At 43.7% G+C, this 144,179-nt stretch overlaps 1 protein-coding gene and 1 long non-coding RNA gene across 3 annotated transcripts; one reads left to right on the top strand and one right to left on the bottom strand.

The window, feature by feature from the left end:
• Positions 1 to 64,990: 64,990 nt before the first annotated feature.
• Positions 64,991 to 104,862, bottom strand: LOC122116304. The gene is made up of 5 exons (XR_006148938.1): positions 104,793 to 104,862; positions 99,572 to 99,699; positions 93,833 to 93,964; positions 81,820 to 82,008; positions 64,991 to 65,327 (listed from the first exon to the last, which is right to left on the bottom strand). It is a non-coding gene; the product is annotated as an uncharacterized LOC122116304 (long non-coding RNA).
• Positions 104,863 to 106,813: 1,951 nt separating this feature from the next.
• Irx5 (iroquois homeobox 5) lies at positions 106,814 to 110,546 on the top strand. Of its 2 annotated transcripts, none has more exons than XM_042689940.1 (3): positions 106,814 to 107,505; positions 108,564 to 108,969; positions 109,159 to 110,546. In XM_042689940.1, exons 1-3 carry the CDS (start codon positions 107,257 to 107,259, stop codon positions 109,953 to 109,955), a joined length of 1,452 nt encoding a protein of 483 aa, XP_042545874.1. In that variant the 5' UTR covers positions 106,814 to 107,256; the 3' UTR covers positions 109,956 to 110,546. The 2 variants fall into 2 exon arrangements, with proteins under 2 accessions (XP_042545874.1, XP_042545875.1); XM_042689941.1 differs by having other exon boundaries at positions 107,494 to 107,498.
• The last annotated feature ends 33,633 nt before the right edge of the window (positions 110,547 to 144,179 follow it).

The raw sequence follows: 144,179 nt of genomic DNA on the forward strand, positions 1-144,179 counted from the left end.
TATACATTTACATGTATGCATATACATATACATTTATCCACATACATGTATGCTCATATATTTATATGTATGCATATACATATACTCTTACATTTACATACATGACCACAATATAATTATACATATACATATATGTGCTTATACATTTACATACACATGCAGGTATGTATTTACATGTATGCACGGGTATACTTATACATTTACATGCATACATATACATTAGAAGCACAGCAAAGCAAATGGGAACTTGGATTCTGTCACACTCCTATGGGTTCAAACTCTGGGTCAGCCATTGACTAGCTGTGTGCTCTTGGGCAAGTTACAGGCACCTCTGAATCTTTCTTGCCAAAGGAACATGAAGAACATGGAAACTAACCTTACTGGGTTCTCATGAGACTTAAAACGATAAAATATGTAAACTAATATGAACTAATATTATTATTAGAGACTCACAACCCCATAACTGAATCCCTTGGGCCAAATGTGTTTTATAATTCAGAATTGTTTAGCTCCTGGAAGAGAAATATGGTGCACAGATCATTTATTATATAAAATCTCAGCAGGGTCTGGGACTACATTCTGTAACTAAAGATGAATATTTATGTAGTACAATGTATGAATATTTAGATCAAATAAAAACTATAAATATATCTGTGTCAGTTTAGGTCAGGTTTTGTTACCTCCTAAGATCAAAACAACACACACACACAAAAACAAAACAAAACAAATAAACCAATGAAAACAGAAACAAAATTCTTCGCCTTCCAGGAGCTTTGGGGATTTGGGAAACATCTAGAATGGATTATGTTTCCTTGCTGGCAGTGATTACAGCCTGCAGAAGTGAGCTGGGCCACCCAGGGCAAGGAGCAGAGCAGGGTCTTCTCTGGCCTGTCTGATGGAGAAAAGACGGTAGCCGCGGAGGGTCTTGAAGCCAACACTGCGTTTATCGGCAGTTCCTCAAAGGCAGGACTCAGGGCGGCAAACAAAGCAGTGACAACGGCAGAAAAAGGAGCCCAAGATGGGTTGATAAGAACCTGTCAAGGAGTACGCAGTGGCTGGACAGTGAAGAGCTGTGAATGCGTTCACGTGGACGTGGGGGTTTGTATGGCAGGAAGATTGATTTCCTTCTCCTTGAATTTTGTGTCCCAGGCGATTTCTGCCTGTGGTGCAGAGCTGGCAGCTCCTTTGGAAAAAGACAGTCCTAGAGTTACTTCCCCAAGCAGGAGGTGCTCATCTAGAGTCCTCTCCTTCACCTTCCAGTCTTGCTCAGCAAAGCACAGTGAGAAAATGGGACTGGGACACATTTCGCTTGTGCCCATTGGGTCTATCTTCGAGAAGCACCCACCTTTCCTTGGTACTCATGGGTTGACACAATTTTCTGCCCCTTAGCTTCTTCCTGATGCTGCTGTGCCCTGGGTGCATGCACAGGGTAAAGCTAGCTATGCACAGTTAATGTTGCCCTGGACCAATGATGGGCAGAGTGGTGGAGAAAATATCCCAGGTCCCTCACTTTTGGTAGGGATAAGACCTTCTCTGCTGTTGCCTCAGTTTCCTGAGAAATGGACCCCCTGAAGGCCTCTGCTGCTGTAACCATCTCTGCTGTTGGCTTCTTACTCCTTACTCTGTCTATGTGTCTCAGGATCCCCACCCAAATGCCTCAGTTACATTTGAATCTTTGACTTCTAGGAGAAGCAGAGGAACCCCTTCTTCCTCCGACTGACCGCCCCATGCCTTGTTTTATGGTTTTCTCTGCCTTGTTTTATGGTTTTCTCTGCCTGACGCCAACCTTTTGGTTTTATTTTCTTTGAAGACATCATTAAGGTAAGTAGCCCAAGCCTGTCTCCTGTCTCAGCCTCCTCCCCTGTGCTGGGACTATAGATCTGTGCAACACACTGAATCCAGCGGGGGAGGATTAAACTCATTTTTAACCCCCAGGGTACACTGTGGAGTGTAGGCATCAAATGCATGTTCTGTGGGTTGACTTGGGACACTGGGCAAGTTCCAATCATCTGTAAATGCTGACTGTCACCCATGGCTTCAGAGGTCAAAGCTTAGGGTCTGGGTTTTCGTCATTGGCTCTACTACTTGTTAGTTTGATAATCTTGAGTCAGTTGAAGGATAGATCTAATCTCTGGGTATGTCAAGTGGAACAGTATGTTTGTCTGATAGGAAGTTATATGAATTAATAAGAATTTTGTTCATATGAAGCACCTACTTTATTTCCTGTCTCTCTGTATTACTCACATATACACACCAACTTTCCCCCCCAAGTGTCCCATTCTTACTTTCTTGCATTCCATAATCAAACCCTCAGAGCCCTGGACTGCAGCATCTCTGGCCTCCTTATTGAAATGGGTTCAAGGTCATGAGTTTATGATCGGCCACTTCCTGTCTTCTGAATAGAAAGTCCCATTGTTAGCTGGGCACCGGTGGCTGATGCCTGTAATCCTAGCTACTCAAGAGGCTGAGATCTGAGGATTGTGATTCAAAGCCAGCCTGGGCAGAAAAGTCTTCAGGACTCTTTTCTCCAATTAACCACCAACATAGCAGGAAATGAAGATGCGACTCAAGTGATAGAGTTCCAACTTGAGTGAAAAAGCCAAGGGAGAGTGGTAGGCTCTGAGCTTAGGCCCCAATACTGGCACACAAAAAGATGAGAGAGAGAGAGAGAGAGAAAGGAAAGGAAAGGAAAGGAAGGAAAGAAGGAAGGAAGGAAAAAGAAAATTGCCATTATTACATGAAGACTGTGGCAGCTTCTCCATCCTTCCTCATCAGGCCCCAACCCAGGCACGCATGTGCATACACACACATGCACACGTGTACACATACATATACACATTCCAGCAGCCTCATTGCTCACAATGAATTTTCCCAGTTACACTTCTCTTACAATGGCCATGTGGTCACAAATTAAACGCTGTACCTGTTTGAGAGACCACTCAATAAACCTTAAACTGGTCTTTGGGTCTTCTCACCCTGTTTTGGGCATCAAACATGTAACACCTATCCAACATCACAATCAAGCATCATGAGGTACCCATGTAGTATGTACATGTGTGGGCGTGCACATATATGAGGATTGCACTTATGCATCTGGTGTCCTACCTGGTGTTTGTAGTTCCCCTCTTGCAGAAGAATACAGAAAATTAGAGCCTTGGTTTCTCATTGTTTAGAAGGTGGCTGACCACCTCCATTGGCTCTCTGAACCTCAGTTTCCCTGTCTGTAAGAGACAGAAAGAATACTTTCTAGGCATCCATTTATAAAGAAAGGTCTTCCTTCCTTCCTTCCTTCTTTCCTTTTCTTCTTTCTTTCTTTCTTTCCTTCCTTCCTTCCTTTCTTCCTCCCTTCTTTCCTTTTTCCTTTCCTTCTTTCTTTCTTTTCTTCCTTCCCTCCTTCCTTCCTTCCTTCCTTCCTTCCTTTCTTTCTTTCTTTCTTTCCTTCTTTCTTTCTTTCTTTCTTTCTCTTTCTTCCTTCTCTCCCTCCCTCCTCCCTCCCTCCCTTCTTTCTTTCTTTCTTTCTCTTTCTTCCTTCTCTCCCTCCCTCCTCCCTCCCTCCCTCCCTTCTTTCTTTCTTTCTTTCCTTCTTTCTTTCTTTCTTTCATTCTCTCTCTTTCTTTCTCTTTCTTCCTTCTCTCCCTCCCTCTCTCCCTCTTCCTTCCTTCTTTCTTCTTTCTTTCTTTCTTTCGTTCTCTCTCTCTCTTTCTTTCTTTATCTCTTTCTTCCTTTCTTTCTGTATAAAAGAACATCCAACTGAAAACTGATTTGTTAAAAGGTATTTATGCCATTCCCCCCAGGAAGTTGTCTTTATGAACAGGGTAAAGAGGAGACATTTATTTAAAAGTGAATACATGACAGTATGTCTATGCTTACTGTAAGCACTCTCCTTTAAATTCAACATTTTGAATGGGGTAGAAACTAACACATCAGAATTTGACCAAGGGTGCATTCATATGTCAGTTTAATGCTCCAGCTGTTTCATCAAAATATGAATAGAGTCTAAAGCTCAACAAGCCAAACTATCCTAGTTGTGGGATTCAGCATTGACTTCCTCTTTGTGGACCAATTACTGAGTAATTTTTCCCTGGGACTGAATAAGTAGCTGTTGGCAAATAATGAAAAGGCAATTATAGCAGTGCTTTGTTCCTATTACCCCTTCTCTTTATTCCAACTATAATTATTGTCAGAGCTGGAGGTTTACTGTACCATGGGAGCGGCACCAGGCAAGAAAATGGAGTGGACTGGTGCATGGAAAATTGCAAATGTCACAGCTACCTTCATCAGCTCTGTTGGACTTCAGAGATTAAAGAAATCAGAGGAAATGCCTCTCTATGTGTTTTTGCAAATTCTCTACCTCAAGCTGCTGGAGGCTGGTGGGGTGGGAGGGCAGGGAACACAGTGTGGTATTTTCTCTGTTTCCATGTGTGCAATGTCCAAAGGGCTGGGCATTGGCACCAGTGTTCCCAGAACTGACTTTGAGAACTCTGGCTCTGGCATTTGTTTATGAGTGGTCTCTATACCATTTCAGAATGACAAGTGGTGTGTCAATGACATATCTTATATGGTTTGATCTTCTTTCAGAGAGAAACGATGCCATATACAAACAGATATTGGAAACACACACTTCATATAATTGCTGGGACCCATTTTTACAAGTTTGGCTTTCATTAACCATGTAGACGATCCCTTCCTTTCTAAAATTTTATTTATTTATATTTTGCTGGTCCTGGGCCTTGAACTCAGGGCCCGAGTGCTATCCCTGAGCTTATTTTGCTCAAGGTTAGTGCTCTACCACTTGGGCCATAGCACTACATCTGGCTTTTTCTGAGTAGTTTATTGGCGATAAGAGTCTCATGGACTTTCCTGCCCAGGCTGGCTTTGAACTGTGATCATCAGATCTCAGCCTCCTGAGTAGCTTGGGTGACAGGCGTGAGCCACCAGCACCTGGCTTAAAATTTTATTTTTATCATCTAGAAACTGTAAGGTATGGCCAAAGAGAAATCTACATTTCTAACATTTTTGTCCTTTATTTAATAAACATTTCCTGAATATACACTGTGTACAAGACATAGATTAGACTTTGGGCAATCATAGATAAGTGCCTCTTCCATAAAAAGGCTCAGGCTTAAACTATTTTTATACACAAGTAAGTGTATTTTTGCATGCAAAGTAACGGCATGGATGAAAATCCATAAAACAAATATATCAGGTTCTATTTCTGCCTCTGTCACTTCCTAGCTGTTTTCGTGGTAAACATATTACTGTTATACTGCTGTATAACAAGTATCTCCCAAATTGTGGCTTAAACCAATCACATATAATTAAAACTGATGGACCTGCAGGTCATATGGGAGGCTTTGCTACAGATTGGGCATGGCTGGGGCATCATAGCTGGGTCAGGTTTGCTATTGATGTGTCTCATCTTTCCTCTGCTCATAACAATGCCTAAGAACAAAGAAAAAAAACAACAAAAACAAAAAACAGAAGCATTCAGGTACACATGCACATCTCAGCATTCATCATGTCTGCAAATACTCTATTGGCCAAAACGAATTAACCTGGTCAGATCTGGAATCAAGTGTCTACTTCTCAGTGGGAGAGATTTCAGGGATACATGCAATAGGAACAAAACAGAGGTCAGAAGATTTGAAGGCATTCATGAAAAGAATGGCTGAATGGATACAGCTTGGTGTCCCAACAAAAATTAATAAATAAATAACCAACCCATGGGGGTAGAGACCTGGCTCGGTTGGTAGAGTACTAGCCAATGAGTGAAAGGGGCAGGTACTAAGTTCAAGTCTCAGTCTCAGATCTAACAGCAAAACAAAACAAAACAAAAAGCTCTGTGTCCCAGTTTCTTGGTCTGCTTTTAGGCTTTGTTGAGAGGATAAAAGGAAAGAAAGAATATGAAAATACTTTAACAACTATTAAGACTATAGCTCTGTCTATCTATTACTAATACTTTCTACCTGTGTTTCTAGCACAAAAACTTTATGAATTTTTTTCTAGCTCTCTGGTTCCCAGGGTGTCATTGCTGAGGAACAATCAGAAATGCTCAGGACACCCAGCATTCAGCACCACACTGCAAGAGCTAGATTCGTTTTCCCCACAATGCTGTTCAACCTGTGCTGTATACTTGACAACTTTCAAAACAATCTCAAATGTTCACTTTACATTGATATTGAGCACATTAACTTTTACTATGTTAGGGACACATCACTCATTTGCTTTTGGGAAAGCAGATTTGCACAAAATTGTGGGGGGGAGAGAGAAAACTCAGCGGATAACACAATGATGTGTATGTGTGTGTGTGTGTGTGTGTGTGTGTGTGTGTGTGTGTGTGTGTGTTGTGTGCATATTGTGGGATTTAAACTAAGGGCTTCATGCTTTTGCTCAGCTTTTATGCTCAAAGCTGGTACTCTCACAGTTGAGCCATACCTCCAGATCCAGATTTTTGCTGGTTAATTGGAGATAGTCTCAGAGGCTTTCCTGCCTGTGCTGGTTTTGCATTTGGATCTTCCGATCTCAGCCTCCTGAGTAGCTAGGTTTACAGTCATTAGTTGTCAGCACCGAAGAGAACTTATCCAAATCATCTGAGAGGCATAACGCATACACAGGTATTTAAATTTTTCACCTAAAATTTTTCTTTTAGATGGTTGCTAGTTGCTCATGCCTATATTCCTAGCTATTCAGGAGGCTGAGATGTGAGGATCAAGGTTTGATGCCAGCCTGGGCAGGAAAATCTGTGAGACTCTTATCTCCAATAAACTACTCTGAAAAACTGAAAGTGGTGCTCTGGCCCAAGTGATAGAGTGCTATCTTTGAGCATAAAGAGGCTCAGGAACAGCACCAAGGCCCTGAAGTCAAGCCCCAGGACTGGCAAATATATTTGACAGGCAAATGTATTTGACCATTTCTGGCTAAAACTGTGGACAAATAAGATAGGCTAACTATAGAGATTTCCTTTAGACTTCAAATTTCTGTAAATTGATCCATCAGAATATCTAAAAGTAGAAAATAGAAATTATACACTTACAGTAATTCTGTGTGTGTGTGTGTGTGTGTGTGTGATCCGTAAAATAGGTTGCTTTTCTAAGATCTGAGCAGATATGAAGACACACAACGACTCAGAGCTATTGTTCCTAATTCCTGTGTCAGCCAGCCTTGAGATTCCCCTGTGTCTAAGACAGATGAAGAAAACATTTACAGTCTCACCTTGCTCTTCGGGCAACTAGTACTCATGGGTTATTTCCATAGCAAAGGGAAAGCAGATGAAGAGGGTTGGCTGGCTATACATAAATAAGCAAGATCCTATACTCCCAAGGACAAGAGAAGGTCAGAGTAAGAATAGCAAAATAAGGGTTGAAAAACAAAACTCAGGGAGTGAGACAGCTCTAGGGGACCCTGGCTCTAGTGCCTACTGACTGGCGTATCTAGCTACTTGGAGCTTCTGTGTCTTTTTTCTGCAAACTGAAGATGGAGTATCTAACCAATTGCGTTCTAGTGAGAGCTAAATGAAACATAATAAATAATAAATGAAACTTTTAACATGGCAGTTGGTACCAAATATATAGAAAATAAATTATTTCTTCCTTCCCATTCTAATGTTTTCTTGAAGTTTCATTTTTTCCCAAAATATGTCAGGTCACAAGTAATGCCAAAGAACATGAAACACTTGTTTTTCTCATTTACCATATTTCAGGTTAGGACAAAAGGACAGTGTTAGTAACATCCAAGAAAAAAATTGATAAAATAAGCAAAAAAAATTCAAAGTGTTCTGAGAAATGCTCAACCTCTGTAGATGTCAGAGATACAAGGAACTATTCTTCAGTTTCATGACCTTTACGCCTCTGTCATTTTTATTTCCATAATCTTATTTGTCTGTAGATAATCCATATTCTTCTTCCAGGCTATTTCAGCCTTCCTTCCTTCCTTCCTTCCTTCCTTCCTTCCTTCCTTCCTTCCTTCCTTCCTTCCTTCCTTCCTTCCTTCCTTCCTTTCTGTTTCTCTTTCTTCCTTTTCTTCATTCTTTTTCTCTTTCTTCTTCCTCTTTCTCTCTCCCCTGCTTTCATTTTTTTTATACACATACACACAGAGTCAGTGTCTCTTGGCACAATGAGACACTTAGACAAAGTACAAAGAGAAAGAAAAATGAAGTTTACTTAAGAATAAAAGCATTATCACAAGAAAAATAATTCCGATTAATAGTATATTTCACAAATAGCACATAGGGCCAAAATTAAGATGCATCTGAGGGCTTTAAACACATTAAATATAAAAAATTAAATGGAATTATCTGTACTAATGAGCAGACTGAGAACAATTACATGACTATCTTAGTAAAAGCAGAAACTTTTTAACATTAGTACTTAAGGCTTCTTTTTAAGTTTTATTTTTTATACAGGATTAGCAGAAAATTTCCACAATCTGATAAGAAATCTTAAAGCAAAAAGAATTCTCAGCTGAGGAAATCTGAATGTGTTTATTTTTAAGACTGGTGTCAGCCATCAGGAACACTAAATTAGCAAACTAAAAAATGGTCATAAAGATGTGATATATTTAGCAAGTGCAATGACAAGGTAGAAAGCATGCAGATATTCTGAGAAGGAGAAAGAAAGACATCTTTAAAGGGCATAATGGAAATCTTGCATTCAGGGAGAGACATACCATGTTCATGGATGGAATAGCCAAACAAACACTATAAAGACATAACATCTTCTCAAAAACATCCTCAGCAGGATGAGGAGAGTTGCTCTTGTGCTAGATGACCTTAGGCTGCTCTTTCTACTATAATTGTGTCAGCTTCTAATAAATTCTTGTTTACACTTTTCTGAAAATCTTGCTTCTACTTTGCTTAGGAAGCACCACTTCTAATACAGTTAGTTACGGTATAGAGTAAGAATAACAAGGATTCCCACTCTCTACGAGCCTCCTCTATAAGGGTTGTGCTGTGGGCTTTGGTGGTTTGGATTGTGTGTGTATGGGGGAGGGGTGCTATCAGGGATTGAAGAGCGCATGCCAGGCAAGCACTCTTCAACCTGAGTTACGTTACCAGCCTTTTGGTTTATCTCAGTGTGTGTGTGTGTGTGTGTGTGTGTGTGTGTGTGTGTGTGTGTGTGTGTATGTGCCAGTCCTGGGGCTTGAACTCAGGGTTTGGGAGCTGTCTCTGAGCTTTTGTGCTCAAGGGTAGTGTGCTACCATTTGAGCCACAGCTCCACTTCTGGCTTTTTGCTCGTACATTGGAAATAAGAGTTTCATGGACTTTTCTACCTAGTCTGGCTTTGAATGGTGATCCTCAGGTCTCAGCATCCTATGTAGCTAGGATTACAGGTATGAGACATCAGCACCTGGCTATATTACATTTTTGAGATAAAGTCCCAATGCCTTACTTATGATCCTTCTGCCTCCACCTCCTTGGGTTGTTCTTTATTTCTTTCCATTTGGCTGTGTGCTGGGCAGAAGGATTTGCATAGCTCATGTTGAATATACCTTTTCCAAAAAACTTGAGACCAGAAGTGTTTCAAACTTTGAAGATTTTAGGGTTTGAGAATATTGGCATAGATTTTGTTGATAATGTTCCCTTACCTAAAAATCCAAAATCTGAAATGATTCAAATTATGCACGTTTTTGAGAATATTAGCCTGTCCCACCTACATCTAGCTTTGCCCTTCTTTGCCTTACTTATATCTTTGAAGACGGATCCCTCAATGCATCCAGTGTCCTGACAGTTGAATTCCATTTCAGCTTCATGAAAGACAGTTACCCTGAGAATGTTGGAGAATGAGAGGAGAGAGAAGTTGAGGTTAGAATCTCTTGTCTTTCCCTTGTGCCACTTTCCTCAAACTGTGGATAACCACGGTTCCAATCAGATGGCCTGTATTATTGGCTCCATGTCTCATTGGCTCAGGAGACTCAAGACCTCATTGGCTCTGATAATGTTATCCCTTCCCTTGGTCCTATTAAGCTCTAACAGCCTCCTGCTATTGCTGGAATCAGGGGCTTCAGCATCCTTTCTTCATTCCCATAATGCTATCTGCTTGTGTGAAATCATTTTGAGCCATCTGAGTCATTTCTGTTTTTCTAGATGAGCACACCGGTTTATTCAGGAGCTGCAGATTCAACACCAACTATTGGACCCAAAGCCACAAACAAACCAATATATTCCTTGCATCCAGACAGTCTGAGTCTAGCAGGGTACAACAATGTGCAAGTGGTTTTGTGGCACACATTACCATCTAGGTGATGGTCATGGTGAGTAGGTGGTTTTCAGGTAGGAAAATGGAGCCCTCAACAAATGTGACTAAACCAAAACCATTCTCCTCCATTGTCACCTGGAAGTTTCTATTATCCAGGTCAAAAATCGACACAGGGAAGTGATCATCCTAGTTTCCAGAACCTTTTCATTCTAGAGTGTCAGGATGGTTGTAGGTATCAAGGTGACAGGGAGAGGGGGTGTGCAGGTCACATGTACCAGGAGGGGAGGAGAGGAGGCTGAGTTGCACTGAAGGGAGAATTCCCTTGATCTTTTCCCACTACACATTGTATGTCCTCTGGCTCCTGCAGACCATTCCTGGGATGCCTCCCTGCTCCCGAGAGAACACTACATGCAACATAAAATAATGATACCCAATCCTGAGGTAAGAGGAAAGACATCATTACCAGATTAATACATCATGAAAAAAATTCACATTTCTGATAAATACTTAACGGGGCATTGGTGATTAAATTAATTGTACGTGGCGAACAGAAAGATAGCTCTTTAATGCATGTTAACTATGAGCAATTTGAGATAATAAGAGTCTACGTGTCTCCTCTTTGTAGCTTTCTTTGTCAATGAAATGTACTTTTGTGTGGAAGAAAGAGATAGTTTGGAATGTGATCGTCTTACTCAATGAAGGGCAGCTCCCCCACTACCCAAGAAACACCAGAAATCAGCCTAATTATAAATGACCGGAACCAAGTGGATTCAGGCAGGCCTGCTGACTACTGAGTTGAAGAGTTTTATATATCAAGAGTCTGAATGCCAACTAAATCAAAACCTTTCCAGGCAAATCAAAGGGCCAGCAGCCCCCTCCACGCTTCTGTCAAAAAGGCTTTTTTTTCCCTTGCATGGTCAGTACATGGTGGCCGCTGTGGGAGAGTAGAGTCTCATGTAGGGACATCCAGCCTTAGCTCCCTGTCCTCCAAAAGTGTCCCCTCACTTTTGCTCTGGGAAGGGGGAGGGGTCCCGAAGAAACAAAACACAGATTGATGGCAAAGCCAGCTATGATGTCAGCGTGAATTAATGTTTCTCACAAGCATGCTAATCAGCTCCATGACATAATAACGGCATCTATTACACCCTGGGGACTTCAAAGTTATTCCAAAGATAACATAACACAACCCTCGAAACCCCAGGAAACTTCCCCATGCTCTCTGATGTTTTATAAAGTTACCGATCTCTTCCTAGCTGGGGAAACAATTTTTTTTAAGGAAAAAAAAAAAAAGCTGAAAGGAAACTCAATATTGAATTTGGGATAAATCAGGGCTTGAAAGTGATTTCATTACAAATTCCAAATGTTCAAAGAGATATTGGCAATTAGAAAGCTCCGCGCTCGTCCCTGTTTAAAAGCCGCCTTATTGCAAACTTGTTCAGCAAAGGGGCAGAGGGTACAGTCCCTAGTTGCAGAGGTAGGTAAAAATCCAAGTTTGAATAAAAAACACCATCTTGGATGGTGGATGAAACAGGAAACTGAAAACACAGGAAATGTGTAACAGGAGGATATGGAGACCAATGGTAGCCTCTCTGTTCGTATCACTGCCAGGTATTTGTCTTGACATCAGTGATTTCTTATCACTGGGTCTCAACAGCTAGCTCATGATGGAAATGATGATATCCATATCTTTGACAGGCCTGGGAGTTGTGAACCAGAGAACAGACTCAAAGCACTGTGTCAAAAATGTTCCTATTTTCAGCCAGGCACTAGTGGCTCATGCCTGTAATTCTAGCTACTCAGGAGGCTGAGATCTGAGGATCCCAGATTGGAGCCAGGTGAAGCAGACAAATGTAAGAGATTCTTACCTTCAATTAACCAGTTTTTTTTAAAAAATCCAGAAATGGAGGTATGGCTCAAGTGGTAGAGCACCAGCCTTGAATGAAGAAGCTAAGCAAGAATGCAAGGTTCTGAGTATAAAAGCCAGTACTGGAATACACACACACACACACACACACACACACACACACACACACACACACATACACACACACACAATCACAATGTTCCTATCCCTGTTACTATCTATAAGCATCCAGTATTGTTGGGTACTGTTACCACCCTTTGACATATACATGTGCTATCCTGAGGAAGTTTATGTAAACTCTTCTGTCACATTCTCCTGACCTTGTATGTTAGGTACAATTGTGCACATGTCCAAGTTGAGGCCGAGATGTTCCGGCTTCCTGTCTAAGTTCACGGGGGATGGAGCGCCAGCTTCCTGTCTAAGTTCACGGGGGATGGAGCGCCAGCCTTTCTCATCTGTACCTGTGACCTCTACTCTTCCCATGCAGGCACACAAAGGACAGGTGCCTTTACACAAGCCCAGCACACACTCCCAGACACCCACTTTTGCACAGACACACATGTGAACACTCGCATACCCACGGCTAGTCTGGAACAGACCCTGCAGTTCTCTAACCATGGGTACACACTGGGTATCTGCGCTCTCCTCTGCTGGCGAAGGCTCCAGTGAGGTCACGGAATGCTGGATGGCCTTGGCTGAGTCACTTAACCTCTGACCTTCACCCTGGGCCTGTGCTGTGGAAAAAGCCATAGAACTTTCCCCTCATCATGTTCTGACCGATCAAGATCTGCAAAGCATTAAACAGAGTGCCTTAAATGGGAAAAATGCTGGCTGACTTTAGCCATCATATGTATTAGAAACAGGTAAGAAATGATCCAAGTATTGGTCATTGAAACAGTCTCTGTGCTTTTGTCTGTCTCTCTTCTCTGTCTGTCTCTGTCTCTGTCCCTCTTTCTCTTCCACACATTTATGCAGGTGTATGTGCACACGCGTGCGCACGCACACACGCACACACACACACACAAAACACACGCGCACACACACAGAGCTCAGCATCAGTCAATCTCAGGCCAGTGTGAGGTGGCCACTTCCATAAGCAGCTGTGCCAGACATAGTTGTCTGTGCCAGCAGGGACTCCCTCAAAGCATCTGACAGCTACAGAGGAGAGAGGAAGAGAGGCTGTCACCAGCTTCCCGGATAGCAGATTCCCCTTTGGCTCTCACCCCTTCCTGCCCCTCTCTCGGCACCTCTGTCCTACCTACTAGTGTGTGAGCAGCATGGCAGAGGTCGCCCAGCAAAGAACTTCAGCATCTGGAGGCAGGACTTCCATGGCTCACAAATAGGAGGGGCCAGGAGAGCTGCCATCCCTCTGCTGTGGCACCCCTGACTTCACAGGGGGTGCAGTCAGCTGGATCTCTGTGTTTATCTGGGAGGGAACCGTGGATGCTTGGCCCTTTCACCTCTTACTTGATAGAACATGTGTGCAGCCCAAAGTAACAGAGGCCCTCTCCCACTGGTGTTCCTCTCAGTGCCTGAAAGAGGTGGTGAGTGAGCTGTGTCCCGCGCTTGCGAGGCCTGACTCTTCACATCTATGCTCTGAGCCTCCAGAGGCCCAATGCCCTGAGGTGCCTGGCAACCCCAAAATATCAGTGTGGAAAAAGGGTCAGTGATAAAGGAGGGGAGCAGGAGGCCAGAGGAAAGAAAGCAAAGGGGCAGTGGAAAACCAGGAAATGCCCCTGTCTCTTATCGTGGCCCTGTCTGTCTGTCACCCAGCTAGCTTGCCTCTCCAAGGGGATTTCTCTGGAAGAAGCCAATTTTCAGCTATGATTTGACCTCAGAATTTGCTGGTACCATCAAATAAAGATTTCCAGTCAGTCTGATTTTCCATTGTTCCTGGAAACTTTAGAATGCGTGTGCCTGTGAGGACTTTTCCTTGACTCATTTGCTTTCTTAGAACTTTCTAGGATGTCTAGAATTGAGGAGAACAAAAGGCTCCATTGAAGACACCACCCCACTTACAGCTCTCCTCAGCTTGGCAGTAGTTAGCTTTCCTGAAGCGGAAGCTGAACTGAATGAGAACCACACTGGCGAGAATGACCTGTAAGATCATTCAATGGAAATGGTGTAACACTGTGTCTGTCTCAAGTACCTGTCTTCAAACTGCTTGCCATCTAGGGGAGGAAGAAAATGGAATTTAGACATCTCTGGTAACCAGTTCACATCTGCTTAGCCTGACCTTTGATCCCAAGCTCAACTGCATCAGCCCAGTGCTGCAGAAAACCCAAAGAGCTTGCTTGGACCATGCAGCCGCCAAGCTGGAGGGTACGGGAGAACCAGATCCTTGGGCCACTCAACCAGAGCATGAGCGCCCAATCCCTTGCCCTTCAGTAGACATGCCTTCCATATGTTTCGCAAGAGGGCCCAGAAGAACTGACATGCTGAGCAGTCATCTCCCAACGCACCTTTCATCGCTTTCTTTCCTTCTTTGTTTGGTCCCCTCATTCTTGCACCCCAGATTTATTTCTCTAGTAATCCATCGATACCCAAGTCTCAGGATTTTGCTTTCATGAACAAACAAGTAAAGCAGGATCACATAGAAGGTCTGCTTAGGGCGTTTGAGCTCATGGTTGGTGGCATCTTGGTAATGCATAAACAGATGCTACTTGGTGCAGAGTCAAGTAGAGCTGTAGGGAAAGAAAAGACTGGCAAAAGGTAGCCCATGCAGAAGCTAGGAACTAGAATAAAAACTGAGGTCACTCAAAATTAGACACATCTGGTTATGGAATCCAATGGAAGAATTCTTTCTCAACCTTTATGACCAACTCCATGGTGTGTCTTTGGTACCACATGGGAAATGGCAGGTGATATTCTTTTTAAAAGCACACCTGCAGTGTTATGAAAGATGTACAAGTGGACTTTTGTGTGGTAGATGCCATCCAGGGAAGCTGAGGCTGATAAAGCAAACAAAGTCTACCATGTACCAGCAGAAACCCTTCCAAAGCATAGCCTCATTTTCCTCATCTGTAAAATGAGTGCTATACATTTCAAGCACAACACTTCATGAATCAGACAATCAGTAAACCAACCAAGAGGAAAAATAAACATATTTGGCCCAGATGATAGACTGTGTCCAGCCCATCACCTCTTGGTAACCCTATTCATAAACAGCTCTTCCAGCGAATAAGGTATTCCAATTTAACCCAACAGGGCGAGGGAAGGGCGTGAGAGGGAAAGGCAGAGGGGCTTGAAAACATAATGTACATTCTGACATTAAATGAATTACATGGAAATTATATGCAAATCATTATGTAAATGTGGCATATGTTGTTTTGACTTAACAGCTTGGACACTTTCAATAATTACAGTATTTTTCAGGGTGAATTAAGAGCCCCAATAAACAGTGTTTAGGCCCTACTACAGATAAACGGGATTTAATGGTCTTTGTTTTTCATTTTAAGTGGCTGCAGTTAAGAGACAAACTTGAAATTTCCTCCCCAAGTCTTACAATATATTATACAGTATTCTTTTGATCACAATGACAATCTATGACAATTAATAAGCACATTAATACCTAAAGCCTTTGAAAATACGGACTTCTCAAGAGAGCACTGCTTTATCTTATTTTATCCTTCTGTACCTCGTGAACAGATGTAAAAGATTAAAATGAAATATCCCTCTCTCTATTGCATTTTTCTCTCATAAGTTAAAGAAAGAAACCATATATCACCTAATGAGATGAGCTGCCCTTCATTCCATTGCTCCTCTATCTACACAGCTGCCCGGATACCCTTACACCTGCGTCTCTAAGGAAGGTTCAAGATTTTTCTATTCTTTTCTTCTTCCTCTTGCAAGATCTTCTCTAAAGGTGGTTTTCTTAGAAAACTTAGCCAAAGCCCATGTAGGATAGGAGCAGCTGGGTTTACCATGTCCTTTGCAGATCTTCATTTGTGGGGATATTTTGAACAAGATTACCTTCAGAATCTCTAGTTGTCAAACCTCTAGGAAAGCTGGTGACCCTGAATGAGCATCTTTTCAAAATGTAAAATCAAGCTTGGAAAAAAAATCAAGGAAATGAAATCACGTGCCAATAGCTCACACCTGTGATCCTCCCCGCTCAGGAGGCTGAGATCTGAGGATGGTGGTGTGAAGCTAGTCCAGGCAGAAAAGTCCCTAAGACTTTTCTCCAATTGACCACCAAAAAACTGGGAGTAGTGGTAGGACTCAAGTGGTAGAATGCCAGAATTAAGTGATAAAGCCAGAAAGTAAGAAAGAAAGTAAGAAAAGTAAGAAAGAGAGAAAGAAGAGGAGGGGAGGGGATGAGAGGAGTAGAGATGGGAGGAGAAGGGATTAGAAGGGGAGGGAAGGGAAGTTGAAGGAAGGGGTGAAAGGCTTAAAATACAGGAGAAAGATTTAAAGACTTGATGGTTATCTACTTCTGGAATGGACTCACAGTTGCCAAGCCAGGCAAAGTGGCAGCTTTGGCTCTAGAAGGAGTCAAAGCTCTGTAAATCCCCAAAGCCTGGTTGTTAAGAGCAGCACTTTCAGTAACAGGATGCAATAGAAAGATAAAAAGCCAGGTACTGGTAGTGGACACCTGTAAACCTAGTTACTCAGGAGGCTGAGATCTGAGGATCATCATTCAAAGCCAACCAGGCAGGGAAATTTGAGTTTCTTTTCTCCAGTTATCCACCAGAAGGCCAGATGTGGTAGTGCTCAAGTGGTAGAACACTAGCCTTGAGAAAAAAATAAACAAACAAACAAACAACAACAAAGAAGCTTGGGGACGGAGCCCAGGCCCTCAGTTCAAGCCCCAGGATCAGCACAAAAAAAAGAAAGATTTTTTTTTTTAAAAAGCTTGACTGTCTAGATTCAAGATTAGGTGGGGGAAAATTGTAAATGTCTCTATGGGATTCAGAGCAACAAGATTTTCACTCTAGATGGGGTTCAGTTGGAACGCATAAGTTGAGTGGTTTCAAACCGGCAATATGCAAGGAGGGATGCGTGACAGATGGAAACACGCATATGAGAAGGATATAGTGACAGATTTGACCCTACAAGGTTCTTACACGTGAAGTTCACCAAAGATGAGGTCACATGCAAAATTACAAGACATAGGAATGAAAAATCAGCATCTTATGAACACAAAAATTTGAGCCTTCATGCTTTCTCCTCCAGCAACCAGAAAAAAAAGCCTATGGCTGAAGGAGATTTGTCTTTTTATCTTTCCACTGGCTGGATGTACAAATCTGCCAGCTTTTTTTTTTTTTTTACCTCCATGAACATGACTTCCAACCTAGGACCCTTCATAAGCTCCATGTGAAAAGCCGCAAAAACAGGGAAAAAGAGGAAGTCTCATGATCATGAGTTCCCAGTTTCCAGATCTCACCAGTCTTAGGTACTTGTCCACTGAGAGCTCAGCTCTCTCTACTTGGGACAGCTTCTGGCACTGAATATGATGATTCTTACAGCAGTCACGCTGAAACGTGGAGCCAAGATGGCATGGATTCATATGGATGGAATTTTAAACAATGTAAGGTATACTCTGGTCACACTTCTGGGCCTGACAATAAAGCCACTGAAATAGCTGGCCTCAGCTAGGAGGAAAGAACTGGTTTGGGAAATTGCAAATTCCTACCCAAGTCACTACCACTCACTTGCCTGAGGTGTGGTTAGATATTTTTATTTCATGCAGAAACTAATCAAGCCAGGCACTGATTGTTCATGCCTGTAATCCAGGCTGAGATCTGAGGATTACCATTTCAAGCCAGTCCTGAGTTCAAAACCCCAAGGCCAAAAAAAAAAAAAAAGCACTAATACAGTCAGATTAGTTATTTGACACATAACCACACACACACACACACACACACACACACACACACATACACACACACAAGTGTGTTTACTCTTCTGAAATCTTGAATGGATCTCTTAGTAACTTCATTGTAATTGTTGTTTAAAAAAATTAGATAGTAGAGGCAAAATGGAAAAAGAAATTAATGCAGAAATAGACCCTATCCTGAGCAGCCTAGTCTGGTTTTGCAAAGATCACTCTAAGAGATTTTTTTTTAATCCGACAAAGTTGGAAATGTCTCAAGTGTGGACGATCAAAGCTCTTCCTGTGGGATAGTGCTTCATAATTGAATCATGCAAACTGCCTAGAAGCTTATAACCAGCCTGCATTTTCTGTGATGTTAACCTATTATTCCTGGCCCCCTTGTGTACTTATATTATCCTCAAAGATATCTAAATAGTCCCTTACGTTCTATTTTACCAGTCAAACAAACATGTACAGGAGAAGTTGAATGCATAAATAGTCTCGGCTCATCTATTTGCAGTTCAAAAGACTAGCCCACAAAGGGGGAAAAGCAGACTTGAAATGTTCTCTTTAGAAGTGTTTAGATATTCACAGAAGAGACAAAAACATTTATTTTGAGGAAAGACAGAAAAGCTATATGTACACTCCCTGGGTAAAGATACATGTGCTTTTTTGTTTGTTTTTATGTTTTTTGTTAGAGACTGGTCATTATTTAGAGAGATCTTACTAATGCATTTTTGTTTCAGTCTTATCAGAGGTGAAAAAAGCCAGATTCTCATTTGGAGTATATGATAATCTTCTCACCTTTAGGTCTGAATTGATCCCAGACCTGAGCCAATCTCTTCTATCTGACACAGGGGAAACAGAGTCCTAAGAATATGAATGTACTCTTCCAAATTCAAACAGCAGGATGGTCAAAAAACAGAATTTCAAACCAAAATGTAATTCTTTTCCTCCCTCCCTCCCTCCCTCCCTCCCTCCCTTCCTTCCTTCCTTCCTTCTTTCCTTCCTTCCTTCCTTCTTTCTCCTTTCTCTTTTTTACCCAGCCTAGCCTAGACTACTGATCCTCTTGCCTCAGCCTCTCAAGTTGAAGCCAAATTTCTTAACTGAAGCTACCCCTATAGCTTCCAGGCACAAGTGAGTTTAGACATATTTTCAGAGTCCCCTGGACGGGTGCAGGGATGGTCAAGTCTACCCAGAAGTTGGCTATAAGACAGAAGTAAGACCTGACTATAAAACAGATGTGAGGGAATCTCCACGTGTGAGGGAATCTTAGCCTCCCTGGACTTTCAGAGGAGAGACTAAGCCTAGGAAATACATTTTCAAAAGGATTCAGGAGTTATCTTTTAGCTATGAGCACCCTAGAAGCTGGGGTCCACAACACCCTTGGGAAACCAATGTTCTGTATAAGTTCAGGACTGAAGTCAGGCAAGAAGAGATAGGGCTGCAGAAGAGCTAGGGCCAATAGAGTCATGTCAGAACCAGTTCCATCCCCAGGACCATTATGAATCCCATGAGGTCCCCAGTGGGGTCACCCTGCTGCCAGTTTGAATCATGTAAGTGAAGCTCTCTCACCAGTCCCCTCTAGCTTATAACTATGTACTGTACAATTATGGCATATTTTTGAGACCACAAACCAAACATTTCATTTCTGTCCATAGAGTAAAATCATAGCTGGCTACCGGTGGCACATGCCTGTAATCCTCGCTACTCAAGAGGCTGAGATCTGAAAATCATGATTCAAAATCAGCCTAGGGAAGAAAAAAAATCTGAGACTCATATGTCCAGTTTACTAGCAAAAAGCTGGAAAGAATGGAATGGTATGTATCAAGTGGTACAGCACCAGCCTTGAGTGAAAAATCCAAGCAAGAGTACATGGCCCTGAGTTCAAAGAACCTAGTACTGACACTAGATAGAAAAATAGATAGGTAGATAGATAGATAGATAGGTAGATAGATAGATAGATAGATAGATAGATAGATAGATAGATAGATAGATAGATAGATAGAAAGAAATTCTTCCTTCCATTCCCAGGTGCCCAGAAGGCACAATGTTATCAGTGGAAAAATTGCACATATTCAAATCTTTCCAACTTTAATGTTGTTCCAAAGGAAATGACATCATTTATTTCCCCTTGGAACCAGCCAAAATCCCTCTAGGTCAGAAGGAAGCAGTTGCAATTAGTCAACTAATATGGACAAATGATAGAGGGCCTGTTTGCCCAGATTATACAAATAATTGGATGTTGGTAGGCATGTCCCCCAAAATAACATAATCAGCGTAAGTTTGAATCTTGTTGGTGATTGTGCTAAAGGAAATAGCAAATTACACTATGTTATTGGGAGAGACTGTCTTTTTTTTTTTCCTTTTTCCTCTTTCTTTCTCTGACATTAGATCGATTGGAAACTGTGGCAAGAGAATTCCACGTGGGGAAGAGAAAATGGGTTGCAATTAAGTTAGAAATGCTAACGAGCTTCCTGAGTGAGCTATGAAGCATGCCAGGATAATACCATGTCCACAAAGAAAATATTAATTTTAAGCTCAAAGAAAAAAATATCAGAACGAGAACTTAAGTAGAGAGGAGAATAAGAAAAAGTGTCAGGACACTTATATAAACTGTCAGCCTGTGTTTTCATGAAACCTCTTGCCTCTAAGCAGTCAGTCAAGGCTCTCTGTGATCACAGCCTTCATCCTGATTGAATGGGGAGCTGTCAGCTGAAGAGAAAAACATGTGGAAAATCTGTTAACCACGTGTGTCATTTCCGATGTTAACACGAAGGAAACCCAGGAGAGGCCCTGCATTGGTGTGTTTCTGTGCCAGCCCCAAGCATGCTAAGGAGCACTGTTGGCATTCTAAAACATCAATTTGTTAATAGGGCTTGGGACTACCTAAGACTTTTTTTTTTGGAGTGCTAAGGACCAGATCTTTTCCTGGAAACACTGAGAATTCTTTTCTATTCCCTGGTCTTGCTTTTGAACTGTTTTCCCAACAGTGCAGGCTATAGAACTCAAGACAGCTCCAGTGAGAGTCTTTGCAACAGTGATGTTCAACAGCTGTGCTGGGTGCCAAGGAGAGCAGAGATGGGCAGTCAGAGCTGAGTTCTGATAGAGGCTGCAATAATACCTCATCTTTGTGACCCTGACCCTTCTGAGCCTTGGTTTCCTGCAGAGTTAAAGTTTGGTTCAGAGCAGTACTTAGCATACCATAACATATATGTAAATCACCTGGGCCTCTATCTTTCTTGTCCAATGAACTTTTAAACTTTTTGCTGTTGTTGTTGGCTGTGGGGCTTGAACTCTTGGCCTGGATACTGCCCTGAGCTCTTCAGCTCAAGGTGAGTGCTCTACCACTTGAGCCATAGCGTCACTGCTGGTTTTCTGGTGGTTAATTGGAGATAAGAACCTTGCAGATTTTCCTGCCTGGGCTGGCTTTGAACTGTGATCCTCAAATCTCAACCTCCTGAGTAGCTAGGATTACAGGTGTGAAACACCGGCCCCCCGCTGTTGTTTTTTGTTTTCAGTAGTAGGGATTGAACTCAGGTCAGGATTTTATTGCTTGAGCCATACTTCACATCCTTTTGCTTTAGGCATTTTGTTGAGATGGGGTCTTTAACTTTTGCTTGAACTGTAATTCTCCTATCTCTGCCTCCCAAGTAGCACATGTACATTATACATATACATTATACCTCCACCCCTGGACCCAATGCAGATTGTTGTTCAATAAGTCTGGGATAGCACCCATGACTCTATGTTTCTAATAAACTCCCAGCTGGTCCCCAAATGGCTGGCCCCAGACCCAAATTCACCCTTCCAGCAATGAGGAATACATGGGTATTTTCAGTGCACACCTAAAACACCCTACTTCCTGTTGGAGAACTACACTGATTTTGATCCCCAGCTCCAAAGAGGTTTTCATATGTTGGACTGAGCCAATTACTTTATCTCTGCAATTGGTGCACACGTAGGCATGTGATTCATGCAGTCCAAACCAACACAGGTCTTTTGCTGCTCTAACTAGAGCAAAAAATAATGTTCTTTTAGCTGGAGTTCCTAAACTATAGCTAAAATATTAGTAACATGAAAATGTCTTTTTAAAAAAAATCTCATCAGAATAATGATGCATAAAAATAGAGAAGCAAAGCAGAGTGATCCAATGACAAATCTGAACCCCTAGATACAGCCATTCCTGAAGACACCCAACAGTGGTCTCTTCCGTTATTCAAGTTACCCTAAAAATGTGATAGTTGTAGACCTGGTACTCATACATGTCATCTGTATTTCCAACATTATCACCTTCAGGTATATCAGAGATCAGTGGCTAGTCTGCAAAGCAAACAATGGCTATTTTAGGCTTGCAGAACATATAGCCTGGGCACAAATTACTTATTTTTGCTGGGATAGCATTAAAGTAACTGTAGATAATATACATACAAATGTTCCAGCAAGCTTTCTGTACTAACATAGACATCCAGTCTGTAGATCAGAGTTTGCCAGACCCTGGTCTAAATAATCAACAAAGCTCCCATTTGTAGTGTCTGCTCCTTTCCCCGGTACATCCCCCTTCCCCTCCTCCCTGCATGGCTGAGATCATTCTACCAATGAATGCAATGTCACTGAGCACAGAGCATGCAAAACACAAAAACACTGGGTTGGGTGCCGGTGGCTCATGTCCGTAATCCTAGCAACTCAGAAAGCTGAGATCTGAGGATTGCATTTGAAGCCAGCAAAGGCACGAAAGTCTATGAGATGCTTGTCCTTAATTAACTAGCAAAAAACCATAAGTAGAGGGGTAGCTCAAGTGGCAGAGCACCAGACTTGAGCAAAAAATCCAAGTGATGCTCAGGACCTTGAGTTCAGGCTCTAGTCCCAGCACACACACACACACACACACACACACACACACACACACACACACACACACACATACACACACACACACACACATTTTCCCACAGAGATAAAATAGGTAAACTTCAGAAATGAATATAATAGAAAAATACTTTTAAGTACTTATTCATCTTTGCTTTGACATAATGTTTTTAATTATAAGTTTATGACATTTGCTGTGTGTGTGTGTGTGTGTGTGTGTGTGTGTGTGTGTGTGCGCGCGCGCGCCAGTACTGGGTCTTGAACTTAAGGCCTGGGCACTTTCTTAGCTTAGCTCTTTCTGCTTAAGGCTGGCACTATACCATTTGAGCCATACTTCTGCTTCAGGCTTTTACTAGTAAATTAGAAATAAGGGTCTCACAGACATTTTTGCCCTAGCTAAGTTCAAACCAGAATCCTCAACTTTCAGCCATCTAAGTAGCTAGGGTTACTAGTACCAAAGTGCCTGGCTAATGGTTTTGTTCGTTTGGTCATGGGTCTTAAACTGAAGAGCACTGCCCCTGAGCTTTTACACTTAAGACTAGTACTCTACCACTTTGAGCCACAGAGCCACGTCTGGGGTTCTTTTTGGTGGTTAATTGGAGATAAAAGTCTCACCTACTTTCTTGCCTAGGCTAGCTCTGAACGGTGATCCTCAGATCTCAGCCTCCTGAGTAGCTAGGATTACAGGCGTGAGTCACCAGTGCCCGGTTAAGTTATTTTTTAATTAACTGCTTTTTCTAAGCCAGATTGCAAATTTTCTGCAAATTTACCAGTGAGATCTTGCAAGCAGTACGGACCACCTCCAAGCCCCTTCACGTCACCCTCTGCAACCCTTTTTAAATAGTTCAAAAGTGAAAATAAGCCAGGGTCCAAAGATATCACGATAGTAGATCAAAGTTTGGAAAGGGATTAAGACCATCTTCAGGAATTGTAGTTTAAAATTCCACTGTCTTACCCAAGGCCTTTTTGAAATGGTAATGTCTCCTACCTGAGTAGAAAAGACAATTAAGATAATGTGTTAATTTTCCCCTCGAATCTGACAGTAATATTTTGATCCCGTTAATTATCCAGAGAACAGAAACTCTATGTGATGTGATAGCTGTGTTCAGAGTTGACATGCTGGCTGCCTAGTTAAGCAGGCATGCTTAGCCCATAATTAACTGGTTGGAATGCAATTTCCATTCTTCCCTAAATGCATATCCACTGAAAAATAAGCCCGCGTGGTGTTTCTGAGTGACTCCAAGCTGATTCTCCTCCCCCACCCCACCCCAGAAGGCAGCCAAATGAGTATTTACTAGAAGTTATCCCCCTTTCAAAACTATCAGAAAACAGCAATCCATTCACTAATGATTTCTGGCAGGTGAGGGTTAGTCGATGCTTTAAGCACACCATGAGACCATGTCATTATAACACCAGCAGGCTCGCCTTCTCCCAAGGATAAACTTATCGATGTCACTAACTGGGCATTTTAATGAGAGTTCATTACAGAAGGACAACCTCTCCAGTGGGCACATAAATCCATAAGAGGGCTAAACGTGGATGCCGAGTTATTTCTGTAAGCTGAGAAATCAGGCCTTCTGCATAAGAAAACATACTATACCCTGGGTAGATACAGATTATGGAATTTAGGACTTGGCTGTTCTGATTGGAAATCCTAGCTAGTTTGGATGGGAATTTTGCAAGATGCATCATATTTACTCTTCTTAAACACACACACACACACACACACACACACACACACACATTCCCTGTATTTGTGAGGGTTCTTTTGAGAGCCAGAACCCTTAGGCTATGGATAGATAGAAAGAAAGAGATTTATTATGGGCATCAGCTCACATGATTGTGGAGACTGAGGTCTCATGATTTGTCATCTGCAGACTGGAAGAAAGCTAATGGTTTGGTTTCAGATCCAACCGTACAGGCTGAGAATCCAGGAAGTCAGTGGTGTAAATCCCAATTATAGCCCACATAAAGGCCAAGAACCTGGAGCACTAGGCTTGTGGTTGGGAGCAAGGTGGGTGCCTCAGCTCAAGCTGACACAACATTCACCATCATACAACCCCTTCCTCTGCTGGAAATCTCATAAAGGTGAGATCTTTGATCAGGATGGTGGAGTTTAGTCTGTCATTTAATCATTTGTATCTACCTGGGGCATAGTATGTTTTCTAGGAAGGCACAAATCATAGCTCTCTTGGGACCTGCCTGTGACAACTCTGTTGTCTGGTATTTTAAGCAAGCACATTTAACGTAAAAATAACACTGGGCCTGTGGTCCAAACTCATTCTAATTGTGAAACCTTATAAGAGACCTGTGCATTCTTTGGCCATACCTGTGAGCCAGGCCATTAGACCATTAAGGAAGCAAGTTCTAAACCACTTGACAAGGGGCAGGAGAGGGCTGTCTTTGCTTGCCCACAAACAACCTGGTTTATAATAGATGCTTCTAGTTTTGCAGAAGCATCTAGAAGACATGCACTTGTGCATTTAAGACTCTTCGCAGTTAAGCCAGGAATCATACGAAGCTTGAGATCCCTCATTCTAGGGAGCTTGACCACATGGGTTTGAATCCCAGCCTTACCACTACATAACTATGTGACCTTATATAGGTGACACAGCCAAGCATCTATAAAATGAGAAAATGATAGCCTTTCTTTGGACTATACTGAAGGCGAATGACAAGTCAATTTCTTGCAGCAGAGCCAAGGTTAAGCACTGTGCATTACTACTGTTACTATGATCATAACCAAGCCCCATGCTGCATTCCAGGTCCTACTCAGAGCCCCACAGTTCCTGAGAACTGCAGTAATAAGATAGGGCAGCTTCTCCTCGAACCTCTGCCTGGGTCTGCGGGGCCTCCGTTTAGATGGTCGTTCACTGTCCTCTTCCCTGCCCTGTAGCTGGGATCTGCTCACAGACTCCATTTCAGGAGCCCCAGACACGAGAGGGGCAGATGCAGGCTGAGGATGGCAAGAGTGAGGGACGAGAGCCATTTTCTTCCTGACTAACACTGGTGGCAGTGAGGACCAGCTTCCTCAAGCTGTGCTGGTGGTAATGAGGCCCGTTTTCTTTTTTGTTGGCCATTGGGCTTGAACTCAAGGCCTGGACACTGTCTCTGAGCTCTTTTGCTCAAGGCTAGTGCTCTACCACTTTGATCCACAGCTCCACTTCCAGTTTTCTGGTGGATAATTGGAGATAAGAGTCTTATGGACCTTTCTGCCCCAACTGCCTTTGAACCACAATTCTCAGATCTCAGCCTCCTGAGTAGCTAAGATTACAGGTGTGAGCCACCAGTGCCTGGCTCCCCAGTTTTCTTTCTCATCTCCAAACATGGACTCCTGCCATTGGCCAGGTGGAAGCAATGAGGGTAGTCTCTAGCTTCTTCTGTTCAAGGTGATAGCTCATCTTTTCTGGAGAAGGTCCTCCTCTGGGACCCTGCACCCTTATGGAAGTAATCTACTTCCTAACAGCCAGATGGCTTAGAATGGAGGCTACTATTCCTTCTTCCTGCATCTCAAGCATGCCTCCTTCCAACATCCATCACACATTCCCCGGAACACTCCCTTCTGTGTGAGCCAGAGGACGTGTCTTTCTCAGCAAGTTGGCCATCCTACCAGCTCCTAGCTAACCTCAATGTCACTGGACTTCACATCACGCCTGGGGGAAAGTTGCTCCTCAAGCACTGCACCCTCAAAATGAAAATGTGTTTTCCTCAGCAACACATCTATCTTCACAGTGCTGGGTGCACATGGCACAGTCCTGGCTGTCCAAGGGTTTGGCTCTCCACTCTTCAACTCTACCCCCAGGAAGGAGACAGGGAAAGAATACTTTGTCTCTCTAGGGAGAATTAAATTTAAAATCTTTTTAAAAAAAAGAAAAGAAAACTTTATGTTATTGGAGCTTGAACTCAAGGTGTTACACTTGCTAGGCTGATGCTCTACCACTTGAGTTGTGACTCCAGCCTTGCTTTTTGCTGGCTATTGTAGAGATGGAATCTATCAAACTTTTCTACCCTGGCTAGCTTTGAATCATGATCTGCCATATCTCAGCTTCCTGAATAGCTAGAATTACAGTCAAGAGACACCAGTGCCAAGTTTAAGTCCTCATCTTCTGATAGAGGGTTCGGGTGACAGCATGCTTTCATGACAAAGGAACCTTGCAAGTTCCCCTAATTCACAGACATTCTGTAGTCCTTATTATGCCTTTATTCATTAATTGAATAAACATCTGTCAGGTCCTGCTCTATGTCCAGTATCGTTCAGTCTTTTTGACATAAAATGATAAAGAAAACCCAGTCTCTGCTTGGAGTCCAGGAGGGAGGGGTGGGGTCCAGACTACCTGAGGGGTGGGGAGAGAGGGGCAGAGGATCCTGGGATTCAGGGGAGATTCAGGGGACACTGTGGCTGGTTGTTGGCGCACTGAGGTTTACTGTCACTTCAGGGGCTGTCAGCTGGGCCTAGTCATGCCTGTTACAGAAAACCAACAGAGTGGGCCATCATCAATGACACATGAACCTTTCCTTCTCATATTCCTATCAGTCAGCCATGCTCTCCAAATGAATCAGCAGAGTAAGGATGGCTCACACTTGAATCCTAGCTACTCAAGATTTCAGTTCAAAACCAGCCTGGATAGAAATGTCCATGGGACTAGTCTCCAAGTAGTACAGCACCAGCTTTGAGTAACATAGCCATGTGGGAGTGCAAGGTCCTGAGTTCAATGTTCGTGACCCAGTACTGGCACTAACACAAAACAAAACGAAACAAGACACAAAAAACAAAAACAACCCCAAACCCACAAAGGTCTGTGTTGTCATCCTGCTTATATCTTAAAATCTAAGGCAGTTAATGTATTTGGGGGATCTTATTATGAAGTGGCATTTGTTTGGAATTCCCAAGTCTCCAAAGGACATTTTCTTGAAATACAGTCAGTAGTAATACATGTACACTGTTGCCAATGATTATAATTATAGCTCTGGGTTATTGAGAAATGGCTGAAATAAACTCAGAAAAACTGGGAAACTACCAAAAAGTATTCTAAAACCATTTTTTAAACCCTTCAGCACTTAGATTTAACCCCCTAAGGTTTAGATCTCTCTCTTTATTCTTTTTTGAGTGAAACCCTTACTCTTATTGATAGCAGATTAATGGTCTTCTCTGTGTATGCTTGACTGAATTAAACCTCGGCTTACTGTTTCTCAAAACATTTGTAAGAACGTGGTGACAGAGGAAGTATCTGGATTTGAAAGGAAGTCTTTAGGGGTTGTGAAGTCTCAGGAAGGTTCTTAACTGACCTAACCAGACATTTGGGAGTCTGATATATCCTTATCCCCACTTGAAATTCATAACAAAGTCAAAAGCAATAGAGTCAAGTGGATTCTAAGCTACCTGTTATAACAAATCTGACTGTTGACACCAACTGACTTTAATACAGCCCAAGGACCACAAAACAATGAGATGCATAATAAAATTTGAGTATGAGTAAAACTTAAAATAAGTCCTTGGGGGCAGAGGAGGGGAGAGGCTGAAAGAAGAAGATGTTTGAGGCTCTAGGAAATCAAGCAGAAGAGCCAGGCTGCTTGTCCTAGCTCTGCCATTCCTTGGCAGGGTGGACTTGAGCAAGTTGTTTGACCCTTGGGCCCCTGGGTTCCTCATCTGTAGAGTTGGGATAAAAGTGGTATACACCCCATTGGGATCCTCTGGGGGAAAATGGAGACTGAAGTGTCTAGAATACAGTTATGGTCAATAGATTTTTATCTATTGTTATGATTTTATTTTTTTTGAATGTTAGTGCTCACCAAAACAGTGACATTATGGACAAGTCTTGTATTTGTCATTTTATACTTAAATAGCGGACATATTTAATTTTTTTCATGGTTATTTAAAGAATAGGAAATAAAAGGCTCCTTTAGTGGATTGATTGGTCTTATGTATTGGGAGAGGTTTTTGGTTTTGCTTTTGTTTTTGCTTAGGATTAAACAAACATTTATTTTAGAAAAGATCGATACCCTAGTAGAAAAATAAAAAACAATCTGACTAAGCAAGTTATAAAACAAAACATAAAAATGACATATAAACACATGGAAGATGTTTATTTTCACTAGTAATCTATGTAAATTAAATTAAGGTAAAACAAGAAATCAATATTTTCTTCATATTCAACGACATAATAGAACTAAGAATTAAAGTACCACTGCCCTATCAATTAAACTTCTTACTTTTTCATTTTTGTAAACTTAAAATAATGTAAGAACCTAAAATAATTCAAGGAAATTTTAATAAAAGTATTTCCTGAGCTGGGTAACAGTGGCTCATGCCTATAATCCTAGCTACTCAGGAGGCTGAGATCTGAGGATTAAGGATTTCAAGCTAGCCTGGACAGCTCTTATCTTCAATTAACCACCAAAAAGCCGAAGTTGGAGTTATAGCTCAAGTGGTAGAGTGTTAAGCTTGAGCACAGAAAGTGAGAGCCAGTTCCTAGGCCCTGAGATCAAACCCTTGACCTGGCACACACACAATTTTCTGTATTTTTAAAAAATACTTTTATAAAGCCAGTAGTGTATACCAAATACTACACGTATTTTTTTTTTAAGTTATTCTAACAGCTTTAGGTAATTTTCAGGGACTTTTGCTTATGTGTGTGTGTGCATGTATGGTACTAGGGCTTGAACTCAGGGCCCTCCAGCTCTTATAATTATATTCCCTCCTAGCTGATGTTCTGTGCTTGACCCATGCCTTCATTCTGGAATTTTTTTTTTCTTTTCTGTTTATTTGTTTTGGTACTGGTCCTGAGGCTTGAACTCAGCACCTGGGCACTGTCCCTTAGCTTTTTTGTTCAAATCTATTTCTCTACCACTTGAGCCACATCTCCACTTCCAGCTGTTTGGGTGGGTGATTGGAGGGGAAGAACTTCTTGCCTGGGTTGGCTTCAAAGCCCCATCCTCAGATCTCAGTTTCCTGAGTAGCTGAGAATGCAGGCATGAGCCACCAGTGTGTGATGGCTTATGCCACAATGAAAAACTTGGCATTTCTAACCAACAAGTCTGCATTACTCCTCTGCTGTCCATGAGGAAGGAAGGAAATGAGGAGAAGGCACCTTCAACTTAAGAAGACCCCCCCCTTCTAATGTTCTGTTTTGCTTCAGTTCCAGACCTAAACCTCTGGCTCATGTTGTACAGAACTTGCTGAAGCACTCAAATTTTCTTTTGTACGTTTGCCAGATAAACTACATAGTTCATTGAAATGGCACTATGGAATGTGACTTATCATTGTTCCTGAGAGAAAATGATCTTAAGGCCATTTGGAAGTGGCAAGGGGACTGTCATGGTCCCTTGGCTCATCTCTCTAGATTTCAACTCCTCTGTAGCCCTCCATTCTTCAGCCACCACCTCTGCACTCTGCATTGAGGAGGCGCAGGTCCAGAAAACCTAAATGACATTCACAGGAGTTCGTGGAGGGATCAGCAGGTCTAAAGGTCATAATGGTCATCCCACATATCACCCCATGTGAGCTTAGGGTGTACAGAGGCTCTAGTGGCTTGAGACACCTCCAAAATATGTAGTCAATCAGACAAAATGGTATGGAGCCATGTCCACTCCAGACTCAAAGCTTGGCTAAAAGACTCATGCAAGGTGGAAGACACACTGAGTTGGGGTCTGCAGGTCTAATTTGCATCATGGTTGTTTCCCCAGCTCGATGGCTGACCTTCCAGGCAAGTCACTTCCGGTCACCGGGATTCAATTTCCTGATTTACAAAGAAAACGGTGTGGGCTAAATGTCCCAGTTCTCCAGGCTCTCAATGTTCCTGGGAGGCTGCTTGTCTGAGAGTTCAAGTTACAGACTTGACCTTGGACTTGAGCTCTTAGCATCATGATTGTTCTGATCCACAGCCCACAGTGCACTCAAGCCGGTGTCTCACATCTCCCTTGTCCTCAGTCCTCAGGCACCCAGGAGAAGCAGCTTAGAACACACATCCTGCTGACTTGAGTTCAAGTGGTGTCATGGTCCTAGGAAGCCCTGCTGGCCCCTCCCCCCATCTCACCCCGCCCCTCACCCCCCACATGAGAAGAGTGGAAACCACTTGACTTAAGTTGAGCTGGAGAAATAAATAGGTGATTAGCAATAGCTCATTCTTTTTGAGGACTCCAGGATGAAAGTCCAAGGTAGAAAAACAACACAACAACCGCCAGCATTTGCACACTGAATAGACATGAGCTGCCAGGAGCTCTGAAATGAAGATAGTGTCATCCCTTCTTTATTCCTTCTCTTTAAAACCTGCATTAATTCCGATTTCTATTTAAATAAGAATGATTAAATTTTATCAGCTGAGATGGAAATATTGTGATAAACACTGGCTCTTGGCCAAACTAATCTCCCAAGCCCACAGCTTAGGGCTATTGTCTTGTATAGATATTTGAATGGCAATGGGCTTTTATCAGTATTTCTAAAGGCACTCATTTAATTACGTGGTTGTAAGGATTTGCAAAACCCCAAAGAATACCATCAATACATATTCATTTCTTGGATTAATTCAACATTAACATCAGAAAAATATTGTTATTTAAAGGATGCTCTTACTTGTTTTGGTGGGTTTTTTTGTTTGTTTTTACAAAAAGGAAGTGGGGGCTTCAATTCTGATCACAATGACATTTGAAAATTTTTCTGTTCAACTGAAATGATGGAAGTACAGCTGGGATTTAGACATCTGGGGAGGGAGGTGAAATTCCACAAGTCTTTAACAAAGATGTATACTTTATGGAGGTGGGATAATGGCAGGGAAACTGAACGTCTGAAGGAGGAAGTTTCTATATGTGTGTGAATCTTGTCAAGGAAATATAAGATACTTGAGAGGCTCAGAAGATGAATAAAAGTGTTTAGGTATACAGGCAAGCTTGTCCCAAATTTCCATACCCAGAAATCTGAGTGATCTATATGTCATCAGTGAAGGGGATGTGACCTTTTCTCAAGAGCCTATGAAAGATACAGAAGTATATCTGATAGGCTTATCAGGAATTTAGGTCTCTTAGAAGCAGATGTTCCTTTGTGCCATTATGTGAAATCTCTTCCTGAAGCTGAGACTCACCTAGACTGTCTTCAGCCAGAGGTTTTCATGTATCAGATCAAGTGAAGGAGACAAATCCATTCACTGGCCCAGCAGCCCATGGGACCGATGCCTGCAAAGTCTGCCATTGCCCTTTTCATTTGCTCAAACTGCCAGTTCAAGCAACTGTGCTCATGGTGGAGAGAAGGTGCAAACCCAACAGGGGAGGAAGGAAAGAGAAGGAAATGCATGCCTAACCATTGTCATTTTTTATGACATTTATACATTTTAGAGTGACTAACTGTCCTAGTTTGCTTAGCACTAAGGGACAGAACAATTGTCCAGGTTAATATCAAATTCTCCAGGCAAATAGGGAGAGTTACCTACTCTTCTCTGGTTTTCTTTTGCCCTAGGTTTCTAGGTCAAGCTTTCTACAGGCTCCCTTAGTTGACAAGGAAGACATTTAGATTTTCTTAAAGATAAGAAAGTGGTGGGATTCCTGGCAATACAAAAGCTACCTGAACTCTGTGGAAGAAAATTATTTTATAAGATCATAGAAATGAAAAAGTTTAAAAGGCCAGTTCTGTTGGATGCTGGTAGCTCATGCCTGTAATCCTAGCTATTTAAGAGGCCGAGATCTAGAGAAACAAGGTTCAAAGCCAGCTGGGGCAGAAAAGCCCACTCATCTGTTAAAAACCTGGACTGGAAACATGACTCAAATAGAGTCTAAGGCCTGGTACCAAAAAGAAAAGACCCATTTCCTTCAGAGTGTACTCAGTGGAACACTAATTGTATAAGATGGCATTCAGTTTTATGTAAAAAATAAAATGACTTAGAGGCCAAATTAGTTTATGCTAGTTGAAACGATTTCTTTATTGCAGAACTGGTCGGAGTCTTTGATAATCTCATATACATGTTCATTAATAGTACATATTGTTAAATATCTTATCCTAGAACTCTTTTATTCTAAGAAGCACCTTCTGGGGGAACCTACTTAAGGGCACACTGCTCTAGGCTGAATTCTTCATTTTAAAGCAGGAAGAAGGCTCAGGTGTGGTTAGTTCCAGTTAAGTTTGGAACAACAGTCATTTCAGACTGTAGTGTTCATGGGCCTCCTCTCCTGGGCATCTTATAGACTCCAGAAGCCTGGCCTGGAAGTTCTGCATGTCTCACAACCTTCCAGGTAGTATTAATACCTCAGGTTTACTAGCTGCCTTGTGGCTTAGTGAAATGAGACTCCAGCAGGCAAGTCTTGGCTTTGGCCTTGTCCCTCTCCTCCCCCGACCTGTTACTGCTTTGTAAGAGAACCAACCACCTGTGCTTCTGTCGATGCCATAAGGATGATTGCTCTGGCTTTTTTGCTGAGCTCATGTTTCTAGTTCCTCAAAGCCAGTTCCTACAGTGGAAAAAAGATCACATAGCGATGAAGGAATTTTCTTTTCTTTTTGGTGGTACTAGGATTTGAACTCAAGTCCTTGAGCTCTTACTAAGCAGGCATTCTACCACTTGAGCCACAACACCTCCCCCACCCCATCCTCTTTAGTTTGGTTTTAGATACACAGAAGCTGGTCTTGGGCCAATTTCCTATATCTATTTCCCAAGTATCTGGAATTGCGAGCACTCAGCCCCCACAATTTAAATTTTTTTCCTATATTAGAAAGTAGAAACAGACTAAAACTTTGAAACAAAGTGGTATATTCTAAGGCTGTGTGTTGAAATTTAGGTTAAAGTTAGACATGGTTGCACACCGTATGGTCCTGGCTACTCAGGAGGCAAAGATAGAAAGACTGTGGTAAGAGGTTGGCTCAGGAAAAGTTAGTATAAAACTCTAAACTGAAATCAAATGGGCTAAAGATATAGTCCCATTAGTAGAGCACTTGTCTAGTAATAGAGACACCATGAATTTAATCCCGGGGGTTAAGGGAGGGGAGAGAGAGAGAGAGAGAGAGAAAGAGAGAGAGAGAGAGAGAGAGAGAGGAGAGAAGGGAGAGGGAGGAAAGCCTAGATAAAATCCATCATTTAAGATAATTACTTGACTGAATTGAATCAATAAAAGAACACATTATGGCCATTTTCACATGTTTTTTGAACTCTGGAAAAGCATGGCACTCATCTAACCAAACTTTGCTCTGTAAATGTGCAACTCTTTGGATACTGCCAAAATCTGAATAGGCAATGCTGCCAGATGTGTGTTCATCTTGAAGAGCCCCTCCTGCCAGGAGAACACATTCATTCTTGACTCTTGGGGAGCTTCAGCCCTGTATCATCTTCAGACTTTCTTCTTCTTGGTGTTACTAAGAGATGTCAGTTGATGGAGCCTTGTCTGCCTGGGGGGGAGGAGGGTGGTTCGGGAGACTGATCCAACGTGTCTGCTTACTGTCTCAATGTTTTTCTTTCCAAGCAATTTTTGTGGCAAAATTCAAAACATGGATGAGGTCCATGTCTCTATTTCACTGAAACCAACCAAAAAATAAGCAAAAGTTGCCACCAAAAGGCTGGGAGGGTCGTGGATAGAATGTTATTCTTGCTTATAGGCCAGCCTTGCCCTCCAACATGCTACACTGAGCTATTTCAGCCTCTATCCACGGCAATGCGTATTTGCTTCTCACCCTACAGAGAGAGCAAAAGGGAATGAGTTTCCTAAGTGGCTGCTGGGGAAAGGAAGACAGACTGCCATCTATCTGCAGGTGCAGATCCTGAATACCTGCAGCAGAATTCAATCCCAGAGCCAATGGTAGTGGTACACACCTGTAATCCCAGTTATTCCAGAGGCAGAAACAGGAGATACCTGTCTGCTATGTCCCAGGCAAAAGCATAAGACCCTAACTTGAATGCAAAAGAGCTAAAGGTGTGGTCAAGATAGTACAGTACCTGCTTAGAAAGTGGGAAACCCTGAGTTCAAACCCTAGCACTACAAAATGATAATAATAACGTTAATATTAACAACCCAAATCAACTCCAGCAGAAAGTTCAAGGTGCCTTCACTTATTTTTTGTGGTAATCAGGGAGTCCAACAGCCGATAGCCTAGCTCTGGCACTAACACTTCCTAGTTACTGCATCATTTTTGGTTTTCTCATTCTAGAATTGGAAATTGTGCTATCTCACCAGAAGTAGAAGAGGGTTGAATGAGGAAATTTAAAGACATACTTGAGAGCTCATAGATCAAACCTCCTTCTCCATTTAGCAGATTTCATGCCTGTTCATTGTCCATTTGTTCAAACCAGCCACAAGTTAATAATGAATGAACCCCACCTATGTCTTCAAGAATGTCTCCTGGATTCTGAGGGAGGCTAACATTAAGACCAGCATCCTGGGTTCTTTGGGAGGCCAGCAACCTTAGGCGAGGAAGTGAGGACTTATTGGGTGGAAGTGCCTGCTGGAGCTTCCCATTTATACCAAATCAGAATATAGCACTTCGTTCCAAAGTTTAACTCTGCTTGTTAATTTATACCATAGCCAAAAGGAGATTTATTTTAGGGGGCAAGAAATACTTTCTTAATCTCCCTGTGAGTTTCTGTCTCTAGAAACTGGCTTTGGAAAATTGGAGGGAGGATCAGAAGAGGTGGGAAGACAGTCTAGAGGAGGAACTTTCTCTATCATGTCCCAATGCCTTTGGATATCTCTTCTCCTAGTGGCTAAAAATCTTATTCTAAACCCATTCTCTTGATCTCACACTCTGAATGCTGCCACCTCTTGCTCCTTGGCAGATTTGCATTCCCTACTTGATGTTTTTCTCAAGCAAAGGCTAAAAATGTAGTGAGGAATTAGATTTCTTGAGAGTAATGTCTGTGAACAATAGAAAAAGGGGTTTTATTTAGCCAACACTGGTAAGAAATTCTCACCTTGTTTCTCTCACAAGGCTGCAGTCAAGTATCAGCTAAAGCTCTGGTCTCATCTTGAAGAAGGAATTACTTCTGGATCATGCGGGTGATTGGTGGCAGGATTCAGTTCCTTGCAGATTATTGATTGAAGGCCTCAGGTCACTATCAGCTGTTGGTCAGAATCTGCCCTTTTGTCTACAGCCTGTTTCATTAGAGTAAGTACACAGGACCAAAGCCAAGAATACGCCAGGAAAACCAGCTAGTCTTTTGCCACCGAACCTCAGAAGTGCTATCCATCCCATCTGCTGGCTTCTGTCTGTTAGATGTGAGTCACCAGGTTTGATGACTCATGGAGCAGGAGGGTTTGAATATCTGTGAGTTTGGGGGGAGGGGTAGGAGGCATGAGGCGCAGAGATCCTTAGAGATCCTTGGGGCCATTTTAGCAGGCAGCATAGGACTAGGGAGGAAGCAGGGTTGTCCAGGGAAAGTGTTTTATCCTGACACAGACCCAATACTTGTGGATGGAAAAGGAGAAGGAAGTGGGATTGGAAAGAAAGAGCTCAGACATGGTATCATATGATAAAGTCTTAGCCAACTCAACAGGAATTCCTTGTCCATTGGAAGAGCATAGAACAACATGAGCAAAAATGACTAGGACTTGATCTTTGGCTGAAAATTGCTTAAGAAGAGCCCTGGCCAATGCTGAGGTAGACCTAATGACCAATTGCTAGAGATTGTTGGGTAATTACTTCCCTTGAAGCTAACTACCAAATTCTGAATGAAGAGTAGTATGACTTCATGGCTGCCATTCAGAAAAATGCTTCCACTACATATTTAACAAATGCATGACTTATTAATAGTGATTATTCAACAACCATCATTTATTATCTATATGGGATGAATATTCATAATCACATTGAGACAAGTGGCCAATGGATGAGCCATGATCCATGGAGACACCCAATGTTTTTTCCTCAGATCTATTTTTGGTACATCCTCAAAAGTTCACTTCTTTACCATTCCTTCAAATGAACTTGACTTTGTGCTTATAGCCTTGAAAGGGTGGCTTGTGTGAACCAAGGCAGAATTTAATCTGATGAGTCTGTCCCATTGTTGAACCTATATGCTTTTTCCTGAGCATAGAAACTCCCCAAAATGCTGTTGGTTGGAGGAGAATGGAGCATCCTTCTCATGGCAAGTATGCCAGATACCCTTGCACTCCAGGAGCAGGTGATAGGACTCATGTATCACCCAATCTGTTCTCCCTAAAAAACACAAGAAAGTTTGGCTAACTCAGGCTTCATGGAACCAGGTACATCTCATATACCTTATCTTGTGGTGGGGTCCTCTGTGGAGTGTAATTACAGAGTAATAGTTGGGGATCATCTGTCAGATATCCATTGTTCTTTTAGACTGTAAACTATATGAAGGCAGCAATATTTTGGATGCCTGACATTAAGTGCTGAGGCAAGAACAGTGTAGGTTAGGCTGGGTGTTGGTGGCTCAGTCCTGTAATCCTAGCTACTCAAGGTGCTGAGGTCTGAGGATCACAGTTCAAAGCCAGCCCAGGCAGGAAAGCCCATGAGACTCTAATCTCCAATTAACCACCAGAAAATCAGAAGTGGCACTGTGGGTCAAAGTGGTAGAGTTCTAATCTTGAGCAAAAGAGTGCAGGGACAGTGCCTAGACCCTGAGTTCAAGCCCCATGACTGACAGAAAAAAAAAAAAAAAAAAGAAGCACCTTGCTGCATGGGTGAGTTGTAATATGTGATACTCTTTGGTTTGGCTTTTCATGTATAACAGTCTGGGTAAGGAGGTGTTCTTTATTTCACAGTCTCCTAAGCATCGACATAAAGCTCTTGTCTAATTCTAGGGCTCTGAGATAATTTACAATTTCTTCTTGGTGCTGGTCCTGGGGCTTGAATTCAGGGCTCAGGTGCTGTCCCTGAGCTTTTATGCCCAAGACTAGTACTCTACCATCTGGACCACAGCTCCCCTTTCAGCTTTTTGGTGGTTAGTTGGAGATAAGACTTTCCTGTCCTGGCTGACTTTGAACTGAAATCCTCAGATCTCAGTAGCTAGGATTATAAACATGAGCAATCAGCACCCAGCTAATATATGAATGTGATCGAGTTAATGATCACGTGATGGTTTGTTTCCATTTTGTTTGCTGAAAAGCATCCTGATTTGCATCTATCCACACATCAACTGTGTACCAATCTGAAAAAGAGTGAGTGATTGGAAGTGGTTGTCTCTTTTATCCTATTTAGTAATTTATTTTCTTCATTTTTACAGATTTCGGTGTCCATATGTCCATTTGTTTAGTTACACACATCACACTTTATTCCAATAGGGTTTAAAGTTGATTGATAAAATGTATAACGATAGTATGAATTACAAGTAGGTTAGAAATATAAAGGAAAAACATGAGCTGAATACATCAGGGCTGAGTCACTGATAAGCTGAAACATCTCTAATAGTGGGACTCCAGCAATCACTGCAGACATTCACCTGCTGCAAAATCCCTGTCCCCAATTTTCTACATTACATCAGGATACATCTTTTTTCTCCCTGTGTTGTGGGTGTATTTCAGGGGCTTTTCACATTTCAAGGATCTCATTCAATAATATATTCATTCATTCACTGGCAAGCACTCTTGTATTTATGAAATATTTAATAAGAGCCAAGCACTGTGCTACTAAGGAAAAGGTCAGATCATCACAGCCTAAGAGATATCATCAGTATCTCCTATAGGTATATGAGGGTTAACAACTCAAGCACTATTTCCTATTGAACACTTTGAAAATGGTCAGCCTATCCAGGGGTGGTATTACATGTCTATAATCCCAGCATTGGGAGCCTGAGGCAGGAGGGTCATGAATTCAAAGCCTGCCTGGGCGACATAGTAAGAGCTTAGAAAGAAGGAAAGAAAGAAAGAAGGAAAGAAAGAGAGAATGAAAGAAAGAAAGAGAGAGAGGGAGGGAAGGAAGAAGGAAGGAAGGAAGGAAGGAAGGAAGGAAGGAAGGAAGGAAGGAAGGAAGGAAGGAAGGAAGGAAGGAAGGAGAAAGAAAGGGGAGAGAAAGACAGGGGGAGAGAGAAAAAAAGAAAGAAAGAGAAAAAAAGTAAAAAAAAAAAGTTCAGGGTTATGTTCTACCTACTCAGGAGGCTAAGATCTAAGGATTAAGGTTTGAAACCAGCCCAAGTAGAAAAGCCCATGAGACATTGATCTCCAATTAACCAGCAAAAAAAGCCAGAAATGGAGCTGTATTTCAAGTGGTAGAGCACCAGCCTTGAGGAAAAAAGCCAAGTGAGAGTATGAGGCCCTAAGTTGAACACACACACACACACACACACACACACACACACACACACACACACACACACACACACACGCCTAAATAAGACCTAAATAAGAGGTGCTTCTGTAATGGGAATTCTTGAGTTAGTAAGGATTTAAATGCAGTCATTCTACTGAATTAGGCCTGGTAATAATAGCACTCATGGAGCTTTGCAAAGTCTAGGCGCTCTTTGAGACATTTTATGTGCATCATGTCACTTTGGCAGCTGCCCTGTAGAACACTAATCAGTCTCATTATTGCCTCATTTTACTGACTTCTTACAGAGAAGTTAAGCATGTATCTTACATGGCAGACCTGAGATTTGAACCCAGAGCCTGCCTCTTTTCCCCATAGCCTGGTACCCTCCCTCCAGTATCAGACTTGTGGCTCTCTAGGTATTTTGGTCAGTTGTGGCTTTGCCATCGCTGTCATATTGCCTAGTTTGTTTATAATGCAAAACCAGGTCAAGGTTCACCCAGCTAAGGAACAACTTCTTACAACTGATTTTGACCCCAACAATCTAATTTTGATTCCCAACCAAAAAGTACATGAAGATAATTTCACTCTAACCCTGGAGTTGGTGACTTTTCTTTTAAATAAAAGGCCAGATGGCAAAGGTCTTAGGCTTCAGAGCCTAAGATTATTGGTCCAATACTTGAACTTCCGTGACAGTGGAGATGACTGACCATATTCCAAGGAAACATTATGGACATGAACTTTTAGATTATATGTGATTCTAATGTGTCATAAAGTAATACTCTTCTTTTGACATTGTGTGTGTGTGTGTGTGTGTGTGTGTGTGTGTGTGTGTGTGTGTGCTGGAATTAGGGCTTGAACTCAGGGCTTCATGTTTTCTCTTGGCTTTTTCCGCTGAAGGCTGGCACTCTACCACTTGAGCCACACCTCCACCTCCAATTCTTCTGTGTTTTTTTTAGAGTCATTTATAAATGTAAATTTAAAAAACCATTCCTCCCTTGGAGAATGAACCCAACGGGCAGCTTTGCCCTGGCTGGAGTTTGCCTTCTCTACTCTGGACCAGCCACTAAAATCTCATTCCATGTTTGAGATTGAAGAGAGAACTAAGAACAGTACAGTCAATTCCCTAATCCCTTTGCAATATGAATCTACATTCTCTTAACCACAAGTCGTTGTCTTTTCCCAGAGATGTAAAATGTCATGTGGCTAAATACTTAACCATCAAAGAGGTTAGAATTTCTTTTGAGCCAGTCAACACAAGTCAGGCCTGTTGTCTATGTTTTTTAGATTTTTTTTTCAAAATTCAAACTGAAGACCAAGTAAAATATACTCCCAAATATCTCCTGACACACACATGAAATAGAGGTGTATTTTAAAGAAGAACCTAGCAGAAAGCGCTTCAAATTTCCCCAGCTAATGCAGGCAGCTAATCCTATTTACATTCATATTAGTCTTGGTATCTTTTCCCCTTAAGATTTACCTATTTGTATGCTTGCATGAGTTAAACTGCCTTTTGCATGATATCAGTACTTTTGTAATTTAAATCTATAAAAGGCAATTGCTTTTAAATATACCTCCTAACAGTGAGTGAAAGCAGCCCCCCGAAGTTATTTGAGAGCTGTACACCCCAGTAAACATGTGCACAGAACTCGCAGCACTGCGGAGAGTGGGAATTAATCTCAGACGATAGAAGTGGAACGGAGAGTAAAATCGAGGCTAGGAAGACACAGCTTTGAAAAGAGGTCACCGGACATGTTGTTGAAGGGAATGATGAGGTATAGAACTGCTGTTTTGGCAAAAGAAAACTTTCTCCCTTTCCGTGAAAGTGTTTAAGACTGTCTTCTTCTTTTCACGGTGATAGATACTTTATTTTTTATTGTTATTTTTTGCTACTCCTGGGACTTGAACTCAAGGCCTGGGCATTAAACCTGAGCCTCTTTGTACCCAAGGATAGTGCTCTACCGCGTTAGCCACAGTGCCACTTAGGCTTTTTCTCAGTAGTTTATTCAATTAAGAGTCTCACAGACTTTCCTGCCCACGATGGCTTCAAACTGTGATCCTCAGCCTTCTGAGTGATTAAGATTATAGGCAGGATTCACTGGTGTATTTTTTTAAACATCCCAAATAACTTTACTCATATGATAAACAAGTTTGACGATTGAACATAGGTGTTGGCTGACCGTGGCTGTCCCTGGGTGGCCAGGGTACAATTGGAATGTCCATAGTGACAGCGCAGTGAGAGATAGTACAGTTGGGTGGTGTGCTTGAGGGTCTGAGAGAGGGGCAGAGGAAGGCAAAGAGGGAGGGTGAGGAGGAGGGTTCAAACCTTCAGCACAGACTCACTGGGGTTAGAATTATATTTCCCTCTCATAGGATTCCTATTAAATGTCCATCCTGGCCATCTCCAGTTGACATAAATGAGATGTAAATAGGTTAATGTATCATCTTGTCCCCGAAGAAGTAGCATCTTCCTGGTATGTAGGACACACACCTCAGTGTTAAGCAGAGCCTGATTTTCCTAGCAAATGGCCCAGAAGTATGGAACCCCAGGTGAGGGACTCCCAGATGCTGCCACCCCTTCTTCTGGCTCATTGACCATTGTTCTATCAAGACAGCCAGCCCTGAGGTTCTTGACTGGTTCCTTAAACCACCACATGGCTTCTGGAGCTAGCAAGGACTTGGCCTTAGAGGAGCCAACCAGGAAGCCAGGAAAATAGAGTTCTAAGCTGGACCTTACAGAGTGATCAGTCTGAGAGGCACTCACAGCCCAGGAAGGAAGCTCATTCCTCTAATCTCCAAACTTTGTTCCATTCCTTTCCCTCTGGCATGCTGTCCTCACAGAGCTGAATATCTAAAGGAAAGTAGGACATTGCTTTTTTTCTCTACCATTATAGTTAAATAAAGTTTCAGTTACTCATTAATGCCCACTGGACACACACACACACACACGCGAGCACACACACACACACACACACACTCAAAACACATCACCCCCTAAAAATGCCATTGTAAATGTTTCATGTGGAATTTTCACAACCTGTCAGACTCACCAGAGTTTTCAAATTAACTCCTTTTCTGCCCAAGGGGGGATCACTCAGCCTCCAACCTTCTCCTCAAGAAAAAAAAAAAAAGAAAAGAAAAAGAAAAGAAAAAAATCTGAATTTGAAACAGCATGCAAATAATGCATTTTGACTCCCTAATCAACAAATGGGATCAACTTGAATTGATTAAGAACCTTTGAAATGAGCTGTCTTTAATTCTCTCCAAGGCCTGCTGCTGGTGCTCTGAAGATAGGAGTGTGTGTGTGTGTGTGTGTGTGTGTGTGTGTGTGTGTGTGTGGTGTGGTGTGGTAGTCTCTTTTTTTTTCCAGAACTCACATCATGGTCTTTGACAAAACGCCTTTTTAAAAATAATAATGATGATACTACACTACATTCACCTGGTGTAATTATGTGGCTTTTTTGGGGACTATATTACCAAGTTACTTGGCTTGAGTAAACCTACACAACTTTAGTGAAAAGTTAAAAAAAACTATAAAATCTGAAATGAATTCATAAATAATATGCAACTGTCTAGACAGTATAGGTCACTTGCAAAGAGAACAGGTCGGGGGAAAAATTGTCCATCAGTCAGACAAGCATAACTGATTCTGATGCTAAATAATGGCAGAGATATTCCACTTTCTCTCTGTGCCGAAGGCTCCGCTGAGCACGCGCTCTTCTCAGGCCAGTGCTCTGCTACTTATCTGGTGCTTTATGCGGCCTTTGGAAAATGCACTTGCTATTTAAACATTAAAATTAATGCCCGAAGAATAGCGGTTGAGCGGGGAAGTGCCACGGGCTTATGTGATGGGTCTTTGGCGAAGCAAAAATAACCTTCCCTATCAACAGCTGGAGCTTCATGAATGCACAGAATCTTAAGCAGAGGTAGTTAATGTGAACTTCAGACTAGCAAAGGACCAGCATGTGTGTGCGGGCATGCGCGTGCGTGCTCACTCACACACACACACACACACACACAACTTCAAGAAGCCTTTTTGCTCTCTAGTAATAACCTGTAATGACATATCCAGGTATATAAATGTTGCATTTTTAAAATATAATGATATTTGTGCATAGCAAAAGAAAAATGCTTGCAAAAAAAATAAGCCACCTTAAGCGCATTAAATAATTCACAGAGAAACCCAGTGGCCTCTTTGGTCCCTGTCCTCTAAGATGGCAGGATGAACAACACCAGAAGCTTGTGACCAGAGCTGGGGACAGCTCCCAGCTTGCGTCCATCCTCCCTGTCCTTGCATACTTCTGAGAGAAGACTCCAAAGCATTAGTTCTGGGATTTAGGCCCCACATCCTCAGGAAGAGGCAGGTAGTAAACACAGGAGTTTCAGTCTTTCCACTCTGACCTGAGCCAGCCTCCCTTCCCAAACTGTGCAGACTCTTAAGGAAGCTGAAGATAATCATAATTAGAATAGCAGCTGCTATGTACTGACCACTTTCTTAGCAATAGACATGGAGCTAAATAAGGCAGAGATGGGGTAGAGTCTCAGCCCTCGCAGAAAACCTGCAGAGTTGTACGATTTATTATTTTCATCTTACATTTGAGGAAGTTGGGGATCAGCCAGGTTAAATAGCTTGCTTGAGGCCAAACAGCTAGTAAGTGGCTGGATGCAAGTCTGACTGCAGGTCCATCAAGCTAAGCTCACACTCTTAACCCCATGGTAATTCTTTCCTCTTCTGACCACCCAGAGCCGCCCCTTCCCACACAGGACCAATCCTTTCCCTGGCTCAGTAGAAGGGGCTACAAGCATGTTCTGCCTCTTGCAATAAACAAATTATACTTTGACTGTGTTGATATAAAGCAAATATAATCAGTCACTGGTGGCTCACATCTGTAATCCTAGCTACTCAGGAGGCTGAGAACTGGAGGATCAAGGTTCAAAGCCATCCCAGGCAGAAAAATATGCAATTGACCAGGAAAGAAAGCTAGATTGGAAGTATAGTTCAAGCAGTAGAGCCCCAGCTGTGAGGAAGACACCTGAGCACAAGGCTTTGAGTTCAAAGCCAGTATCACAAAAAAGCCTATATAGGCTCCAAACTTATTCTCTATGTCTTTTCAACTACAGCATTCATAAAATACAATTTTTGCCTATTTATTTTTTAGTGGAGCAGAGTCTGAGGAAGACAAATACAAGATTCCTATGTAGTCCTACTCTCCACTGGATACCAGAGATCATTTGGACTCAATCTTATCACCTTTCCCCTTTGGGAAACTGAGGCCCAGGACAATACAGGATATGTCCTAGACCATTGAGCAGGTGAGCGATTGCATCTATACCATTTGGCCTCCATCTCATTTCTGACCCGTTTCTATTCCAGCTCAGTGAGTCAGAAACTGCATCCAGTTTCCTGCCCCGGACCTTCTCGTGGTTTTCACTGTTAGCTCGTTAGGAGTGACTAGAATGACACTTGATCAGCTTTTGTTTTCTGTAATTTCTATTTTATTTTTAGTAGTTGTACAAAGGGAGTTCAGTTCAACAAGTCAGAATACAGGGCAATGCATGCACCTTGGTCAGTGTCGCCCCTTCTTCCATTCTTTCCATCTTTCCCCGTGTTTTCTGGAATCTTATGCCTCACAACTTTGTCTCTGTCATTTAAATAATAATAGTAATAATAGCAGAAAATGATGAATGAGGAATAAGTTGACTCCAGGTGTTTCTCCTCTTGAGTTACTCCCTTTGATATGAAATCTAATCCTGAAAGAGAAAGGCGCAGAGAGGGCTACAAAGTCCTCATGGCTGTGAATGGGATTATTATGAGAAAGTATTTACTGGGTTGCATGCTTAGAACTGAGAGATGAATGCATTTTCCTTTAAATGCTGCCAGTGGAGATTCTGGAATGCCTGCCTCTTTGGGTATTAAATTTCTTAGGCATGCCCTTCTCTGGCCTCTTTATCCTGTGCCCTGGTGGCCGGTCCCTGCACCCGGAGGTGCCATTTCTCACTGTTGAGCTGCTTCTACCAGGCCAGGCCAGGGACAAGGCCAGTCTCTCCCTTCCTTCCAGTGAGATTTATTTTGAATGCCTCTGATCCATTTCCTTCTTGTTTTAACCAGGCAAACAGCACACGGGTGCTGCCACCAGGAGGAGGAGGCCATGGTTGGTTGACAGCATTCTATTTGTCCCAAACCTAAGGAGGGAGGGAGGGCAGACTCCCCAAAGCCTCAGTCTCAAGTTTCAATTTCAAAGCTTTATGCTGAGCTTTGGGCATTAAAGATTCACAGGCTGAATTCAAGCTTTCCTCTTTAGGGGAGGCACCATTATAAGGCAAATCACGTAGTACATTCTCATTTTAGACTCAGGGGCTCTTACAATTCTCTCTCTCCCTCTCTCTCTCTCTCTCTCTCTCTCTCTCTCTCTCTCTCTCTCCCTCTCTGTCTCTAGCTCTCTCACTTGCTAAAAGCTCAATTACATCAGTATCACTCGAGACCCTCCAAGCACTAAGCCAAAAGCTCAGCTTCTAGGTAGCTAGATTCCTACTGCCTTTCAAGGATTAACTTTCCACCAACCAATGCCATTCCTCTCACTGGTCAATTACCCCTTTGCTTATAACCTCTCCTAGCTTCCTGATGCTCCCAGAAGAAGTTTCAACTCCTCCCTGGGTTTTGTAAAGCCATTCATAGATTGGGTCTCAGCTGAAGGCATCTCCTGTTCTTGACATCAGAGGAGATCAAACCTAACCCAAAGCATCAGCCTTTCGTACCAGAAGCACCTTCATGTTGCAAGCTCTCTTTAATTCCGAGATTAGATGATCCCCAATTGTCACTCAATCTAGGGTAGACAGCTTCCACAGGGATCTGGGGGCTTCAGGAATTCAGCTTATCCAGCCACACTGTGTGCCCAGAGACAGTGATGTCTGAACCAAAGGGTTCAGCACAATGCCAGGTACACTCAGGAAATAATAGCAAGTGAATGAGTGAATGAATGAATGAAGTTGTACCTAAGTCATAGGCATTGTGACCAACACAACAGAATCACCAGTAACTATTCTGGCTAAGCCAGGCATGGTGGTGTACTCCTGTAATCGCAGCACTTGGAAAGCTGAGACCAGTTTGGGATACATAATGAGACAGTGTCAAAAACAAAAACAATAGAAAAAAATAAAGCCAAATGAGTCAATCATTGTTGCCAAGGACAGAGGCTCCATTCGGATTCCCATATTCAGTAAGTATAGCAAAGCCTACACATATTCAAGAAATGCCAAAAGGTCCCTAGGAAAGCTTTTAATATGGTTGGGACCACAGTTAGTACCCCCAAATACTGAGTCTATCTGTACCCCGCACTTCTTAGGTCTGTGCTGTGGAGAAGGGTGGGCAGTAAGGATGGGTAGAGATAGGGGAGACCTGTCTTTAGTGTAGATGAGTCAGTCCCTTGGACATCTGTAAGTGTTATTGTGAAAAGGAGTAACTTCTAGTCCTTAAGAAGGAGGAACATGTCATGGACAAGAGCCATAGGAAGGTCGAGGCATGATGCAAAGAAATGTCTGCCAGTCATGTCGGCACAGGCCTATAATCTTAGCATTCAGGAGGCTGAGTCAGGAGGATCAAGAATTCCAGACCAGCCAACAAGTAAATGTCTAGGAAAGGAAAGTTTATAAAGAAAGAAATCAAACATGGCCAGAGTCCAGTGGCTCATGCTTGTAATCCCAGTTCCTTGGGAGGATTGAGAGGATCCCCTTCGCCACCAAGAGTTGGACGCAGTGGCACACACCTGTAATTTGCACCACGATAGGAAATGTAATATAGGCAGATGGTGGCCTAGGCATGGGACCAAGCAGGAAAAGGAAAAGGCAACCACAAAAATAACCAGCCCCCAAAAGGCTGAAGGCATGGTATAAGTGACAGAGCATGTTCCATGAGCAAGCAAGTTGAATTGGAACTTGAGGCAGGCCCTGAGTTCAAACCCCAGTACCAGCACACACACAAAATGGTCATTTTCATTGAGCTGAACCAAAGACATTTTGCAGAAGGAGACACTAATCATTTGTGCAGTTGACCAAAAGGGTGCACTTTCTAAAGGAAGCCCAGGAAGGACAGGGACTAAGGGACAAGCCAGCAGGAGGCAAGGGAGAGAAGCTAAGAATCCAGCCCCAGGACCTCAGGCCACGTTTTCTGAGTTGTTCCAGCGATGATGCTGATGTTTTGATCTTCATCTTTTGATTCTCCTCACTCCTCTTGACTCTGATGTAGAAGGAAAAATTTCAATTGGCCACTTACGAATGTATCACTGGCATTTGTTTGGCTTGAGTCAAATGACAGGCCTTCAGGCCACAACTGGAAGGCATGGAATGTCCTCTTACTGGAGCAAATATTTTGGATTTAAGGGGGTCTGCTCCATTTGGCCCAACTTGGAGCTCTGTTTGCTGTAGTTGAAGAGATCTGGAGCCTTACCTAAGAGCCAGAAATGTGAACAAAATCAACCTGTGGATGGTTCCCTCACTACCACCAACCCCTACCTCATACCCACGCACAACAAATCATGTTACCATGGTGAGTTGTGACCCAAACTGGATCTAGCTTGAAATCAGTCAAGAACCAGAAATCGATAAAAAAAAAAAAAAAGGTTACTAAACAGAATCTAACCCAGGTATTTTCTTTCAAAAAAATTGAAAAAAAAAGTCCAAATTTTAAAATAGTTCTGAATTACGGTGATATTTTACTTACTCCAGCATCTAATATACAAAAGGGACAATATTTTCCATTCATAGAAAAACTGGTCAACAATTTCAGTCGTGTTTCTTGGTTTTTTTTTCCTCCCTCATTCTGTCAATTCCCTAAATTAAATCATGTTCCGTTTCAGTGATCACCTCTCAATTCTCTCCATTTTTGGCAGGACACATGTGTGAATGACCAACTAGAGTAGTGAAAAGATTTTATCTAAGTCGGCATAATAAGTCATGTTTTCTCAAAGAAGAAATTTCGAAATTCATGGCTAAAGCCCATATCTTGATGGAATTTCCTCTTTTTAAGCAGCTTTAAAGAGTTTTTGAAGAATGATCTTTTAATAGATTCCAAAAGAGATGAGACCTGCCCCAGTGCCATCCATGCAGCTTGCCTGGGGGGCTTCTAGTTCTGACACGCACACTGCTCAAACCAGGAGGGAGAGGATGATGAGAACAAGAAGCTTGGGGGCGGGGGGACATCCCAAACCTGCTTGGGCCTTTGTTCATTTGCTGGTTCATTCATTCATCCAGAAATAATCAGCAAAGTGGAGGTGATCTGGGAGAATCAGGACTGACTTCTCCAATAGAGAAAAGGAGAAATATTGGTACATAACTCACAGATGTAGTGAAGAAATTTTAGAAGTCATTATGTTTCTGGTTAGTGATACTGGTCATTTATTAGCCATTGGTGAAATACCTATTTCTAGTAAATTCTAGTTTAAGGAAATGTTTATCCATCTCCAAAAATATCGCCACTCAGGAGATATTTTTAACCCCTTTAAAGCTCTGTGAGCAGTATCAGGTTACAGAAGACAGACAGCAAAGGAGCCCATGGTTAGGAATGACATAAGCTAACAGTTGTAGCCAACTCTCTATACACTTACTTTGATCCAGGCAGTTCACAACTCTCTAATTCACTCACCCTCAAGACCATGCTGAATAATGGATACTATTCTAAACCCCATGCACAGAGGCTAAACCTGAGACACAGAGATGAGTGTTCCTATTCTCAATGCAGTACCACTCATAGGGGCTCTCTTGCGTGAACGCTTTGCTACCATTCCCTTTTCAGTCATAAAAGTAATTTGTGCCAGGCACAGTGATTTACGCATATAAATCCTCTTAGCTAGTCAGAAAGTTGAAATCTTGAGGATTATGGTTCTAGACCAGCCCAGGCAGAAAAGTTAACAAGATTCCTTTTCCAAAATAACCAGCAAAAAGTAGTGCTGGGAGCTATAGGTGCTGGTGGCTCTTGTTCGTAATCCTAGCTACTCTAAAGGCTGAGATCTGAGGATTGTGATTCAAAACCATCCCAGGCAGGAAAGCCCCTGAGACTTTCATGTCCAATTAACCACCAAAAAGCCAGAAGTGGAGTTGTGTTTCAAAGGGTAGAATACCATCCTTGAGTGAAAAAGCTACCCAGGCACTGAGTTACCTGCACCAAAAAGAAGGAACGAGGGAGAGAGGGAGAGAGAGAGAGAGAGAGAGAGAGAGAGAGAGAGAGAGAGAGAGAGAGAGAGAGAGAGAGAGAGAAGCAAGGTTGACCAGAATTAAATAACTACCACCCCTCTCACAACAAAAAATAATTCTACATAATTGTGTTTCAAGGATTGGAGGTTTCTAGGATAATAGGACACTTTTATTTTCTCAAAAAAAATTAAGCTTTCACTTATTAATACTCTCATGTGGGTATAAAATACGCAGCTTCTATTTTTAAGAAGGAGCAACTTAGAACTAAAGGGTAAGAAATGATGTCATGAAACTTTGTGTAAAAGATATAAAAGCAAAAATGTAATTTTCCCTTGAGGAGACAATTTCAGATAAAATCAGTAAAGTTCAAGTCCCTCAATTCATTTAAGAAATATGCACATTATGTAACTATAAAATTCTAGGCTCTCCCAGAAGAACCTGTGAACAAGGCCCTTCTGTACTTTATAGAAATATACTTTTTTTCATTTCTTTGTAGAAATGAAAGAAGAAAGGGTTGGGAAGGGGAAACAAAGGAGGAGGCTACAATGCTTGATAAGAAATGTACTCATTATCTTGCTCATGTAATTGTAACTCCTCTGTACAGTATTTTCACAATAAAAATAAAAAACAAACAAACAAAAAAGAAATGAAAGAAGAAACATTCATTTAATCATGAAATAAAGATTTCAAGTGTCATCCAGACTGGGGGACTGAATCTTAACTATCCCATCCCTAATTCTCAGCATTAGAAATTTAAGTTGGAAGTCCATCAACTCCACAAGTCCTATGTTCCCCACACCTCTCCAGAGAGAGAAGAAACTTCTCACAATACATTTGTCAAATTAGCAAACTCCACTTTGGAAAGTGTTTAGGAGAGATGTAAAAGAACAGAAGGGGCGAAGTCCATGATAATCAACGACGAATCTTCTTCATAGCTTTTCATGATCTTTTGAGAATGCTACATCTTGCTGATTTGTGAGAGCTCTTTACATATGGTAGGGCTGTTTTTGCTAGCTTTCCTTCTCCTTTCTTCTGGTAACAGAATCTCTCTGTGTAATGAGAAATACTTTCCAGGCTTTGGAAATGTTCAGCTCTTAATTGTTACATTTGGATAAGTTCTAATGAATCCATGAAGCTGTGTAATTCATAGTCCTACCCTCATTTCTGCTGTTCCAGAAAGTTCCTTCCTGTCTTCTCAGTCTGTTGTCATTGACAGCTCTGCTCTAATAGCATCACCGTTCAGATTTCTGTCACTAAAGAGTGGGGGTTTTCTTTCTCTTTGTTTTTGAGATCAATTCACATACCATAAAATTCAAACTCAAAGTAAAGAATTTAGTGGTATTTATTATGGTCACAAACCATCATTACCACTTTCTAATTCCAGGACAGTTTCATCATCCCTCAGAGAAACCATACCCCCCTAACGTCCTTCCCCATCCCTGCCTCCTCAGCCCTAGCAGCCTCTAACCCATTACCCCTGTGCTGTCTCTCTGGATTGGCCTAGTCTAGACATTTCATGTAAATGGAGTCACATGGTAAGTAGTAGTCTGTGTTTGGTAGTGCACCATGCTTATAGGTTTATTTGCATAGCGTGTATGCACTCTTCAGGACTTTTTTCTTTTGTGTGTGTGAAATATTTTGTGGTATGGAATAATACATTTTGTTCAAGCCTCCCCATTGGTAGATAGTTTGTTTCCACTGTTTGCTTATTAAGATTAATTCAGCTATGAATGTGGGTGTACTCATTTCTGTGTAACCACATGTTTTCAATTCTCTTGAGTGTATACCTAGGATCAAAGGTGAATGTTGCCTGTTATAAAACTTGATATAAATGCAGTCATACCCCTTGTGTCCAGACTCTTTCTTTTAGCTTGGCTTTCTGTTTGTTTCTGAGACAGAATTTTACTATGTAGTCTAGGTTGACCTCAGATTCATAATCCTCTTGCTTCAGCTTCCCTGAGGCTGGAATTACAGGCTTGCACCACCAGCAGTTTGTGGCAAAAACTGAAACCCGAAATGAGGTCAAATTGAGGTGATGAGTTCAAGGACAAGCAATTTATCTAGTTATCCAAGCTCAGCTAGTTTGTCCTACTTTTTAAAACTGAAAATTTTGGGTGTTTCTTTGGACCAGCAGTCAGCGGAAATATTAGTTCTATGTTATCCTTTGTGTGGTACTGATTTCCCTAAGACTTCAGTAAAGTCTCATTAGAAGTCTTAGCTCCCTCTTGGCCAGGATATGGGCCTGCATTGTGTGTGTGAGGAGTGGAAGTCTGGGAAAGAATGTGGAAAGTCAAAGAGGAGAGAACAGAGCAAAAAGTTACCAACCTTTGGTTCAAGTTTCAGCCAGCTTAGGGGTTCCTACAGAAAGATGGGGAAAGTCATAGGAACAAAAGGCTGAGCTTTCTGGGACAGAAGGAAGGAGGCTTAGCGTTGTTTGAGTATTAAAGGAAGGTCTGCCCTAAAGCCAGTGAACAAAGAGGCCTCTGGGCTACATGTATTTCTAGGTATCCTCCTAGATTCCATGGAAAAACAAATGCCAGCCTCAGACTTGAATTCATTTCTTTGGAACTAGTTTTCATTCCTAACCCCAGGTGTTCAATGTTAGAATTCCTTATGCTTAAGCTCTTCCTCACTGGAAGGCCTTACCCAGTAGGTCCCAGACCTGAATCTAGCACTTCCTAAGCAGAAGAGCCCAGAAGCTGTCTTAAATCTTCTGAAGCATTGCTTCCCCCCGGACTTCTGTAATGACAAGGGAGAATTCAGTGAGATGCTTTCCATCAAGAAGGTTGCCTATGACTTTTTCTGGGCCTTTGGCACTTTCCTTCATACAAAGGACTAAAAGCCAGCCATAGAATCCAGCTGGGATTCATTATTATAGTCATCATTATTGCCTTCATTCTCATATATAACATTAATTTTTCATTCATTTTATGATTCTTTTCATTGACTTTAAAAATGATCTTTAAAGAAGTTAAAAAATTGTCACCCCTGGCTCCGGGTAAGCACACACAAAGTACCTTCACAATTTTCTTTTCTTCCCCTTTCTCCTCCATCCCTTGTCTAAAGAGAAACGTTCAAAAACTTTCTAGTGGCAAATTAAAATTCAAGGAATAAAGTGGAAAGGAAAGGTTGCCCATGCCAGTGGGTATCTGTAACAGCAGGTTTCACTTAGAGTGAATATCGCTTTACTGCTTTTAACAAACTTCAAAGAAAATCTTGTAAGGCCATTCATTGTACATGTCTGTTTCACATCACTCACTATTATGTCCCAGCTCCAACTCTCTCCCCTGTTGTACCTCATAAATCCCACAACTACGGTGGATGCGGAGGGCATGGATTGCATTAGGAATTGTCAGAAGTAGGCTGATAATAAGCATTCGCTGTCACTTCCCGCCTTCTGCCACATCCAAACCCCTGTGAAAGTACCTTAATCCATGGCACCCATGTAGCTCTGGGAAAGGGACCCTATGCCCTTTTCCACCATCCCTTCCCAGCAAATGGACTTGCTGGTGCCTCCAGTAAATGGTAGCATGGATGACTATGGACCTGCTGAATGGTCAGAAGATAACGGAAGTAAAAATCCAGTTGCTTCTTCTGAGACTGGAAATCTCACCGTGGCGGGAGAGAGAATGTTCCAGTGTCAGCAGGTGAGTACAGCCCTGAAGATGGCTTTCTGGAAAAATAGTGTAGAATGGGAAATGTTTCTCCCAAAGGCTCTCAATGAAGGAGACTTTTCTGGAATTCTAAACATCACTGTTCTCTGCTTTCTCCTTTGTCAGAGACCCCTGGCTATCAGCAAGTACCTCGCTCATAAGGACACAGCTACAGAGATGGATTCTTGAATCTGCCTCTAGCAGCCCTTTGAAGGCCTTCCCTCCTTTCTCTTCTTCTTTTTCCTCCCTCCCTTGCTCCCTCTTTCCCTTCCTCTTTCTCCCTCCCCCTCCTGCTCTGGGACTTTCCTTCCCACTGTAAAGAACCAAGGAAGTTACTCATCAATGGCAGACAACTTTTTTCCTGTTTAAAATGTACGTTTTTTTTTAAAAAAAGAAAAGTTATATAGTTAAAGAGTATAGATTCCATGTCCCAAGTAGAAGAGCTTAATAGATTTCTACTTATTGAAGTTTAACACAGTCATATTTGTCTGACAGTGTGAGGGAGAGCTGTTTCCCACATGTGTTTTTTTTCTCCTTCTTTTTCTGATAACCCAAGCTTTATTCATTTTTTAACAGAAAAAAAATTTCCAAAGATGTCACATGCGTTTTTCCAACCTTTAAAAAGACATCTGGTACAGGGATCTTTCTTGAAGGTGATGGGATGGTTTTCTACATATACATGAGAGCCATGATGAGAGAATGTTCTGGAACCAGCCAGAATGGATTCACATAAGACCCCAAACTGCTAGACTGGCCATGGGATCTTAGGTAGTCATAAATCACTGGGTACTGCCACAGTCCCATCTACAGAGATGGAATGAAAGATCTCACCTTGGAAACATGGACCTGTTAAATATTTATAGTGTTTAGCATGATGCTCAGAAGATAGTCAGCATTTGTGATAAGTGCCATAAAAATAAATGCACAATAAAGTAAAATTAATAAGCAAAATTAAAGTGCAACAACACCATAATGAGCTGAGCATGTGCTGGGGTATAGAGATGTCTTCAAAAGCTTTTTGGTAAGCACAGTTAACGTCCCTTCTCTTAGTGGCTCAGGATCATGATGCTTCTGGGGTTGCTTGTCTCCTTTCACGCTTTTCCTAACGTTTCTTGGTACAATCTGGCAGCAATCCTTTTTCCCAGGGGCTGGAGCTCACCTGTGGTAACATCTACTCTAGGATCTTGCTTCTAATATTCTGTGAGTTGGGAAATGACATAAGCAAGGTGCATAGAAATATTTGTAAGTAAGAGCAAAGAAGCTCTAGGGTGTACTTTTAGAGATTTTGTTCCCCCTGATGGGAGGCATGTGAAGTTGAATATACTTTATGAGTCAGGATAGGCAGGTTTCGCTACTGTAACAATGAACTATGAAATCTCAGAGGGGTGAGCAGAGTTTCTCATATATTTTAAATGTCCACTCGCATTTCCAGGAGGATCACTTGGGTACGCAGGCTGACAGAGGTTCCATCTCAACATGGGCTACCTTAAAGCACAGGGCAGGGGAAGAGAAAATAGCCCTTACAACTTCCTCAGAAAATCACACGTGTCTTCACCCTGACCTACTAAATAACATAAATATCACGACAACACCTAACTTCTGGAGAGGAAAAAAAATGCCATTCTATCATGGACTGGTAATGGAGAGGGGAGAATGGTAGGTTAACTTGTGAATGGCTTTGGGTTTATATACTTTAGCTAATAAATAAGCCCAGCCTCCACTTACTGAGTGTTTTTATACTACATGCTGTTGTTATAGCCTGAGTCAAAGATGTTCTCCCAAAGGCTGGGTGCTAGGCTGCCGGCTAACAGTTTTGAGTTTCTTGTTTCTTTTCATGGCTTTTCTAACTTTTCTTTGTAGTCTTGGATCGTGAGCACTGATCTTGTTTAAAATTTAGTTTCTTGTAAAGATGCCGTACAGAGAGGTTACAGTTACATGAGTAAGGTAATGAGTACATTTCTTGTCAGGCATTGTTACCCCTCCTTTGTTGTACTCCCACTCTCCCTTCCCTCCCCGACCTCCCCCACTTCCCCCCCCCCCAACGTTGTAAAGTTCACTTCCAACACAGGTCTTATGAGTCTCATTGTTACAATGGGTCATCCTGTGTCCTTGTTTCAGCATTTTGTTATTCCCCTTCCCAAATGAGATAAATGTATATACAAGATGCAAGGTTCCAAAATCAAATACAGTGACCACAGGGATATACCATAGGAGGACGAACATATAAAAGAAACAAAGAAAAAACAACAACAACACAGAAAAAGCTTTTGTGTCCATATCGTGGGGTTCATTTCACTTAGCATCATCTTATATGGTTGCATGTACATATGTACACACCTTTTGAGCTTTTCTGCTCAAATAAGATTATCCTAGACATATACTAATTGTTGCAAATAAAGGAAACCATGGGACCTGTATTTCTTTGGGTCTGACTTACTTCATTTAATATAATTTTTTCCAAGTCTTTCCATTTCCTAACAAATGGGGCAGTGTCATTCTCTCTGATGGAAGCATAGAATTCCAGTGTGTGTGTGTGTGTGTGTGTGTGTGTGTGTGTGTGTGTGTGTGTGTGTGTGTGTGTGTATCATGTGAGCACTGACCTTATTGATGGATTCTATTGGTGGGTTCATCATTGGATGGACTATTGAGGGGGGGGGTGTATGAGTTAGTCTTGCACTGTGAGGAAATGCCTGACACTAACAACTTAGGGAGGAAATATCTCACAATTTCAGAGCTATCAGCCCTTGGCCAGCTGGCTGCATTGCTCTAGCATCAGGAGAGGTAGAGCATCATGGCAGCAGGACCTTGTGGTGGAGGAGGCCACTAGGAAGCAGAAAGAGGAAGAAGGGGATAAGACCAGTCATGCTAGAACATGCCTCCAAGGACCTACTCCTGTGGGGACCCATTCCCCGAGGAAGGAAATCTATGCACGGGTGAGCCAAAGTCAGTCTTTCCTTCCTTGGGTTGTTTATATTGGGTACCTTGTTCCCCCTTTTACACATGAAGCATTGGATTTAGACAAGTCAAGTCACTCATCCACCACCATACAGAGAACACCAGCACCTAAACTAAGATCACCTCACATCTAGCTGGTCAAACAAGGTAGGTTCAGGTCATGCAAAAGGCCATGTTCTGAACCAGTATTTTCTGCAAATTGGTTCCAGATTACTAAGGTTGATAAGTAATCTGGAGATGAGTGGATTATATTATTCTATGGGTTGTGTAATTTATCCACCAAAGAATGATCAAAACTTCCTTTGTTCATTCTCTTTTCCTTGTTGCCTTGCCTCTACTGGGACTGCTTTCAATTTAACTCCCGTACCGAGTTCACCTGACTTTCCTGACGATCACGAGACATAATCAACACCAGCTCTTGACCTCTGAGATTCTCGAATCTTTTTACAGGAAATACACTGAATAAAAGAAAATAATTAGAGGTGAGAGATCCGGCATGAAATAGTTAATATAAAAAACAGCTAGAATATAATTAGGCGCCTTGTGCTGTACAAACAGCTCTGTTTGCTGTTGGCACTATTGGTTGAAAAACTGGCAGGGTCTGAATAATGAAGGCACAAATCCTAAAATCAGCAAGATATGTAGGAAAAAGGAGGAGACTGCCTCCCCTGGATGGAAAAGAGTGGCAGGAGGAAGGCAGGGCACAGAGCTGGTGGGGGACCGTAGAGCCGTGTCATGTCATGAGTGCCTATCAACAGGCAGCCTGGCCTTGTCAGGTCAATCTGAAATTTCCTTGGTGTCCCACCCCCTTCCTTCATACAAATACCTGTCCTTCTTCTAAGAAGAAACGACTATTGTGATCACATGTAGCTCCGATATGCAAACAATATGTTCTGTTTTTATCCTTGTTTTGGTAGAGGCTGTACTGGGATTTGAACTCAGGGCCTCGCACTTGTTCAGCACGCTTGCTTGGCTCTTCCACTTAAGCCATGCTTCCTCTTAATGGGAGATAGAGTCCCATGGACTTTTCTGCTTGGCTAGTTTGAACCACGCCACTGAGCCTCCTGAGTATCTAGGATTACAGGCATGAGCCACCAGTGCCTACATTTGTATGCATACTTAGACCAAATTCCAAAAGATATTATATACTTCCTTCCAAATATGATATGCTCGAACTCTGATTCGCTATGTCACCCTTCCATGGTTTTTATTACTTAGAAATGTATTTCTATTGCTCACAAATGAGCTGTTTTTAATTAATATTGAGGGTTATTTAAATCTGCTAACATTTTATTCATTTTTAAATGTTTCTTGCATAGTTCTCTTTTTCATTTTGCCAAAATACATCTTGACTCCCTGCCAAAGTAGCCTCCTGATGTCTGAAATTGACTTTATATTGCTTTTAATCAGGAGTGCTTTTATTTTATTTATTTTTTGTCAGTTTGGGGGCTTGAACTCATGTCCTGGGTGCTATCCCTGAGCCTCTTTGTGTTCAAGGCTAGTGCTCTACCTGTTTTTACTTTTTCACTGAGCAACTGAAATACTTTTTCCACTTTGTTCTACAAGCTATTGTTGCTTCCTAAAAATTGCCCTCAGAAAATTGTCTAATTGTCATTTGTTTGTAGATCATTTGTTTTTCTCTTATAGTTTCAAAGGTTGATACTTTGAAGCTAACTACTATATTTTTAAATGGTTTTGTTTTTAATTACACTTAATGGGATCTGATGTACATCTTGAATATAGCAGAAATCTGTGTCCTTATACCTCTTTGCCTCTGGTTATTTTTAGTTGGAAGACAATAGACAAAGTTGGAGTTCTACTTGCTAATTCTATCTTCTCTTTGGTGGTATATTCTGGGATATTTCCTCAGCTCTGTCTTCCAATTTATTTATTCTCTTGTCAGCCATATCCTCTTTATAGTCTAACTGATCTAGTGAAGGTATAATGTTCAATTTATAGAGTTTTCATTTTTAAATTATCTCCCCCATCTTCTTGTTGTTTTCAAATAATTTTTACTCTTTGTTAATAATTTCTTCTTCATGCTTAGAAATGCTCAAACTTATCTTTTTAGACTGCTGTTACTCTGCATTCTGGAAATGAAAATTCTCCGTTGTCTTTCCATCCTGTGTATCTGTCATTTGCTTTATTCATTCTGATTCTGTTTGGTTTGAATGTCTTAGAAACATCCTTATAGAGATAAGGGTGAAAGGGAGCTCATGGTAGTTTCACATGTTTTAGAACATCCTTGTGGAATACTTTTAAATTTACCAATTCTGGGCAAGATTTTAAGGCAACTTCTTTGTTTTCAGTTGCCGCAGCAGGAGTGATGGGATGCAGGCTTATATTAGTGGGGGCACAAACTTGTTTTCTTTGAGGTGATCCCCATCACTGACTTGGCCTAGGCAAATTGCAAGCTTCCTTGCTGTTTCCTTGGGCTAATGGATGGTTTGTTTGGTCCTCAATATAGAAGATGTTAGATTAGCAGCCCTAAACCCCTGGCTTTATGCAGGCATTCCTGGGGTTTAGGCTCTGGCCTTGATAGTCCTGTGAACAGGACCTTTGGAGCTTCAGCTGTGCAGATATCTCTCCATTTTGATCAAAGTGTGAGCACTTTAATCTCACATATCTCCTCATCACCACCTAAACTTTGAGTCTCTTCTTTATATCAGGCACTTGAAGACATTTCCTTTCTTGGTTGTAAGTCTGAAAATGTACTAAAATGGGAGCTGGAATTTACATATTTGTGAAGTGGGAGGAGTTTCTTATCCTTTGTTTTGCATGAGCTCATATTAGTATTGTTGACTACTGAGAATATTTGAAAGGGAAAAATACACAGATATTAGCAGCTGATCACACAGAGGTAGCTTATTTGTGTCCTCCCGTCCTCCTATAAAGTTAAAAGTGAGAAATTAATGTAGGAGCTGAAGGAAACACAGAAAAAAAAACATGAAAAAGACAGAAAAGGAAGGAAAGGGAATCAATAAGGGTGTAACTGCTCCAGTTACTATTCTAAAAAGCTGGCCCTCATTCTCCTGGAGCTCCAGGGGTGTTGTCCTACCCCAGGGATGAGGAGACTATGCTATTCCCATGAACTATGACATGTCCCAGGTGAGGAGTGTTTGCACTAATGTCCACAGCCTGACATGTGGATGAGCTTAGTTCTATTTCAAGGGCTATATGTTATACAATAATCAATATTAATCATCTCATGCTGTTTGGGAGGGTTGGAAATCTGGAGCTAGCTACTTAGTTTGGCTTGGGGCACCTCATGAGATTGAAGAGAAGGAGTAGGCTGAGCTGTAGCATCTCAAGGCTCAACCAGGCCAAGGTGAGCTGCTTTACATGGCTGGCCAGGCATGTGCTGGCCGTGGCTAAGGGACCAAGTTTCTTACCAAGTAAAACTTGCAGTTTGACTGGCAGTATGAGCCTTTGCTTTATTCCAATGTGAGTGGGGAGGGAGGGAGGGAGAGGGAAAAGGGGAAGAGAGAGAGAGAGAGAAAGAGCCTTTTATGACATAGCCTTGAAAGTCAGTCATTTCTATCACATTTTGTTTGACAGAAGCCAGTCAGTCATGAAGTGTGACCCACATTCAAGAGGTGGGCTAGGAGGAATCTGTGACTGTGAACATATTTTTTAGCCATCACAGTAGGCAAGTGGAGCGTTGGCAGATTATAAACAAAGCCCTGGGGCAAAAAAACGCAGGTGGTCTGTGGAAGTGGGGCAGGCTGCGGGCTGGAGGAGGGGCATCAACAGCGCCCTCTGCAGGAACAGGTAAGCATCAGGCCAGGCCACTGCCAAGGTGAGGGAAAGAAACAGACCTGGCAGGCTAATAAGTTGCAGTGCCCAGTGCAAGAGGTATCAGGACAAAAGGGTGAATACTTGGTCCATACCACATCCAGGACATAAGTAAGTCATTTTATTTCTTTGACTCCTATTTTCACCTCTGCAAAGTGGATATAAAGTATAACCCTCACTCTCCCACAATCAATTTTAAAAAATGAATGCCAAATAGGCTTAAAATTTAAAAGCGCCTGGGTGCCAGTGGTTCACACCTGTAATCCTAGCTACTCAGGAGGCTGAGGTCTGAGGATTGCAGTTCAAAGCCAGCCCAGGTAGGAAAGTTTGTGAGACTCTTATCTCCAATAAACTACTCAGAAAAAGCCAGAAATAGTGCTGTGACTCAAGTGGTAGAGCTCTAGCCTTGAGCAAAAAGAAACTCAGGGACGTGCCCAGGCTCTGAGTTCAAGCCCAGGTCCCGCAACTAACTAACTAAATGAATAAATAAATAAGCATATAAATAAATAAATAAAATGTGATTGAGATATGAGGTTTCAGCTCGGTACCAATGGCATAAACTGGTAATCCTAGCTACTCCGAAGGCTAAAGGATCATGGTTTGAAGCCAGCCCATACAGAAAAGTCTAAGATTCCATCTTCAATGAACTAACACAAAGCAGGACTAGAGGCATGGATTAGATGGTAGAAGGCCAGCCAAGCAAACCAGCTGATCAAGTGCAAGGTCCTGAGTTGAAACCCAAGTATTACAAGAAGAAAGAAGGAAAAAAAGATGGGAGGAGGGAAGGAAGGAAGGAAACAGAGAAATCAAGGTGCAGTGTGTCACAAATGTTCAGAAGCGAGAATAAAACTAACAGATAGTATGCACAGTATGAAAGCAAAAAATCTTTTCTCTTTGGAAGTTCAAGAAAGTTACTGACTATGCATGCTTAGTCAAACTGGAATAATTCCTGCCTTTAAAGACATATCTTTGTGCTGGTACTAGGGCTTGAACTCAAGGTCTGGGCACTGTGCCTTAGCTTTTTGACTCAAAGATATCACTCTACCACTTGAACCAAAGCTCCACTTCCATTAAAGACCTATCTTTGTCAAGAGACAAAATAGGGGAACAGAAGAAAGCAGTTGGAGAATTGGGTGTAGTCCTATACAAAACAGATCCTGCTTGTAAATGCATGTAGAAAGAAACCCAATAATACAATTAGCTATTTTGTTTTCTGTTTCCTTTTCTTTTTTTTTTTTTGCCAGAATTGAGGTGTGTTCTCTTTCCTTTTCTTTTTTTTTGTGCTAGTATTGGGATTTGGACTTGGGACTTGGGCACTGTCCCAGAGCTCTTTAGCTCCAGCCTAGTATGATGGCCCAGACATGGGAGACACATACATCTCACAGGCTGAGTGAGCAAACCTGGTTACTGTTCACAAATGGCCATTCATAGCTCATGTCCACATGAACCAAGACAGAGACTGGACAGGGAGTTTTTGGCCAGAAAATCCAGGCTGTCACCTGGGGAGTGGAGAGCTCCCAGGATAAAGAAATGTCACACACCTGAGCAGGTCTGATAGATTTCCCTTCTGCAGAGGGCAGTGGGATCCAATCCCAGGCTATTCATCATGTTGCTAAAATTAGATCCTGCTTAGGAAGAATGATACATTACTGATTACATAATAAAGATAGCTATATTTCTCATGAGAAACAGAAGGGAGAGATATATTTAGGTGTAGGGCAAATATATCCTTGATATGAAAAATGGATTCATTAAGTATTTAATCTTTATACCATTCCTATGAAATAAATGCACACATACATCACACGTGTTTTAAAGTGACTTGATAATTAATATTGTTACACTTGAGAAAAATCCTGCCTCTCCATCCATACAGGAGTCATATGCATGAGTCAGATACGGCAGGCTGAGGCATGCCCTCTGCCTAGCTCTGAGTTCAAAGCCTGGCTGTACAGGGCTTCAGGTAAGCTGTCCCACCTCCTATCTTCAAGGAGAGGTGAGTCACAGGTTTGCATCTCAGTTTCATCCTACATTACTGGGGCCCCAGGAGAGTCACTGAGCCTTTGTGGAGTAAAGCAGGCATTGTATATTTTCCAGGGCAGTAGCTGAAAGTATCTCCTGTACCAAAGCCCATGTTGAAAGGCCTGGATCGGGCTGCATTCATTGGGCTTTGTCATTACTCACTCTGTTTCTCCACCATCGCTACTTCACAGGGAAGGACACACACTTTTTAAAACCTGTAGCTGTAGTGAGGGGATTTCCAGATATCCTGGCCTCCTGACTAACAGGAGGGTGTTTCATTGTTGCAGTTTAAACAAACACACTGACTTGTAACACCTCAAGTGTCAAAGGGCAGGAAAAGCAAATCTAAGTGATACAAAAGAGCAACACCATTTGAGAATAACAGCTCTGAGCTGCAGATTGATGTACCTGCATTCTAAAGGGAAGAGTGCTATGAGGAAGATGACACTAAGGTTTAGGGGTTGGGGACTTGTTCTCTGTATATCTGGGTTACAGGAAAAGTAACATATGCCATGAAGTCAGCTCAGGTGAGTGACTGGGATTGATGAATGGAAGCCTACTTTAGCTCTGCTTCTTCCTCTGCCAAATCACTTTGACCCTCTGGCTCAAGGTCATTTGCATGTCCAGCTGCTAGGACTGATGTGCCTGATGTAGAGCAGAAAGTCAACAGGCAGAGGGTGCTGTCCCATCTCCATCTACTCTGGTCTTCTGATTTGGAATGCAGGAAGTGTGTTCCTAGAATTGGCTGTACATGGAGCACCTGGCAGCATATAATAGGTATTATAGTACATGCAGTCCATGGTACAGTATGTGATATGCTACAGTAGGCAGTAATACAGTCCTACTGCATATAAAACATACATAGCATAGATACTATTATATGCATACATATAAAGTATATATTCTATATTACATTACAAGATAATAATAGATACTATTATACATAATGTAATATATTCTAAATACTATTTGTATAGTATAATATGTAAAGAATTAAAAATAGCATAAAGTGTTAAAATAGTATAGTACTATATGGTAAAAGTATTTAATGACATATATAATATAGCATATATTATATACTACATGTAGACTATACTGTAATATGTATACATTATCAATACAAGGTACAATACAACAAACTACATTACATACTATGTATCCTATGTACTCTCTATGTATTACACAGGAAGGAAATGCCAGTCTTTTACCCTCTCTTCATGATAAGAAACAGCAATGAATTGCTTCTCCCTTCATCAGTCTGTAAATTACAGTTCTTGAGAGCTCACAGGCATACATTCATGAGAAAGCCCTCTGAGCAGTCAGGCTAGGACTGGCTCTGCTGCAGTAACAAACAGTCCAGGGCACAGTGGCTCTGTTTCTCTTTCATGCTCCATGTGCAGTGGGAGTCAGCTGATGGCTGTGCTCAGTTCAGTCCTGAGAGGCCCATGGTTCCGTTACTGGGTGAGGCTCACAGGGACAATGAAAGAGCACCAGAAGCAAGAGGTGGCTTTTGTATGTTTGCTCCACGAGGTGTTATGGGACCTTCTGCTTACATTTCTGAAAAGCAGGAAAATACAATTCACCCAGTTGCCTGGGAAAGAGGAGACTCTGACAGAGGAGGTTCCCAGCGAGAGCAGAAATTGAATGTGCCCAGAACGAAGTCCAGGGAGGTTCCCCAGGGGGATGGAAAGGAGCCCCTATCCGTTGCTTTAAGGGCCAGTCCTCTGCTGGCTTCCTGGGAGAACCCAGCTCTGCTGGGAGGGGGCCTGCAGTCACTGCCAGTGCCTAGTCCAGGCTTTCCTTCCCTGTGGAGACTTAGGGGTGTAGTCCACTCTGGGGTCTCCATGACTAATAGGTCTATGTAATCTGTACCTTTCACAGGTCAGGGCCGGGTTGCCCACCTCTTGAGTGCTTCCTGACTGCATGATTGCTGTGCCATCCCCAGATACCTTATTTTTATTTCAGATGAAAGTAACCCTCAGGTCTAGCCCACATCCCTCAAGGTGTTTCCTTTGGCAGAGAGGCTCAGGAAACACTGTCCTTCCTTACTTCCCAGCTGTGGGTGCCTGACGACCTTAATGGCCCACATTTTCCACCCCTGCTCTGTGTTCAGGTCTCTTGCTGATGAGGTAGAGTTCATTTTTTCCATGAATCAAGGAGGTGAGGGAATGCTTCCTGGAAGGGCTCTCGAGTTCAAGGAGATTGACCCATGGGGGTAGTAGGCGGCAGGAATAGTTGGGGCTGCCATGACTGGGGAGAAGGTCCACTGTGGTTCAGCCTCTTAGAGCTCTTCCCTCTCAAGGCCTCAAAGGAGCTAAACCCACAGCTCTGGATGAGCAGGCAGAGGTTTGGGCCAAGGGTTCAAGATGGCAGATGAAGCTGAGACCAGACACAAGCTGCTGTTCAGCTGGAGGTGGGTGCGGCTGCGGTGCTTGCACCGGGAAAGGAGGAAGTGGGGATAGATTGACAGCTGCCTCCAGGGTCACCCACGTTTCTCCGGAGTGGATGCCTAGGAGCCTCTGACACGCTGGTTCTCATCCCTAGCGGCACTCTCCATTCTGATCTGATTTGGTCCCATGGGTAAGGTTGTGCTAGAAGAAACATGCAGTCTGGGTTGACAAGCACTTGACCCCTTTCCTGCTCACTTCCTCCTGGAACAGGTCTCACACTTGACTTTCTAAACCAGTGTTGTTAGGTGTCTTTCTAAACCAGTGCTAGGTTGTGCTTGAATGAAGACAAGAATTAATTTATATAGGAAGAGCTTTCCATGAAGGGGGAATCCTCTGCAGAAGATGCATTGCTGAATGAGCAAGGAAGAAAGTAGTATCGGCTTGTGTGTGGTGGTACATGCCTGTAATCCCTGTGCTTACTCGGCAGAGGCAGGAGGATCAGGAGTTCTAGTCAGCCTTGGCTACACAAAGGCCAGCCTAGACCACAGGATTCATCTTCTCTCAGGAAGAAATTGACAGAGATAGGAGAAAGGAAGAGAGGGAAAGGAAATGAAAAAGGAAGGAAGAAGAGGATGAAAAGAGAAAGGGAGAGAAGGAAGGGAGGGAGGGAGGGAGGGAGGAAAGGAAGGAAGGAAGGAAGGAAGGAAGGAAGGAAAGGGAAGAAAGGAAGGAAAGAAGGTAGGAGGGAGGGAAGGAAAGGGAAGGAAGGAAGGAAGGAAGGAAGGAAGGAAGGAGGGAGGGAGGGAGGGAGAGAAGAATGGAAGGAAGAAAGGAAAGAAGAGAAATCAGGATATTCACTTCAATTACCCCAAATGCTGAGCACCCCAACCTCTTAAAGAGCAGAAAAGACTTGGAAGTAAATATAGGTAAATATGTTTAAAACCCAACACAGCTAGAGTTATGCATACTATTCTGGTGACAATATGTTCTCTTGTATAATATTTATGAAGAAGAGAGTCAGGTTTCTCTATGAGTGATACAAAATAATCTTTTATTAATATCATTCTAAATGTGTTACCATTGTACATGATCTCAGAAGACCAACTAGAGAAGGCATTATAGAAATCAAAGGAATAAATGAATATGAAAGAAAAGACAATTATGTGCCCAAATAAAAACTGGTGCCCACTCTGTTACACTGCTACACATTTTGTAAATTTAAATATTGCACATGAATGTTACATAAATATATAAATATAACCTTCCTCTGGGTTTTTGAAAACAAGCATCTCAGTAAGCAGAGCCAGTGTTTTGTATTTACATGTTCTCTCAGATCCACATTTTCCAGACACTAACAATTGCCTCAGGGATGCCAGGATCTCTGTGGGGATGGGAAGGTCGATGGCTGGAACTCTGGGCTAAGGGAAGAGAGAAAGAGGTATAAGTTCTTACATTGTCATTGGGAGGCGGGGACAAGGCACATCAGCTATCCAAACTTTTGAATGTGTAAACTGGGATGACTCTTCCCACTTCAAGTGGTTGTAGTTGGATCAAAGGAAGTGATCTTCTCATAGGTGGTCATTAGCAGTATCACCTCTCCAGAGGGCCTAGTCACACTTGTGGTCATGTAGACACAAGCATCCTGAGGACAGAGTGGGCCCACCACATAGCTCCTGCCCTCAGAATGGAAGAGTTGAAAAGAAAACCCCTCTTCCAGCGATGTCACTCAACCCTGAGCAGAAAAGAGCTCAGGAAGTTGCATAGCAGCTTATTGTCAACTGATCACATATGCATTCAGCCTCTGGGGTTAGACTTCCAATTCTGTATTAAAGAATTTGACAATAATCTTAAGAATGGTTTCTGGAGAGAATTCTTGATGAAACAAGATGTCATCTGAAAACACATACAGAATTACACTAATCCATGCTAATAGGATGCCAGCTACAGTACATTTATTATGCAGTATTCAATCTTAAGAAAAGTGGAGATCAAGTTTACTCATGATGGAGAAGGCTTCTTTCTGTGTGATTGGCAGCAGAGATTTCAGCACATTTCCCCCCCTTTGCATTCCAAACAGAGTTGATTTGTGCATTAATGACTTTAATTATATAGGGAAGGATTCATTCCAGGTAACAGTTTGGGATACAAGTTAAGGGGACAAGGTGCTAGTGGCTCACATCTGTAATCCTAGCTACTCAAGAGGCTGATATTTGAGGATCATGGTTTGAAGCCAGCCAGGGCAGAAAAGTCTGTGACACTCATCTCCAATTAACCATCAAAAAGCCCAAAGTAGAGGTATGCTCAAGTGGTAGAGCACCAGCATGGATCTTAAAAAGTCAAGTGAGAACACCAGGTCCTAGTTCAAGTGATGGTACTGGCACACAGAATGGAGGGAGGGGCTAGTGAGGAACCCGTAATGAGGAAACACCCACTAGTACCTCATCCACTAGAGACAGTGCCCTGATGGGGACCACTGTGGGAGGTTCTGAGCTGTAGTGACTCCACAGCTCTGGGTCCCTGTGGAGTGACTGAATGAACCTCAGCGGAACCACTCTGCTTCTGGAAGCCTGGAGACCTTAATGTCTGAGATTGTATTCATCAAAGGAGTTGTGCACACCTCCAGAGCATCAGTGTGACAAACTTTGAGGGTTTAGAACGTGGATTGTGTTGTGTGGCTGCTGCAGCTGAGTATGGAAGTAGCTTATCTAACATGTGTCCAAAGCACTTAATAAAAATAGATGGATTCCACAGGACAAAAAGACTGTTGAGGCTATTGGGGGGGGGAACCCCACAAACGTAATGAACCAGAGTAAGGACCTGGGTTTAAGTCCCTGGTTGATTACTGAGTAGCCCAGTGACCTTCGGACATGATTATTTCATTTCACAGCATACGCTTACCATCTACAAAATCAAAATAGTAATATTTATGTTAATCTCCTCTCAAGACTGAAAACTCAAACAGAGCCAGAGACCAGTAGCTCCTGCCTGCAATCCTGGCTATCCCAGAGGCTGAGATCAAGAGGATAGAGGCTCCAAGCCAGCATGGACTCCATGCCCCACTAACCAGCAACAAAACCAGGCTGAAGGCATGGCTCAAGTGGTAGAGTGCCAACTCTGAGGAAGAAAGTCGAGTGAGAGTGTGAGGCCTTGAGTTCAAGTTCCAGTACTGGCACACACACATATGCACGCAGATTTAAAGAGTATATGTGGTATGTGTGGAGGTATTATGAAAATGGAGAGGCACTGCTGTGTACGTGTTGTCCTTATCACCCATTTCTAAGACTCGCTGACCAACAGCTGACACCTGCAAGGGAGAACTCATTCCCCAGGTGCCAGGCCCATTGTCCCTGTCTGCCTTCCTCCTCAGCAGGTGGGTGCCACCAGGGCCTTCCTTCTCATCTCCTTCTATACACCCAAACAAACATCCCTCTAAATCCTGAAAGCGCAGAAAGGGAAGCACCTAAAGCAGGGAGCTACCTAGGTCAGTTTTCCCCATACTTGTCAACATTTTTTAATAGATCAAGTGACCACAGCCTCCCTCAGTCTCTCCACAGCAGCAGTTATTTGCCACGATATATGTACTAGCATTTACTAGTTAGCATCAAGATACGTCTTGATAGAGAACTATCCATTCATTCATTCATTCGTTTACAGTATACATACAGGGAGAGTTTCACTGTTATGTTTCCAGTCATATTTACAACATATTCCAGTAGCTCTCACCCCTCCATTGCTCTCCCCTCTCTTCAAAACCATTTCCACAGGTTTTACTGTCCTATTTTCATAGTCGCAGATAATCTACTGCAATCATATTCGACCTCCTTTGTCTTTCTCGTTAGTCAGGCTCCTCCATTAGTTACCACTCCCCACACAGCTAGCTTCTCTTCCCCTAGTGATCAGCAGCTTTCATTGAGGGCATTTTTGCTGTTTGCATAAATACCTGCAAGGTATTACACAATTATTCACCCTCTAGCTTTTCTCCTTCTCTCAAGCAGTCCCTTAGCTAGATTCATGTTCTATGTTCATCCAGTAATTATGTTCATGGATATATATATATATATGTATATATATATATATATCCATAAATGTATGCACATGTCCAAGAACACATAGGTCTTTTAGGTCCAGTATCCACATAAGTGAAAACATACATAATACATATTATATATGACATAATAGATATGTAAAACAGATTTACATATATATATTTGAACTTGTCATTATGATGTCCTCCAATTACATCCATTTTCCTGAAAAAGATGTAACTTCAATTGTCTTTTTCCTTATGACTGTATAATATTCCAGTGTGTGTGTGTGTGTGTGTGAGAGAGAGAGAGAGAGAGAGAGAAAGAGCGCTGATGTGGAACATTTAATCATCACAAGAAATGTATGACGTAATATTACAGCTCCGACTTTGACAATTAAAACAGAGGTGAAAGAATTTCCCTGAGGTGACACAGAGATCTAGTAGGTGGCAGAGATGGCCCCCGATCCCAGCTCTTCAAAGCCCTAAAGCACATGGCCTGGCCACTAAATTGTGAGGTCTTTGCTGAGAAACTGCTCTTCTGTTGCTGTTAGTTTGGTCTGGAATCCATTTTTGAGACAGAGTTTTACATAGCAGCTACAATTCTCTCAGCATCAATCTAGCTATAGTCAAATGATTCACTTTTCTAGCCAATAAGTATTTATTTGGTGTCTACTGTCAGGGGCTGCGCAGGGAGGAGGTGGTCACCGGACACAGCTTTCTTCCTCAGTTGGAACTCTAGTGCCACCGAAAATAAATGAATAAATAACAATAATAAAACTCATTGACTTATACATTTAAAAATCTATAAATTCCATTGTATACAAATTATACTTTTAAAAAAAGATTAAAAAACATCTTCATAGTAAGTGAAAGCAATTCACATCAATGTGATACCACTTACATAATATTCAAAAGGAGGCTACTAGGAGGCTGGATCCCCAGCACCCAACACATAGGCTCCACCCACAGGAAACAGCGAATGGATATATTCCTCTCTGGGAAATTATTTCCTAAATAATCCGTTACTGGGTTAGAAGTGTTGCCTAGAGGGATGGAAGCTGGGGACACATAACTTTTTTTCCTCCTGAAATTAAAACCCTACCCCTTTGACACTTAAAAATCTGTGCATTGTGACCAATAAAAACAAAGACCAGGACCACATGCGGACTGCTGAGTTCAGCTTCCGTAGAGGATGACTGACCTGTATTTCAAATCCAAAGTTATTTCTGGTGGGTGAATCTGGAAGAAAATCAACCCAGGGACAGAGTCTACTAGCTGCTGGTTGTAATACCTGGCACCTTGTTACCAGCCAGGCATGAGAGTAAGAGAAAGTACTAGAAAAATGACATTAAATTAGAGAGGGAGCAGATTGTGACAGAACGCTCATCTGCGCTTCCTAATTACTAAGTCCCCCTTCCACCCCGCTGACACCATGTGAAGTGGAATTAGATATCGTCTAATTAAGCAAATCTTGAAGGCCAGGATGAGCGACGAGGGGGCAGATGCAGAAAGCCTTGGCTCACCAGGCCCCGCTTACCCAGATCTGCCTGCTCAGCCCACAGCTCCAAAGTCTCCACACATCTTCTTCTCAGCTCTGCTGGAGTATTTACAGAAAAAGACAATGTTGGTATACAGGCTCACATGGGGAGGTGTGAGAATCGATGGGGTTCAAGCCCTGATGGCCCCCGACGAGCTGCCAAAAGTTGTTAGGAATGGCTGAGTGACAGGGTGATGGGAGATAGGGAACATAAATAACCCAGGCAGCTCAGGAAAAACATAGCATGGAGAGACGAGGCCCAGTGGCCGGTCATGAGAATGACAGTTCAGATAATGGAATTTTGGAAGCTTTTCATCAGGGGTCTCCTCTGCACAGTTACTCTGTTAATTCATTCTTCCTGAAAATACTGAAACTGTCACCTTATTTTGACTCCCCCTCAAAAAAAATTATTTATGGTTTTCTGAAGAGGCAGGGCTAGGCCTGGACTCAGGGTTGCTGGTCAGTTTTCCATCCTGGTGACTTTTCCCCAAACAGTTAGGATCTTCATGGATACAGACTTAGATCTGCCATTGAAAGAAATAAAACACCCTCTTCCCAGCTCTACTACTGGAAATGTTTTGAAGTGTTCATCCTTCATTTCTTTCATTTGTAAACCATTTGCCACAAAGCTTTGATTAGAAAATAAATATTGGCTTGCACACACAACTGCTAATATTTTAAAAGAGAACAGCTTAACTGTGGCTGAAGTCAATTTCCAATTCTCATAGCCCATTTCCAGTTTATTTCCTTAAATGAGGCGTGACCAGGCAAGAAAACATCAACTTGTTAATGTTTTGCCTTTGTACCCAGTGGTTTTTCATGAAGCCCACTGCTGAGACAGTCTCAGTAGAAAGGACCTTCTTCTTAATGTTTTAGGAAGTAGAAAGATACATGTAAACACTCCCATAAATCCCACCCCAAAAAGTGCCAAGAGGAAGGGAAGGTCCTCCAGAACTCGTGTGTGTGTGTGTGTGTGTGTGTGTGTGTGTGTGTGTGTGTGTGTGTGTGTGTGTGTGTGTAATTTTAGCCCAAATCAGAACTTCCATTTTAATGACTTTCCATGTGATTTCCATGTAGATCCAGGTTTGGAGAAGCTGTAAAATTTAGATAACTGATTCCCCTTAATAACTTTTTTCATTGCTATAAAGATTATGTATTTGCTCCATGCTTTACAAACATTTAAAATTGTGTCATAAATTATTTCAAGTTCTCTCAAAGTAAAATTGAATGTCTTCACTCACACTTCATATTTCTTTCTCTTCCTCCTGAAGGAATCTTAAAGAATGTTCTTTCGGGACAGGGTATGGTGGCTCATGACTATAATCCCAGATACTCAGAAGCAATGGTGGGAGAATAGTGGCTGTAGGCCAGCATAAGCAAAACCTAAATACCACCTGAAAAGTAATTTTTAAAACTGGACTGTGATGTGATTCAAGTGGTAGTGTGCATGCTAGCAAGTGCAAGGCCCTGAATTCAAATCCTAACACCATTTAAAAACCAAAAGCCAAAACCAGTGTCCTTGAGCTTCCTATGTCTTTTAAGGAGACTTATCTCTTCCTCAGTCTTTTGATTTTTATCCCAGATATTTAGAGATTCATTCAACGCATTTTAGACAGCTAGTCAGTGTGTGTTGCCTGGATTTTTTACCAAGGTGGTGAAGCTTAAGAGTTCTTAGGACATTCTAAGACATTTCTCAAGTTGTGTCTTCATTATAGGACCAGCTGCTTCCATGCTTCAGTAGAGGGGAGGGTGGCAAGGTGGCCTTTGCCTCTCCACCAGGAGATGCCATCTCTTTATGTATTATGCTTATGTGTAGAGTCTTCCTGTACTTGGCAGGAACTTGAGGTCTAAGCCAACAAGCTTCCTGAGCATTGATCGACTTAAATAGGTATTAATTTTAAAACCATGGCCTGAAAGGAAAATGACAAAAGACCAAAGTTGAATCAGAGAAAAGAGTTGCAATGCATATTTCTTATAAGGGTTCCTTCCCTTAATTGAATAGTTTGTGTGATTTGATTGGAAAGAGACACATCCACTGGAAAAAGAAAAATCCCAGAGAATAGATGTACAGAGGGCTACTCACCTTCTCTCCTAATTATAGACGCACCAATGAACGCAACTACAGTTTACTGTCAGACTGACACAGAAATAATGACATCTGATGACACTAATTATAGGCAGAAAGGGGCATTCCCATCCCATCCTGGTTGGGAGAATGAGTTGTTTCAGCAGATTTGAGGAGCAACAAATAAAAATCTGTCATAAGCAGAAACATGCGCGTACACGCACACGCACGTGCATGTACACACACACACACACACACACACACACACACACACACACACACACACACACACACACATTTCTCCAGCAATTCCATGCTAGGACTCATCAAGGAAAACAAAAAGGTCTTTAATGGCCTAGGGATCTGCAGGCTGCCTGGCTGTAAATGGACATCTGGAGGTAGCCTCAGGGAGCATCAAGTATGGAGGCTGAGCACCCTGAGGGACGATGACCCGTGAGGGGCCACCTCCCCACTAGGTCCCCAGCTAGATCAGCACATGCTCTTCTGCAAAGACCTCACCAGCTGCTCAGAGACAGAGTAGAAAAGCAGGGGAAAACACATTTACCACTTCATCTCTGTAGATCAGGTAAAAAAATACACATGTTGCTGGGTTATGGTGGTGTGTGCCTGTAATCCCAGCACTTGGGATGCTACAGTAGGAAGATTACAAGTTAGAGGCCAACCTGGGCTACACTGCAAGACTCTGTCTCATATATATTTTTAAAAAGTCAGGCTGGGAAGGTGGCTCAGTGGTAGAGTGCTTGCCTTGCATGCCTGAGGCCCTGGGTTCGATTCCTCAGCACCACATAAGCAAAAAGAAAAAAGCCGGAAGTGGTGCTGTGGCTCAAGTGGTAGCGCGCTAGCCTTGAGCTGAAGAGCTGAGGGACAGCGCCCAGGCCCAGAGTTCAGGCCCCACGACCAGACCCAAAAGAAAAAGAAAAAGTCTCTATTAGTAGGTATTCATATCTTTTCTTCATAGCAATGCTTAACAAGGATTAGCTAGTATAGAAAGCTGTACCATTTTAATCAGGAGCTGACATTTCCTAGTCATGTGGCTGTGTGATAGGGAGGGCATGGAGACGGTGAGCCACCCTGTCCTAAGTCCCAGGGTGACGGCAGTAGGGAAAACTTTGGGGTGCAATGATTCTCCCTGAGTTTGTCTTCCCATGGCATTGCCACATACCAGCAGATTTTTCTCAAGCACCAAAGAGCCAGACTCCGCTACAAATCCTGCCTCCTCTGACATGGTGGAGGTGATGATTTGGGAGCTTATGAAAATCTTTGAGAAGCTGAGAAAATGTATGGCCATAAAAACTTAAAATTCTGGATCCAATTTCAGGAATTCTGTAGAATTCCCCAGACAGACGATTGAATGCGGCTCCGTATCTCAAGGAGAGATCAGCTGCCCTGGAGAGTCTCCAGGGCAGAGCAACACCAACTTTAACACCATTTCGGAGCCTCTGCTGGACTGGCTGCCCCGTGTTCCCATGGGCAGCCCTCCATGATTCTCACGCTCAGAGCAGCACCACTCTGGAAAAGCCCAAAGGGACCATTCAGTCTTCTCCCTGCAGGACTCAACTCGTATCTTTGCAGTGGGAACTCACAACTGGGCCCTCTGTGTTCTGAACACATGGTGCCTGGAGCATTGAGCATAGCTCTTAAGCAACATGCAAGAAATATCTGGTGACTGAATACATTTTAGATAAAACCTGTGTGCTTCATTTGAGCAAATTAGGATGATAGCTCTATTGTTGTAGAAAACTGGTCTATCCAGAAAACTTTCATACTGTATTAAAATTTCTGCCAAAACTTTGTAAATTAAAAAATATATTTTTTTATTTTAGAAGAAAGGAGAGGAGAGCAGAGGAGAGGAGAATGCAAAAGTCGGGCAGGCTAGGCTACACCATGAATGTGCTGCCGTGGCTGAGTGCTGTGCAGCCAGCCTGTATGTTATTCCAGCTTGATTTCCAGCAAAGCACTGTGAGGAGTGGTAGATGGCACATTTCCTGAGCCACTCTGTAAGTGGTGCCTCTGTGGGCTGGGTTTCTCCTGCTTCCAGCAGAGCTGTCTTATAGCAGGGAAAAAGCTCCAAGCAGCTGCTTCTTCCTTAGAGATACAGAGTCTCAGAGTCAGCATGGCTAGTGTGTGGACCTCTCCAAATAAAATTACAGTTAGTTATGCTTTAAGAAAATGTTGCTACTAGGCTAAAACAATCTGTCATTCAAATGTCACTCTGAGTTTCTAGAACCCTATCGTGGGACACTCCTCCAAGTCCTCACCCTTCTGCTCCTATAGTGGGGGTTGGGGGGAATGGTCATCTCCTCTGCCGGCACAGCAGGCCTTCTGGAGTATTACACCATGGGAGGTGAGGACTGACTTGGCTGCCAGCAAGCAGAGAGATTCAGCGAGTTAACACTGGGCTGCATGTGGCAGCTATGAAAAGACTGAAACCATCAGCAAAAGGTGCAATGTGCGTACTTCCATGGTCTCTCCTCTGCCCTTCTAACTTCCCAAGGCCCAGGAAGCAGGGGTGCGGATGGAGGGTTGTGGGGGAGTGAACTGCAAATGTGCACTGCCCTGTACATCCTGCAGCCAGGTCCTTCTGCTTTCATTCCATGCGTCTAGCTTCATGTTATGCTTTACATTATGCACAGGGGCAAGGGGTAGGGAGAAGGGCTGCAAAACAACTTCTAAAATATTATGAAGCTTCTGCTATCTTAAGTGGGAAGAAAATACATAAAGCCAGCTGGTGTCTTCCTCAAGCTAAAGCAAGTACAAGTACAATTAACTAGCTTGCTTTAATAATCAGACTCAAGATACTTTCCCTATGTTTGCATAAGTAATATGTTTCATTACAAAGGAAATCTGATCCAAATATCCAATCCAAAGTGGAAATCACGCAGATTCCATTCTTGAGCCATATTGGTGGGGAAAGGGGAGGAGACAAGAGATGAACAGTAAATAACAGCCTTCTCCAACACCCTTTCCTTCCCTAAGAAATACTACTCCATTCACTTCATTTTTTCCCCTTTATTTTTCTTTCTTTCTTTTCAGGACTGAGGATTAAACCCAGGGACTTATACACACTAGGCAAGTACTCTATAACTTATGACATGTTCCTAGTCTAAGTTTAAAACAAAATTTTTTCAAGATAACTCTCTGAAGCTGGTTAAGGTACTACACACCTGTAAACCTTAGCACTTGGGAGGCTGAGGCAGGAGAAATCCCTAATCCCAGGAGTTTGAGATATGTAGCCTGGGTAACACACTGAGATACTGTCATACGTACATACTGTATTTGGATTTAAAAAAAAGAATAAAAATATAAGTTACAAACTATTTAGTTGAGAAAGAAAATGAAATCAGTATATAGAAACACTACTATACACAGCCAAAACTGAAGTTAGAGGATAATTCATAGCCTAAGAATATTTATTAAGAATCAACAGAGACTAAAAAAAACTAAACAAGTAGGCCTTCAGACCCAGAAAAGGTCAATCAGAAAATTAAAGCAAAATGAAAGGAGGCCAGCATGGTGGTACATGCACTCAGCAGACTGAGATGGAGAAATCTAAGTTTGAGGCAAGACTATGAAAGGAAGAATTAGAGTGTGGTAGAGTTCTGAGACACTTCATTCGATACCTTGACAAAGGACAGCACAGTGGAAGCAAAGGCCAGGCTTACCTTCTCTCACCATAAAACCCAGGAAAGCCTCTCTGACCTTCTGCCCCAACTTCCTGAAAGCCTTCAGCACACTAGTGTCCTGCCTACACCCACAGGGCCCTGCTAAGCTCCCCACGTTTATTTCTGGTAGGTCTTCTGATCACAGTTCTGCAGGAGTGGGCATTATTCTTCAAATCTAAGAGTAAAATGCATGTACTTCTCTGCTCTTTGGGTTCTTTATTTATGAAAGCTTAACTAGAATTAAATAAATGCTTGTAGTAATCTCTTCCTCCCCTACTCACAAAAGGAGGTCCAAGCAATTCATAAAAAAGGCTTTAATAAAACCCGAATCTTTTTTCTTCTTTAATATAAACACCAATAAAATAAAACTTTGGCAATGGAGATAAAGAAAAATAGTGGAGAAGCCAAGTTCAACCATACTTGGATTGAGCCAGTACATCCAATTATGGATATATGAAAATATGTAGACGTCTGTGAGGAAAAGTTGAAAAATCTAAATAGAGTTATTTTGAGAAAATAAAAATATTTTGACATTAATCCTTCTCTTCAACAAGAACAAAATAAAACACATATTCATTAACTCAAGGAGTGTGCATTATCCATTCCCGTGGGGAGCCAGAATGAGGAAGGTGTCCCCTTCCCCAAATTAACCTACCATCCCTTCCTCCAATTTATTTAGCATCTCCCTAATTACTCAATCATCTCCCCAAAATTAATCTCAACACATTCCCAATCAGAAACCTAAAAGATCTTAAAATGACTTTGAGAACTGATTCTCTTTTGCAAACGGGGGTGGGGGGGGGTGCTTTAATAAATAACCAGACCCTACTGTAAAAGTTTCTGTTGTAAGATACCCTGCTCAGTGGTTACCATCAGGAGGTAGCTGGCAGTGGGGAGGAGGCCCAAGATGAGCAGAAAATGGGGAGAAGAGTTGTTCTCTCTGACTTTGCATTGGTTTCCTGTGACTTCTGGGCACAGGAGCTCAAGTTTATTATACCCTCAGAAGGCTGAGCTGAAGAACGGAGGGGCCACAGGACTGGCTCTCGTAGGACCCTCTGGAGGGGTGGGCCTTCCTTGGCACTCCCTCTTTGGGTTCTTGTCTCTGTTCCTTCAAGTGTGAAGCCATCGGGCCTCTGGGCTGAGTCCTCTCCCCTTGCATCTCTCTCAGGCTGACCCTCCTGACTCCTTTTCCACATTTAAGGTCTGACCAGATAATCTAGCATAATCCCCTTTCTTAAAGTCAGCCCGTCAGTAAATCCAATTCCACCTGCAACCTTAACTCCCCTCTGCCATGTGACACCATCACAGATTCTGGGAATTTGGACATGGAGGAGTATTAGTGTGTTGCTACCACAAGTTTCTACCTTTCTGTGTGTGAGGTGTCTGGTTATTTAGGGATGTGTTACCTTTATGTTTAACAGGGAGTACCTGCTAGGCAATGTGTCATTAAAGGTTAAAATTTAACTTTATGGTGATAAAAAAAAATGGGATGCTGCAGGAGTAGAATACTTAAGTGTTCCATAAGAGGAACTGGCCACATAGAGACATGTTGGTGGGCAATGTAGATGCTGCTGGAAAGAAGAGGGTTGATCTTCATCCACACACATGCAAAAGCCCTTTGTAAGTTAAAGATATTTCCTTGAACACAATGAAAAATAGTAGAGAAAGATGTAGGTAAGCATACTTGTCACCTTGGGGGTGGTGAAAGCATTCCTCATGTCCCAATCCATACAGCAAACTTTGGTGACATTACAATAAAACAAAGTGAAAACACAGGTAATAGACTAATAAAGACTTCTCTGTACTCTGACAGGACAGCACTAAGGGGAAATGAGCCAAGGAACATGAACAGGCAAATTCTCTGAAGAAACACAAAGGCAATGTGTGTGTTCGCACTCACTTATAAGCAAAGGCAAATTACAAGAAAAAAAAAATCAGTGAATGTCTTGGTTGAGAACTGACTCTGATGTGCCAAACCTCACAGGTTCCAAGCCAGGCCCTGCTGGTTTCTCTTCCTGTGGCTTTGGGGAAGTTAACCTTTCTATGCCTGGGTTTCCCTACACGGAAAGTATGGATCATAATCTTTTTTTCTTAGCAGTATTGGTGTTTGGTCTCAGGGCCTTGAACTTGCTAGGTACTCACTCTAATGCAGGAGCTATGCCTCCAGCTCTTTTCTGTACTGGTTACTTTTGAGATAGGGTCTTTTCCACAGGCCCATGCTAGGACCTGGATCTGTCTATTTCAGGCTTCCTGTTGTTGGCTGGAATGATAGGCAAGCATCACCACAGTAGTTTCTTCCACTGAGATGGGGGTCTTAGTAACTTTTTCTGGGCTGGGCTGGAACTACAATTCTACTAATATCAATCTCTCATGTAGCTTAGGACAACAGGCTACCACATTCCCAGCTATCAGTTAAGAATGGAGTCTCATGAACTTTTCTTACTGGGCTGGCCTTGAACCATGATCATCCTTGTTCTCAGCCTCTAAGCCCCTAGGATTATAATTGTGAGCCAGTGGAGCCTGGCCACTAAAGGTAAGACTTTTTAACCCATAATTATTGTAAGGATGGAATAACAAATGTCTTAAATAATACCAAGCACAGAACAATCACTAGCTAAATGGCTTCCAATGTTTTGTTATTATATATGCATGGAGATACATGCCAATAAAGAGCTATACATTCACACCTTATGCCCCAACAACCTGGGAAAAAAACTAGCAAAATTCCAATATCAACAAAGAAGGCGTAGTGGGAGATCCCTATATATACCACTTCCAGCTATGCAGGAAGCATAGGTAAGTGGATCAAATAAGTAGGAGGGTCACATTCTGAAGCTGGCCAGGGCAAAAATGTGAAACAGTATCTAAATAATAACTACTAGGGGCTTGGCTCAAGTGATAGAGCACCTGCCTAACAAGCACAAGTCCCTGAGTTCAAATCTTATTGATAGATAGATAGATAGATAGATAGATAGATAGATAGATAGATAGATAGATAGACTGATTAATGATGGATGAATGGTGGGTAGATGGACAAATGGAAGGTTGAGTGGGTAGATGGATCAATGATAGCACAAGAGCACAAGGATTCTATGAAGTACCAATACAGAAAGTCACAGGCCTATATGGAATTACCTGCATTATGTTGCCCAGTTATGCTGCACACTCTACCTTCTATGACAAGCAAAGTATGCTCAGAAAAATGTTACAGAAGGACTTCTTCAGATTGTTAGCACAGGTGACAGCAGGTAGAGGAAGAGAATTAGCAAATAGGGTCTAAAGGAGAGTTTATCAAATAAACTACTCGTTTTTTCTTTTTTCAAGTAAAAACTGTTTAAAAGTAAGAAATCATAATCAATTACAATAAACAATTTAAAAATGGACACCAGAAAATGGGAAGCAAAAGAACCTTATGCAATTATCTTGCAACTCTCTCTTCACAAGAACTAATGATTGGCAAAGGAATTAGTCTAGTCATGCTTCAAAGAACATCAGTTGAAATATGAGGTTCACAAGTACTTTGAATGTGGCCTAAGAATGCCAGCTACACATCTCTCAACAGCAAGCTGGGATAGTAGAGTTTCCGTGCCTTGCTTCCATGGTATGCAGTATTTCGTAAGTTTACATCCCCAGGAAGTAATGTTTGCAAATTCAAGCCGTGCACTTTCCATATTACTTAGATGACATAAACAAATTAAAATAAGGCCAACCTAAGCCAGTTGTGTTTATCAACCTGATCCCCTCTGAAAACGAGAAGTGAAGGCAAATACCCTTTAATACTATTTATTAGTGGAGTAATATAATACATTTTGACAAGTTGAACAGTTTTAACAGGCGGCTGTTAAGGTCTCTACAGAGGCTGCTTGGAATGAAAACAGGAATGAGAGACAGCTCTATAACTGGGTTTTAAGAGCGGCTCAGCCATCAGCTATATCCTCAGCAAGTACTTTTATCCAGTTAATTTACCGAGTGAATCCCTCAGGGTCTCCAGCCGTCTACCCCTGTAGCTCATTAGAGCCAATATCCAACTTTTCTCACTGTAGCACTGAATGCATGGATGCTTAAAATGTAATTAAACTTAAAACAAACAAGATCTTTTATTCCCTGACAGTCCTGCTATTTTTAAATTGACAAAGGCACGAACTTATATGGGATTATTTAGAAAGCATTATACATTTCAGCCACTTACGGCAAGACATTTGCCCAACTGTTCACCCTGCATGCAATTAGAAATCTAAATACTCGGGCAACGGGTTTCTACTGGGAATTAAACTTGCAGATCTCTTACAAACGAGTAATGTGGTAAGACTTGCTGTCCAATGAGGTGTCTTATTGAAATATCCCAGGCCGTTGCGTTTGTCACAGCTGTCCTCGCAGCCGCTCACACTCTCAGTGTACAGCTTTCATGACGAAAATAGAAATTTGTGTCCTAAGTACTGTTACATTACTAATGCTAAATATTTAATTCCCTAGGGTTCCAATTATGGTTGAGCACTGGCAACACTGATTCCACTTTTTAATAACAACTGTAAAAGCAATTTGAGCATTTTTCAATTAATTAAATACATAGTGAACGAGTAACCTCTTGTCATTTTACCCTCCAGGACCTAAGCTAATTGGTGTAGAATAAAATGTTTTGAAATTAACTGATTCTGGTCTATACACTATTACACTATTAAATTACTGTTTGCAAAATGAAATTTGTCTTTGAATAGCTACATTCCACATAGTCCTGGGTGGGAGCCAGTACCTGTGTGTTAAGTACTTAATGGGCTTCTAGTTGGGGCCAAGGTGAAAGTCCAGAGCTTTCTCTACGCAGCAGCCAGCATCAATCACACTGGGCGGGCACCGTTCACAGATAAAGGGAACAGACTTCAACATCTCACGTTCCTCCAATTGCATGACATGTGTTTACAGCAGAGCTGAAATGTTTGGAAAGCTTGCTCAAAAAAAGAAAAAAACAAAAACAAAAAGCAACCTCCCTCCAATCTTTTATGATATTTATATAGAAAAGCCCAAATACGAATTTTGAGATGCTTTTCTTCACAACAGAAAGTTGCGAATCAAATGCCCGGGCAGGGCCTCACTTTTCCAGTTTCCCCTTTCAGCACGGACCAGCCGCGTCATGAGCATACTGCAGGGTGGCATCTGGGCCGAAAAAGATGAGTCATAAGAGCAGAGCCACATTTCAAAGGAGCCTTCTTCTGAAGCGCCCTGAAATGAGATTAGCGCCATCCCCTTTAGAAAAGCAGCACTGACAGGTGCTCGTCCAGTGCCTGTCCTTGATTGGCCACAATCAAAAAGCCATGCTTGGAAAGGGAAAGCTCTGGGCAGCTGTCTGTCTAACAGAGATGATCCCTAAACAGGCTGCACTGAATTAGGTGACTCGGTAGAGGGAAGGAGACACAGAAAGTGAAATTAATCACTCTGGGAGAGAGGGGAGAAGAATAAGGAAAATGTAATCATTTCCATACCAATCTTTAGGGTTTAAATCTTTAATATTTCTAAGATTACAGTAACATCTTTGAGAAATGAATCTTAATTACAGGATTAACGTGGTAGCACCAGTCAGTTAATATACATACATCAGCCTAGATTTCCCACTCTTCTTAAAACTAAACTGGATAATAAAGATGTTTTAAATTCTGGGGTCCAGTCAACTTCTTAGGATCATCAGCAAATACATTTACTGCATTCTCACAAAATGAAAAGAAAAATACAAGTTGGTAGAAGGTTTATTTAAATATTAACCTATATAGAATGTAGCATCTTAATAGACCATCAACAACACTGGCTTAATATGCTTTATTATTAACAGTTCTTTTATATTGAGATGTTTCTTTAATGAAACAAATGTCAAATGCAGACATTATTAGAGCACTAAGATGTTTGGGCTCTTTTTCCTTGTTCTCATCACCCAGTTCCCATTCCTGTCAACTTTAGCTAGGAGAGTCATTTAACAATTCTTAAACAATTACCCAGAGAATTTGTAAATGACATAGCAAATCAAGTTATACAAATTATTCTTGCCAAAAACATTTTTCCAGCCCAAATAATAGCTGTATTTTAAAATCTAAAAATAAAAATGAAGTTTCACTTTCAATACAAGTGCTACAGATTTTCCTTGTATTAAGAATTAGATTAGAATTCATTTCTGAACACTTGGGTACCTAGTTTTAGAAAGTAATAATTTCATTATCTTATTACTAACATATAGCCAAGGCTGGGTATGGTGGTACAGCAGTATAACTTGGAAGCAGAGACGAGGTAAAGTGGAGCCTGGACTCATAATTAATAAGACCTTGTTTCAAAAACAAAGCAAAACAAAACAATATAGCTAAAACACAGCTAAACAAAATACTATCTAGTTCTCTATAAACACTGGACCATTAACTACAGCAATAATTAAAGCCACTATTTAGTCCAGTGACTCCAAACTATTGTACCCACCTGGCCAGCTACAGTGGGTCCTCAGATCCCACAAAGATAGGGAGATATCTCCCCTGAGAATCACACACCCAGGATCAAGTTTCCCACCATTCCCTGTCTGCCACGTGCTCCAACCCACAGTCAGAGCTAAGTCTTCCTTGTTACTCACCATTAAGTGTGTAGGACTGGCTGGACAACTCCACTCCACTGGAATTAAGTGTAGACAGGCAGGTGATCAGGACCCAAACCAGAGAGTACTAACAGCGATGTGACCTTGGACAAGTCATTTGAAGCCTGGGCACCTCTGGACTCCTGGCTCTCACACTTTGGAAAATATCATTCCTGTGTAGGTGAGGACCTGAAGAGAAGGAACACTGATAATGTGGGAGGAACAGGCAACAGAAAAATAGAAGACCCCAGGGCCTCCAGTCTGAGGCTCACCTGCCTCAGACTGAATGCCATCACATTCAACAAAGCCATTCTCCCTGTTACTGTGCTAAAAACCTAGAAAAAGGCACATTCTGCACCTATGATATGCACAATGTGATAGCACAATAAAAGGAACAGTTAGAATCATTAACACTATGGTATCATACTGGACAGGCATTGCAGAATAAAGGCATTAGCCCCAAAGAACATGTTCAATGAGGCCATTAGAGGCTGGAGAAGTAGCTCAGTGATAGAGTACTTGTTTGCCTTGTATGTGCAAAGCCCTGGCTTCCGTCCCAAGGACTGAAAAAAGAAAACAGAGAAGGAAGAGACATTATCACAGTATAGAACTCACTTAATAAACTACAAATTTAAAGTCAGGCCTGTTTTCAACCTAATTTTTATTCCAGGGTGTGTTCAACTAGCTAAGCAGGTCCAAGAAGAGGCCCAAGGACCACAGCTCCTCTCTCCTGGTTAGAATCTGCCTCATCAAAGCTCTGGAATGCCTGGAGGACCAGAAGGGAGTTGTTAGGACAGAGCTCCCTGTCTTACCACCCAATTGATAAGATGCACAGAGCCCACACACTAGCCAGTAAGGCTTTTGCGAGCACACACCACTGCGGTCTGTAGGGAGTGGCCTCTGGCTGCCTTGCTTACACTGATTAGGCTGGATCTTAGACAGTTCCACCCCTGCTCTCCAAGTATGAAGAGTACAGAGGCAGCAATGGGGAAGAGAGGGAGAAGCACAGGTAGTGCCGGTTAGAAACACAGCCGGCAGTCATCGAGGAAAAGCAGTCTTAAGAAATGCCTACTAGAACTAAAAGAAAACAAAAGTCCCTTAGTGAGAACAAAGTCCAATCCTTGCTGTTTACCATGAGTTATAATCAGAGCTAAATGAGACTCCTTATATTGTTTTTAAGAGGTAAAAAAGACACAAACAGTTAACTTTAATTCCTAGATCCTGGCTATCTGGAATAGCCCACTCCCCGGGGGTTCCAGATTATGGTGGTTTTACTGTAGCTAGATAGTTTTATAGTTAATGTACTGTGGTATAAATAAATATAGCTTAGCCTAAGCGTCTCCACTGAAAATATGTAGGCCATAAAATGACATATAAAATAGGTCAATAACTGAAACCATGGTAAATGACTCAAGCATAAAAGTACGTAACATTAGAATGAACTAAGATGTATTTGTCCTCTTCAAAATTATAATAAATTGATTCAAAATAGACTTTCAAAATGAAAAAGCTAAATGTGCCAAGTAAAATGGTAAGAAAATAAATAAAACTGTGAACTTATATAGAGGCTGGAGGAAACCCAAACTTAGCTTATGTATCTGTGTGATGATCAATTAATTATACACTAGTCTGGCCTGGCTTGTCAAAAAGAGGTAGCAGATGCTCAGTACAGCATCACTGAACTACAATGTAGCTGAAAGGTAGTTTGGATGTCGGATAAGTCAGAGCTGAGAGTCATCAGAGGCACTGTCTGCTTTCCTTGGGGATGTTAGGGATCTAAAACATGGTAGACAGTATGAAATTGTCATAACGCTAATGCACACACCGACTGCATCTGGGGGCGATGGCTTCTGGCTGTCTCACGTTGAGTGGCTTTTGGCACACCTGAGGACACTCACTCTGAGTAGGGCCAGGCAGCAGCAAAGTCAGAGACCCAGACTCCCAGCACCTACCAGAGCTTCACTACTAGGTGGTGCCTTTCCATCAGGCTGACAAAAGATGTCCTGGTGTTGCTTTGGAGGAACTGGGAGGAGGAGGGGGGGGGAGGGGGTCTATGTGTGGTGAGTGAGCCTCCCTATCCTCCTTCCTGGTGCCACTTAAGTCAGGCCTTAGTGCCTCTTCTGTCCTGCATCTTAATTTGCATAGCAGCACTGGAGTTTGAATTTGGAGTGTCCCCCATAGGCACATACACGTGTTAGAGGCCTCATCCCCACAGTGGGGGTGTTGGGAGCTAGTAGAGCCTTTACGAGGTGAGGTCTAGTGGGAGGTATCATATCATCTGGGGTGTGTCTCCAGCCTCTCCTTTACTTCCCAGCCAGAAGGAACGGGAAGGCTTTGCTCCACCCTGTGTCCCTACCACAAGGTACTGTTTCATCACAGACTCCAAACAACACAGGTCATGGACTGCAGCCTCCAGAGCTGTGAGCCAGTCCTCTGCACTGACAGATCCTCTCTAGTGTTCACCATAGTCACAGAGAGCTGACTAACATAGCTAGCTACTTGGTCTGGACATTCTGTAGAGTAGATCAGATCACCATGTAAGTTGGTACACTCGTTTTCGGTGTCCCTGTCTTGATTTATGCATTGCTATACTGTCTGCCCTCTACAAACTAATAGATATTAGTAGCCTTGCATTTCCTCATAGACTATGTGGCATAGCTAGCAGTGTACCATAGACATGGCATCCTCTCTCTATCCTCGCTCAAGCCTCACTTCATTTTACAAGCAGCCAACCTCTAATCTCCAGGTTAAAAACACAGGCAAGGCACTGCTGATGACACAGAGCCACTTTATGGCTCATTTAGTCCTCAAATGATGTCATTCTAATAATCTCCTAGTCTCATGGCCCCACATTAGATTTCACAAGTGCAGGGTGCTTGGGAGGTGCCACTTGCCTGTCCTTCACCTCCTCTGAGGACATTTAGGCCTCTGCAACTAAGTGCATCTTGGGACAGACCAGTCACTGTTAACGTTCGTTAGGGGAGAAAAGTTCTAGGCAGTTTGGAATTCAAAATATAAATGTAGAGCAGCCTGACAGTTAAGAGGCAGGGTAGAATTCTTTAGAATCAAGTCTGCAGCCTGTCTGTTAGTAGTGCTGCAACATTTCTGGAGAAAGGGATGTCACTGGAACACAGTTGCACTCCTGATCTATGGCTGCTTTTGTAATACAGCAACCAGGTAGCTGCAAGAGAGACTGCCTGCTCTAGAAAGATAATTTACAGCAAAAGTTGGCCAGCTTCTGCTCTGGGGTGTCTCCTGAGGAGGCTAGCATTGCCAGCAAAGCGGCCTCCATCTGGGAGCATCCCCTACCCTACCCTCAGATGTTGATGTGCTGACTTAAGTCTTTTAATGATTCTGAGGGTCTGAGACATGTGCCTCTTTCCATGTGTGAAGAGTCTCAAAAAGAAGCATGCTGGCTGTGTGGAACTCAGTGGTAGAGTGTGCTCAGCATGAGCAAAAGTCTAGGTTCTATCCTTAGCATCAAAAACAATTTTTTAAAGAAAAAGCACTAAGGAACATGTAGAGTTTAGCGAGGGGAGGGGGAGAGAGGGTCCTAGAGAGAAGCAGTGGAAGAAGTGCAGGCACAGAGGTGACAGTGCAGTGTCCACTTTAGCAACTGGAGAGGAGGCTGCAGATGGAGAGGAAAGTGGACAGGGCCACCTCCACCCGTGGGTGGTAAGGGCTCTGTCAATGGCACTGAGACTGAGATGTGTCCGGCACGGGGTGCTATGATGGGATGGAACTGGCAGCAGCAGTGAAGTCGTGGGGAGTGGGGGTGAAACTTGACCATGCACTGCAGACGGCTTCTGGCCACCTCTTGGACCACTGTATAAATGGTATGGCCTATCTGATTTCCTCTCGGCCCCATGCTGCTTCCATTCACAGTCCAACCACTGCTTTGTCCATACTCTGCTTTGTTTCTGATTTCTAACCTGCTGTGGTGTTAGTCAGCTCACTGTCACTACAACAAGGTGCGAGAGATAATGAGGTTCTAAGGAGAAAAGGCTCACTTTGGCTCACAATTGGAGGGGTTCTGGTCCATGATCCATGGCCCCTGGTCTGAGCCCGCATAGAGGCCACACTCGCTTCATGGTGGGAGGGCGTGGTGGACTAACCTACACAAGCCAGGGGGCTGGGTGAGAGGGAGACACCCTCGGGTCCCACAGCCCTTTTGAGGGCACATCCCTACTTAATGGCCTCGGTGCTTCCTCCTAGCCCCACCTCCTGGATGCTCCAGCACCTCCCATGGCACCTCTGCAGGCACCAACCCTTTCACACACAGATAGGTCTTGGGAGGACATGCAAGATGTGTCCAATTTCTGTTTTGTTGTTATAGTATTTTAGTCACAAACTGACTTTTAAAAATGTTCGTAGATTTCTAGTTTCCAGCCTGGCACACAGAGTTTAGAAGCTGCCCTTCCATCCTATCAAGTGAAAACCTGAGCAGATTCAAAACACTAATGATTTTCCTTAAATCTGCAAAGTGAGACCACAGGGAGAGACAGACAGGTAAGTGTGGTGCAGAAATCAACCTAGCAGACACTGCTGAGGAAACCCTGAGCTGCAGTGACCTATGCCGTGAGTACAAATCTGACAGGTGACATCTCAGGACAGTCTCGTCACTGGAGCTCTTCTACTTTTTGCCTAGGTTCATCTCCTAGAGTTTTACTGGGCTATCACAACGAATCTGGAGAAAACTCTCCATATAAGATTTTGAAATATGCCAGAACATTTTAGTTCATCTGATCAAGAGAAACTACACGGAGCTAAACTGATGGGGCTTTATCACCTTTCCACTCACCTGAAGGAAGCCAAACCCCAACCGTGGGCCTCTCTTGACTTTCACATAACCATGGGTGAGGACCCAGCCTCTGCTCTCTATTCAGCTTCTTCATCGGTGGGGATGAGTCTGAAGTTCGTGGTCCTGAAATGCTGCATTCATATGGAGTGCCTCCCTCTCCCCACACCTGACCATCACACTGTTCCTTCAAGCTCAGCTAGCTGGAAAAATTCACAAAGCTACTAAATGGGCAAGAACAGTTTGGTTAAAGGTAGATCAGAACCATATTCAAATGTGGAAAGGATGTTGGAATTACCAGACTGGAAATTTAAAACGACAAGGACTGTTATGACTTGGATGGTTTTAACCCTTCCCCAACTTGTGTTGGCAACTTCCTCCTCCGTGCAACTGTGTCTGGAGGCAGATGCCGATGGGAAGGTGTCACAAATGCCTCCATGCTGCAGCGACAGAATGGGTTCTTCTGCCATATGAGTACCCAGTACCATATCCAGCACTGTCATCTTAGACTGCCAGCCTCTGAACCATAAGAATCAACTTCTTTCTCTTCCTCTTAACTGGGTCAGTTTATAGTTTTCTATTACAGCAACACAAACCATCTAAGACAATCACTAAAACTTTAACAACTCTAATGGATAAAGTAGGTAGCACATGAGGACAGATGAATATTGTAAACAGAGACAGGACAATTCTTTAAAAGAAAAAAAAAAAAAAGAATGAAAAATTCCAGGTGCCGGTGGCTCACACCTGTAATCCTAGCTACTCAGGAGACTGAGATCTGAGGATCACGGTTCAAAGCCAGCCCGGGCAGGAAAGTCAGTGACACTCTGGTATCCAATTAACCACCAGAAAACTGGAAGTGGCGCTGTGGCTCAAGAGGTAGAGCACTACCCTTGAGCTGAAGAGTCAAGGTATAGCACACGGGCTCAGAGTTCAATCCCCACAACCAACACACACACCAAAAAAAAAAAAAAAGACTGAAAAATAAGTGAATGCTTGGGACCAAAGTCATTGTACAGAAATGAAAGGTGCCTTGGATTGGTGGATTACACTGAGGATAGAACTACGTACCTGGATGATATATAAAAGAAACTGCCAAAACTGAAGTAGAGATAAAAATGACTGAGAAACAAAACAAAAATCAGACCAGAATACCCAAGAAGTGTGGGACAGCTACTAGATGTAAGGCACGTACAAGGGGTGCAGCAGGGCGAGAAGAAACAGAGCAGAGAACAGAAAAAATATCTGAAGCCACAATGGAGAATTTCCCCAAATCAATGTCAGATCCCAAACCACACACCCAAGAAGCTCAGAGACCACCACACAGGATAAATACTAAATAAACCAACAAAAAACCTATACCAAAGCACATCATAGTGAAATTACAGAGACTGTAAAAACTCAAAGATAAAAATCTAGCAAGAAGCCAGAAGACAAAACATCCTATAGAAAAAATAAAAATAGGAATTATCTTCTCAGAAACTATGTAGGCAAGGAAAAAATGGATTAAAATTTCACTGGGTGCTGGTGCCTCACACCTGTAATCCTAGCTACTCAGGAGACTGAGATCTGGATGGCCAAACTGGGCAGAAGTCTGTGAGACTCTTATGTCCAATTAAGCATAAACACAAACAATAAAAGCCAAAAGTAAAGTCAGTCAATCTTAAGTGGTAGAGCACTAGCCTTGAGCAAAAAAGCTCAGGGACAATGCCCAAGCCTTGAGTTCAAGCCCCAGGACTAGTACAAAATAATAATAACAACAATAACAATAATAATGATGATGATGATAATAGGGCTGGGAATATGACTTAATGGTAGAGTGCTTGCCTAGCATGCATGAAGCCCTGCGTTCGATTCCTCAGTACCACATAAACAGAAAATGCTGGAAGTGCTATACTGTGGCTCAAGTGGTAAGAGTGCTAGACTTGAGCAAAAGAAGCTCAGGGACAGTGCCCAGGCCCCAAGTTCAAGCCCCAGGACTGGAAAAAAATTAATAATAATAATAATACAATGCTAAAGGTGAAAAACTTACCAGCTTAGAATTCTATATCCTTCAAAATTATCTTTCAAAAGTAAAGGAGAAGGACTTCTTGGGGCCCACTCTGAACAGTCTCACTATTTCCTTTCACTTTTAAATAAACTTATTCTATTTACCTTAAAAAAGAAAATGCAAAGGAGAAATAGAGACTTTCTCAGACAAACAAAAATAGGCAACCCATAGACTGACCTTATGAGAAATGTTAAAATTCTTCAGAGAAAAGAAAAATTACATGGGACAAATATTTGGTTCTACATTTTTAAAAGGAATATTACAGAGGAATAAATGAAAGTAAAAGTCCTTATTCTTCCTCTTTATTTCTTCTTTTTAAAGGTGCATACTAGGGTTTCAATTCAAGGCTTCTTATTTGCTAGGCTGGCATCCATATGCCCAAGTCACACTCCTGGTTCTGATTGTTTCAGGGTTTTGGGTTGTTGTTGGATATAGTATCTCGCCTCCTGCATGGGTATGCCTGGATGAGAGCTACCACAGGCATATGCTACCTGCCACGCTCTCAGTTGAGAAGGGAGTCAGGGAGGTCTAGGAAGGAATTTCAGAAGAATTCTTTTTCTTTCGTCCTTCATATACTTCTGAATCCCCTCTTTAAACAGACATTGTCCAAAAATATTAACCAGTTTGTCTTGAGACTTACCATACACACCATTACAGTTGTATTATGCACAAAAATAGTAAAAATGATGAAAATGCATTTTCTTGAGAAATTCACTCCTTGACTGGTAAAAGCAGTGCAGCAGTATGAAAGAACAGATTGTGAGCCCCCAGCATCTGGGATATTCCACAAGTAGCTCAGACCAACATCTGGACTTACTGAGTAGACCCTTGCCTCCATACCTGTCCCTCCTGGGTTCTCTCTCCAAGCATCACCATTACCACCTTATCCATGTGCCCTCAGGATGCCTTTGGAGATTGCTTTGCTCTTCTCTGAACAGAATCTGTCACTAAGTCCATTTCTTTCTAGCCCTTGAATATCTGTTATTCATTTTGGCACATCTTACCCTGTCACCTTTCCTAGACTTACAAAAACCTAACCGGTTTCTCAACATGCAACCTCCTTGCCTTCAATGCACTCTCCTTGATGGGCAAATGGATAGTTTTAAAGCAGGCCTGATCAGGTGAACACTTTGCAAGATGAAGTCCAAGCTCTTCAGCTAGGTACATGCAGCTCCCTCCTCACCCCCTCCCCACCCTGCCTGCCCTCCTCTTTTTTCCAGCTCCAAATACTCACCTTGCATTCCTTCCAAGATGGACCTCTCAGAGGCTCCCAAACTTGCCATGCTCCCCTGGCCTGGAGTCTTTTCCCCTTCCCTCAGGGCTTAACCCAATGACCCCTTCCCTTCCAGGAAGCAGTCCTTGACCTACCCTACTCTTTACAAGGCTAGGCCAAGGATTGTACCTCTGAGCTTCCTGGTGCCTGCCTGGCTTTGCCAAGCTGAAATGGTCTATTTACAGCTATCTCTACAGGAGATGCTAAGCATCAGCACAGAAAGGGAGAAGACTACCTGCTGATTACCATTTTACCTCCTGGCTCCATTATGCAGAATCAGAAGATGACATTGTCAAAGTTAATTTTCTGGACTTTTATCACAAAATGAGAACATAGTAGGTATGCACAAACAACAATGGACAAATAAAACATTATATTGACTGAAATTCAGTTCTGAGATAAATACATTCAGGCCTGCTACTTGTACCCACATATACATTTGATGCCACCAATGTGACTACAAATTAGCGACTAGCCAGTGGACATTTATTCTTGATGGTCACACAGTAAGCATGACAGAGAATGGGCCCTTAGGCCTAGAGGTGAGGCTCAGTGGTATCCAGCCAGCCTAGAAAATGCAAAGCCCTGAGTTGAAATTCCAGAACCCCAAAAGCAAAAAATGAAAGAAACAAAACTAAAACATGGGACTGTGGGCCAAACACGTGCAAACAGACTTTCCTGAAGCTGAGATGGGGTCTCTCTAGCTGACAGCATTGGCTCTGAAGTTAAGGTCAAGTTTAAACCCTCCTTGTCACTTACCAAAGAGGAAACATTCACCTTCCTGGGACTCTGCTTCTTCATCTGAGAAACAAGTGCCCAGTTTAAAAGCCCACAAGTAGGAATGGTCTGTCTGCTATTTTTATGCACTGAGTTTGAAGGAGGCTTGAATAAGAGGGATCCCGGAAAAAATAAAATAGTCTACCAGTATACTAAATATACTGTCGTATATTTATACGTAAAGTTGAAAGATGGCAAATAGGTTAAAGTAATTTAGCAATAGGCTGTTCTAAAAACATTCTGTGGCCAAAATATACATAAACAATTACCGACAAAATTATAAAGTCTCTGGTGTTCTGAAAGAATACACAGAGCCTACAGCAATCACTTCAGAGTCAGGAAGTCTACTGCTACCCAACCTATGATTTACACTATTTGTAAGTTTTAAAAAAAATGGTCTAAAATTGCACTGTTTTCTTTCCTTTTCTTTTTTTTTAACTGCTACATAAACAGTATGACAAGATGATTCCACAGTGCTTTGTCATTATATACACTGAGAATTTTTAAGACACTGGCTTAATGCAGCCCTGTTATAAAACAGTTCATTTTGACTTCATAGTAGGGTGTGTAGCTGAAGATATGGGAATCTATATACTCACATACAAAGTCATGAAAATCTTAACTTTCATAGCTTTTATAATACACGGATTAAATCTGTGATTGATATAAATCACAAGAAAACTTGTAGGAATTCCTTTGGTTTTCCAAATTTTTGTCAGTAGGTCAAGGCAACCTCAGAGTCCTTAAAATGGGATGCACATTAGCAAGGGCTCTTAGTTCTCTCTTGTTACCTGTGTACTTGTAGGACAGTGTGCAGCAATATTTGCATTTTCATCACTTGCTCAAAGAAATTTCTTAGTGAAGCCCCCAGCACTGTATTTAACCTTGTAAATATGGTATTTTAATCTATGTATGATCTTAGTTTTTAGTTCCAACATTATTCCAAAAGAGCTTAAGTTCTTTTAGTACTGAAGTTCTCCTATTTAACAACAAAAAACAAAACCCTAAATAAATGAAAAAGTATTACAGTCTTATAGATGGGGCCTATAAGATACCAGAAATGTATCTTATTATTCCAAAATGCCTTATTGCTTTTTATCATATATAAAAAGGAGCAAAATAGGTTGAATCTCATAACCTAAAGGACTTCCAAAACCTACTTTCATAGAAAGTACTCATCTGATTTTCATTCAAACCCACAGATTTATTGTTAGTTAATTAATTACCTTGCAGAACTGCAGATCAAGCTCAGGGCCTCTCACATGCTAGGCAAACATCCTACTACTGCATAGAGTTATACTTCTGGCCCACAAACCCACATAATTAAATTCATAGATTACTTTTATTTTTTTGTCAGTTGTGGGGCCTGAACTCTGAGTCTGGGCGCTGTCCCTAAGCACTTCAGCTCAAGGCTAGCACTCTGCCACTTGAGCCACAGCCCTACTTCCAGCTTTTTCTATTTATGTGGTGCTGAGGAATGGAACCCAGGTCCTCATGCATGCAAGGCAAGCACTCTACCACTGAGCCACCTTCCCAGCCCCACAGATTACCTTTTTTTAAAGAAGAATGCCTCATTTTAGGGGCCATGTATAGCAAAAGGATATTATGTTTTTTGTTTCTTTTTTAAGGGCCATGTATAAGAAAAATAAATGTTTTGTTTCTTTTTTCCTAGAAAGTGCTTATATGTTGGATTAAATGAGCATTTTCTATAACAACAATGAAATAAGCATAGTGCAAATGTTATAATTCTACAAAGAAAAGTTTTCAGGGCGAGGTTCATACACAAAGTCCCAGCCATGTAGGAAGGAAAGATTGGGTAGACTGTGGGTTGAGGCCAACCAGTACAAAAAGTTAGCTAGACTTCATCTCAATCAACCAAGTGCATTGGCCTGTAGCTATAATCCCAACTACAGGGTTCAAGATCACTCTAGGAGAAAAGTGTAAGATCCTAGCTGAAAAATAACTAAAGTAAAAAAAAAAAAGAGCTGGGGATATGGCTTAAGTGGGAGAGTATATGCCTAGCAAATACAAAAGCCAGAGTTCAAACACTAGTAATTCCAGAAAGAGAGAAAAGGGAAGAAAGAAAGGAAAGGAAAAAGAAGAAGAAAGAAAGGAAAGGAAAAGGAAAAACACAGAAAAGGAAAAAGTTAGCTCACACTAAATCCTAGCTACGAGAGGATAAAACTGTGACAATCATCACAATTCAAGACCAGGTTGGGCAGTAAAGCCCCCTACACTCTGTCTCAACAAGCTCGACATGGTGGCACATGGCTATGATCCCAGAAACAGGTGAAGCCTAAAATAGACAGATCATAGTTCAGGTGCATGCCAGGCTGGAACCGAGATCCTATCCTAAAAACAACCAATGAAAATCAAGGCTAGAGGCATGCTCAGCAGTAGAGCACCAGTCTAGTGAACAACAGCTTGTGTTCAAACTCTGCTACTGCCAAAAAATAAAAAAAAATAAAATAGAAAAAAGAAGAAAAATTTCAGCAAGATGGTAGTGACAAAAGCTAGAGACTACTGGCTCAGAAATGATCACAATACAGGGTTTGTTTTTTTTTCCTTACAGTGAATCTCAAGTCTATTAAACTCGGAAAACTGGCTTCATATTTCCTCAAGTAACCTAACAACTTTATAGTAGAATATTGCTGCCTGTATTTGTTTACATAATTATTGATCACTAAGAAGTAGTCTTTTCAACAGTGCTTCTCTAAAGTAACAAAAATCCAAATTCTGAAAATTATTTTCTTATATCTGACTATGACTCAAGATAGTCTGCATATTTAAAATCATAAGCAGAGCTGGAGGTGTGGGTCCAACCCCTCAGCACTGTAATGAAAGAAACAGAAACTGAACATTTAAAATCAGAACCAAATCTAGGTAATGCAAAATGCACTGCAAAGTGTAGTGTTCTGCCCTCCATGTTACCCTCTACCTTTAATCAATTCTAGTCTTAAAAAGAAATACTCCATGTAATTAACACATGACCCATAATTTCTCTCCTGGGCATTTGTCCCAGGAAAATGAAAACTTGGGATTCACAAAAATGTGCTTCATGAGTGTGTATAGCCGTTTTATTTGTAATAGTCGAAACTTAGTGCTGACTACTAACCTGCTCCAGGTGAGTCTCCAGAAGACAGTGAGGCACAAAAGCATCCAATTCCAGGTTGTTTGCAATGACTCCAGTTATGTAACAGTCCACAGGGAAAATCAGAGATGGAGCAAGGAGGAATACCGGCTAGGGCTGCGGAGAGCATGAGACTGGGAAAGTAAGTATGTGAAGGAGGGCAGCAGGAGGCTTCTCCTGGCGATGGAAATTCTCCCCCTCTAAACCTAGGCCTTTCAAAGTTAAATCCCTCTCTACATTTTTACAATTTGATTGCCTGGGAACCCGCTACTAAAATTAGGGCTAAATTGTAATGGTTATTATTAGCTTAGGTTTATCATTTCGTATTTGACCTGGGCTTTAACTTTTCATCCTACTCAAATGAATTCAATTACTTACATTTCTTTTGTTGTAAATTGGTTCAAAGTTACCTTAGAAGTAAGTAGGGGTCAAATAATAAATATATTTTTTGAAGAAAAAAAAACCTTAGGCCTTGACAGTAAACAATACATTACAAAATGTTATTATACTTTGTAAAGCAGGTTAGCCCAAGGATCTCTGTTATTCTGTACAACTGCATGTGAATTTATACTTATTTTAAAACATAAAATGTAATTTAAAATAAAACTTCAAAAGAGTAACATTGTAGCCTACTAAATTTTCTTTGCAATACTGAGACCTAAACTCCACAACTCACCAGGGCACTTGGATTCTTTGTAAGAACTGTGAAAGTAGATGATGTATGAAGTGGGCTGCTCACCCAATGACTCCTAGCAGTTTTTGTAAACATCTCAGGCATCTGTGAGTCTCCCCAGTTCCCACTAGGGGCAACCTCTGGCCAGACAAACACCTTTCAGAGTTCACATCATAAGGCGGGAAGTCTGACCTTTCCTGGACTGCTACAAAGAATTCCCCAATGACCAGGGAGTCAGTCACCTCCTGGTCCACCCAGGTAGGACCTCTTCAGGAGACCAGGATGTCAGCCTTCATGTGAATGTGCTTTCTTACACAGCAAAGGCTCTGCCAGTTACAAGAACTTTTTCTGCTATCTGCATTGCTTTAAATCATTTGTTCCAGGAGGAAATACTCTATTCCAAGGGGATCAAAAAATATACATAGACACTTGTCTAGTCTTTTTCTTCCAAAAATGTAATAGATCATATTAGAAAGTGATTTTAACCCACTTTAATGACATCTGATTACTAAAATAATTATATGATAGATTTCAAAGTCCTCTTTTCCAAGATTAAGTCTAATGCATTAATATGCATTAAATAAAAACATTTTAGAAAAAAAGAGTAAGCATATAAAATGTATTTGTTTTCTTATGCTGGGGTTAGAGACAAAAGTGCTCAGCAGTAGTCTGGAACATCACGCTGGAGAGGGTGCTGGAGAGGGGTTTGGCCTGCTGCGTGACAACTGGGGCCTTTAATTGGAAACATACTGTAGTCCATAAATGGGGACACTTGGTTTTCCACATCCTCTGTATCTAGTCTAAAACAGATCACAGGAAATGTCAAAGACCAATGGCGGAATCTAAGAGAGAAAGCATCCTTTAGTAGTCACAGTTAGTCACCTCCACTCCTATCTGCACTGCTCTGACTGGGCCTCCCATGCACTACTTACAAATGCTACCTCTAAGAGCCTTCAAATAACTTAGCAGTGGAGAGGACGGTTCCTCTAGCTGCCTACTATAAAACACTTAAACACCAAGACTCCAATGAGAGCAACTGAACACTTGCAAACGCTGAAGGCTGCCATCTACACAAACTACCCAACTACCCACTCAAAATGGAGATACAATTCTGCAACTACCTCAGGTTACATGGAAAATAGAATTATATGCTAATTTGTTCCTATATTAAGTTATCATAGAAGGTCAGACGAAGCACAGTAAAATGAATTCTGGAAAAAAATTAACTAAATAGATTGGTATGTACCGTATCAGAGTAAACTGTTTATCTTAATAGATATAAATACTAGAGGATTTTTAAAGCAGGGTACATTCTCTTTTTCAAAACTAAATGCTTCAACCAACCCCGGGCAATGACTTGCATGATTTAAAAATATTTTATATAAATAATTGTTCCCTAAAGGAGAACAGAGGCAGGCTCATTTTTTTCAAGGGAAGGGAAAAAATAGATATGGGCATAGCATCCAAAACTAATTTCCTCAGAAAAGCTTCATTTAATCTATGTATTTCTTAACTTTAATCCACATAAATAGTTCTGCATGTACTGTAAAATGAACACTCAGCTTCATTGATTATAACTTATTTTCTATTTCACTCCAGAATAAGCTAATAAACAACTAAGTGTTTTGCTTAATGAAGACTTTTCTGGAGAAAATATGCTTTCTTTTAAAAATCAAAATCAATATGTTACATTGTCTTTTTTGTTCTGGAAGGCAGAAGTAATTCTGTGGATACTCCATTGACTTTTTTAAAAAGTATAAATAAAATTAATGGTTGGGAAATTTGGCCTTTGACAGAAAAAGGGACCCAGGGACAGCCGATGATGGTAGTTACAAAGCAGCCAGGTCGGCACAGGACACAACAAAGACAAGGGGCTGAGAGCATCTGTCTCCGGCCCTTAGGCAAATTCCCAGGAAAAAACAATAAAGCAATAATTTTGTATTCTAGAACCTAGCTTCGTCTCATTAAGAGGTATTTATAGTTTCTATTTTATTTCACCATTTCCAATACCTCGCAGTAAGAGCTGGCTAGCATTCACAGAGTCAGAGTCATCTGGATTTCCAGGAAATCATAGCTCACTTTTCATTTCTACAGGGTTTACCTATTGATTGTAATGATTTAATAACTACTAGTTACCATAAAATGAGTTAGGTTCCCACGGAACATCAATTTGACATCTTGTTCAAATACTTACTTTTCAACTATCCACTACCAGCACTATTTTACTTGATTTTCTCCTCACCAGGTCAGATATAGAGACACTAATACAGATGTAAAACCTTCAGACACCTTGATATGTAAATATACAGGTATCTAAAAGACTGAGAATTACATTAAAAGGACGAGAAAAGGTCTGACAAAAACGAAAACATGAAGAGTCCTGATAAAAATCAGGACTTAAGTAAATTAATCTTCATTCCCAGTGAAAGCAATCTGATATGCGGAGACTGAGGGTTAGTCTACCATAAAATATGGCACATTAAATACTACAATAACCCACTTGAAATGTCTTAATATAATTATGTTGTCATCTATAAATGATTGTACGTATAATTATATTTTAGTATTCATTACCATGGTTCCAATGCAAAATATATTGAAACTGTAAAAGATACTGAGCCAAGTTGGGATAACATCAAACAAATTAGTCGCTATTCTATGACTAAAACTGAGGCTCAAAATCTTTAAACACAAGACATTTGGACCATGGTGATCGCAGGTGACAGTCATTCCTGCTGGCTTGCTTATATTCCTGATGGTATTCCCCCAGCTAGCTGAGAAGAATAAGAATCTTCTTACACCCAGCTAAAAGGAAAGTCTTTACCATGCCCCTTGAAAAAGCTCATTTTCACATTACTCAGGCTTCATTATGCTAAATCAATATTCGTTTAGTCACTAGGGTTATTGACATATTTTAAAATAAAAGTATACCCTTCAGCTACTGCACTCATTACAGGTAATTTGTCTTGTCAGAGAGCAGGGAATATTACCCTAGTCTTTCAGGGGCTGACAGCCCATGGAAATACCTCCCCATGGTTACAACTGTAAATAATTTTAAGGTAAAATATTGAAAAATCAATGACTGTTTCCTGCAATCTGTCACAAACAAATCAATCATAATCTGCACTGCCAGAGAGTATGATTTGAGGGAGATGGGAGCAGATGTAATTCTTGGCTGGAATCTCTCATTTCAAAATCACTTCACATAATGGTGTCATCATTTAAACACTTAACAGTCTAAGCGACTGCCACTGTAACGTGGTGTTGGACACAGCCACAGGAAGAGGAGGAGAAAATGCCACCGCCATTATGTTAACAAACATTTCATTTCAATGGCTGGAGCATTAGTAAATTTGCTTGCAAACAGTTTTACCTGCCCCTTTCACAGTCCTAAATTAATCAAGGCTGATTTTCTGTGTTCTGATGCCTAGGAAATAGCCCACGACCCAAATTATACTCTCTAAAGCACATGTGCCTTTTAATTTAAAAGCCCATTATAGAGAATAAAATTTGGAATTAACAAATAAGACATTTGGGTTACAGCATATTGATAATTCTATGTAACAATGATGAAATAGTGTCATTCATGCCAAGATCATATCTTTATGACTGACTTAAAAGTAGGTTTAAAGGTTTGTGGCTGATGTTTCATTTTATATTTTTCTATTGATAAATACTGTTCTCAACTTTCTAATATTGTAGTATATTCTAAAATAACTGGTAAACACTTGGCATTTTAAAAAACTGAATTCCATACACAGGCCATACCATAGACTGCTATTTTAAAAGTCGGAGTATAATAACCCAAATATACCAAGTGTAAAGTCTTGATCAAGGTCATGATATTAAATTGTTTCACAATATAAACTGCTTTCCAAATGACCACTTGAATATCAGCATTTTTCCTAGGCTACATTTTAATGGCTTCTGTAGCTCCTTACACCTTCTATAGAGGGAAGAGTAAAAGAATCTGAAATGGATATATTTTTCTTTTCTAAAGATTAACCCCAAACACTGTTTGATGTAGAGTCCTTTCTAAAGAGCTGTGTGTTTAAATGGAGCCCAGTTCCTTTCATGGAAGAAATCAAATTGAACTATCACATTTCTTACCAATTGCCTCCTTGTATAATTAGACACCATGAAGCCCTTTATTGTAATAGTAATATTCTTCCCTAGATATAGGTCAGGGGTAGATATTTTTAATGACTAGAAAATTCCTGCATATCATTTACTTTAAAAGGAAAACAAATAGATACAAATACTATTATACAATTTAAGCCTGTGTAAACATTCTTAGACAAGTAATCAGTTCTGATTTAGAACAATTTCTAATTTACCCTACATCATCAAGTGGTAACACGACATCAGAGCATAAACCTCTGATAGACACAAACAGGATCCCAATTTTTCATCAAGAAGCTTAGATTTTGTTAATACCAATAGTTTTAAAATGAAAACACATACTAAATTATCAAAGACAACATGCAGAATAAAATAGAGCTCTCAATTCCCTGTGAGTCTTTGCAACAGCAGAGTAAGGAGTAAGCCAACCTAGAAATCGGAAGAGGAAAGCACTGCCTACAACCTAGAACTGCAGGAAAATTGGAAAGGGACCCCAGGTCTGAAGTAGGAAAAGAACCCACGCTAGTGTCCCCAGCTCTAGTGAACTTGTACTAGCTCACCCCAGGCTTGGCCTAAAGAACTTGTCAGCAGAGCCTTGGGAACAAGCTGCCAACCAGCAAGTCTTGCACTCAGAGCCTAGACAACCCCCAGATAAATACCACAAAGAGCAAAGAGGTAAATGAGGACAGTTCCACGTGCTAAATACATGACCATCAACCACCAAGTGAAATGTCATCTACCAGAGCTGTGCAGGACACTACCTTCTCAGAAAGAAGCTATTTTAAGGGCGCTGAGCATGCCGAAATGATATTTCTCAGCTCTCGCAATACAGCCCACAACCCCAGTGACACCGGCTCCGAAACTCAGCAGAGGAAGTCAAGATAATTTACATACCCAAATTTAAAGAAACTGCTATCTACTGGACATACCTTGTATGTAGGAAAGGTTTGAGATTACACAGAAAAGTATTCTTACAAAAGAGATATTATTAACTCCAGGTCCTCAGAATCTTCTCCTCCCAAGAAGCCAGCACGGGAGGCTCCATTAACTGCGGAAGCTTGAAGAGAAAAAACAGCAATAGTTAGGGTCATCTCTCCTCACTTCCTTCCTTCAAGCAATTACAATTTAATTACCAATACTTCAATTGATTTTATTCCTGTATGATACATTTCTCAAAAAGCACACTCTTCAGCTATTTCCACTAAGGAACATTTAGTAGAACCTTCTCAATTAACCAAGCATAACCCATTACTACTGGAAGGATGTTTCTCCATAATCTCAGAACAGTGGCAGACACCCCTCCATCTATTTCCTATAAAAGGAATTGCATTTTTACTACATTTGTATACCTTTCGTGTAATGAAATATGAATCTTAACAGATCTGGCCAAAAACAGATATGAAATTGGACAAATCTGCACATACATTTTTCCTTTATCCTTAGAAGGTAAAAGCCCCTAATACCTGTGTGTTTTAATTTCAACAACTATAGATAGATAGATAGATAGATAGATAGATAGATAGATAGATAGATAGATATAGATGCTTTAAAAGCAAAACATACAACTAAGCTTAAAGGTAAACAAAAAGAAGCCAGGTTGCTGGTTGCTGAACATTTTCTTCCTGTCTGTATCACACGTGTATTCTAACTTGTGTATACTTTCATAGATGAAGCCCATGTTTGTGAGCCACAATTATTGCATAGGGACACAACAATGGATGATTACTTCACATCACAGTCCAAACCACTTCCATGCCTTTGAAAGTATTTTCAAGAAGCATGCGTTTTGTTAAAGGCTACGTGACTGAAGTTGCTTCAGTAAAATGAGCCTCTTTCATCAGAAAATAATCATTATTACTTAATAAAATGCCCTGCATCACTAATCTAGCTTCTTGCTTTGCCTACTAAATATAAATACTCTTCAAAATAATTCTAACAGCTTTTCTCCTCCACCTACATTTATAGCCATATTTTTCTTTGTTTTTCTTATCTTTACGTAGTTGTACAAAGGACTTGCCATTTAATGGAGTAGTTTATGAATATAATGCATCTTGATCAATGTCACCCCTTTCAACATTCTTACCCATTCCTCCCAACCTAACCCTTCTCTCACTTTTCAAAATTTTGTAGAATATCCTCACTTTCTCCTCTTCATTCTTACAACACCCCTCTTTTTTTTTTTTTTTTTTTTTACAAGAAATGGCAAGATGAGGACAGACCTGTCTACTCTTTGCCATTTAGAGTTTGGAACCCATGACTGGAGCAGATACCTCCACTAAATGTATCCTTACAAGAATTACATAATTAAAAATTGTGATTTTGCATAAAAAGATTATTTCCTTTAAATAATAGCTCTACTTATATAAACTATCGCAATCTAGGTTTGAGTTTTACAGTGTGTTTCTAAATCTCACTGATAACATTAAATTATTCCATGCAATTCCAAGATGAAAAATAAAATTAAATTATTTGATGGCATTCCATGAATCAAAGAAAATTATTCACTCCCCTCTTATTTACTGCATTAATAGAGTTTTAATCATCAGAGGTCTCCAGTAACACACTCCGTATTCTACACTTGGCCCTGTTACCCTTTACCTACCTATGCTTGGGTGAAGCCAGCAGACACTGTGTGAGGCTATTCCACACTCAAGTAGAGCATGGCTTGAAGATGAGCCTTAGCCGTGCAAGGGCAGATTTCCGCAATGTGAAGGAAGCCCTCTGCTTCGGAGAGAAGTTAGCTGGAAACATGAGGCACACTTAGTACCTGCCAGAACCACAGGAAACCAGGAATTCTGTGGGGATATTAGATATGACTATCTAATCTAATTTTCTCCAAGGTATCACTCTGTATTACGGCAAATAAACAAATGAAAGCTGTATCAAGGTGCAGAATATCATTAGCCCGAGAAAAAGCTAGAAAAATGGATTACATAAATGACAACTGTAGGAGAAAATTATATTCTCTTCTCCTGAACAAATGTTAAGTGCATCCTCGCTAATAAAGGCTTAAACTCAAACTACATTAGAAAATACTGTTTTTCAATTTTGAAGGGTCTAAGTTAATTTGACAAGCTAAATTGGTGTTTAGGTATACCACAGCCATAAAAACACTGTACATTTATGCAGAAATAAGTTACCAGGATCATACCTCAGATTAAAGCTATGATACTGTCCAAATAAGGGGAAAAAAGAAGTATTAGATTTTATATGTGCTCAGGGTGCACCAGCTGCTGTTCCCTTAAGAAAAAGTATTCACCAACACACAGCTAAAGACCAAAACAGTATTTAAATACACAAGCCAATGCAATGTAGAAATGGGGGAGAAAGAGACAAAGATATTGAGATACTACCTCTCAAAATAGACTGTGCTATTTCAGAATTAAAACAGTATTCCAAAATATGACACTGTGTTCATAATCTATTTTAAACAACCTGTTTAATTCAGTCAGGATTACACGATTTCATTTACTCCCATCTAACCATATAAAAAACAGTTCAATTTTTCCTCAGATTTCTAGAATGTGTAAACATACCGAGAAATATGTGGTGTTATTAATTAAAAACAGATGACACCTAATTAGTTCTTGCCTCATTCCATGTCTTAAAACACAATATATCAAATTTAAAAATAATTCATGGACAATAGCATAAGCTTGGAGATTGTAACTGCCAGAGGGAGGAAGAAATTGATGGTGGAGGGGAGGTTGAGAGATAGTAATCATCTTAAAATTAACGCTCTTGTTTTAGTTTCAGCAAACAAATCTAAGTAAGTCTTCCTTTGATTTTAGTTTACCATGTAATTCTAACCAGCTAATTATCCTTGGAGTCAAGAATGAGCTGGGACTCTACTCTCCACCTGGCTTTTCTCATCATATGGCTATGGTCTCCTTCACTTCCATTTCCTTTTTCTACAATGGGGTTTAATATTAAAGGAAAACACATGCTCATACTGATGGACAGGCAGCATCCAGGAGCTACAAAGAGAAGGAGGATTGGTAATGTGACACTTATGTTAAAGGTGCTGGGTTAGCCAAGGGTGACAGCCTCCATACCATCCCTCATGCCACTGATTTTGCATTCAGATACTCTAAATGAAGCACAGCAGTATTATTTTAGTGATTGCCCAGGTTATGTTTCAGCTTCTTCAACTCATCCACTAGCTTCATTTGCTCAGTGAACTCAAATTTGCATAACACTATTTTGGAAGAAAAGTTTTTGTGTATTTTTAGACATAAAAATGAAGTATTTCATAACCTTCAGAGCCAGGTACTTGATATAAAAAAGAAATTGTTTTGGATTACTGAGACATTCTAGAGACTATTATTTCTTTCGTTAAAAAAAAATCAAGTGGTATAAATTTCTTGTACATTTACCTTTCCATTACGTTCCTGATCCTGCACATTAAGCATGTTCTTTCTCTACAAATTTATTCTGAAACACTAATACACATTTGCTTCATGAGAGACTGTTCTGCTTTTTCTGCTTTTCTTTGGAAATTAGAAACCCTCATTCCACAAAGGTAAAGTACAAAGAAAGCCGACACAAGGTACTGCCAAAAAGCCACAAGTACATGCCAGAGCACTTAACAGTAAACTACCATTTCTCTGTAAAACTTCTGCTGCCAAGCTGCTCCCAAAATCTGGAAGCTTGGAGACAGGTTTCAAGTGCAATTAAATTCTCCCAAAGTAAAACTGTACGAAAATATGCCACCCTTCTTCTGTCTCCATTTATAGACAACATTTTCTCAGGATCTTAATTAAGATAACGATGCACACCTGTGTCAACATTCTCTGGCAAGACAGCCTTATCAATCATAATCCTTTAAGTACACTGAAAACAGCAAAGCGATATGAAGGAAGCAATCTGTTGCCTTTCTTGGGGTTGGTGCTGGCTGTCTCCCACAAGGAAGATGAGATCTCTAAAATACAGGCAGACCTACTTTTATGAGCCTTTAAAGTTTTAACTGTAAACAGCTATTACACTAAATAAACAGGAGTCACCTCCTCTGCACTTGATTGAAACAATGACAACTGTGCTTGTCTAAAACTTGAAGGGCAAGCCCCTTGGCCCTTGTCTTGGCCGTACAATTTGTGGATCGTATTCAAAAGCTCTGCTTAAGAGTTGTGCGTATCTGGATTCTGCAGACATGACAAACCAATAAAGCCTTAAGAAGTTTTAAAACAAAGTTTAGTGGCTCTACATGAAAAGCAATCAGAGCAGACCTATTCCTGGTGCAAGTTAACATGTTTAGGAAAAAAATAATACACAACACAATAGGGAGGGAAAAAAAATTCTTCATAACCTGGGATGAGTGGGAGACAGATCTGCGCTTCAGCGACCAGACCGCTAACAAGTAAACAAGTTCCCAAACGCAAGGGCTGCTGAATAGAACGGTGAAAGCGAGGGGGGGGGGGGGGGGAGCCAGACGTCACCACTATCCAGACAGAAAGCTAAAACCGTGGTGTTCGCCCGCAAAAACGTGAAAGCGTCTGTAATAAAAACGGAGAGACCCCGCCAAGATGCGATCTGAATTCCGCCTGCCAGCCAACGATCAGCCCTGGGGTCTCACACATTCAGCGCGAGTCTATCTCAGACGCCCGGGCGGCCCTGGCCAATCGAGCAGCCCAGCCATCAATGTGCAAATAAAGCAGAAAATAGAGACATCCTCAAGAAATGAGCCTTGGATTTGACGTAGAGCGAAGGTGACAGCCAGAGCCACAGACACACAAACTCTAAACGCTCCAACGTCTTGCAGGCGTCTCTCCGGTCCTGGCCACAGATAAAACCTTACTACAAATGAAAAAGGAAGGAAGGCAGGAAGGAAAAGCAGAAGAAAAGGAAGGAGGAAGGCGAGGGCGGAGGGCGCGCGGGGCGGCGGGGGCGGAACGGCCTGCGGCCCAGGCTGGCGGATTACGCAACCAGGCTGTCTGCGCCACCGATTCGGATTCTCGCGGCACAGACCTCCGTGGCCCGGTTTCAGAAGTCTCCAGTCCTGGACTAGAGCCGAGGGGGAAGCGGGGAAGGACACGCGTGGCCGGAAGGGACACGCCCCCGCCCGGGGGCCGTGACCCCCGGAGAGGCGGGGCCCGGTCCCGTCCGCCGCGCTCCGGCCCGCACTGAGCGAGGCCCGGCGGGGCGGGGACTCACCTCTCCGCCCGCCGCTGCCACCGCGGCGCGGGCGCGCGGGCCGCGGACGCTCCCTCGTGGCCGGCGCGAGTCCCCGTCGGGCGGCGCAAGCGGGCCGCCACCGACCGTTAGCGCGACGGTCTGCGGCGGCGGCGGCGGCAGGCGGAGCAGGGGGGCGGCGAGGCCGCGGGAGGCGGGAGCCACCTTGGCAGGGGCGGGGGACGCTCCCTGGCGCCCCCAGCCCGGGCCTAGGAGAGCGAGCCGGAGAGGCCGCGCTGGTCATTCACGCTCGGCCCGTCGGATCCCCTCCGCTCAGTCCAGGCAGGCTCGCAAGTCCCCGCGGCCGGGATATCCCCGCCACCAGAAAGCAGCTGCTGGCTTCTGGTCTCCATGACAATAGCGCAGCCCAAGCCCCGCCCCACTCCGCCCCTTCTGAGCCTGGACTCTAAGGGAACGGGGCTTACGTCATCGATAGGCGGGGCCTGTGGAGGGCGGTGTCCAATCCGAAGCGAAAGCAATGGAAGGGAAGGGGCGGAGCTAAACGAGGGGTTCTTGGAGAATGTAGTCTGACAGCGAATGGGGTGTCGGAGGGGGGTGTGGAGGGGGGGGAGAGAGCGGGGGTCAATCAGCTTAGGAGGCGGAACCCGGATCGGGAGCAGGCAGAGGGGAGGAGTCGGCGCGCGTGCGTGCGTGAAGGCGCGCCGCCGAGTGGGTGCCCAGTGGCCGAGGTGGGTTAGTGCGAGTGTGTGCCCAGGCTGGAGCTCCGCAAATAAAGTGCGCCTCGCTCACCCAAGTCACCGCGAGAAACTTTTGTATACAGTTTGTGTAGTTATGCTTCGGTGGCCCCACTTGGCCAACACGTCCATGAAAGTCCCAACTCGGGTGCCGAGACGGGCCGTGTCCTGGTTCACCAGCGCCCCTGTCTGTCCCAGAGTTCGAGTGCGTCGGTGACTTGTGGCGGGGGCGGGGGGGGGTGAGGGAGGGGGAGACATGGGGAGAGGGGCTGCTTTGTATTCTCACGGCGTGGCCGTGGTGGGCAAGGACTCTGCCTGTGACTCCATGGTGAGTGTTTGCCTTGCCAGCGCCTCGCTGAACAAACAGTGTTTGGGTTGGGCACTGCTCTGCCGAGTGTTTGCAGTGGCGCTTGGGCGGGTGCAAGCGGAGGGGAAGGCGCCTTGGTTGAACAAAAGGGAAGGGGACCCCGCACCTTCCTCCACCAGGGACCCGGCGGCCGAGCTGCTGATGGAGACCCTGGAGAAAAGAGTCTGCGCGGCTTGGGGGTGGCAGGAGGGCGGGGACAGGACGGGGAGCCACTGGGTTATAGCTGCTCCTTCTCCTGGCAGTTCTTGCCCACCATCTCTCCCTTAGAGAAGGGCTAACCTGGTAGTCGCAGCCCCACCCCAGCCCCGTAGTGTCTCCTCCCGGTCCGGGGATCCTAGGAAGGGAGGCCGAGCCAGAGACGTGCAAACGTCCGAGTCCAGGCCTGGCTCTCGCCCACCTGCTGCTGTGGCTGGCGCTTTGAGGCAGCCAAGCCGAACTTCCTGCGCCCTGGGCGCAGGCATCCATCGGCACTACCAGGGACCTTAGTTGCGATCCTTAGGAATGAGAGACGATCTGCCTCCAAGCCCAGAACCCAGTCTCCGGAAGAACCAGCAATCCCCCAAGTTTGCGATCTGCGGCGGCAAGAAGAGCGCAGAGCGTTCATCCCTTCACAGTCCGTGGCCTCGATCCCTTTGTGCTTGCGAGCACTCGGACCCGCTATCTGGGCCCGCGACGCGTCGAGCCTGCCGCTCCGCCCCGAGTTAGCTGGGGAGGAAAGTTGGAAGAGGTCGGCGCTCTTGGGATGTGATTGTCATCCTGGGGCCGGCGCTCGAGAGTCTGAGAGAAAGAGAGAGGGAGAGCTGGGGACGGGAGGGGGGAGGTAAGAGAGAGAGGGGAGAGGGGGGCCGCGGAGGAGAAGGCGGGCGCTAGGGAGGGGCGAGGGGAGAGCCAGCGAGCGGGAGAGGGAGCCGGGAAGGAAGAGGGAGAGGGCGAGGCGCGCCTGGCGGCCGGGTTGGCTGTGGCCGCCCAGAGGCTCCTGCCAGTCCTCCCACTGACTACACCCCGGGAAGGAGGAGCTTCGGGCGCGCACAAGGCGTCAGAATCCTCAATTTCCAACTTAGCATCTTGGCAGGACCTTTGCGAAGCCAAAAGCAGAGCCCCCCGGTGCAAAGAGCGAGGGGGAAAAGAAAGCAGCCAGGGAAGGGAGGGGGGGAAAGCCGAGCCGGGGCGAGTGGGGCGCGTAGAGGAGCGGGCGCAACCATCGCAGCCGGAGGCGCGCGGGAAGCTAAAGAGGAGGCGCTGCGGGCCGGAGCCCCGGAGCCGGGGCTCGAAGAGCGGCGGCCCAGGGCAGCCAGAGGCCAGGTGCCCGCCCGATCGCCCTCGCAGGGCGCCGCCCGGCTCGTTGGCGGCCGCGGCGCGGCGCGCCCCATGCCCGTGTGTGGCCATGTCCTACCCGCAGGGCTACTTGTACCAGCCGTCCGCTTCGCTGGCGCTCTACTCGTGCCCGGCGTACAGCACCAGCGTTATTTCGGGGCCCCGCACGGATGAGCTCGGCCGATCGTCTTCGGGCTCTGCGTTCTCGCCCTACGCTGGCTCCACTGCTTTCACGGCGCCCTCGCCGGGCTACAACTCGCACCTCCAGTACGGCGCGGACCCCGCGGCTGCCGCCGCCGCTGCTTTCTCCTCGTACGTGGTGAGTGAGTGGGATCTGAGACCAGCGGAGGGCGAGGGCAGCCGAGGCCAGACTTGCAGGCGGGGACTGCTGGGGACACGGGCCTAAGCGCCACCACCGATCTCCCCGCCAAGCTGAGCTGGCCCCGGCAAACTTGCGCGATTGTCTCTCTCGGCTTCGCCCGGGCCTCGAGCTCAGGAGTTGCTCGAGCCAAGATCGCAGAGCTGGTGGGGTTTGGAGGGGAGACGTCGTTGCAATTGAAGAGGAACCTTTGGTTCAAACATAGGCACTGGCCCGTCTTGAGAATTGTATTTTTTTTTTAATTTTCCGGTGTTGGAAAAGTAGTTCAAAAGAAATACACCCGAAATCTGAACAGAAGCGTGCTAAATCTATGCAAATGTGGTTGCCCTCGCCTTTAATTAATCCTCCAAAATGTTGCAAATCCGTAATCCTATCTTCGCAATCCGATTTGGAGGTATTAAATTTCTGAAAAGTCGTCCGAGCTGCGGTGCATCCGGGATTTTTCGGCCGGGCGCACTTTCTGGAAAAGCGCAATGGCTTGAGTTCGGGGTAGCATTTTTTGGAGGGTGGGCGTGGGAGTTAAGACTTAGCTTGTGGTTTGAGATTCTTTGAAGATTAAAAGAAAGAAAGAAAGAAAAAGAAAAAAAAGCCCTGACTTCTCTTGTTCTACCCCCTTGCGCCCAACACGCGGCCGCCTTGGTGCTGCTCAGAGTCGCCCAGGCCTGGCCTCTATCTGGAAGGTGGGCCGGGCCACGGAGGCCCCGACCTGCGCACCGGGCACGGACCTTCCCCGACAGAAAGGGGCCACCAATGTGGCGCCGAGGCCCGGACAGCTTCCGAGGTCCCACATTCTGGAGTTGAGGGGCCCCCCCGCTGTCTACTAGGAGGGAGGAGGGGCTGCTCTTGGGTGTGAATCAGCCAGCCCTGCCCGAGGGAAAGCTGGTTTGCGGGCCTCGCCGTCCCGCAGACCCCGGAGCCCAGGAAAAGTGTGCTTCAGCCTTTCCGGTGGCTGTGAAGAGCTCGGTCCACACTCATCAATCTCTGTCTGTTCCCTGCAGGGTTCTCCCTACGATCACACACCCGGCATGGCGGGATCCTTGGGGTACCACCCTTACGCGGCGCCCCTGGGGTCCTACCCATATGGGGACCCCGCGTACCGGAAGAACGCCACACGGGACGCTACAGCTACCCTCAAGGCCTGGCTCAACGAGCACCGAAAGAACCCCTACCCCACCAAGGGCGAGAAGATCATGCTGGCCATCATCACCAAGATGACCCTCACCCAGGTGTCCACCTGGTTCGCCAACGCGCGCCGGCGCCTCAAGAAGGAGAACAAGATGACGTGGACGCCGCGGAACCGCAGCGAGGACGAGGAGGAAGAGGAGAACATCGACCTGGAGAAGAACGACGAGGATGAGCCCCAGAAACCCGTGGACAAGAGTGACCACGAAGGCCCGGAAGCAGGTTGGTGGAGATGGGACAGGGCGTGTTGGGCCGGATTGAGAAGGAAAAGGGGGCCTGGAGGGGGCGCGCACGGGTCTTGGAGGTTGGGAGCAAGGGGGCTCGGACTTTGCGGGCAGAAGCCTGGGTCCCACCGGGTGGCTTCTGTCCCCCCCCCCCCTCCCCTTCTGACAGCCTGGGTTTCGCTCACAGGAGGAGTCGAGGAGAAGGCGGCCGCAGGCTGCGAACGGCTGCAGGGGCCGCCCACCCCCGCCGGCAAGGAGACCGAAGGCAGCCTCAGCGACTCGGATTTTAAAGAGGTGCCTTCCGAGGGGCGTCACGATGCGCAGCCCGGGGCCCCTCGCGCCGGCGGGCCCTCCCCAGCTGGGCCAGCGGCGGCGCGGCTGGCGGACGACCCAGCCTCTCACTACCCCACGGGCGCTCCGGGGCCCGGTGCGCACCCGTCCTCGGGAGAGCTGCCCCCAGGCCCCGGCGGACCCTCGGTCATCCACTCGCCGCCGCCACCGCCACAGCCAGTGGTGCTTGCCAAGCCCAAACTGTGGTCTCTGGCAGAGATCGCCACATCCTCGGACAAGGTCAAGGACGGGGGCGGCGGGAACGAGGGTTCTCCATGCCCACCGTGCCCGGGGCCCGTAGCCGGGCAAGTCCTAGGAGGCAGCCGCGCGTCGCCATCCCCGGCGCCGTCGCGTTCGCCCTCGGCGCAGTGTCCTTTTCCCGGCGGGACGGTGCTGTCCCGGCCTCTTTACTACACGGCGCCCTTCTATCCCGGCTACACGAACTATGGCTCCTTTGGACACCTCCATGGCCACCCCGGGCCTGGGCCAGGTCCCACAACCGGTCCAGGCTCTCATTTCAATGGATTAAACCAGACCGTGTTGAACCGAGCGGACACTTTGGCTAAAGACCCGAAAATGTTGAGGAACCCGTCTCAACTAGACCTGTGCAAAGACTCTCCCTATGAATTGAAGAAAGGTATGTCCGACATTTAACGCGGGCTGCGTCGGTCCCGGACTTCCCTAATTTATTAAAAACATGGCCTTGGCAGTTATTTTCCCCCCATCACCGAGAGAGAGAAAGAGAGAGAGAAAGAGAGAGTGAGATAGAGAGAGAAAAACTATCCTTCCTATTCAAAAGTTTATAATCAGTGGGGATGGATGGCATAAAAATGTAAAACATCTCCACATACACAAAAATGTCTTAACCAACTGAGAAGAAAAATTAAAAAGAGAATTTGTATTAAATCTTATTCTGTATATTTAATGTAGCATTTTTGTATTTAAATTGATAATTCAATATCTTTGAAGTAAATTATGAAATCAAGACACTTGTACAGGCATTTAATGTTTTTTTGTAATATAAATATATACATTTGTGTTCCTCCCTCCCAAAACTGTTTCATAGTTTAAAAAAATACAAGTTTAATTTAATTTTTTACACCTATTGATTTTTCTGGGTATGAGCTAAAGTATTATTACAGAAAGGAAACAGGTTATACACTTAGATTTAAAAGGTAAAAGAAACTGCAGCCGCCTTTGTAAAAATGCAAAAAAAATATTTAATTAAAAGAGATTTTAACATAATCAGAGCTACTCTTTACTTTTTAGAAGCCTCAATAAACTGTCCGTTGCCTTGGTCAAAAACTGCAACTGTAACTTTTTTCGAAGTGGGGTGTGAACAGCACTACGGACCCTCTCTAAATATGCTAAAGGAAATTGTCCAGTAATTAGAATACATGCCCCGGGGGATAGCCCTGCTGGGGAATGAGGATTTGGGTCATTGATGCGGGCTACTTAGGGGAGATTGGGCCCTGGAGAAGGGAGAAGAGAGACTCAAGTGTGTGCCCAGACGGGAGAAAAGATGGCAAAGCTAGCCACAGACACGCACCACCCGAGCGCCATCGCTTAACCTAATTACTTCCAATCAGTGTCGTGTTTTATGCAAAGCAATCAGCTGGTGAACTTTGCTAATGAGTTCGATTTTATGCCGGATTTAGCCCTTATTACTATTTCAAAGGTGCTGCTGGCTAATACGGGCGGGGAGCGTTAGGAGATGCCAAAGGGAAAGCTTTCCCAAGTCACTGCCTTCTCTGACTCTTCAAAATTGGGCATTGATCTCTTCTTTGGATTTGATTAAATCAGTGAATGCTCCATCCTCGACTGTGAGGGTGGCGAGCCGCCGGGGAGGGTGGGGGGGGGGGTGCGGAGTGGCAAAACCCACCATGGGACGGTACCCCCCTTTCACAGGTAGGTGTCACACTTGTTCTGAATTTCGAGCCTGCACTTAGCTGAATCGGAGATCCGCGAGGGCAGAAGAGGAGGGGGGGAGCTCCAAAGCCCCTGGGTGGAGGAGTGGGGGAGGGAAGAAAGAGGAGCCCCGAAAGGGCTCGGGAGAACCCTCCCCCAATGGGCCTCTTTTTGGACAAGTGACTTCAAAAGCCCAAGGCCGTTGCGTAGATAAGGCCATTGTGGGCTGAACGAGGGTTGTCGTCGCTTTGACACTTTTCCTACATCGGATTCAAGAGTCGGAGTGGCTACAGAAGCATTTTTGAGGTTTTGTTTTCTCGTTTTAGTCCCGTGTACTTGATTTCAAGATGCAAACTCCTGTTGCACCTCAGTTCTAAATCAGAGAGAGTTGCACCACCACCCTTCGCCCAGGGCCGGCCAACCCTGTGGGTTCGGGTTGGGCTGTGGCTCTCGCGTCTCCATTTTACCGAGGAGACTTGGAGCTGCCTTGTATTCGTGGGAAAATTTCGGTGGTAGGGGAGAGGCGGGGTGCATTACAGCAAAAACACACTGCCACGAGGGAATTAATTTGCTCTATTAAACCCAAGCTCCAGTGTAGTGACAGAATGTGTTTGCTCGTAACTCTAGTTTAATTAGGCTAAATCAAAATGCACATATTTGCATCTTTAATCCAGATGACTTTAACACTGGACTTTTCCTAAACACACCTCAAAGTTTCTCCGCCGTAGCTGCTTTTTGCTTTAAAAAAAAATAAAAGAAAACCTCCCAGCCGGAATCCTTTAGATTATTTGCATTTAAACAAGTTTGAAAGCTGCATTGTCTAGGTCTACCTCAGGGTTTAAATTAGTGACAAAATTTACGCAAGGAGAATGGTTTTAAGGCTGGAAATGTGAATGATTAAATATGCATGAGATTATTGCATTTTATTTTGTCCCTTTAATTATAAATGATTTTTTAAACAATTGAATTCCAGAGATGACTTGCCCTCCCTGACCCTGCGCCCAGTCCCCTCCATCTCCCCTCCCCCCTCTGCTGGGTTCACAGATACACCCCCCCCCACTTCGGCCCCCCCGTTGAAAATGCAACCCCAGGAGTCACCTTGTTTAGAAAAACAAGAATAGGCCAGTCTCTTAAGAGAAAGTTTAAAGACGACGTTAACTTGGTCCGCTTTGGTCCTAAACCCTGCCCAAAGATTTTTAAAAGAAAATTACAGGCTTTCCAGTGTTCCCGGGAATATGCAAATGACGCCGCGCGGCTTCCCTCGCCCCACGCCGGAGGCTCGGGACGGTGCGCCGAGTGCTCGCCGGGCTGCGGCCGGGGAACTGGAACTGCGCACCCCGGCGTGCCCGGCCTTTCTCCCCGAGGAGAGGCCGCAGGGGGAGGACTCCCAGCTGGGGCGCACCACGTCCGGTAGCTCCGCTGCGGGTGATCCTAGTCACCGTCCTAAGCCCACATCTCTCCTGCCCTGGGCCTCGGCAGGGTTACGAATTTTTTTTTAAAACATACTTCAGCCCAAGTACAAACTCCTAATTAAATCTGCTTGGTGGTTTGTTCATGTGGGGGTGGGTGGGGGAGGGTATTTAGATCTGAGTTTCGGTGGCTAGTGGTTTTTTCTGGGGTTTAGAGACTTTCTAATTTGGAAGTGGCCTGCGGGACTGAACAGGGTGCTGGGCTTTTAGGAAATTGCCCTCCACTTAATCCCAGGAGGAGTTGTGTGTCTGTGGAGTCCCAAATACCTGCCCGAACCTCCGTTTCATCTACCGTCTAGCAGAAGACACATTTTAAGAGTGGTGTTTCGGGGCAGGGTAGGGGGGGAACTACCTGTGCTTGCAGGGTTCGGGGCTGCTCACGACCAGCTGTCGGGCAGCAGTGCCCGCGATACCTCGACGCTGCGGTTGCGCGGGTGTTGGCCACCTGCGCCTGGCTAGGCCAGTTGCGAACCACAAGGAGCAAGGAGCGCCTGGCTTGACTTTTAAGGGCAAGGGCATGGTGGCGTTGAATGCGCAACAAGAAGGATCCTGGGATCGTGGAATAGCTGTCTCCAGAGGCAGCACCCATCTGGGACCAGGCTGGATTCCTTCCCTAACTCCTCTGTGCCGGACGAAATCAGTTAAAGTCTTTTGGGAGAGAGGAGGGAATAGCCCAGTAGAGTCCCAAGAGCAAATACGCGGGCCTGGAGTAGCTGCGAGGGGGGCCTTGCCCTTCCAGCTCGCAGATTGAGTACCCAGGGCCTTGCTCGACTTAGTTCTCTAACTCGGGTCCAAGGCCTGCTGCGAGGCCTCGTAGTTTGCACACCCTTACGGCCCTCTCCTTGCCATACACAGGCGCAGCTCTAGGGGCTGAAAGGAAGAGAGGGAAGAAGGGCCGTGCGTGCGACTTCCGCCAGGGTCCCGCCTCGCAGCCCACCTGTCCCCCACAAGTAGCTGCCAACTGGGGCAGAGGCCCGGGGCGCGCGCTACGAAGCGCTCCGGGTGGAATGATCGCGACCGCGCTCCCCAGAGGGCGCCGGGCACGGATGCAGTTCGGGAAGGGCGCCGCCTGCCGGTCCCCCGAAATGCCGGGGTTCTCTGGGGGAGCGAAGCAGTTTAGCCCTGCCTGCCAGGCCCGCACCCACCGCAGGGCTTAAGCTCTGAACTTTGAACTCATCTACCTTAAGTCGCCTTTGTCCTTGGAGCCCAGGACCTGATTGGCATTGAGAATTTGGGGGCGCAGGGCCTTTGATTAAAACAGTTCTAACCCTTCGGATTCCCGCCCCTAGCCTCCTCACCGTTTCAAAAACTAGGTAGAAGGCAATGGAGAAATATGCCGGCGACTCTGTAGCAGGAGGTTGGGGACTTCGGGGACCTGTCCGGGCTACCCTGGGCTTCGGGATCACAGGATCACACACACGCCTGGTGCCTTGCGTCCTGTGCGATCTTGTTTGAATTTGGGGTTTGCCATTTCTGGGGGATGTCTACCATGCCAACGGATACCCCAAAAAGCCGTTGTGGGTCTGAATAGCTTCTGGCCGGTGGATGGCCAGAAGCAACACAAAATAACACTACAAATGAAGATGAAAGAAAAGCAAATAAAACCAAACTACCCTCCTCTGCGTCGAAACTTGCTATTTCGAAAGCACCTTTCAATCTTCCAGGCAAATCATACTAGGCTCTCTCCCGGGAGACCTCCCACCTTCCGGAAGTGCTAGTGGGTGCTATTAACGGGACTCCCTAAGGTGCGAGGAAATGGGGTACCCGCGCCTCTGGCCTGGCTATTCGCACCCCTTTCTGCTTCCTTGCTGAACTGGAGAGAAATCGGGTCCCGCTGGTACCCCGCCGCCTGCCTTCTCTAAAGCTAACCAAAACTTTAGAACCATCCCTAGACCGTCTCTGCAGGTCTCTCTTTGTGATCAGGCCAGGGCCCATCTCCATTTCGTTTTCTTCTTAAATGCAACTTGGACCCTTCCCCCCCCCGCCCCCTCCCCCGGGCCCGGATCTCGGCCTAACGGGAGAACGCATCAAGAGTAGGGTTGGAGCTCTGACTCCACTCCCTGAGTTGGTCTGACCCTCAGGACAGGGGAAGAGGGAAGGCGAACGAGGGCTGCACCCCTCAACTCTGGGTCCTCCAAAGCCGCCTGCCTAGCAGCGCTGGTTTCCGGAGCCCGAACGAGACCAGCGCGCCCAGACGTCGCTTTCCCAGTGAAATCTGCTTTTATTTGCTCCGAGCAAACCTCGGGCTCTCAGCGCTCCCCGCCTGATGGATGCAAATGCAAATGTGCACTTATTTAATTGGATCAGGCCCCAAGATAAAAGAGATAAACGGCTCCCCGTTTGCTAACTTATTTTCCGAGGCGTGCAGCGCCGCGTGGAGGGGAAGTTAATGAAGGGGCCGGGCGTCGCTCAGCGCTCCAGCTCTCCGCGGCAGGGGCGCGCGGGCCCCGCGGCTCCGCTAGGGCCGCGCTTCCTCCCCGCGCTCCTTCACACTCGGCCTGAACGCCGGGTGGGGTTCCCGCAGGACCTTGGGTGCCAACGGGCTGGAAGATGAGACGGCCGGACCCTGGCACCCTGCTCACGAATACCCGATGTCGCCGCAATGTGCTCCACTTCGCTTTGTCTCCCATCTCCTTTCTCCATTTCCCCGTGCTCGTGCTTGTCTCGTACCATTTTAGAGGTCTTTCCTTCTCACCCCAGACATCCTCTTCCACCCCAGGTGGCGCTTAGCAGTGAGAAAAGCCTAAGGGCTTTGGAAAAGACAGCACATTCTTCTCTGGCCACCAGAGTCTGTCTGGTGGAGCTGCCCTCAGTATGGACGGACAGGCCGACTCCCTTCTCTGTTCCCAGATAGCCTCCTTTTGAAGCATGGGGCTTCGATTCCCAATCATTAACCCCTCCATTCTTTCTCCGGATAGTGCAGGCATGCAATACCATTGGACTTTCCATAATATCAAGGGTTCGGAGAACCTGGACCAGCAGATATAGGAGGAAAAAGCGCTTCCGGGCTCTTTTCTCCTGACGCAGTTAAGAATTCGAATTCCTGAGCACACTCCTGAGCCTCTGATTCCTGTCCCAATTTTGGACATCGGCGGTTTACCAAAAAGTTAAGTTCCTTTCTGCTGAGGAGAGCTGATATGAGAGAGAGAGAGAGAGAGAGAGAGAGAGAGAGAGAGAGAGAGAGAGAGAGAGAGAGAGAGAGAGAGAGAGAGACACCTTTGGTGAGTTAGCCTGTGGAAGATGGGTGCAAAGTAACCAAGAGAGAAGGATGCCCTGGGCAGAGACCTTCTACCAGTACCCCCCTCCCCCATGCTGGCTTGGGCAGGGCCATGGGAGCTGGACAGGATGTCCCGGGCCTCGCCCCTTCCCCATGCGCTGATGGATGGGCTTGTCAGGAGAGCTCTGTGCCCGGAGCCCATCAGAAAGCACTTACCTCGCTAAACTGAAATTACTGTCTTTTCAGGGGCTAATTTGTGTAACTCCCATGGAGGGGCTTGGAGGGGGTTTGATGAGGCATAAAATGATGATTAATGAATTTATTGGCGGCTGTTCATCAAACAAGGGCTCAGAGCTCTGGTCCACACCGGCAGCCTGGCGGCGGCGCTCAACAAAATTGGGTTCACCCTCTGGCATGAATCACCAAGTGCCCAGCTGTGGGCACTAGGGCTGCTTCCAGTGGGCGGTCCAGGTCCCAGTCCGGGTCCCAGTCCAGGAGCTGGGGAGCATAGGTTGTAGCCACCTGCCATGACCCCTTGGATGCACGCCTGAGGGAGACTGGGCCAGTTGTAGGCCCACCAGTGGGCAGCCACCTCTCAGTGAGTTGGAGCATGGAACCCTAGGAAGTGCAGAGCAGTGACTGGAGACTTTAGTGTAGGGTGCTTGGCCATGATGACTCTGCTTCTGAAATGTGCCGTTGGACAGGTCCAGTAACCAGCCTGGGCCTCTGTGTCCGCATCTGTGGAAAGGGTTCTGTGTGGGGAATAGGATGGGGCACATGAAAGGTCTTCAATACCATAATGCTGTTATTAAAGGCATGCTACTGTAAAGACCCAAAGTCCTTGGAGACACAAGCCCAAATTGGAGGTAAAGCAGGGTGAGGGATCCTATCAGAATGGCTGTACCTTCCTAGTACTCCTGCTGCCCCCCTTTACATCTGCTGGGGAGCAACACTTCCTAGGGCTGGGGGCAGGGGGCTCCTGGAGCTTAGGAAGTCAGTGATACCCACAAGTGACCTGCTCCAGACTGTCCTTCATGATGTCCTTTATGGGGCAGAATCCAGTTTCAGGGGAGTTCCAGGGGCTCTGTCCCCTCTTGACCAGCCCTTTGACAGCAGTCTCGTCTTCTGGAATTTATACACAAGGACCTTTTGTCTGTTCTGGTTGATCTCAGTTAAGAACCTTCAGTCAGTAAGGCTCACTAGTTCATCTGAGTTCTTTTCCTGTAGCTATAACACCTTCCCTCCTCCTCCCATTCTGTCCCTCCCTGGCCCAAACACTCCACTTCTGGCTCCACAGGACAACCTGCCTTGCTGAAACAGAAGGCAGCAAAGACCTTGGCATTGGCTGGTCTCCTTGTAAGGGTAGCTCTCCTTCAACTCCCCTCTCCTCCCCTCCACTTCCCTTTCCTTCCCCCAACCTATGTTCCTTGAGCATCTATCATATGCTGCCAGTGGGGCATGAACAAAATAAAATCCCTACCCTCCAGGAGCTCACACTTCAGTGGGAGAGACAGTGTGATCACAATGTGTCACAGCGTTCAGGTGATTAGGGCTATAAAGGAAAATTAAGGAGTGAGCCCTTTCAGTGAGGACCCCTGGGAAGCTTCCCTTAGGATGTGGTACTTGACCAGAGAATAGAAATAAAACTGAGAGTAGGCCATGCAGATATTTGCAGGAAGAGAGTTCTAGGGGAAGGAAGAATAAATTGAAAGATATTAGTGAGGTAGCAGGGCTGAGCAACAGGAAGGAGACCTTCAATGAGGGGAACAGGGAATGGGGAGCAAAGCCAAGGAAGGGGCTTTGAGGTCCTGAGCAAATCTTCGGAACTGATGGTGATGGAGAGAAAGGGATAGGTGTTGGGGGCTTTGGGAGGAGTGACAATCTAACATGTGTTAAAGGCATCCCCAGAGGGTGGAGCTGAGAGCCTGGGCAGCCAAAAGGAGAAGCAGGAACCAGTTAGGAGCTGATGGAAAAGCCAGAGGAAGATGGTGCTACCTAGGGCCAGCATCAGAGCCAGCGAGGTGGGGAGAAGCTGGGAGGCTGGGGCCATATTTTCCAGGAAGATGCTAAGGTTTGGCTGTAGGGGATGAGAAAATGAAGAGAGAGAGAGACAGAGAAGTGAGCTCCGGATACTTCCAAGAATTTGGGGAAGTAGAGCTGCCTTGGGTGGAGATGGCAGCCATTAAGGGAGGAGCTGGGATTGTTTTTTCTCCCCCACAGAGAGGGAAGTAAGACCATTTATGACATGACCCCCCCCCCCCCACAAGCCCTTTGGCTCACAGTAGCTGCTCTTGTGAGTATGATAGACAGCCAGGGGCAAAGGACCCCAAAGTCCACACTATGTCACCCAGGCCTGGAAAAATTTTAAAGTGACCAGATCATCTCTCCTGAAACCTCAGATCTTAGCATTTTTTGACCATGCTTTTCTTTTTGATCCTGTCAGCTCCACCCCTCCACTCCAGTGAAAAAAGTTAAGCAAGGTTCAGGAAGTAAAATAAATAAATAAATAAATAAAAATCACATGACCAAGCTTCTATGGTGAGTTCACAGGCAGAGCCCAATCCCCAACCCAGGCCTCTCAACTCTGCCTCCTGTGAGCAAAGTTCTGCAGGAGATCTGTGTTTTCACTGAGAACTCCTAGAAACAAAACGCCTTAACAGAAAGGAATGAATTCATAATGGTGGAATCTTTTGAGGCTGGGCGGGGAAACATCTGAGTCCTCCTCAAACACTGCTCACAGACCCAGTGCGTCCTCAGGACTCTGTGTGTGAAGTACAGATGGGAAGAAGCTCAGAATGTGTCTTCTCTCTCTGAGACTCAACAACAAGGCAGAAGAGGGACTGAGTCCCTGCCAGGGAGCCTTGTCTGCCCTGAATAATTGCTGTCTGAAAGGCTCTACTTATTTCTCCGATCTGAAGTGACTTCCGCCTGTTCACAATTATCTCATGTAACTTAAGTAAAAATGAATGTTCTTTTGCCCATCATTTTGCAACGCAAATTCCATCAAGCAAAGATTCCAGTTGGGGACAAGGCTGTAAATCATGGGTATTTTATGTGTTTATTTTGAACTTTTTTTTTTTTTTTTTGACATCTCAGTTTGACTGCTTTTTTCTCTCCTGTTATTCCTTGACTTTCTGTATTGTATAGCTTGGGGATATTTTTTTTCCCTCTCAGTAAACTATCAGTGGCTTTGTCCTTTGGGGGACCCATAAGCCCTTAGGAATATCATTGCAACATCTTTCCAGCAGAACAAGGTATCTGCTAGCCTCTCAGTGTTGAATCCTGTCATGATTCTGGAATGTTTCAGAGACTTTCCTAGCTAACACAATTTTACATCAGGGTCACTGTGCTGTTGTTTTTAACATATTTTTTTTTTAAGATCCAAACCACAAGGGTTTAATTTTGCTTGTTTGCTTGTTTTATTTGCCCTCTGTTTATATCAACAATCTAAATCCAGACCCTGGGGTAGTAAATACCTCTCTTTTTTTCATATACACATAAGTGAAAATACCTTCACTAGCAGAGGAGGGCTAATCACAAAGAAGAGCCAGAGAAAAAGTACTGTTTGGAATAAACAGCACTTCCTTGCTTTTGTGAAGAGTGTGGCAGAAAATTCATTGGCCTGGCTTATTTTGGTGGGTAGAGTTTTAAATTTCCTTTAGGTTTTCCCATTGAATTTGGTAACATCTTGCCAAGTCTCATTGCAGGTGGGAAGAATGTCCAAAACAGTTCTGCAGAGTTCAAGGCTGAATGGAACTAGGTATCCTTTGCTTAGAGCTCTTTCTACCTGCTGCTTCTGCCCTGTGCTCCACATCCTAACTGTGGAATGGGCCTGTATAGAATCAGATCCTTCACACTTTGTCACAGCTTACTGAATTTGAAAGGAATATTTATACTTCTGTGATGGCTGAAACAGAAGACGGGGATAACAAGAATTTAATTCAGCAAACTTCTTGGCCCCTTGGTTTTGAAGGCAGCTGGCACCTTTGAGATCTCTCAGAGTCTCTGACTATTCCCAGAAGGCTCCTTCCTCCTCTACCCCCTCCCCAACCCTGTTCCTTTTCCCTCACAGGCTTTTCCAGATGTATTGTGTGTGTGTGTGTGTGTGTGTGTGTATTTTAGTGTGAGGGTTCAAACACAGGGCCTTATGCATGGTAGGCAAGTGCTCTGCAATTGGGCTACACCCTCAGCCCTTGTCTTCACTTTCCTCACTCTCTCCCTCCCTTCCTACTTCCCCTAGTCTCTCTCCCTCTTTTCTACATCTGTCTTTCTTTCCTTCCTTCCTTCTTTTTTTCTTTTCTTCCCCCCTCTCTTTTTCTTTCAGCTGGCTTCAGACTCCTTAAGAGATCCTCCTGCTACCTCAATCTCCTGCCCTGAGTAGCTAGGACCACAGGCGTGCACCACCACAGCCATCTCTAGACACAGTTTTACCATAGCTGGGCAAACTCCACCTATTCTTTTATAGATAAGGAAACTGAAGGCCTGGGAGCTCAGGCATCTTGCTTAGGATCAAGCAGCCTGTTGGTGATAGGGAGGATAGCTCCATCCATTCCCTCATTGGTTTCTTCTGAAAGCTCTTTCTTTACAAATCCCTTGCACAGTGATTCTCATCTTGGGTATACTTCCAAGAAGACAAGACTTGAATGGGAAGGCTCCCACACACCTGCTGAGCTTTGGCTTCCCTATCCCCAGAGGTCCACAGTACCACTCTCTTTCCTGTCTGAGCTCACTCTTCTGGGCTGAAAGCCAACAGCCCCATATACTCTTTGTCACTGGAAAGGCCTTCTGTGGGGAGGATGGGGGGTGGCGCTGGACCTGCAGCTCTGAACCAAGTGTGGTAGAGGCTGGGAGAACGTGGATCTGGAGGACTCTGAGGCTGGATTGAGTTGGTGTCCTTTTTACAGCTGCTCACAAGTGAGGTCTACTATCTCCGACTTCCCTTCTGCAGCCAAACACAGTGGCACAGAGCACAGGGTTCTCATCAACATCACTGAATGGGACTGTTGAATTCCCAGTTGTAATGTCATTAAAGTCCTGCCTCCCCTTGCCCTGTGCCCTTCTTTCCTCCCTGTGTGGAGAACCAGGCTAGTCCTCCTCTACCTGGCCCTGCAGGTGGGCTTCGTTCTTTGGCTGTGCTCTACTCATACCTGGCTTAGTGTTCAGATTTGTCCTCACTCTGACTCTAAGCCACACATCCACTATTTCCGGCCACAAGGGCCACATACAACTTATCTTCCACATGCCTGGCCCAAAGACCCCTCCTTCCCTGCTGTCACTCTTGCCCCACCTCAACAGCGGATGCCATCATTCAGTCCCCACATGGGAACTTTGGAAACCTGACACTGCTGTCACTATCTCACACATGGCTACTCTACATGGCTTCTGGGTCCTTCCATTCCCACCCCTCCTCAGCTCTGGTCTGAGCCTCTGACAGGTGTAGCATGCTGTCCCAGTGGTCTTTCTGTCCTAACAGTCCTGGGATGTCCTGGGGATTCAATAAATACCAAAGGAAATGGTAAACACACATCAGTGGCTTAGAAGCCACCTTGCCTTACAGGATGTGTCCATGAATTTAGCAAGAGCAACTCAGGAGTCACATGGATGTGGGTTCAAATCCAGACAGCTCCTGCCTGTTATTCTGGGTGTGCTTGGATCCAGGTTAAATGACCAAAGATCTGAGCCCAGGGCCTGTGGCAATGTGAAAAGCTCCAGAGCTACCTGGGCCTGTAAAGGCCTGGATAGGTTCCTCAATCTCTGGGAATATCAGTATCAATGTGCAGCCTCAGAGGACAAAGGAGAGGTGGGGTACAAAGCCTAGGATTGCATCATAAATGCAAATTTGAACCCTTATCACTCAATAAGTTTTGTTTCCTACCATGGAGACTGACCAAATCTGGGAACCTCTCAGACTGTGTAGTATGTTTCTATACACTACTCACATCTAGTTGGGTTTTTCTTCATTTTTTTTTTTTGCTGACCTACAATGTTTAAGTTAAAAAATACAAAGAAGAAAAGCTTATTTTAGGAATTACTCCTTGAAACATTATTTCATTAGTGAAACTTAGTGCTGACTCATCTGTCCCTTGGTAACTGAGTCTTTCTTTACCAATAACTTTAATTACATCAATCACTCATCCTCAAAACAGCTGAATAATGAAAACCCCAGAGGTGACACCACAGACTTCTGTCACACGAGCAGGGACTTGTGGCCAGAGAACCGGCTTTCCTTTCTTTAAATAGCATACAGTACTTCAAATAGGAAGAATGTGTTACATGTTTTGATTTACTATCTGTCTGTGGCACTCTGTAGCTCTCTATAACTGGCAATCTCTATAGCAGGAGGAGATGACAATTCATGTCTTCTTCAATTTGCTTCAACCATTAGCATTTCCAAGTTCTCAGGCCCAAGTCTCTGCCTCCAAGGGTAAATAAATGGTGCTTGCCACCAAATCCAATTCCTTTGGTAAAACCTGCTACTGTCATAGTTCAAGGTGGGGTGAGATGTTACCTAAGCAATTGTTTTCTTACCAGTAATAATAGCTACCTTATTAAGCTCTCTTGGAGCATGATATTTTTTAGTAAAGCTGTCATTAGTTGGTTGGTGGGTTTTTAGAGCTGAGGATTAAACTCAAGGCCTTGCACAGGCCAAGGAAGGCCTCTACTACTTGAGTCATGCTCCCAGCACTTAAAAAAATTATTACTCTGTTTGCAAGACAGGGTCTTACCTTGCTTCTCCCTTTGCTGACCTTGAACATTTGATCCTCCTGCCTCTATCTGCTGAGCAGCTGGTTTAGTCAAGTTTTGTTTTGTTTTAGGCTGGTACCTGGGCTTGAACTCAGGATGTTGTTCACACTCACACTTGGCTCTTTTGCTCAAGGCTGGCCACTGTACCACTTGAGCCACAACTCTAATTCCAGATTTATGCCAGTTAATTGAAGACAAGTCTTACAGATTTTTCTGCCCAGTCTGGCTTTGAACTTTAATCCTCAGATCTCAGACTCTGGAGTAGCTAGGATGACAGGCAAGAGACGCCTAACTCAGCTAGTGTCGATTTTATACACATGATCTTGGTACACAGCCCCATCAAATTTAACCCATTGCTGTCCTGGGTCCATGCGTTTTTGATGAAGTTAATTCAGGCATGTGATTTAAGGATGGTCATTGTTCTAGACAGAAATTGGTTTAGGAATCTGCACATGGCCCATAGTGGCACAGTGACATTGAGACCAAGGATTGGACTTGAACTATGAACTTGGGGACGATGAAACCTGAAACCAAGTTCCAATGGAAAGGAATGGAGTTCAAGGGAAGGAGACTAGATTTCAGAGCTTTGACTCCTGGTGTCAACTTTACCTGAAGACTATTGGAGCTGCTCCTGCTTTTAGGTTTGGGGAGTAGTATTTCCTTTTGTTTAAGTAGCTTAGATGCCCTTTCATTATCTGCAACCCAGAGGCTCTCAACTCAAACAAAGAGATCTCTTCTGGATCCAGAATGCAGGGGTCCTCAGAGAAATAGATGTTAGGGTCACTTACAGAGTTTACAGTTTTCCTGGACAATGCTAAGATCCCTGGGCATGGCATGGCTTACTCTGCCAACTAAATGTAAGTAGCAGTGACTGATGTCATTTCTAGGTGGGCTATTGAAAACTTAGTGTGTGATTCACCCTCTGCTCTTCCCTTTATGTAATCTTGTTCTAGATGGCAGAGGCTCCAGATTGAAGACAATGTGAAACAGACCTCTGCTGATCTCGATGGATGTGGACAGTGAATGAGAAATAAACTTTCATTGCTTGAAGCCATTGAGATGCTGAGTCATTTGTTACAGCATCAAACGTTAGTCTAGCCTTACTGTACACTCAGAATTCACACCTTCCTCTTCCTCCTCTCTTTTTCCGCCTGCTACTTCTTTCTTTTACTTCTTCTTTTTCTTTTCCTCATCTTCCTTCTCTTCCTTTCTCCTCATCCCTCCTCCTTTTTTCCTCTTTATCCTTTTCCTCTTTCTTCTCCTCCCCTTTTCCTCTTCTTTCTCTATCTCCTCCCTTCCTTCTTTCCTTCCTTTCTTCCTTCTCTCTCTCCTTCTCCCCCATTCCTCTCTCTTCTTTCTTGCTTCCTTGCTCTGCCTCACAGTTTTATCATTCTATTTCTTAACTTACTTCTGTCAACAGATCATTAAAAGTCTTCCATGATTGCTCATTTCCTGCATTCCCAGTGATAGCCAAGTGGACCTTGGCAGGAGATAACCAGCTTGCCCTGACAAAGTCGTGCCCCTGGCATCCTCACCAGTGCCAATCAATTATAGCTGTCAGTCATCCATCCTCCCCAGCAGGGCCCTGGCTGGCTAACTTCCTAATCATATCACTGGACTCACAGGATTCTGAGTTCTGCAGTAAAACTTTCTCCAGACATTCCCATTCATTAACTTACAAAATCCAACAAGGATATGAAGTTGGTGGCACAGTCTTTATAACAGACCATTTTGCATGATAAAACCTAGACGACTAAAACCATCACACTCATCGGGACATCAGGTTTGGCTGTTCATAAGCGATTTCTGCAGTTGACTAGTTAACGCAATCAGTGCACAAGATTCTATGATTGGAGTGGAGGTTTGGAAGCCACTAAGTTCTTTTGAAAGCAGGGAAGGAGAAGTCAGCCATTCCTGAACTAAGATGCATATGTTCATTCTTAGGAATCGATTCAACACTTGTAAGTTAGGGCTCTCAAACTCATCTGTCAGAGAGGGCCAGGTTGCCCGGGTCTACAGGGCAAAGCAAGCCAAGGGCAGGCCAGGAAGTTCACAACTTGGACTTGACATTGGAGATAAGGTGACACTTTACACTAGCTCTAGCAAATTGTCACCACATAGGAATTTGGACCTATTCCTTTCTTCCAGGAGAACTGGGAATTCTTATACATTTCCAACCCTATCATATATTTTTTTTAATTGTGAAAATACTGTACAGAGGGGTTACAAATATGTGGGCAAGATAATGAGTACATTTCTTTTTTTTTTTTTGTCGGTCGTGGGACTTGAACTCTGGGCCTGGGCGCTGTCCCTCAGCTCTTCAGCTCAAGGCGAGCACTCTACCACTTGAGCTACAGCGCCACTTCTAGTTTTCTGGTGGTTTATTGGAGCTAGGAGTCTCATGGTCTCTCCTGCCCGGGCTGGCTTTGAACCGCGATCCTCAGATCTCAGCCTCCTGAGTAGCTAGGATTACAGGCGTGAGCCACTAGCGCCCAGCTAATGAGTACATTTCTTATCAAGCATTGTAGCCTCCTCCTTTGTTTTCCCTTCCCATCCCATCCTTCCCCCCCCGCCCCCCGCACCAAAGTTGTGAAGTTCATTTTCCACATAACAACTTGTACATCTCATTGTTGCAATGGGTCCACCTGTATCCCTATTTAAACGATTTGTTTTCCATTCCCCTCCACAAATTATACCAACATCAAATACAGTGAAAGCAGGGGTTATACTGTGGGGGAAGGGCATACAAAGCAACAAAAAAATCTTATAAATGTGTTAGAAACAATCTCATGAAAGAAAAAAAAATTTGAATACATATCTTAGGGTTCATTTCCCTAACATCAACTTATCTGACCTTTTCTGCTTGACTCAGACATATACTAGATATTGCAAAATAAGGGAAACCATGGGACCTATGTTTCTTTGGGCCTGGCTTACTTCACTTAATATAATTTTTTCCACGCCTTTCTATTTCCTAAAAAATGGGGCAATGTCATTCTTTCTGATGGAGGCATAGAATTCCATTGTGTATAGATACCACATTTTCTTGATCTATTCATCTACTGAGGGGAATCTGGGTTGGTTCCATATCTTAGCTATGGTAAATAGTGCTGCAATAAACATAGTCATGCTGATAGCTTTAGTGTGGTCTTGTTTGTAAACATTTGGGTAAATGTCCAAAAGTGGGATTGCTGGATCATAGGGGAGCTTTTTGTGGAGTCTTTTGAGGAACCTCCATACTGCTTTCCAAAGTGGTTGAACAAGCTTACACTCCCACCAACAATGAAGTAAGGTTCCCTTCTGCCCACATCCCCTCCAGCATCTGTTGTTATTAGAGTTCTTGATTTTAGCCAGTCTAACTGGAGTGAGGTGATATCTCAATGTCGTTTTGATTTGCATTTCTTTAATGGCTAGGGAGGTTGATCATTTCTTCATGTGTCTATTGGCCATCCTTCTTTCCTCTTCAGAGAAGTTTCTCTTTAAGTCTTTAGCCCACTTGTTTATTGGGCAGTTGTTTCTTTGAAGATCTGTTGTTGGGGGGTTTAATTTTTTGAGTTCCAGGTATATTTTAGATATGAGACCCTTGTCCGTTGTATGACTAATGAAGATCTTCTCCCAATCCGTGGGGTTTCTATTGATCTTGCTAGCTATGTCCTTTGCCATGCAGAAGCTCTGCAATTTCATTCAATCCCATTTGTCCAACCTCTTTGATTTGTTGTGTTTCTGGCAACCCTATCATATTTTCCCCAAAATACTGTAAGTTCCAGACTTAGTTGCTGACTGTGTTGGAGCATTTGATAATAACTAGCATACCATTACTCCTAGTCTTCCCCTTTTCTGCATGAGGTCCATTTTACAGATTAGGAAGTTGAGATTCAGGAGGGCCAAGAACCTCACCGGAGGAGCATGAGCCTGTATCTTCAGACTCTGCTCTTGAGGTATTCTCTTCCTCCTATGACACAGCTGTTTCCTCGTAGCACATACAGGATGCACACCAGGGTTCCCACTCAGCAGAGGAAAGCAGTTCTAAGCCAGGACCTATATTTCCTATTTCCCTTCCAGGAGTTGTCCTGGGGCTGATAGGCAAAAGACAATGGGACACTGGGGATGTGGCTCCCTGGTAAGAACATTTGCCTAGCATGTCTAAAGGCCCAGCCTGGGTTCTATCCTCAGCACAACCCCTCTTCAGCAAAAGAAAAAGAGCCAATTGAATATGACAGGAAGTGATCTGTGTTCTTCCTATCAATAGAGTTATGAAGCAGGTATGTCTTCTCCTCCCAGTTTGCAACAGGTGAACACAGCCACCTTGGAAACCACTTGTTGCAAAGAAAGAACTCAACGATAGAACAAAGCTGCCTCCCTGAGTTTCCACTTGGAGAAAGCCCATCTCCAATCAAGGGCATCCATTTTGGACTTGACTTCAGGAACAGATGCAAGCCTGTTGTTATAGCAATTAGCATTATCTTAACCAATTCAAGTATACACAGATCGAAAACCTTTCTCTTTGGCAGGTGACATTCGTAATAAATGATTATCCACTTGGATCCATGGGGCTTAGGTAAGGAAAGGATTCAGATGAAGTTTGGCTTCTGGAAATTAGTGGGGGCACAGAGGCCTGAATGTCAGCATCACCTTATTTTCGCACCCACCCCAAACTTGGCTTTAGAAGGGTTTGTTCCAGTTTCAGCTAGAGGTGAGCACATCAGGATCCAGGTCTCTTAGAGGAAGACAGCAGACTAAACAAGCATTTGGCCTGTCCAGGCCCCACACCCTCCACGGAGATAGGAGTCAACATGTTTGAGAACATCAAAGACATGGGTGATATCTTAAGCAGAGAAGAGATTAACATTTACAAAGGTTTGCCCCTCGGCTTATTCCCAGGAATCCAGCCGACACAGCCAGAAGGGATACAATTATCCTCACCCATGCTAGGGTCTTTGGGCATCTCACATTAGTAGACTTTTTTTTTTTTTGAACTTGCTTCTAGATTGGGGATGTAAGACTAAGGGAGGGAGGATGGGCTCAGACTTGAATGAGAATCATTTATACAGAGGAAGATTCTGAATTGCTGCACTAGGCTTAGTCTGCCCTACAACTAACTACAAAGAAATAGACAGACAGACACAGAATCCAGCATCCTATACTCAGATTCAATGCCCTGCTACACCCACTCTGGGCCCAGAAGGAGGGTGGGGCAGCTTGCTTGGTGGAGAAGGGTAAGGCACTGGCTTGTCTCTGCAGCAAGAGGCCAAGAATACCTCAACACACGCCAAGTACCGGCAACAGTAGGCAATGGATGGGGACCAAAATCCCTCACAGCTGTTGGAAACCCTACCCTATTCAGAGATAATTGGCAATTAGTTAAACAACTCCCGTTTAGAACACTTTTCCTCCCCGCCCCCCCCAAAGACAGCTGTGTTTAAAATGGGGTGGGGCAAGTTTTCTCCAGAACTGTGGAAACCTAATCTTCCAGTCAATAAAATCTAACAGAGCTCATGGGGCGAGTGAGTTGGCGCATTGTAAGCTATGTCCAGGCAGGAGAACGTCTTTCTAAATCTCATGGCTTTGTTTGTCTGTTTGTTGTGCTCTATCATTCAGAAGCACAGTCTTTGGGGTCAAGGAGACCTAAGTTTCAATACCTGCTCTGCCACTTACCAGCTGTGTGGACTTGGGTATGTGGCTTAGACTTCTGAGCCTCAGTTTTCTTATCTGTAAAATGGGAGTGGTAGCAACTGTAATGTGAGGATTTGGTGAGGTTAGCAGGGGTTTGGCACATAGTAGGCCGGTGGAAGTGTCGGCCCTTAGGTATTCAGGCTTATTTTCTCCATCTCTAAGGCATTCTTCCAAATTTCAACCTACTTTGCATCTCTGATGGTCTAAGGGCAAAAAGCACCAACTTCCCAGGTCTCAGTTTCCTAACCTGAAAAATGGGCCAATACACTAGCTTCTTCCTTGGTCCCCATCCCTATCCCTAGTCTAGGCCTTAGAAAAATCCCCTTCCTATGCCTTTGGTCACAAAGTTCCCTCAATCTAAAACCTTTCTTTTCACCTCTTCTTACAAGTCATACCAGACATTGAAGGTCAGGTTCCAGTGATGCCATTAGGCCTTCCCATGAGGGGTTAATTCTGTCATGTATACCAGCTCCAACTGGAGTTGTAAACTAGTGGCACTTTTGTTTGGATTTCATGGAGAATGGCCTTCAGGGACTCAAGACATGAAGGTAGGAAAGAAGGAATAACCATCATTAGCTTAATCTGCACTGCATTTTTTAAAATCAGAAAATCCCATCCATTATTTGATTTCTTACATTTCTTTACAGTCAGAAGCTCTGGCGATGGGTGACTGCTGCCCCCTGCAGGTGGGGCGGCCTGCCATGATTTCTCCACCTCTGAGACCTCCTAGATCAATTGCCTGGAGCTCAGCAGGCAATCCAGTGCCTCCTGCCCACCTTCCTCTCCTTCTCCCTCCTTCTCTTGCTTCCCTGTCTGTTCTTCCTACTCCTTTCTATGGGTTGTTTCTTATTTCTTGTTTCCTACCTTCTGTTGGAGTTATGGATGCTCAAAGGCTTCTTCATTTTCTGTACTAGACTGTGATACCTTGAAGACGAAACTCTTTTACCTATGAAGCCCAAAGAACATGCCCCGAATCTGATTGCAAAGAGCAAATGAACTGGGCCCTTCATGCAAGCAAATGCCACTTCCTAAAACATGCAAGTAGCCCTGTGGGTGGATGATGGATGAACGGAAGATAAACATACATCTAGCACCTGCTGTGTACCAGGCATTTACCAAGTACCTCCCAGATGTCAAGTGATTTATAAAATCAACGAATTTAGGTATGAGTCTTGCATGGATGGGTCCCTCTGCTTGGCTGTAACTTAAGGCTTGTGTCCCCTCATTTTTGGGAGATCTGACATGTATCTCCAGTTCAAGGCCATGGGTGGCTTGAGGCCTCTGTCCCAAGGGCTAGGACTTGGTTTCAGCAAATTCTCTCACATCCATGGAATGGGGCAGGGCCAGTGAATACTGCAATCATCTAACCCATTAAGGTTGCTGATAATCCAACCATTGGTAGAACCCCAGGGTCACTAGGCAGTGGTCTTGCAGCCATGAGTACACGAGCTATACTGTCTGCTTGATTTTTTTTTTAAATTCAGTACCACCCCAAACATCTGCCTGCACATTTATCTCAGTCCCTGGGGTAAGAGAGAGAGAGTAGGACACTGTTTCCTGTACATTTAGAACTTCAAAGTACTTCCTCACTCATGATCCTTTCCCTGCCCCTTTTTATGGTGCTGAGAGATGGGGGATTAAGCCAAGGACTTTTTGAATGCTAGGCAAGAGCTCTAGCTCTGAGCCCTGTCCCCAGCCCTAAATTTATTCTGTATTTGTTCTTGACAAATCCCTCATTTCTCCTTTGTCTCCAGTTTCCTTCATGAGGTATGTAAAACACTTATCATCCTATGCCCATTAGACAGATGTGGAACTGAGGCCAAAAGATTAGAAAGGATGGGCTCTAGGGAAAGATGATAACTTGAACTTCCAGCTCAGCTCAGATCCATTTTCTAAAATGTTTCTTGGCAAAAATTGATCTCACTGAGAACACATGTGCACTCATTGGCCACTAGCTAGTGTGTCATGGGTAGAGGGCTGGGCACATAGCTGTGCAGATTGAGGTCATCAGACTGATAGCCAAGGGAGCAGGGGTCTGGCTGGCAAACACCTTGAGAAGGGAGTCGGGGCAGACGCAGCAAAGGGACAATGATTGTAGAGATGACGGGACACAGGGAACAAACTCTAGTAGACTCATATAAAGCCAGCTTCTGGTGGCTCATGGTAATCCTGGCTACTCAAGAGGCTGAGATCCTCTGATCTCAAATTGAAGCCAGCTCAGGAAGACAAATCAGAGAGACTCTCATCTCTAATGAACCAGCAGAAGTGGAGATATGGTAGCACATCAGCCTTGAGTAAAAAAGCCAAGTAAGAGCTGGAGGTCTTGAGTTTAAGCCCCAGTACCAGTGAGCACACACACACACACACACACACACACACACACACACACACACACACACACACACACACACACACACAAGGGGAAGACTCAAAGAGGAAGAGCAGGTGTTGCAGAACCACAAAAGGATGACAGAGCAAAGCCAGTAGGAAGACAGCCTCTGTATCCAGCAGACAGGTAGGCCAGACCTCCCTCCCTTCCAGTCATGGGCCTTGAATGACTGGTTTTGCCTCTCTGGACTCAGTATGCTTCTCGGCTTCTGTGTTTCCTATGCCCAATAAGGTAGTTGATGAGCGGAGAGATTAATCTTAAGTGCTCAATACTCAGTAGCTATCACAAGCATTGGTGACTTTGCTTTCTTGCCATGGATTCGAAGGAAGCATTGTCTCAGTTGTTGCAGACTTTAATCCTCCTCCTCTTCCTTTTTTTCCTCCTCCTCCTTCTTGTTCTTCTTCATATCAGTACTGGGGCTTGAACTCAGGACCTCGCATTCTTTTTTTTGTCAGTCATGGGTCTTGGCCTCAGAACCTGGATGCTGTCCCTGAGCTTTTTTGCTCAAGGCTCATGCTCTACCACTTTGAACCACAGTGCCACTTCTGGTTAATTGGAGATAAGAGTCTCACAGACTTTCCTGACTGGCTTTGAACCTCAATCCTCAGATCTCAGTCTCCCGAATAGCTAGGATTACAGGCATGAGCCACCAGTGCCTGGCAAGGACCTTACAGTCTTGCTTAACTTTTTCTCCTGGTGCTCTACTACTTGAACCACACCTTTACTTCTGGCATTTTTCTGCTTAATTGGGGATAATAATCTTTCATATTTGTTTGTTGGGGCTGTACTTAGTCCCTGATTCTCAGCTCTCAGACTCCTGAGTAGCTAGGATAAGAGGGGTGAGCCATTGGTGTCCAACCTACTGCTCTTTGAACACATTCCTTAGGGTGCAAGCAATGAAACCCACACTTAGCACATTGATTTTTGTGCCTGCTGTTTTCTTCATGCACAGTGAGACCTTGGCAAAGTAGCCATCAGCCTCCAAGGTGGGGGAGATTTCCCGCTGCTGCTGACCTTGGATGACACCTTCAGTGTTTTCTTTTCCTCAAGAAATAGGTTCCTGGCGTGCAGCTGAGGGTGGGCTCTGGCGTACAGTGACTACACTGCATTTATAGCCAGCAGCGGCGGCCTCCTCCCTTCATGCTGGCCCTGAATTCTAAATCTGCTGCCCTGTCTCTGTGTCTTCACATCCAGCTTCACTCTTGCCCCTCTGAGGCTCACGAGAGTCAACTATCTCAGAGCCATGGACAAACAGAAAACACACTGAGAGAGGAGAGAGAGAGAGAGAGAGAGAGAGAGGGAGAGAGAGAAGAGCAGATGCATAATTTATGGAATGGCAGAGTGTGAGTGACAGCAGCAGCAGGAGGCTTCAGCACCTTATCGATCCTTTCAAAAACCCTGAGAAAGGGTCCTTGCTGAGGGCCAGGGAGGCAGGGAAGGTGCAAGCAGGGGCAAGGCCATTAAAGACGCACTGTGGCCAGGCCAGCTGCTGTGGGTGGGCAGAGGGCGCTCTGGCAGGTGGGGCACACACGGGCTTCGGATCGATGACATAGTGTCAAAACGTAAAATGTATGCTTTGCCTCTTAAGCCAAATGTGTGTGAGCTTTTTTAAAAGCATTGATTCAGGATGGATCAATGAAAATCGAGGCATCCTTTCCCCCCATCCCCGGGCTAAAAAAGGGGTGATGACACATTGCAGAATGGAGTTTTGCAAAGACGGCAAGAATAAATGTTCGGGGAGGGTGTCTTCCTCTCCAGTGGCCATCAGAAAGCTCAGGAATAAGTGCTAGGAATCTATCTGTCTGCTTTTCCTTCCAGGTGCAGGCCCTGCTGTGGTGAAGGAGTGAAGGCCTTCCTGGTCCCACCCTGGGTGGACAGACACAGACTCTCTGTCTTCTGACTCACTCTGTCCTCTGACTCAATTTCTATGAAAACCCTGCGAATTCTGCCTTCAACATCTAGCCAGAAGCACCAAATGTGGTTGCTCACACCCGCAACTCTGGCTACTCAGGTTTGGAGAAGCACAATTTGGTGCCAGCCTGGGCCAAAAATAAACAAATAAAGCGAGCAAGACCCTCATCTCAGCCAACAGCTGGATGTGGTGGCACATGCCCATCATCCTAGAACACAAATAGAGGATCACTGTTTGAGGCCAGTCTGGGTTTGGGATTGTGTTCAAAAAGTAGCTACAACAGAAAGGTCTAGAAGCATGGCTCAAATAGTAGAGCACCTGCCTAGCAAACACCGGCCCTAAGTCTAAATCTCAGTCCTATCCCCACAGTACTCCTCCATTTTACCTTCTCCCTTTCTTCTAGTCTCACCTATCTACCTGGCCTGTCTCAGCCCTTCCCCCCCCCTCCCCCCCCCCCACCCCACTTGCCTCTATTGCCCATAGCTACAGGGGCCTGAAGGACCATGCTGCTCCTCTTCTAGCTTCCATCCCACACCAAAGTCAGGTTCTGGGCAACCCGATGATGCAGCCACTATCCTGTCCCTTCCTTCCACTCTTTGGCTTGTTCATAGACAGCTATGATCTGTCCACCTACTACCTCCCCCCTCCCCTGCCTTGCCCACTGCACAAATCTCAATCCCTACCCAACCCCTTGGCCCTGGTATAGATATGGGGGGGGGATTGAGAGAGAGGAGGGACACGCGGTGGAGAGAGGAGTTAGACCAGGTCCTTTTCTCTTCCCCCTACCTCTACGCAGGCCCCATCCTAGGATGGAAAATGGCTCAAATCATCTTATTTTGGCTAGTGCTCAAAAAGACAATTATTTAATTATCTTTTGAGAAGCCAGTTTCACTCTATTTATTTACAGAACCACTCAGTCAAGTGAGTCAGCACACAGGGCAGAAGGCAATGGGGTCTGGAGAAGGAAATATGCTTTTCTCTCCTTTACTTTTATTATTATTATTAATATTATTATTATTGAGTCTTTGAGTCCTAGGGATTGAACCCAGGGTCTGACACTCTCTCTTTTCCTTTCTCTGCCATTGCTTCAACATGTTTCTCTCCCCCTTCTCTCAAGTCCCCAGGCCTCTCCTCCCCTCCCATTTCTGTCCTCTCCCTCTCTCTCTTTCATCTTTATTTTCCCCTCCTCTCCCCTCTCCTCTGATTGGCCCCAGCCTGGCTCACAGACAAAGCTGACCTCTAATGGCTCCTGGCAGTGGACTCTGCCCTGTGCAGAGCAAGGTGGCCGCCTTCCCTCTCAGCAGCATCTTTCTGATCAAGCATTTCCTAGGATGTACGTTATAGAGAACCTATCTCTTTTTTTATACAGCAACAGCCCCTGGGGGCATCTCATTCCTGTCCTCAGTGTCCCAGCTGAGGGAGCCCCTCTCCGCACCCCTAGCCTGGCTACACTGGACAGCACTGGGCATCTCTCAGGGTCAGAGAGCCCGTGGTTCTATGAAAACCCCTCTCCCTGCTCACATCCACACACTGCTAGAGGCTCTTTATTTGCAGGCCTCAAGAAGGGCCTGGTCTATCAGACTCCCGGAAGAGCCAAAGGGTTCTGGAGCCAGAGTGCATCAGCTGTGTGATCTTGGGTGAATGACCTGACCTCTTTGGACTATGGTTACATCATTTGTGAAAACAGAGGCCAGTGGGACGAACTTGGTGGGAGTTTATGTAAGAATTACATGTTCTAACACCTATGAAGCGTGTTAGCTACTGTCAGTGTCTGTTGACTCATATTGCCATATCTGGAGCAGGGCCTGCTTTGGCAAGCTTGGTGTCATCTCCAGGTGCTGGGCTCAACATGAATAGCCTGTCAGCTCACTGGGAACAAGACTCCTTCTACATAGCACAGATCCTGGCCACCTGTGCCAACAATGTGGTGAACAGGATACACGAATGCATGTTTAGAGCAGACTCCAAAGTCAGGCCATGCGAGTTCAAATCCCAGCTCTATCACTTACTAGCTGTGTTGCATTGGACAAGTTATTAACCTCTCTGTGCCCCCATGTGCTTCATCTACCTGTAATAGTCCTGCTGCACTTCTTAGGTACATAGAGAGGATACAATGCATTAATTTGTATAAAGCACTATCACTCACAATGTGGTGCTGAATGACAGGAGGGCCGTTGTTAGTTATTCCTGCCATCTAAGTGTCACACATACTCCCTAAAAACTGTCCCTTGCCTGCCTGTGTCTCTAAAATTTCCTCTTCTGACTCCTCCTGGTAGGTGGCTCAGGGCCAAATGGTTTGGACTGATTGTCTAACGAGCGTTAGTTCTGGAGGCAGAAGGAGGAAGTCAATGTGGTTGAAGAGCGGTTAAGGAGACAGAGCTGACCTAAAGCCAGCCCCCACAGAGTGACTTTGGATGGTCCTTGAATTCTTTTGGCCTCAGTGTTCTGATCTGTCAATGGGATGACCCTTTTCTCACATCCATCCTCAGAACAACACTCGCAGAAGGCAACCAGCAAGAAGATGGCCTGAGCCTGGGAAAAATGTCAAGAAGCTGCCTGCGCCAGCCAGGCTCTGCTGGGGCCAAGAGACGGAGCTTCACCCTGGGGGTCTTACCTAAGGGAGGTTCATGGGCAGCACCCGAGAAGAAAGGGGAGCCTGGGAATGGCAGGGTGGCCCAGCCCCACGCAGGTGTGTGTGCACCGCCTGTCCCTGTCTGTGCAGGCTTGCCACCCTTGCAGTTTGCTGCTGCTCCTCACGCTCAGCCTCCCAGAACCCCTTGTTCCTCCACTTTCACATCTGCTGCTGTCTCAGAGGGTTTGGCACCTTGAAAACTCTTTGCTTATGACATGCCTTGCTTGGCTCCTGGGTCCTGTCAGTGGCACGGGTCACACCTGTGCGTGTTCACTTCCCAGTGGATCCATTCTATGGGAGAGGTGGCAACACAGCCTCTCTAGGATTTGGAGGGTGGGTGGTTACCTGCTTGTTGACACTCCTGTTGTCCTGCTTTGGTTTCTTCCTATACTTTGGGAGGCAGTGACAGCAATCCCTGAGAACTACATTTCCCATAATCCCGCATAACAGACTGCCAGCGGGCTCAGCTAGTAAGAGGTTCCATTGGAAGTGAGAAGAAGGGAGAAGCTAGGTATTTCTTTCCTCTTCTTGTGGATAGCTGCCTGGGAACAGTTGTTTCCTCTCTCCAAGGTCCCAGGTGTCTCCAGGGGAACCCCCAGGATTCCAGCTTCTGCTGGCAGTCTGACCTAATCTCTGCACACCTCCTTCTGTCCCAGCTGCTAATTTAGAGCCACTCACCACTGCATCTTCTAGCATCTTACTAGCACTTTCTAGCATCTTAGGGGCTAAGATCCCAGGTTAAATTCCCTCTGTAGAGGACTAGAGTGGCTTTGCTTTCCCATCATGACCTGGTCTTATCTTCTTAATGCTCAGGCAAAGCCAGATATCTGGGTTTACATACTATGCCTGAATTTTACATGTTAGTGATGAATTCAAGTTTTAAAGTGACACATGAAGGCAGAAAAAAATACTGTCCGTAGGTTCTAGTTTATCAAAATGCACACTTTATCATGACCAAGCCGTTACATCCTCCCTTGCTGTTTCTTGGGCAACCTGATTCTAAGGAAGAGAGTAGGATTGGTCAGCTGAAGATCACTAGGTCAGGTTGGCCATTGGCCTCTCAATGGCTTTACGCCTTTGTTTAGGCATGTCCCTTTATAGGAGCAGCAAAGGGCAGGGTACTGGGTGGAGTAAGGCTATCCATTTGGCACAATTTATCTTTTAAACTCATGTTCCAACCACTTCCTCTTCTTCTTTCTTTCTTTCTTTCTTTCTTTCCTTCCTTCCTTCCTTCCTTCTTTCTTTCTTCCTTTCTTTCTTTCTTTCTTTCTTTCTTTCTTTCTTTCTTTCTTTCTTTCTTTCTTCCTTCCTTCCTTCCTTTCTTTCTTTCTTTCTTTCTTTCTTTCTTTCTTTCTTTCTTTCTTTCTTTCTTTCTTTCTTTCTTTCTTTCTTTCTTTCTTCCTGTCTGTCTGTCTGTCTTTCTTTCTTTCTCTCTCCCTCCCTTTCTCCCTCCCTCGCTCTCTCTCTCTCTCTCTCTTTCTTTCTCTCTTGCCTTTCTGCCTTCCTCCCCCCTTCCTTCTTTTATTCTTTCTTTCCTCTTTCTAAATAGGATTCAAAGCCAGGGCTATAACCTACCTCTCCAGACTTAGGTGAACTAATTATGATTTTAGGACTTCAGCTTATTTTTTCTGAAAGATGCGAGTCCTAGGCCTTCTTTTGGATCTTTCTGGGCCTACTAAATCTATCTTGTGAAGCTGCCCTTTGGCAACATTTCCCATCCAGAGACTGTCTTCTACTATGTACCAGGCACTGAGTGAGGTGATGGACAAAGTAATGAAACCCACTAGGGAAATTACAGTCCTTGTGGAATTAGATACTATGAAATATGAATGAAATAAAGAAGAAACACATAAATCTCTATATTGGAGTAATTTTACAACTGAGAGAGCTGTAGGAAAAAAATGTACTTTTGGCTGGAACCACCATCTTCCAGTAATTTGCCAAAACACAAAGGGAAAGAGGGATCAGGGAGTTCTCAGGCCCTCTACCATTGGCTTCAGTTTGGGCCTATCTAATGCTAAGGAGGAGGAGGGAGGGGGGGTTTCCCACTACGATCCTCTGCTCCACCTGGTAAGGCTTTGAAATCTGCTTTTTCAGTCTGTTCTCCAGGGCTGACAGTGGGGAGATGAGGTGTGATGTCAGGAAATTCACTCTGCTGGCTATAGGTAGGCCAAACTGTGGATGTGTAAATCCCAACTTGGCACAAATTGCCAACTTCCTTAAGCCCCAAAACCCATCTGTGAAAACAACCCAGGGGCAATGCCCTCTTATGTCAGGTAGGAGCATTAAATGAGGTAATATGTGACAAGCTAGAGTTTAGCACATCTTAACTCTTTTCCTACATTAATTGTATCACCAAGATCAGGACCTTGGCTGGGCCTCAGTGGCTAATTCTTATAATTCTAGTACTCAGGAGGCAGAGCTCTGAGGATCAAAGTCAGGAGGCAAGCCAGAGAAGCCACAACTGAGAGAATCTTATCTCCAAATTAACTAGCAGAAAGCTGAAAGTGGAGATGTGGCTCAAGTTGTAGAGTGCCAGCCTTGAGCCAAAAAACTAAGCAAGAGTAGGAAGCCCTTGAGTTCAAGCAGCAGTACTGACAAAAAACAAAAAGATCAGGACTCTGGAATCTGGGTGCTGGTGGGAAGAGGAAGGTATGGAGCTTGTAAGTTTTATTTTGTCTCAGCTCAGGGCTCAGAAATAGGCACCATTGCTGCCAGGACAGTCACCACTGGCCCCAACTTACAGGTGGCCTCAGGCTCCTCACTGTGAAGGAGGGAATGGATTCATTGCCCTCCATCATCCCAAGATTCAGCTCAGACAGCGCCAGGGATGGCAACGAGTTTGCACCTATATTGTGGGAAAGTTGCTTATCCCTGGAACTCAAGTTTGGGCAGAGTCATCTGCATGCTTGGGGTAACCCAGGGTGACTTCCTTTGCACCTGCATAGCTAAGCAAAGGTCTTTAGTACCCATGTGTAAGATACCAGTCAAGAGATAAGAAAGCTTCTAATTGCTTAGATCATTTCAACCTACCAACGAACCCATCCACCTAACATTTATCCATCCATCTACAAATAACCAGACTTCCAGAATACATGGTATTCCCAGCATGGTGCAGGGTTACTTCTTTATACCTCTTTAAAATATGTCTCTGAAAGCTCGGCTCACTGTAGCTCACACTTATGGGCCTAGCTACTCAAGAGGCAGAGACTGGGAGAAGATTGGGTGGGTGGAGATTGGAAGCAAAAAGCTGAGCATGATGGTATGAGGCAGGCCATTGCTAAGAGGTTCATGGACTCAGGTCAGCTCCAGGCAAAAGCCTGAATCCCTATCTGACAAATAACAAAAGCAAAATAGGCACGGGAGCATGGTTGAGCTCTAAGCCTCGTGAAGTTGGAGGCCATGTCTGCTGTGCTTATGCTGTGCCTCCGACATCTAGTGCCTGACATAGGTGCTTGACACTCAGAAGTACCCACTAAACACTGGTTGAATGGATGGCTAAATGCATAATGGAGCTGAAGCCCAAACATAGGCTGACTTATAGCCTATACTCTTAACCCTCCCTCCCTACCCTGCTATCCTGAGACTACCAGTCTGGTTGGAAAAGCCGATTATCCTGGGACAAGAGGGTCTTCTTATCAGAGGAGGTCAAGGCTAAGACGAGTGGGAAAGGATCAAGAAGAAGCAAGGGTTCCAGATGTGCAAATTTCCTTCAATGAGGCAGATGTGACCCAATGATTCCACATCAAGCATAACCGTTGCCTCTGATTGCTCGTTTCCATTAAAGGAAATGTAGCAGCTGCAAAAACCGGAGATTATCCCAAGAATTAAGATATGAAAAGCATGTTATATCACTAAACTCCAATTAGGGAAATTAAATTGTGCACACTCCCCTCCTGATGCAATATTGAGAGCTTGCATTAGCTCTGGGCTCCGGTTCTAATAAAATTAGAGAATAACACTTTAATTGAATTGTGCTTAAAAGGATCATGCCGACAAATGTGATTGTATCTGGCTACGATGTACACCTTCTCCCGCAATTATGAAATCCAATGAAATGCCAGGCTCCGGATCTTGACAGTTTTCTGAAGCAGTCTGTGAACCGTGCTGTGTCTTGGAGTATCTAATCAATTTAGAGCTGCCTCATTAGGACTTGGCTACTCACGGCTACTTAAAAATCAAAGCAAATTACTGCGCTCCATGGATAACTAGCTAATCATATCGATACAACATGGCTGGATTGTGTTGCGACAATTCATTCCCTCTTTAAGAATCCACTGTCACCTATAATTTAAGGATTGAGATTCATAAGCCTGATGCAGACAGCTCCAATGTCAAGGATTTTCCCAGAGCAGAGGACCCAGGGGTGCCTGCCACCCTGGTTAATAGGGTAAACAAGAATCAGCCTCTTGACTCTTGTCATTCCCACCCTGCCTACTCCTCAAGCTCACTCCAGGATAGTAAGCTCAAGACTCAGCCACTTCCATAAGGAATTAGAAGTTCAGAGTTGAGAAACATCTTTCTAAGATCACACAGCAAGCTAGTGGCCTTTGGTCTTTTTTGTTTGTTTTTTGACATGTCAGGCTTCGAACCTAATTTTAGCTACATTTTTAGGATAGTAATTGCTTTTTTATCAATAATGTCATTGCATCCTATTTTAATAGTCTTGCTAATAATAAAGAATCGTATCACCATCACCATCATCACCATTATAATCATCATCATCACTGTCATTGCCACCATCACCACCACCTCCACCAACATTATCATCATTATCACCACCACTATCACTACCCTCCCCCCCCAACATAATCATCAAGAACCTGTACTTGTACAGGATCTTTAAGAAGTACAAATCATCCGTTTCTCTCAGACATCTCTAGGGGGCATATCTCTGATTATTGAGGTAGGCTTGAGTGTTGTCCACCAAACATTTCTGAGTCTTGTAGTATGACTATAGTTCACGGTTCCTTGTGGTTGGATGAGCCAGGGAACTACTTTCAGGCAATGTGGTTGAAGCAGACAGGATGTGTGTTATTTACAAGGCAGAGCACTTAGTTGCTCATGCAAAGCCTCCATCCTTCCTTTTTCTGTCTGGTTTGTCAATGAGTAACATTTTGATTCGATGGCTGCTCTGAACATAGCACACAGTGCTGTTGTTTGGCTCTGACCCTCCACCAAATGCCTGTGTGTTAAAGGCATAGTCCCTAGGGAGGCGCTATTGGAAGATGTAGAAGGTTTAAGAAGTGGAGCCACATGGGAGGTCATTCAGTCCGTGGGGGTGTGCTCTCAGGGATTACAGTGGGACTGTGGCTCTTCCTCTCTTTCACATCCTAGTCATGAGGCTCTTCTCCATACCATGAAATACTATTTTGTCACAGGTCCAAAACAACAATACCAACTGATCATGAACTAAAACTGAGTTGAAATAAACCTTTTCATATTTTATGTTGTTTATCTCAAATATTTGTTATAGCAATGGAAAGCTGACTACCACACAGATTCCTGCCTGACCCCAAACAAACTATGTTGCAAGAGTGAGGAATACTCCTATATAGCTAGAAGCCATGAATCTTGGGGGCTATTTGTTATTACAGCACAACTACTGATGGAATCAACATTATCATTTCAGATATGAAGAAGCAAACCAACAAACAAAAATAACAATTTAAATGACTTTAGGTTACACTTAGACATAGTCAGCAAGTTTCTCTATAGCTCAGACATCTCCCTGGACCTGCAGTACTCATGACTAGCTAGGGCCAAGAAATGCTCATCAGAGACTCCAGTCAGGCTATTTGCCACTCACCATGTCACTCAGCTTCTGCATGGACTGGTAGGATTTTTAACATTTTTAAAATAAATCATCTGACCCATTGGCTTCTCTGCAAAAGCTACTCAGGTCTACACATTGTCCAGAAGGTACTTTATACAAGCCATTCATTGTCAAAAGGACTGGCTCGTGGATGAACAAATTCTAGGAAGAGTGGAGATCTACTAGGAAGCTGAAGTCAACAAGGACCTTTCTGCTTTCACTTCCCCAAGGCCAAATGGGAAGCTATGGATAGTAGTTGTGGTTAAAGACTGCTGTTGTGTTCTCTAGAGCAAGGGCCTTGGGAAGCCTCTGCAGTGTTGGCTACTTGCAGTCCTAGAAGCATGTTTAGAGGTGAGGCTGGAGGTAGGGAAACTAAGCCCCCAGACTTACAAGAGGGAGCATGAGAGAAAGTTTTCAGAAGTTGTTTATGGCTTCAGGAAATGTGTAGTCTTTGTGAGCCATCTCTGCATTGGTTAAGACAATAATTGTAGACCTCCCCAGCCCAGGGAGGGGGCAGGATGGCAGGGCCTGCTATTATCGTGTTCTCTCCAGCACAACAGCTTGTTTACAAGAGGGACGAGGACTACACAGGGATTGTCTGGTGGCTCCAGGGCAGAGGCAGCTCCTCCACCCCCCTGCTTGTTCTTAGGTCCAATCCTGGTCATCAGTCCTAGTGCTCAATCATGGGGTATACTTGCCAGGAGGCTGAGGGGAGCAGCTGCTGGGGTGTGGACAGTTTACCAGGTGCCACTGTCAGCCCCTATTCATGCCATTGTCAGCTCTCTCCCCAGAACCAGGGAAAGCTAGCATTGCCCTAACTGGATGCGTTGTTGGAAGCACTTGGAACCAAAAGGCAAGAAATCCAAGTCCTGGTATGAGCTCCCCTTCTAACCTGCTACGGGCCCAGGGCAGGTCCTTGCCTTAGAATTCTAAGTCTCACCATTGTAAAGTAAGAACACCACCAGATTCAAGCTCTTAAGTTTAGATTATGTCTTTAACTCTCTTCTGAGTCTGAAGGTATGCATTTCTTGTGGATGTCAACATTTGACACACATTAATTTAATTTTAATATGATTTCATTGTTAGTGTATACGCTGCAAGCAAACAGAAAGTAATGGCATCTAGTTGAAGGAGGAAGCATGTAATGGGGGATAAAGGGCGATTTATTGAGTCTGCCTAAAGATCAGAGAGCAAAGATGGAGGCAAGTCAACTACTGGCAGAAGTGGTTCTACAGAGCTTGGTGAGAAACTGATTCTAGCACTATCTCTGTAGAGCCCACCAAAGGCTGGACCCCAGATACTACTGCCTGAACCTAGTGAAATAGTTACCACGGCTGCCACCCTCCCCTAAAAGGCTTCACAGAATCTTTATTTCTGTTCCATGTTTTTGACCAAAAATCTCATGAGAGTGCATTTGATTGGTGGACTATGATCATGTGATCATGTTGTAGCTGCAAGAGAGTCTGACAAAGCAAATGCTGGTACTTTTAGGTTTACCAAGAGGAAGTGGATCTTGATTAATAAAGTAAACACAACCCAGTCACAAGAAGGTTTAAATACTAGGTGACAAATGATCAGCAAGTGTCTTCTGCAAAACACAAACACAAAGCTGGCTTACAACCCTTATAAAGTTACCAAACACAAATACATTGAATTGGAATAAAACTAGTGACTTTCAAGTTGAAAAACATTTATAGAAGATGAATAATAATGCTGTTTTGACTAAGCTATCTCTTAGTCAATGCTCTTTTGAATACTGAATATGTGCCATAATCCACTTGTCTGATGGTTCTTGTTTGCCAGTAAGGCATTTTTTTTTACTCTGTCCACTGGCAGTTTATTTTATTTTTATTTTTATTTATTTATTTATTTTTTTGGGTCCAGTCGTGGGGCCTGAACTCTGGGCCTGGGCGCTGTCCCTCAGCTCTTCAGCTCAAGGCTAGCGCTCTACCACTTGAGCCACAGTGCCACTTCCGGCTTTTTTCTTTTTGCTTATGTGATGCTGAGGAATTGAACCCAGGGCTTCAGGCATGCAAAGCAAGCACTCTACCACTGAGCCACCTTCTCAGCCCCAATTTTTTAAAAAAGTTTATTGTAGGAGTGATGTACGGTTACATGAGTCAGGGAATGAGTACATTTCCTTTTGAACAGTGTCACCCCTTCCTCATTTTCTTCTAGATTCCCCCCTCTCTTCCCCCAGAAGTTGTATAGTTCCTTTGTCCCACCATTTCTGTGCTTCCCCTTCTCCTCCTCAAATCAGATAAACTTATATACAAGACAAAAGGTACAGAAATAGAAAAGGAAACAGTAACAGAAGGGACTAAACAAAAGTAAAAAATGAAAGAAAAAAAGAAAAAAAAGAACCACAAACAGTATAATAAAAAATCTATTACTACCATCTCTTGGAGTTCATTTAGATAAGCATCATTTTATATGATCTTATGCACATAGCTATTGAGCCATGTGATCCTCTCCTAAGAATATACTCCTTTGTTTTCTCTGTGTGAATATTTAGATTGAATATTTAGATTGCTGTTTAATTAATTATGTCCAGGTATAATGATTTATCTTTTATTTTGTCCATTGTAGATTTATAGCACATTATAGTTATTACAAATGAGAGAAAACATGTAGGCTATGTTTCCTTGGGTCTGGCTTACTTCATTAGTGTAACTTTTTCCAAGTCTTTCCATTTCCTTATGAATGGGGCAATGTCAAAAGGATATAGCTAGCAAGATAAATAGAAAGCCCACAGAATGGGAGCATATATTCACTAGTTATGTATCAGACAAAGGCCTCATATCTAAAATTTACTCAGATCTCAAAACTTTATACCGCCCCAAAACAAATTCCCAAAGAAACAACCACCCAATTAATAACTGGGTTAAAGACTTAAAGAGAGACTTCTCTGAAGAAGAAATAAGAATGGCCAATAGATACCTGAAGAAATGTTTGATATTTCTGGCCCTAAAAGAAATGCAAAACCAAACAGCATTGAGATTCCACCTCACCCCATGGCCATTATCAAGAAAACTGACAATAACAGATACAGGTGAGGAGTGGCCAAAAGGGAATGCTACTATACTCTTGGTCAGAATGTAAACTTGTTCAACCACACT

The sequence above is a fragment of the Dipodomys spectabilis genome, unplaced genomic scaffold, assembly GCF_019054845.1.
Source record: "Dipodomys spectabilis isolate Male_0828 unplaced genomic scaffold, ASM1905484v1 ptg000130l, whole genome shotgun sequence".
Taxonomy (NCBI): Eukaryota; Metazoa; Chordata; class Mammalia; order Rodentia; family Heteromyidae; genus Dipodomys; species Dipodomys spectabilis.

Excerpts from the sequence above, each read along its gene's own strand:
- Irx5 (XM_042689940.1), top strand. The coding sequence starts at position 107,257 with ATGTCCTACCCGCAGGGCTACTTGTACCAGCCGTCCGCTTCGCTGGCG. Across the intron at positions 107,506-108,563 it reads CTGCTTTCTCCTCGTACGTG|GGTTCTCCCTACGATCACAC; the intron begins GTGAGTGAGTGG and ends TGTTCCCTGCAG. Across the intron at positions 108,970-109,158 it reads CCACGAAGGCCCGGAAGCAG|GAGGAGTCGAGGAGAAGGCG; the intron begins GTTGGTGGAGAT and ends TTTCGCTCACAG.